Here is a 144,179-nt window from a genome sequence, read left to right on the forward strand (position 1 = left end):
CCCACATGGGTAGGGAGAGCTCAGTAACCTCAACAGGAGGACGCTGGAGACAGGAACAGCCATGTTTCACACTCAGGTGCTCCAATACAGGCAGCAGGTATCATAATAACTAAGCCAAGATTTATTTTAATATATACTTCCAAATAAACCCCAAAGTCACTTCTGCAAGTAATTAGTCCTTTTAAAAATGTTAACTACAATACTATTGGCTTACGGAGCATTTGTGTTTTTATTAAATACTCAATATTCCTTAGAGGTAATGTTCAAGATTTTATTTTTAAATACTCTTTTTGCAACATTATTTATCATGTATATTCACAGATTTACTGGACACTTGAATTTTCAGTGAAACATTTGCTATCCCTTCTTCCTTGATTAACCACTGCTCTGTGATGTGCTGCATTAATTTTAAAGGCTCTTAAAAGGAGAAATTACAACGCCTGCTGTGATAACATGATACTATCCTAACTGTAGCAATCACTTTAAAACTACTTCTTTGGGCCCGGCGGCGTGGCCTAGCGGCTAAAGTCCTCGCCTTGAAAGCCCCGGGATCCCATATGGACGCCGGTTCTAATCCCGGCAGCTCCACTTCCCATCCAGCTCCCTGCTTGTGGCCTGGGAAAGCAGTCGAGGACGGCCCAATGCATTGGGACACTGCACCCGCGTGGGAGACCCGGAAGAGGTTCCAGGTTCCCGGCTTCGGATCGGCGCGCATCGGCCCGTTGCGGCTCACTTGGGGAGTGAATCATCGGACGGAAGATCTTCCTCTCTGTCTCTCCTCTGTATATATCTGGCTGTAATAAAATGAATAAAATCTTTAAAAAAAAAAAAAAAAAAACTACTTCTTTACTTATCATTAGCAATGCGAAGAGATAAAAGTAATTACATCAAAAGTATTCTGATAAATGATTGTTTAACAAGTTTAATATTCTGAAAATTTAATCTAGAAAACTCTCAGCACACCGTGGATTAGGATACTGTCTGATGACACAGATCCTTCCATATTTCCTCTAATTAAGGAAAGTCCCTAGAACATTCTCAATCAATCAGTATCCTCAAACCACCCTGCTTTGCAACTAACTCCCTTAAAGGCAGCCTCAATGAACCAGTTGCCAGACCAAGCTGACTCAAGCAAAAAAAAAAAAAAAAAAAGTACAGCAATTTCCAGTTATCCAATCAGTTCACAGTCAAGTCCGATGTATATTTTTCCTCAGGGCAATCAGCCAGTCAGTGTTTAGCAAATGGATTAAAATGGAAAGCATACCACCTGGCCGACAAATACATGGAAAAGAAAAAAAAAGTGCTCAACACCACACCACCAGTCACCGCAGCTGGAGGAAACTGTCTAGATTGCCTGGTGCCTAGGCAAGTGTTACACGACTGGGGGGAAAAGCCAATAGCTGACTGGCATTGCGGGCCTGGTTCATAACAACTGTGAATACGTTCCTATTCGTTAATATTAAACCCCCATGGAAGGGGCAGTGGGGAGCAGACAGCTGCCACCTGCTTGCCAGGGTCCTTGGGCAAGCTTTCAATGTGGACAGAGATGCAACCCCAGGCCACCCTGGGCCAGGCTGCTACACTCACAGGAATACTCAAAAGCCAGGGCTGTCGACAGCACACATGGGAGCTGGAGCTTCAGATGTGCCAGAAAGAAGGGTCTCAACAGCTCCCCCCATAAACCATTCCAAGGGCATATGCGAGTACCAGTGCTGAGGGCAGTCGGGCCTGACAGAAATCTACAGGGCCTCCCCAGGCCAGGCACCTGGCAGCACACATGAGAGCCAAGACTCACAGTGAGTCAGGCAGGGACCCTAAGGAGTTGGTCCACAGGGGCTCCATGGGCCACACAACAGCACCCTCTGGGCAAGGAGGCCCACCAGTGGCTTTTGGCATCGACAAGCAGCATGCCAGCCTCAGACACATCAGGATCTCTGATCTCAGAACCAGTAGGTGTGTGCATGCATTGGACTCCTCGTTCCACACACTACACCCCTGTGCAAAGAAGCCTACGACATTTCAGAGTAATGATGAAGATGTGGGACACCTAGCCAGTGGCACTGATTAGAGTTCTCCAGCTAAGGAGAGGGAGCCATTAGATGACACAGAGGGTTCTGAACCCAGAATAGGCCAGCCCTCTACTCCTAAGCAGCCGGAAACAACTATGGAAGATTTGATTCACTCTTCAGCACCCTTAGATTAAGGGTTGGAAATCCTTCCGATCAATAAAACTACCCTACCCTCGGGATATACTTTCCTCACCAGGTACCTGCCACCACATCATGAAACCACTCCCCTACCCCAGAAACTGTCCACGTGGAGGGGCTATCTCTTCCTTCTCATGGACATGGAAAGAAACGGCAAAAACATTTCCCTATCTCCTGCCTTTCCCCTCTGACCGAGCCCACTCTGAACATGCCCATCATGTATCTGTGATCGCCTCACCTTTTAAAGAAGCTTTAAAGAAAAAAGTCACCAGGGAAATGCAAATCCAAACCACAATGAAATATTACCAAATTCGAGGACGTGGAAAAAGGGGAACATCTATACACTGGGTGGAAATGTAAATTATCGCAATCACACTAGAAAACAGTGTGGGGATTTCTTAAAAAGGCAAAAAGACTTGCCATATGATCCAGCAATCCCACCACTGTGGTATTCTGTGACTATACCAAGACAGGAATACGTTGTGTCAAACAGCTATTTATCTGCACCACCATCAGCAGTGCTGACAATATCCAAACCATGAAATCAACCAAATTTGTTTATCATCAGATGAATGGGTACCAAGAATGTACATACACATAATGAAATACTATTCAACTAGAAAAAAAATAAAATTCTATCATATGCAGCAAAATGAATGCAACTGGAAGACATAATGTTGAATGAAATAAACCAGACATAGGAAAATACAGTATGCCCTTATATTTGGGGGGCTAAAATTCAAAAACAGATTAAAACAATCAAAACACAAAAAAATCAAAACAAAAATACCCATATGTATCAATATTTCCAAACACAGTTTGTCAAACTTCAACACCCATATCAAACTAATTGATAAGAAAGTTATACTACTGCATTTTAGAGATCCATAATTATTTTAAAACTTTCCCTATGTAGGCAGTGTCATCCTCCTACTCGATTACTGTTTATAACACTTGTCTATATTCCTGATAAACAAGGTTCATTTTTATTTAAAAAAAGAAAAGGAAAGCCTACCCACAGTGAGCACAGTGAGCACCTCTTCCGTTTTCTGAGAAATTCCTTGTAAAAGGCAAAGCATCTTTACCATGACAGCTCATGTACAAGTATCTGTCACTCCTAAAGTGATGACAATTGATTTTAAAAATATAACTGCATTACATTTTCTTTTCTTTTGCAAGGAAATCAACTTATCAAAACGATTATAGTCTTCTGTAATGTTTGAGTTCTTCACAAGTGACAAATGACAAAGCTCAAATGATAAACCAAGATGAAACATCAGTGAAAACCAATCATGACTCTTCCGCTTACTATCTCATAGACCACCCGGGCTTAATTCAACCCACAGATACAGCTAAGAACTATAGAGAAGCATAAAATCCATCCAAAATAACTGACTATACAAGAGAAAAGTTCATGTGACATGCATACAAGGATCAGTGAAATGCTTTCTGTTGCTGCCGAAAGGGCATAAAAACAGATTTAAGGAGGCTTATGATCTTGTGACACTACAGAGAGAGCTAGTTAATGTCACTCCTTTAACTAAGCCTATTATATTTGTTGCAGGAAAAATAGACCAGTAGTAACTATTGCATTTTTTAAGTGCTTCTATCTCACTAATACCTACTCTGAAATATGTATAATCAAGTAAGATTTTAAAATAAGGATTTTAAAAAACAAATAAGATGTACGGGGGAAAACGATGTGATATTCTGGTAGATGGTGACACAGTGATTTTCTTCCATTTGAATATTAGGATATCAACGATTAGGTCGATTTATGGGGACGTAGAGCTGAGGAAGGAGAGAGTATGACTCATTTAAAGGGATAATTCGGGAAAAGCCATAGAATGACAAACCATTGAAAGAGCCTTGAAAAAATAAATTATTTTTTACTTGATATAGCCAAGACAGAAAGACACTTCAAAGACAACTGAGAGACTGTAGAGCCCGACACCCAAGTGTTTGTTCAAGCAATGGAGGAATCGAATGTTAGAGACAGCAGAACCTGCTCCCCAGGAATTTGACATCTGTACCTGATTGTTCTTTTCTGTCAAGTCATCAAGAGTTTCAGACTGTTTCTCCAATGCTCGCTCTAGTTTCTTATGCTTCAGTTTCCACTGCCTGATGGATTCCTGGGCTTTCAGCTTCAGGTCTTCTCTGCGTCTTTCAGCCTCCTCCCTCAGGGCCTCCGACTGCCGCAGCTCAGCCAGGTACTGTTTGGCCTGCTTGGTGGCATCCTCGGCGTGCTGCGTCAGCTCCGCGATCTGGAGGTCAGCTCGCTTGCGCTCAGCCTCGCTCGTCTCAAAGTGATTTTGGATCTCCCTGAGCTGATTCAGCATGTGCAACTGTTGTTTTTCCCTGCTCTCCAACTCGTGAGTTAAATTCTAGGAATAAAAGCATATGAAACATTAGGAAAAATTTTCTTGTCAATGGCAATGTGTAACATTTCATCAAACAACAATCTCAAATGTCACAGAAATGGAAATCAACCATACCAAATTTCATTAGAAAGCAACTCAGAAAACATGACTCCTTTTCTGTGTGTTTTATAACCACATTATTTGGGAATGATGTTTTACAGCAGTATTACCTCTTTTAAGCTGTTATTCAGTGAGGGAAGAAAACATTTATTTTCAACTAGTTATCACTAAAAAGGAAGGCATTGCTGAGAGAAACAAAGTACACTTGTTTTAATTAGAACTTATTGCCTTGTGCAACTGACGAAATAGCAGTGTTCTTAAACTTGTCAGATTATCAGCAACCACCAGCAGCAATCATATGCAACTTTCTACCTCCTGGCAGTACATGACATTTTATTACAATAAAGAAAGAATCAGTAACAACAAAAAAAGCATCATTACTTAAAGTTTATAAAATGGCCCCTGACAAAATACTTTTAGATGGATTATTTCCAGATACAACAACCATGTCATTCATGAATCATTTATCTCAGACTGTCATGAATCAATACTGAACAGATTTTTCAAGAAAATAAAAATCTGTGGGACTATTTGTATAATCAAGAAAAGAACCTTAAAATTTTGCTTCCCTAAAATGACAATGGTCACTAATATGCTTGAAAATTACACAGAATCATCAGTGATTCATACATATTTTAACTGAGAACCAGGAAATGTCTATTTTTAGTCCAAAAATAAGAGGATATTATTATCAACACTGAGCAACTTACGAATGTTGCAAAGAAATGAAAAATTCAGAAACTGTCGCTCTTGACTGAGCCTTCCTTTCCAAATACAAAGACGTCACACAAGCAACAGAGCAAGGTCATGCGTGTGTCAGCACCGCATGTCTGGCACAGCTTGAAGGTAGCACTTGGGACATCTACCTTCCATATCACAGTTGACCGAATCCAACTTCATCATAATGAATACCCTCCTAACAAAAGGTGACCACCTAAACACTTGGGTTCCTGGCACCCAAGTGACTGAGTTACTGGTTTCTAAGTGGCACAGCCTAAACTGTTACAGGCATGTAGAACTGATCAGTAGCTCGCTAGCTCGCTCTCTCCCCCTCCCCCATTTCTTTCTCTCTACTTCTACCTCTCTCTCTTTTTGCCTTTCAAATAATTCTTTCTTTTAAAAAAAGGTTTAAGGTGATGCTACAAATTAAAAGATCTCAAGAAGCTAACACGGGGCCAGGCATTTGAGACAGCAATTCAAACACTACTTGGGATTTCACAAACCATATCAGGGTGCCTGAGTTTAAATTCCTGTTCCCCTAGATCCAAGGCCCCTATTAATATTTATGTTGCAGGCAGCAGGTAATGGCCCCAGTACTAGAGGGTTCTTGCCATCTACATGGGAAACCAGACTGAGATGGGGGATCCTGATTCGACTCGCCCTAGCCTCAGCTGTTGCAGGCATTTGGGTAGCGAACCAGGGGATGGAAAATCTTTGTCTCTCATTTTTGTCTTTCTGTCTCCATGCTTTTCAAGTAAAAAATAAGTGAAGATGAACATGTGAACTGGATAAGCAGCATCTATCATTCACTTTGTACCACAACACTGACACATGAAAAGCGTAATAACATTTACCAAGTTCCTCTGGCCCCAACAGCAGAATAATCTGTGACTCAAATAAAACTTCATGTATCATCTCCCACAATTAAAGTCATGTTTGACATAAAGGAAAAGCAACAATTAAAATAATGCCTCAAAAACAAATTTCATTTTCTAAGTAGTAAGTTGGCACTTCTTCAATTTGTTAAATTCAACACAGCCTGGAAAAGATTAGTCACTCCTTCTTTCACCCAAACAAAATAATAAATTGAGAACTACAAACTTGTTTATGTGGAAAACTCAAAAGTGAGATCAGAAAACCCTAATGATTGTGGTTTACCTTTTGTCTTGATTCTGAAAGTTTTGCCAATATGCCAAAAGCAACCTTATCAACAAGCCCTGATTGAATGATTCTGTACCGAGAGAGAGAGAGACACTCAGCAATCAATATTTTGTTTTTACAACAACTCAGAGTGGCTACACTTGCTGTGTGTTGGCACACGGTCTATAGAACGATTAATGAGACGTGGCTTCAATACCAAACACACTAATGTCTCTTTGGAGACGGGGTTGGGAATATTCACACCAACAGCCAAATTCCAGAGTAGACAGAACTGAAACAACAGAGTCACCTGGACCAGCCTCATGCTCTTCACTGTGCTGAGTAGAAAGGGTCGCTCTAGGGGAGGTCATGTATGAGCTAAGATCTAAACAAAAAGAAGGAGCTGGCAGTAATAATAAAACAGCCATGACTACTAGGGAAAATTACGGAACACGGAGCCTGGCAGAGATTGAACAAACACTTAATAGAGCTCATTTCATTCAATCCCACCACAAAAGTAAAGCACTATTATTCTTACCAACCCCCACTTCAGTGATAAGTAATCAACATTACTGCAGTTAAGAATCTGGCCAAGATCACATACCGAATAAATGAAGAGATTCGAAGTCTAATCCCAGAGCTCATTTTTCAACCCTTGGCTAAATTTTCAGATTCCCAAAAAACCCTAATTCCATATCACTTTTGTCACCCACTTCCATTGTTTGTCTAATTTTTTTGCATCAGAATGCCATTCTTGATGCAAAAAGTTCCTCTCCTCTTCTTTCCTGTACTTCTGACTTTTAAGTATTCATCTATCTATCTTTACACTTCCTTCCTTCTGCTAGACCTATTCCTCATTGCCTCCATCTCTGCCTCCTCTACATCAACTCCCAACTCTGGTGGGATTAAAAAATTCCCTAATTTCTACAAGCATTAGTCTTAGTTTCCCTGCAAGAGTCACACAGGAGTATCAGCTGATAGAATTTACACTGACAGATTCCTATGCCTCTAGCCAGCTCATACAATGGTCATTATTAACAAAATGACTCTTCTGTCCCTCACTTACCATCATTCTTCCTGCAGGAGCAAATGGAGGCAGTGTAGGATTCCCCAAAACGTCTTACTTGCCCCATCCTGAAATTTATCAGTAGTGTCTTCTCCTTTTCTCCCCACCCTCTGAGCAAAAGGAGGGTCCTCCTACTCTGACAAATGAGCCTGACTTAACTGTCTCCATCCACAGCTACTAACAGCTTACTATCTACAGCAATGAAGTTCCCTCTTCCAAGTCTTGAATCTCTCCTTCCCAACTGAATCATTCTGCTCTACTTTTCAACTTAAAAAAAGTGACAGTATTGATTAGAAAATAAAACTGTACCAAAACAAAACTTAATTCATCTGTAAATTGTCTTTTTTTTTATTAATTACATTGCATTATGTGACACTGTCTCATAGGCTCTGGGATTCCGCCAACCCCTCCCCATGCCCTTCCCCCATGGTGGATTCCTCCACCTTGTTGCAGTATTACAGATCAAATTCAGTTGAGATTCCTTCATTGCAAGTATATACCAGCAAAGAGTCCAGCATCTTATTGTCCAGTTACATTCAACGGTTTCTTGGGGAGATCATCTCTGGTCTGAAGGTAGAGTTGGCAAAATATCATCCTGATCAATTAAAAGCCCCAACGTAACATCAACAACAATTTACAACAATGTAGAATTGTTATGGTATTGAGTAACCAATATGTTACAAGATGCAAGTTCTTAACCACATCCTGTGACTACTTCATTGACATTTCAATTTTAATTCATACACAGAACCGGCTGCTATACACCTTAAAATGGCTATAGGGTACTATTCAGCTGTCTCATGTCTATCCTCATTTTAATATTTAGCAGTCTATAGCATTGAAGCATAATTCTACGGAACTTGGCAGATTTTAGGATAGTCTAAACTGGCTTATAACTCTAGCAAGGCATATGTCAACAGTTGAGCTGTAGAACTGTTTTAGGAGGGGTGTGCAGAGAAACCTTCCATTCCCCAGTGAGGAGTATCTAATCTCTGCGTCCTACCTAGTAAGGTATATGTGAATCCACGCTGTTTCCTGTCTCGTTCTAAGCTTTCCTTGTTGTTCTTTGTCTATCTGTTCTAATTTTGTTTGTTTGTTTGTTTTGGGGGGCTCCAGAGCGACCCTGATGGTCATTGCAAGAGAGGATGGGGGATCCAAAGTTGGAACTAAGTAAGGACCAGAGAAAGCTCCTCTCGCTAGTCCTGAAGGAAGTTTACTGTTCCTCTGTGTCTACAGACCGCTCAGAGCTCCTGGATGTTGTTCTGATGACCTTGGATCCTGTGAGGAAGGATTTGGGCTTCTTCCATCCCATGTGGTAGATCCCAACAGGGGTGGGTGACCTCAGAGTTCTCAGCCTCCAAAGGCACTCCAATTCCCAGTGCAAACACCCTATACTACTTTTAAGCTCAAATCACTGAAGAGTAGCCTATATTTCATGTTTTAGAATTTTACTTCTCATTCACTTAGATTACTGTAAATGGCCTCAGACTTCTATTATATAGTGTAAAAAGTTCTCAACAAGGTCCCCAAAAATCACCTATATCCAAATACAAAAGATTTTTAAAAATTTTCCTCGCCGACTGTAGCATGTGAAATGTTCCATTCTGTCTTGTTCATTCTTGTATCTCCTTCATGATACCATTTTCCACTAATTCTCTGCTATTTCCTGTTCCTTCAGAATTTGCTCTCTGGGTTTCTTCTCCTATTTATCCTTGAATGTATAACTTTAAAAGATTTCAGTGTTAAGTATAACCCCATCTATATAATATCCTTAGTAGGTGAGTAAACAACGGGACAGAGATGTGAGTGCCAATCACCGAACTGACGCTAAGCTTCAGAGTTGAATTACATAATGACTTTGTATATTTCAATATTCCATAGGTTCCCTATAGCATATCAAAAAAGTGAATTTAATTAATGTCAAACTCCTAACAAAAGATGGTGCTACTAAAGTCAGTGAAGCCTTTCTGTAATGAAAGAAGACAGAAGTGGGAGGTGAAATTAGATATTTATACCATGAGAAGATCTGAAATTATTTTGTGGGAAAGGAACAAATAAGGACAAGATGGATTTTTAAAGCTTGGATCAACAGTTACAAGGTTCCAACAGACATGGACCCAAAAATGTATAAAGTTGTTTAAATTTCTGTAGCAAACTCTATGAACCCAGAGAAACAAGTTCATTATAAATTATTCAGTAATTACAGTGAGAAGTGGTTAACATTCACAAGCCCAAAGCTTCAGCATATATACACCTTTGCTTCCACATTTAAAAACTGCACACAGCTCCCTGTGAATGTATTTGAAAATATCATGTCATTGGTTGGCTGTATGAGTGCAAATCAACAGACAAGGGTGTGGGTCTTATTGGAAATAACTGTGGCTTCACTACTGATGGAAAAGCAGCTTTCAATCTGAACTGATGAGCACAGTTCTCTAATTGCCCTGAGAATGGAAAACACGTAGTCATTATTTTGCTACTATCAGTCAGCATTATGCCTCAAATGAAATGTGTCAAGAATTCTTTCCTATATTTCTCTGCTATGGATCTTATCCAACCATTGTTCCAGTACATTCTTCAATCCACCTTCTCAAATAACTAGGCAGAATCATCCAACTATAGTGATTCTCAGCAAAAAATTACACATTGAACCTTCATAATAATGTGTCACACACACAGGTACACAAGCAGAGAGAGAGGGCGAGAGAGAGAGAGAGAGAGAGAGAGAGAGAGAGCGAGCCAGATAGAGAATGCAACTGTACAATCTTCACTATCCAGGGATAAGGCCTCTCAGGGTATTTACAGTAAATAAGTTTTACTGTAGGAATAAGTTGTAAATGGTATCTTCCTCATGCACTAAAAAAATGCTAAGCAAAAAAGCATTTTTCTTCTTTATTCCATATTTATTAATGTTTTTAGTTCTATTATTATCAACATATATTTTCGGGAGACATCTTGTACCCTACCACAAGAGCATTTTATATTTACACTATGTGAAAGAATCCTAGCTGCTAAAAAGTAGGATCGTTAAAGTTCATACCAGTTAAGCCCATTGTTATTTCTTACTATATCAGCATGGTTCAGGAAAGTCCCTTCCCACATATTACCAAAAGGTTTATAAAAGCCCAAATCAAGCATCAAACTTTTCAAATCTAAATTCCCTTTCTTTTATCTTTCTCTTTTCGAGCAGGGAAAAATGTTGATGGGAGTTGTGTTCAGGCTCTCAGATTTGTTGACAGCTAAAAGTAGTCACCAGACTTCAAATTTTATACCTATTTTTACAGCACAGTTTATTAAAGAGAGAAGCTAGAAAGTAAAAACTGCAGTGAGAAGAAGCATTCAGAATTAGTCAAGCTGGGGATCCAGGAAGCCTGAAGAATGAGAAGCTGCACAGACCTCAGTGTCAGAAAATACTTGAAAAACAAAGAAAGGTTCCTGTTTTCAGGGGACTGGCTGGGACAGAAAATTTCAGGACAGAAACCACAGAACAGAAAAGAGATCCCAGGGGGACAGTGATCAAGAGGACCAATGCCATCCGGGTCAGCTGCACGGCACTTATAACTGCAGGCGGGAGTCACCATCTCCCCAAGACGGAGCAGGGAGAGGCTGCTGCACATCCCAGCACCACTGGCAGCTGTAACTGAGAGAGGAACCGTACGCTGGGGAGCCGCTGAGGACTGAACAGCTACTTGGCCTCCTTCCTCTCCTGCACTCCCCGACCTGCCCCCGCCACACCTGCAGAGCACTAGACTCACCCGACTAGGTTACACAGAATCATGCAGCTGATGTCTGCTCTGCTGCTATCAGAAGCCAGATTAACAAAAAAGAGAAAGATATCATATAAACAAAGAAATGAAAAAGAAGATTACAACCAATGCGCCTGAAAAATAAGGGATCTTAAGAAAGTATTATGAGAAATTATATGCTGACAAACAAGAAAAACTCAAATAAACTGATAAGTAGTAATCAATAAATAATTTAATTACAAATTGATTACAAATTAAAATTGATAAGATGCAATTTTTAAAAATAGGAAATCTAAACAGACCCTGAACCAGCAAGAAGACTGAAGAAACAGAGCCCAGTGCAGTAGCATAGCAGCTAAACTCCTGCCCTTGAACATGCCAGGATCCCACATGGGCGCCAGTTCTAATCCTAGCAGCCCTGTTTTCCATCCAGCTCCCCACTTGTGGCCTGGAAAAGCAGTCAAGGATGGCCCAGAGATTTGGGACTCTGCACCCACGTGGGAGACCTGGAAGAAGCTCCTGGCTCCTGGCTTTGGATCAGCTCAGCTCCAGCTGTTACAGCCACTTGGGAAGTAAACCAACGTACGGAAGATCTCTGCCTATCCTCTCTGTATATCTGACTGTCCAATAAAAACAAATCTTAAAAAAAAAAAGACTGGAGCAGCAATTAAAAGTCTTCCATTTAAAAACTCCAGAATATAATCACTTTATTATCAAATTCCACAGACTATTCTAAGAGGAACCATCGCCAAATCTTTTGAAAGCATTTAAAAATTATTGAAACGGATGGAACTGAGTCAAATTCCTTATGATGCCAGCATCACTCTCTCGTAACAAAACTGAATCAAACTACCAAAAAAACTTACGACCTAATCCTTGTTAGAACTTTGAATCTTTTGCTAAAGAAGCAAAAATTCTCATGGAAGAACAAGGGAAAAAAATTCAAACCTCATTAAATGGAGCAAACTTCATGATGAAGTGAAATTTAACTCAGATATAAAGCTGGCTCAACAACTCAAAATCAATAAACATCATAAATCGCATCAACAGGAGGAAGAATGGTCATCTCAACGAACAGCAAAAACGTGATAAAACTCAGTATCTATTCATGATAAAAAAAACCTCCAAAAATTAGGTATACAGAAAAAAAAACGTATCTCAAAACTATAAAATTACATATGACAACCCAACTGCTAATACCATGAACAAGAAAAAGTTTAAGCATTTTCACTCAGATCTGGATCAAGAATAGGATATTCATTTTCACTACTCTTATTCAATATAACACTAAAAGAAATAGCAAACCCAGTTGGGGGGTAGAGGAATAACAGACATCAAAATCAGAAAGAAGTAAGCTAAAATGCAGCTGTTTGAGATGGCATGATATTGGGAGGTTTTTTTTTTTATTATTATTATATGATACAGTTCCATAGGCTCTGGGGTTTCCCTTCCAGCCGCCCCAAGCCCTCACCCCCGCACCACCGATTTCTGCCATGTCATTACAATACTATAGTCCTACACAATCAGTCACAAGTCCATCATTCTGCTGTTTAAGTATATCCTGATATTGTAGGCATGGACAATGGCAGAGTCCAGCATCCTATTGTCAATACATTCAAAGTTTCCCTGGGAGTCCATCTTCGATTTGGAAACAGAGAACCACACCGCATTGTATGTGTATGTGATAGCATTGTATCCTCACATCTATATGTGATAGTCTCTATTACAGCTACTATACACCCCCTTAAATCAAAAGCCATAAAACAAACTCAGCAACAGAGAGAAAAGTAGAAAATTTACAACATGAAGTTAAATAGATGCTACTGCATGACCAGTGTCACAGAATAAATGAAAATCAAAGGCCTTCCTGAAGCAAATGATGCTACTATGTGACCTATTAGTCAGTGAGGAAATTAAAAATATATATATTATTTATGAATCAATGATGTAAAAGCAAAACTAGCAAATGGCCTGAGATGTAGCAAAAAACAGTATTTAAAGGGCTATTGATCTTGTATTGTGCATAAAGGTTGTCTTATATCAGACAGACCATATGATATTTGTCCTTTTGGGATTGACCTGTTTCACTGAACATAAAGGTTGTGACCATTTGCTTGCAAATGGTAGGATTTCATTTGTTTAATGCTGAACAGTATTCCAAGGAGTAGACGTACTACAGTTTCTTTATCTACTTTTCTTTTGAAGGGCATCTGGATTGGGGAGCCCACCCATGTATAGCCAATTAATCTTCAACACCAGAACTGAAAATAAGCCAAGGGAAAAGTTTGGTCTATTCAACAAATAGACAGTTGGATAGCAGCCTTCAGAGGTAAGAAACTACGAGTCCCCACCTGTCACCTTATACAAAAACCAGCTATCAATGGATCGAAGACCAAATCTACACTCAGAAACCATCAAACTATTATAGGAAAACATAAGAACAACTTTCCAAGATCAAGACACAGGAATTGAGAAAGACTTTGTAAAAAAAAAGTCACCAAAAGCACAGATAGTCAAAGCCAGATAAACAAATGGGACCACATCAGACTACACAGCTTCTATACAGTCAAGGAGACAATCAACAAAGTGAAGAAGCGACCAACAGAATGGCAGAAAATCTTTGCACACAACACAGCTGATAAAGGGACTCATATCCAAAATCTACAAAGAGTTTCAGAAACTCATTGACAACAAAACAAACAAACCCTGTGAAGAAATGGGTGAAGGAAATGAACAGGCATTTTTTTCAAAAGAAAATAGATGCACAACAGATGCACAAAAGGAAAATGTTCATGCTTCCCTGCCTGCAAAGTTAGCATCCCATATTGGTGCCAGTTCATGTCCTGGCAACTTTACTACTGATCCAACGCCCTGGTAATAGTCTGGGAAACCATCAAGATATTGCCCAGGTGGTTGAGTCCCAGCACTTATACAGGAAACTTGGAAGCAGCTCTCCAGCTCCTGGTTTTAGCCTGTTCCAGTCATGACTATCGTGGCCATTACAGAAGGGAAACAAGCACATGAAAAATATTATGTGGGCCTGGCAGCTCCACTTCCCATCCAGCTCCCTGCTCGTAGCCTGGGAAAGCAGTCGAGGATGGCACAAGGTATTGGAACCCACGTGGGAGACCTGGAAGAAGTTCCTGGCTCCTGGCTCCTGGCTTTGGATTGGCGCAGCACTGGCCATAGCAGTCACTTGGGGAGTGAATCATAGGACGGAAGATTTTCCTCTCTCTTCCTCTGTGTATGTCTGATTTTGCAACAAAAATAAATAAATCTTTAAAAAACAAATGTAAAGGCTGTTTTTAAAAAAATACTGTGTGCACAACTCACTCTCTCTAGCTCTGCCTTTCAAATAAAGAAAAAAGATACATTTAACTAAGTGAAAGGTCTCTACAGTGAAAATTATAAAACACTGATGAACAAAAGTATCAAGAACATGAAAAACAGATTCTTTGCTCATGCACGAGAAGAATTAATATCAATAAATGTTTACACCACCTGAAGCAACCTATAGATTCAATACAACTTCTATAGGAAAAAAGAAAGTCCTAAATTTGACGAGGAATCACAAAAGACCCAAAATAACCAGTGATTCTCTAAAAAAAATTAAGCTGCAGGCATCATTATACCTGGATTCAAAGCTTACTAAAAATTTATAGTAAATAAAGCAATCACATGCTGTTAACACAAAAGCTGACACACACCAATGGAACACAGCAGAGAGGCCACACTAGTCTTGGCAAAACTAGGTATCAATACATAGAAGAATGAAATCAACTCCCCATGTCTTACTGCACACAAAAATCAACTCAAGATGGATCAAAGACCAAAAGTTAAGACCTGAATATATACAGTGATTGGGAACAATGCATAGGAAATACTTCAGGACTTGGGTATAGGGAATGATATGTTGGGTAAGACCCCCCGCCAGCAGTGCCAACAAGAGAAAAGCTAGACCAAGGGATTATATCAAACTTGGGAGTTTCTGTACAGCAAACTCCACAATCAATTGCAAATATATATATGTATATATATATATACACACACACACACACACACATATATATATATATATTTGCAAGCTACGTATGAGTCACAGGATTAATAATCAGCAACACAAAAACTGAACCACAAAAAGCAATCAGTCGAGGGCCCGGCAGCGTGGCCTAGCGGTGAAAGTCCTCACCTTGAACACACCAGGATCCCATATGGGCGCCGGTTCTAATCCCGGCAGCTGCACTTCCCATCCAGCTCCCTGCTTGTGGCCTGGGAAAGCAGTTGAGGACAGCCCAATGCTTTAGGACATTGCACCAGCGTGGGAGACCCGGAAGAGGTTCCAGGTTCCCGGCTTCGGATCAGCGCGCATCGGCCCGTTGCGGCGCACTTGGGGAGTGAATCATCGGATGAAAGATCTTCCTCTGTCTCTCCTCCTCTGTGTATATCTGGCTGTAATAAAAATGAATAAATCATAACAAAAAAAAAAGCAATCAGTCAAGTTAAGAAAAAAGGCAAAGGACCTCAACAGACAGTTCTTAAAACAAGAAACACAAGGAACCAACAAATATATGAAAAATTCTCAACATCACCAAAACATCAGGAGACCCAAATCACAAACACATCAGAACACATACCTGCACCACCATGTTTAAATTAGCACTGTTTGCAACAGCCAAAAATATGGTCTCACCAAAGGTGTCCATCATCAGAGGAAAGGATAAACAAACATACACACGGAATATTACTCAGCTATTAAAAAACCAGAATGAAAATCTACTATATGCAGAAAAATGGATGCAACTGGAAGACATTATATTGATTCAAAGTAACCTGACACTAAAAAACAAACAAAAAACCCACTACACATGCTCCCTTATAGGTGGGACCAAAAATTTTAAAAGAAAAAAAAAAACTTTAAAAAGAAATGCTTCTGTGCATCAGAATTTCTACATACTTTTGTTAAATTGGTTCTTTATCGTTGTTGAACTAATGACTCAAAATGATATACTACCATAGTTCACATGATTTGTGATTATTTTAAATTTTATATGTCTGAGACTGAAATCTTCATTTTTATTGCTGAATGACTTTGCTTACATTCCAGCTGAAGTGTAACATTCTACTTTTTATTTCTTGAACTCTATCTACGAATGTTATCTCAAAAATTACTAAATGAAGGGGAGAAAAAAGAAATAAAATCTTAGAATTATATCTATGGACTATATTTATTCTCTACATTAATATCACATTAATATAATTTATGTAAACTATATTGTAGTAATCATACGTTTGCTATGACCTTGAAATTCAAATATATTAATAAATTTCTTAAAATCAAATTTGAAAAAATAAAAAATAAGCCTATAGCAATTTTAAAGGAAAAGCAAGTAATTACACCCATTGGAGACTGGAACAAGCACCAAAAGATTTCTCCTAGGGAATTTACGCAGTTGCCCCTGTATAAAATATTGTCTATCAGAAAAGCTCATTAGAGACTTGATGCTCAAGGTTTTAATTAGAGACTGGTCGTTTAGATACTGTCTGCCTAGTATGTACCAAAATTCCATTCTCCCAGATGGCAAACAGGTGTTCAACACAAACTGGAGCATTTGCATGGTCTAAACACAGCGGGTTATCCTTACCATCATTTACAGAAAGTTGTATACCAATGCAGAAAACTATTTATCCTTCCAGTTTGTGAATTCCAGGCAAAGCCTGCCTTGCAAACAGGCTGGACTACTCTGCCAGCTTGTTTCTGTGCAGCAAGTGGCTGAAGAACAGGGAGAAGGAAATACAAGCCAATGAGGCATAAAGAATTCAAAAAGCAAAAAACTATGTAATTCCTGTAAAACAATGCATTTTGAAGATGTTCAAAAAGAACTAACTCCCTTTAAAAATCATCGGCTCTGATCACTAGCTCCTGTTCTAATTCACATTCCCAGAAAACTACACTTGCCACTCAGATGAATAAGACACGAGAGAAAATGAAAAGAGAGGTCTTGTAAAAGGCAATAGCAAAAGCAATCGCATGAATTAAACTACCCATAAAAATTCAACTCCCATCACATACTGAAGGTCATAATCAGGCTCATTCATCACAAAAATGGCATTTATCAACTTGAAATTGCAAAATGGAAAGACTGCTCAAAGTAAGAGAACAATGAAGCAAATTGATAAAACACATCAATCAGTTCTGCCCAGCATATAAAAGTCTATAATATTTTTATTGCATTTCTCACACCCATGAGGAAGAATTGGTAAGCCTACACATAAAGCATTTTCCAGAGCAGGCATGCCACCTAATAATTGGGATATAGGTTAAGGAATCCACAGTCCTTACAAGGTCTATTTTCCAAATCATGTCTCAGTTCCTGATCACTGCTCACTGCTGCTGTGCAGCCTGGGAGACTAGCAGAGGTGGCTCACAGTCTCAGGTCCCAAGACCACCAAAGGATGAGCAGACAATGCTCTTCTGCAGCAGAAACACTGGACACAAACTGGTGATGAAGAATGTGCGTTTATTTGAGAGAAGTCACAAGCTTATATAGGAGAAGAGGGCCAGCAGAAGGGCGGTCCCAACAGTATAACATTGTGATTGGCTGACAGATCGTCTATCTCTTCTAGACCCTCCAATGAAGTTAAAGCTCAGGAAGCATAAGCAGCACAGGAAATTGTATCTCGGGACAGGCTCCTTAAAGCAGGATGAATGTAACGTTTGACTTCCTAGAGTTATTTACAAAAGAAGTCCTAGCAGAGTAGGGAAGAGACTTGGGGTGGGGCCCATGGCTCCTGTGAACAGGCCATGTTGGGCTCTGTTAGCCAAGGGCACAGTGTGCCATATGCCTATGGCCTCCCATATGGGCTAGCCAGGTAGAGATCCAAGGGTGATCTCCCATCACAGAGCTGGGTCTCCATCATGCACATGGGAGACCTGGGTTGGGTTCCCGAATCCACTTTCAGTGTGAGCTAACATCAGCTGAATATAAGAAGAAAAAAATTAAAATGACATTTCAACACCTAAACAGTTGCTACAAAAAGACAGCAACAGTCGAGGTGGTAGGGAAAAGAAATCTAGAAAACAAAATGAATGCTCAAACCCAAAATCTGAGAATTCTACTCCCAACTAAAGCAGGGAGTGCACCTAGCTCTTGTGTGATCTCTTTTTCCTTGAGTGTCCTCTTTCATAATAAAACTGGCCTTATCACTGGTGCCAGTGGGGAAAGGGCTTGAGATGAGAACAAGAAAAACATCAAATATTAGTAACTAAATGTGACTGACATGATACCACTCCCAAATATTTATATTTAAAAAGTAACTGTTCAAAGTATTCAAACCAATTTGATTCAACAACACCTGAAAAGGACCATATCGACAGTAGAGATCTTTGTAATGGAAACACAATCACTTAAAAAGCTTTGATCACTGAAAAAAAGAAACCAAAAAGTAACTGTTCAATTTGATCTGTTTTCCACTGAATTTCATTATATCTAAGAAAGCCCATTCTAAATTCTAATGCAATATAATTAACAGGTTTCTATTTTACTGTTTATAATAGCTAGCCTGCCAGTTACAGATACATCAAGTGAATGATACCATGAACACAACTTGATATTTACATTTACAAATGTGGAAGTTTATATTATAACTCATTTTATAGAACATAAAGAATAATTTTTTTATTTTTAGAGAGAGCTTTTACATTTTTGTATCAATGACAAGTTCATCTAAATATTGTAGTTACGGATTCTTGGTAAGAGCACATTTATTAATTATAGTAATTATCATATAAAATCACACAAATCAGAGTGATCTGTTTCATAATACAGTTTCTAGAAGGCCAATACAATGAAAAGCAGCAATTATCTGAAAGGCTAAAAATGACACACTGAAACATAAATGATGTTGCAAACATAGGCATGAATAAAACAGCTCTTTTCAAGGGTTCCACAGTAATAATGCTTTGTAACCAATCCACTGCACACAAGTATCTCACTGACTACATCTCTGTTCATTTCTTCTGGTAACTGTATTTCATGATACACTGTCAGAGACAATACACCCAAATTCATTACCTCTAATACTGACTCTGAGAATAGATTAGATACAAACACCTGCCCAAAAGTGACCTCCCGAAAGAAGAGACAAAATCAAAATACTGATGAGCACAAGAAAGATTATACAAAATGGGAAGAAAAACCCCAAATTCTAAAGGAAAATGGCTAGCTATAGCAAAACATATTAAAATTATCTTTACAAATCTTATTTACTGAAGCTAGATTCTCTTTCAGTACATTAAAAAATTGGAAAGATTCCAAATGATCAATAAATTGTACTTACATACTATTTCATGTTAACTAAACTAAACGGTATGGGAAGCTTTAAAAAATATTTTCTCAAACAAAAATACATCTTGAAAGCAGAAAAGAAAAATTATGTGAAACAAGCTAAGATAAACTTCAAACTATTCTGTCTGCAAATAAAAATTAGAAATCATAAATTTTAAAAGCTTTGAATATTCACATCCAAACTCATTTTTCCAACTATTCGAATTTATGGAATTATGAATTAATGACTCATTTTTTTTAACCAAAAAGAATCCTTTTAGTCATCAAAGTAAACTACTTCAATATGGTTACTAAATAGATGGGAGTTTTTTTAACAATAAAATTGTATATTTCTCAATAAAAAGAAAGTGTGCTTGAAAATAACTTCATTGATGTATAAACACGCATTTATATATGTAACATTAGGAATAAAATGAATGGTACCAACATGCCCTGAGTGACAGCCGTGGACAGGAATGTGGCACAGTGCTCACCACCACCAGCACTGCTGCATGGGATTCAATGGCAACCAGCCTGGATGACCACCCACAGCCCATGAGCCACCCTGGAGAGTGCAAAGCTCCATTCAGCACTCCCGGAGCTTGGTCTTGGGAAGTGCAAGCCCGGACAGATAGAATACGAAAGTGAATCAGCGAAGATTTTTGCCAATTTTGGCTTTTTGCTACTCTCCAGCAAGATCACAGACACATCTAAGTTATGTTGTCCTAGTATCATTCTCTACCTTTGTGTTAATGCAGAGATTCTCTGTACTAGTGAGATTTTTATCACTACAAGGAAAATTACCTAAAGGAAGCTAACTTATGAAGAAAATGGTCACTATTTGCCCCTGGCTTTGGAGGTTCACAGTCTGCTCCTTGTCCTGGTATCCGAAGACAGAGGTAGATGACCAAACATGTGTAGGAGGAGGAGCAGATGGCAAGCTAGGAAGCATTAAATCCTGCTCGATAATATAAAATCTTACCTTTGGGCCCAGGATGATGGCTCAATGGCTAAATGCTCACCTTGCAACAGCCAGGATTCCATATGGGCTCCAATTCATATCCCACTTGCTCTACTTCCCAATCCAGCTCCCTAATTACAGCCTGGGAAAGGAGTAGGGGATGGCCCAAAGCCTTGGGCCCCTGCAGCTGTGTGACAGACCCAAAACAGGCTCCTGGCTCCAATTGGCTCACCTGAGGCTGTAGCAGCCATTTAGACAGTAATGCAAGATCATTCTGTATTTCCTCTCCATAAATCTGATCTGCTTTTGCAATAAGAATAAATATATTTTTAAAAATTTACCTTCACTGAATAAACAAAGGAATTAAATGATTTAATAGAATTTCACCTGAAATTCTTAGCTTCATAATTAAGACATGAAATCTACTCAGATCCTCTGGGACATCAGCCTGGCACATACTTGCGTGTCCTGTGGAACTCCTTCCTTGCGGTATAATTTAGATGTTTTATGAACTGATGCTGAGAGGATAACCAATCACTTTTTCACAGTCAGGAGAACTAAGGCCAGTCACTGAATAAAACAACTCAGATCAATCCAAGCAAATACGGTTTCCCATACTATACCTAGGGAACTAAATTAAGCCATTACTCATTGAGGCCACAGTATTTAAAATATTTTTAAGCAGCAATTTGTTGAAAATAAAATACATATTTAAAGTGTTTGTCATTTTTTTAAACCCAAGCAAACACATCACCAACAATGTTTAAAAAAGATTCATATTTTATACATAACATCATATCATCTTAAATTAAGGCAAACATGTGGTATTTAACCTTTTGGGATTGGCTCATTTCCCTTAGCATTATGGTTTCCAGTTTGGCCCATTTGGCCACAAAGAACTGCATTTTGTTTTTTTTAATAGCTGAGTAGTATTCCATGGAGTAGATGAACCATAGCTTTCTTATCCAATCCTCTGTTGATGGGCATTTTGGTTGTTTCCATGTTTTTGCAATTACTGATTGTGGTGCTATGAACATAGGAGTGCATGTTGGTTTCTCATAGAACAAGTGTTCTGGATATATTCCTAGGAGTGCTATTGCTGGATCATATGGTATGTTGAATTTGAGTTGTTTGAATATTCTCCATACTGATTTCCATAGAGGCTGTACCAGCCTGCAGCCCCACCAGCAGTGGAGATGGTATGTTGGAGCTTTCAATTGACTGGGATGATACTCTGCTGGCTCTGTCATCAGACCAGAGAGGGTATACCTAAGAAGCCGTTGAACTTGACGGGACAATAAGATGCTGGACTCTATGTTTGGTATACGCTTGCAATGGGGAAATCTCAACTGAACTTGAGCTGTGGTTATGCAACAAGGTGGAGGAATCCACCATGGTGGGAGGGTTTGGGGAGGGGTGGGGAGAACCCAAGTATCTATGTAAATGTGTCACATAATACAATGTAATTACTGAAGTTAAATAATAAATAATTAAAAAAATAAAAAACAATCAAAACTAAAAAAAAAAAAAAATAAAAAAGATTCATATTTTAACGAGTGACCCATAGACACATGGGACAGTAGAGGTCATCGCAGGGACCCTGTCACAGGCACTGCTACCATTTCAGCACTACCTTATCAAAGCAACTTAGACTACATATACTGTTATCATTTTCTTTAAAGTACAGATTCACAAGGGACATTAATCTCAAATAATATGTTTCTCAATCTTAGTGGTTAAAAAATAATTATTTCTCCACAAATCCTATGAGAACGTACCGTTTCACATAACTACTTGTACATTGTAATGAAACATGATAATAAGCTTCAGCAAAGTATAAAAAATAATGTTCAATCAATTAATGCCTTCATCTTCTAGGGAAGAAATAAAATATTAACTTGTTACATTAGCCATAATGTTCAATACATGGATGATTTTAAAAGCACATTTTTGCAGAATGTTTCCCTTAAAATCCAAGAAGGCCTACGAGCAGCAGCTGGGCCCCCACAGCACAACGGGGCAATTCTGACCCTGAAAGGCACATCTCATTGCACTTCCGTGCTTCGTTACTGCAACTCTGATATTTAGCCAAAATAGGCTATTTGGGGAAAAAAATAAATATACAGAACTGTTCTGCTTTAAGCAGGTTGCTATTGTGGACTGACTTAGGTAAAGGCAACAGATCAAATAGGCACTAGTGCAAGACAGATCCTACATGTTTACCAACATGATGCGGCAGCAGAAACAACCCGACGGAAGAAAAGTTATCTTATTCCTAATTATATGACATGCATGCAGTAAGGAAGAAAACCTAAATTCATCATAAGACCTAATATTATTACTTTATATCATTATAAAATTAAAAAAAATTTACTTTTATTCAAGAAGGTCAATTACATTATCTATCACATAATAAGCTTGTGTGTTTGGAAGAAATCAATTTCAGAAATAAGGAAAAAACAGATATTAAGACAGGATCCCAGAGATAAGGAATTACTTCTTTTTTTATTAAAAATAAGTACCGAAGCCAGGGCTAATACTGTGGAGTAAGGAATACGAGTCATCATCTACAATGCTGGTATCCCATGTGGATGCCGGTTCGAGTCCCAGCTGTTCCACTTCCAATCCAGTTCCCTGCTAATAGACCTGGGAAGGCAATGGGAAATGTTCCAAGGACTTGAACTCCTGTACGCAAATGGGAGACTCAGCGTAACTTCCCAGCTCCTGGCTTCAAAATGGTCCAACTGAAGCTGCTGCACCTATTTCTGCAAGAACCAATGAATGGAAGATTGATTTCTCTCTCTAGCTCTCCTTCTTCCCTAACTCTGACTCTACCTTTCAAATAAATTAATCTTTAACAAAAATAAATACCAAACAACACTAAAACTAATGATCATTTTTTGACTGTAGTAAACAAATTATAAAGGGATGACTATGGGAGATATCTCTTTGGCCCATCTTTCAGTAAAATGTTCCAGCCTGTCTCAGGATATGTGTGCTCATAAAAATTGTAGTAGGAGGCCCAGTGCAATAGCCTAGTGGCTAAAAACCTTGACCTGTATGCACCAGGATCCCATATGGGTGCCGGTTCTTATCCTGGCTGTTCCATTTCTCATCCAGTTCCCTGCCTGTGGCCTGGGAAAGCAGTGGTGGACGGCCCAAGGCTTTGCGGCCCTGCATCCAAGTGGAAGACCCTGGAGGAAGTTCCTGGCTCCTGGCTTCGGATAGGTTCTGCTCTGACCATTGTAGCCACTTGGGGAGTGAACCAGAGGATAAATGATCTTTCTCTCTGTATCGCCCCTCTCTGCAAATCTGACTTTCCAATAAATATAAATAAATCTTTTTTAAAAATTAGAAATGAAACTACACACTAGGAGTGGCGAGATGGTTCAGTTGGAAGATCCTTCACCTATAAGCACTGGCATCTCATATTGAGCTTCAATTAGTGCCTCAATTGCTCTACTTCCCTTCCAGCTCCCTGTCTGTGGCCTGGGAAGGCAGTGGTGGATGCTCCAAAGCCTTGGGACCCTGCATGGGAGACCTGGAAAAGGTTCCTGAATGCTGGCTGCGGGTGGGCTTGGCTCTGGCCATTGAAGTCATTTGGGGTGTGAACCAACAGACGGAAGAGTCTTCCTGTGTCTCCCTTCACTCTGCAAGAATCTGCCTTGCCAGAAAAATAAATAAATCTCACTTAAAAAAAAAAAACTACACACCAAATGATATAACCTAAGTAGACACAGAACTTCTCATGAAATTCCTTCGGGTGATCAGAAAAAAAAATGCCTTATTTAAACCCCAACTATCTATTTAGTTCTTAATTTCAGATATTATGTAACTTAGTTGTATGATTTCAGTTGATTCTTTTGTTATAATTCTCTCTTGGATGATACAATTAAATATTCGATTATTTAATTAAAGGAGCAAGGACACCAGCTTCTGAACCAGATCAGCTCCATCCCTTGAAGCAGATGCAAACTCCCACCTGGCCCCTGCATTCTTTCTCAACTCAACCAAGCTCAATCCCGCATCTTGTATTCTTCCCCCACTCTACCCTCTGCAGTTTTTTCCAACTCACCGACCTGCAAAGAACAGAGAAGAATGCCCATGAGGTTGACAAGCCTAGAAAAAGCTTGAACACGCCAGGTCAGCTCCATTTACTGCCTGCCCTCACTTACAGACTCCTAACCCCCTGAGACTGAGCTCTCTGCCACGTGTTCATCCCGCGTGTGTCTTGGCAGTTGGCTCCCCTCTCTAAATGAATTCTTTGAATTAATTTATTTTGGCTTTGAGTTCATATCCTGTCTCCTGCTTGTCCTGCCCCCTTTTGCTTATACTAATTTCTGATTAATAAACATTGTTTCAGAGTTGATTTCTGACAGCTTCAACTGTATCAATATGTCTACTTGTACTGCGCATTTTTTTCTCGTTGTTTTTAAGAGAACTTTGGTTCCTGTGATGCTTAAGGTTCAATCGCCTGCTAAACACAGTATAAAAAATTACAGAGCTAATACGAAGCTCTGAATGATATCTATTCCTCAAAAACAGACATACTTATGCTTTGATGGACAGCTAAGATAAGGAAATCGGGACATCCAACAACAAAATAGAGAGTGAGAGAGATGTCACAATGAGACATTCACTGCGGAGTGCTAAGTACACTTTCAGTTCTCCAGTACTCGTGAGTCCTGGCTCCTCAGGCACACAAGATGAAAAAGTGTGGGATATTTAGCAGGGCTCCTCCTCTCCTAAGGGCTATCAAATCATCATAAGCATTGCTCTGTTTGCCAATCAGAAAACATTTCATGGTGGGGGGGGTGGAGTGGTAACTGTCAGAACAACCTCTCTCCATTTGCTTTCTCAGCAAAATCTTCGAACCCTCAACCCTTGCTGCCTACACACAGCTGACACTCCCAAGCATTTTGATCATGTATCCTTCAGATCTTTCTAAATCTGTCCTCGGTATCACCCTTTTCTACCTAAAACCAACCACTTCATAAAACAGAAGTTGCTCCAACTCTGAACTTTTAAATGTTCATCTTCTCCCAGGAAGAGCCAACTAGTGTCTAACATCTCATTGTAAATTCCCCCAAAACCATACCCTGTAAGATACAAACATATTTTCAACCCCAGGATGTCAAATGCATGTGCATTTGAAGAACACATTAATGTTCCTGGTGTGAGACTTTTTTTAAAAAAAGGAAAAGAATGTTTTCTCAGTTCATGTAAATAAATTAGCTTTATTTTACACAAAGATAATCTGTACTATTGAAGCATTTTGAAGACCATAATGGATCTGCTGTCATTTGTTATTAACACAGAATATAAACTCATTTCTTTTTATATACATGTAGAAATTTGCCAAAAACCAAATATCATTAAAAAATTAATTTGCGCAAAGCCAGTACCTATGAAACTGTGTCACATAATACAATGTAATTAATGAATTTAAAATAAAATTAAAAAAAATTTCAAGACAAAAAAAATTAATTTGCTATTTAAAATGAGGTGCTGTGAAATGAAAGTCACTCTAAAGACAAGGTAACCACGAGGATTACAGGAATAATGTACGAATAATTACAATTTTCTTATTATACAATACTAATGCCATTTTAATGGTATGTGATAGTGAAGAAATAAAAAAGCATCAATTACTCTGATATTGTAAGAATACCTCCTTTTGTTTCATAAGACCCATTTTTCAAAATAAAATCTTTCAGTATTTTCAAAGGTTTGTCTTCATAATTTTCTTATAAACATTATATATATAATTTGATAATTTTTATTTTATGCAAAACCTACATTGCTTCTCCTTCTCTAAGTCATCCACTCTCTCAAATACACACACATACATGGCACAGAGAATTCCAACTTATTTAACTCATAGATAAAAATATGTGCAAAAATACTATGGTTTCCCCCCACCCAAAAAAAGAAACTTAAAATTAATTTTATTCCTAAGCTGTTATTTTATTGGTCACACTCAAATTATTAATTTCTACAAATGCTAGTAATATATTAATGAAAGACATTCCATTTATTTCTACTTTCTGCTTTTATGGACATATTCATAATTTACATAAACTGGAAAAGCTACATGTCTTCTCAACTGCTAGAACTCCTATATTCTCATATGGATGAGTGACCTGAGATTTAAGCTAAATGTTCCAGGAAGTCTAAAAGTTTATTCAGTTTTAGGATGTTTACTTACACGGCAACTATGTTAATCATTGCTTTTACTAAAAAAAATCAGAATAGAGAGAACGTATGCACTCATCATCTGCTAGGATGTCAGAGGAAACTTTGCTAGTGTAAGAGCTCAATGATTTCAGGCTCTTAAAGAAAACTGTACTGACAATATTTATTTTCTTTATCATTTAATCTGGATATTTGCTTAAGAGACAAGCATTTAGCCTAGAGGTGCTAAAACTCCAACATTCCTTATCAGAGTATCTGGGCTTGATACTCCACTCCAGCACCCGGGCCCAGCTGGGTGCTAATGCTCCCACAGGCAGCAGCAAAGATGCTCCAAGTTAATTGGGTTTCTGCCACATAACTGGGACACCTGCACTGAATTTTCAGCTCCTGGATCTGGCTCAAGCTCAGCCAGATGTCCCAGTTGTTCCATTCCCACCAAGCTCCATGGCTTGTGGCCTGGAAGAGCAGTAAAGGATGATACAATGCCTTGGGACCCTGCACCTGCATGGGAGACTCCGAGTAAGCTCTGGCTCCTGATTGGCTCAGTTCAGGCCATTGCGGTCATGGGGAGTGAACCAGTGGATGGAAGATCTTTCTTCCTCTCTCACCTCCTCTCTGCAAATATGCGTTACCAATAAACAAATAAATAAATAAATCCTTTTTAAACAGGCAGCTGATGAGGCCAGCACTGTGGCAAATCAGGTAAAGCTGCCACCTGCAACCCTGGCTGCTCATTTCCAACCCAGCCCCCTGCTAATGGTCTGAGAAAAGCAAGTATTTGGGCATCTGACACCTTTATGAGATAGATATCTGTGTGATCCAGATACAACTCCTGGCCCATTGATGGAAGATCTCTTGCCATTCCAAGATATCTTCTCCAATAAATACATTTTTAAAAGTTATTCTTATCGTTATTTCTATTATCTTCTCTCTTTCAGAAGCAAATCCTAGCTCTATACTCCTAAGTTTCCACTAATAAATAATCATGTTAGCTGTCACTCAATTATCACATTTACTCTAAATTATGTTCAGAACTTTGGATGCCTTTTTTCCGCTCTTTGAAGTTTGTTGAATTTAAAAGTCAAAAAACATTTTTTACAAGAAGAGTAAATTGATGGAACACAGAGGCAGAGACTAAATCAGGGGGAATTGGTGATCAAGGAGGCTTGCAAATCTTACGAATACAAATAGCCTATCAAGGTTAATGAGGTTCAAATTGAGTTTAGAAAAAGGAGAAAATGCACTTAGGACTTCCTATGCATACACAGATTTAAGGTCTTAGATACAATTTGAAAAGTAAATTATGCAAAATAAATGTTGCTTCCTTCCATTTGGGTTTCTAGGAGCAATTTGTACTCTTTTTCCCCCAGTGTAAAACAACAGTTTAAAATATATATCCTGGATCAACAATACAAATAGTGAGACAAAGTAAAGGTCCCCTGACAACAGGTGACAGCCCATGTACTTGGAGTCCTGCCACCCATGTGGGAGGCACCGAAGGAGTTCCTGACCCTGGCTTTACCCTGACCTGGTCCTGGCTATTATGGGCATTTGGAAAGTGCACCAGCCTATGGAAAATCTCTCTCTCTCCACTGTTCTCTCTCTCAGGTAGATGGCAATAATAAACAAATTTTTAAATAATTAGCATATGGGGGGCAAGGTGAGTTTGTCCTCGGGCTTGGATGGATGGATCTCCCAGCAGCGTGGTGGTTGCTAAGGGCATCAGAGCCAGGTCAGATTCAATGCATGGGGCTCTAGCCCCATCCACCGCTGGCAAGCAGTGGACAAACCAGGACTTTCCTGGTCCCGAGTTTTCTCCCTTCACATCAAACACACTGTGAGAGGAACTCGACAGCACAGATTCCCTGGCTCCACCCATCACAGCTATCTTAGTGAGGGGGCCAGGTGAGTTTGTCCTCAGGGCTTGGATGGACAGACCACCCGGCAGCGTGGCAACTGCTGGGAACATCTGAGCCAGCAGCTCAATGGGACTCAATGCTTGAGACCGTAGCCCCAGCCACTGCTGCCAAGCGCTGGGCAAATTCATGGCTTGTGGGCAGCCACAGCGTCAAGTGGCAATGGGTTTCACAGACTGTGTCAGACCCTGTATTGTCAGGCACACACAAGAATCAGGTCTGGGATCACCTCAGATGAAGTTTCTTTGGGAATCCCCCCAACTGAATCACTGGACTCAGAACCCCAACCATGGAGAGAATTGCAGGTTGCCTGGTCTGATCAAGGAGTGCATGGTTCAGAATTGGGCCTCCTCAGTGATCTAGACAGAGCAGTGGACAGTATATCCAGATGCACATGAAGGACATGGAAGTACACTGGAGTCTGCAGAAGATACCTGGTACTACAACAGAAGACAAAGGACAGAACAAATCGATCAACTACCCCAGCCAAGTGTTGGCAGTGAATCTGGGCAAATGGAGACTCTAAGGTGGATGATACCAACAGTGAATTCTGGAGAGATTTCATCGTGCTTGGAGAGGCGAGATCAGCAGTAATTCAGAACTGTTGAACTAACAAAACCTCTTGAGCAGGAACCTCAGTGCATTAGGGACCCTGGGGTGTGGGGTGGCTAGACCCAGGGCACAGAGGCATTTGGGAGGCTGGGTATGGCTTCTCTCCTAATCTTCCCCCTTCCCCCAGATACAGGAAGGAAAAAAAGAGAATTTGGAAAAGGTGATCCCATCCACTTTCCTGTAGCCCTTGACCCTTATCACCCTAATCAACTATGTAAAAATCATCAAAAAATAAAAATTTTAAATAAAGATAATTACCATATTACATAAGTACCTACTACAGAGAAGACAGGAACATCGGGTGATAGAGAATGCCTGGTTTTTAACCCATGTTCACGTAGTATCCAAAACAGGACAGATGCCTTTAATTCATACCTTGGTGGCTCCCAGAAGGCCCCAATTAGAATGATAATCTCAATGCCAACAGCCAAGTCTGTGCACAACAACACATTGGAAGAAAAAGCAAAAGTGAGACTGCAGCTCAGAGTGTAAGCACTGGGCAAGGCTGTTGGACCAACCAGGGAGTAAATAAGCAGAGTATCACACAGAGGTGGACAGATGGGAGCCTTGCTTCAGCTCTGCACAAGCAGCTCTTTACACGAAATGATTCTATGTTTCTGCTTCCACCAAGATTTGGTTACTAATTCTAAAACCTAAGTATTTTAGAAATGGGAGACTAGCCATATGCACAAGAAAATAGTGTTTCAGTATCCATTCAGCAGGCCTGTAGCTAATTCCACAAGCGATGCTCCAATACTGCTGTCTTAGGGGTTTTACTATCATGAGCCATGTTCCAGGGTCACATTAACTCTAGGACACAGAGAGCACAAGCTTTCACATGTGAGGACATAATAGTAAAACATGACATAAGAGTCAAGTCTGTCTTGGTAACAGGGCAGCTGGTTCTCTCCAGCTGCTCTTTTGCAATTTTATTGTTAACTATTTAAATCTAAAAGACATACCAAGATTACTTTAAGACAGTATGATTAAGATGCCACAAGAATCTTAATGATGAAGACAAAAAGAAGTCATTTAAGGCTAGTATAACTCAGAGGTTTCAAGGAGCACAGTTTGGGACTCTACAGAAAGATAATACAGAAACAGAACAATTGGAATAAAGGCCAAAAAAAAATAAATAAAAAGACAGAAATCAGAAAGGTTTTTTTTGGGGGGGGGGATGGAAATGAATTATCTGTTAAGATTATACAGTAAGTTCTAAACAAGAGTCGCCAGAATCTAGTTTAAAAATAAAGATATGGAGCCAGTGTCTGTCACAGTTGTCTGCAATTCCAGTTTCCTATGTCAGTACCAGCTGGAATCCCAGCTCCCCCACTTGTAATCCACCTCTCTGCTAATGCAACTGGGAAACAAAGTGGAAGATAGCCTAAACACTTGGGCCCCTGCACCTGCGTCGGAGACATGGCTGAAGTTCCTGGCTCCTGGCTTACAATTGGCCTGGAGTCATTTGGGGAGTGAACCAGCAGATGAAAGATTTCTCTCTCCTCTGTCACTCTGCCTTTCAAATAACTAAATAAATATTTAAGGAAAAAAATAGATAAATAAAATAGATCTTTTTGAAAAAAATAAAGATGACAAAACAAATAATAAGAATTACTACAGCAACCATTCTTGGACATGACCAATAATCTCATTTTCATGCAATTTAAAAATTAATAATGTCTATAAAGCAACTCTTCGTTTTTCACAGAATGTATATGGCAATGGCCTCATACTTAATCTGATACTTTCTGAAAGGAAGCCAGAAATTTAACCATAATCAGTTCAACTTCAAGAAAATTCTGAGCAATTCCCAATCTGTTGCTTTTACAAACTCTGCACTAGGAAACACTCTGAGTAAACTTGGGGAATAAAGGTATTCAAACGGTCTCTACAACACAGGAAAAAACAAGGCATACTTGGGAGTGCCACCACATCTAAAACCGATACGTATCTAATCAAGCTGCTATTTTTTTGAAATTTTAACTTTCTTTCACTCATATACACAACAAGTTTAAAGTAACCAGTTCATAAAACTACAATAATATCTTTTTTTGTACAGATTTATTGCTATTTAGTTGAAAGCAGAATTACAGGGCAGGAGTGGGAGGACAGAAAGAGGTTCTCTAACTGCTGGTCCATTCCCTAAATGGCCATAGCAGCCAGAGCCTGGCCAGTCCGAAGCCGGAAGGCAGAAGCCTCCTCCAGGGCTCCTGCATGGGCGCAGAGGCCCTACCTCTTGGGCCATCTTCCACTACTTTCCTAGGGACAAACTGAATTTGAAGTATAACAGCAGAGATTCAGGTGTTCATATGGGATGACACTACTACAGGCAGTGGCCCTACTCGCTTTGCCCCAGTACTGGCCCCAGTACAACACTCTTACCACTGGTCAAAGGTATAAGATAAAGTTTCACAAAACTATATTTGTGGCAATGCTGATATACACACCATTATTTTTTCTTTATATTTTTAAAATTTTAATCTTTTTAAAAAAACTTTTCTTACATTTTATTGGAAAGGCAGATTTACAGAGAAGTAGAGATAGGATAAAAGTTCTTCCTTTACTGGTTCACTTCCCACATGGCTACAATGGCCAGAAGCTTCTTCCGCGTCTCCCATGTGGTTCAGGGTCCCAAGATTTTGGGCCATCTTCCACTGTTTTGCCAGAACATATGGAGGAAGCTGGATGAAAAGTAGAGCAGGCTGGACACAATCCGGTGTCCATACGGGATCCCAGCACTTGTAATGAAAGAATTAGCCAATTGAGCAATCCCATCAGGCCCTGGCTATTTTACTTATAACAATAAGAAAATAGGAAGCAGTCAAATTGATTCACGACAGGCAGTCAGTGTAGCGGCTCCCCACCCACAGTCCACCTCACAGGGCTGAGGGTTGAGCTTTGGCTCCATTTCTCCTCCAGTTTCTGGCTCCCAGCTTCAGCCTGGCTGCCGGGGGCAGCTGGAGAGTTGATCTGTGAACTAAAGCTCACGCTCTCCCACATGAACAAACGCACCTAGTTAAAGGTAATATCTACCAGAGACGAATGCTGCCTTTTTGTTTTTAATAGCATGTGGGGAAAAAAATTGTGTTTGTACAAAAGAAATTTGCCCTTAGGAGTGAGACAAAAGTTTCTGCATCAATTACACAATATCAACTGCAACAGAAAGCAAAGTGACAGGATTTTTGCTCAGCATCTAGAACAGTGCCTGGGACATAGGTGAACTCACCCTAACATTGGATGTGTAAGTAAAATCCTCTCTCTCCAACTGTGTTTCATATTCAAATCCTGTACAATGTGTCCAAATTGATTCAAGACAACACAAACTCTTCCCTAACTTCAGGGACAGTGTGACAGGGCTATTAAGTTAGAACAGGGAGATAAGCAAACTTCTTGAATGTGAGCCATACTAGGCTTCTCCCGCAAACTGTTTCACTGCCCACATATCTGAAACAATTTTCTTCTTTCCACTGTATACCAAAAGTGGTCAAGTGAGAGCAAACAATGGGAAGGAAGGAAAGATAAGAAACGAAGAGACAGAGAATCAACAGATAACATGAACAGCTGGCAAAGAGGTTTTTCTCTCTTTAATACGCATTAGTATAACTTTAAAAAAAAAGACTTAACTTCAGCAAAATAGTCATATTTAGTACTTGCATCAGCAGGATCAAGCACTAAGATAATACCCATGAAACAGAACTTAAAAGGATATAATTACTTCTGCACCGCGGCTATTCTAAGTATTTACTAAACACCTAAAGGATTTTATGAGGAGTATGCCTGTATTTCATTACCTTTATAAGATGAATCTTGAAGCAAATCTAAAAGATATTATCTATTGACATGCTGATAAGATGAAAGAGAAACTTAGGCTGCAGTAACATTCATATTTCCTCTGGGTTACGTTAACTTAGGTGCTTTACGCTAATTTTATACCTTTCATTTTGATTTTGAACCTTTCATTTTAATTTTGAAAAACTTTCAAATGTTCAAATTTATTACAGTTAAAACACAACTGCACTAATAAAAACAGATACGGGGCACATTGATACATATCTATTTTGCTAATGTGTCACCCATATTTGATCCAATTTGCATAATCATATTGGCATTAAGCCATTTCCTTTTATGAGGTCCTGTCCTTTGATTTTTAATAAATTCTGATAATGACCTCATTAGGCTGGCTAAAAGGCAAGCGGAAATACTAGCTGCCCAGTTCCGTTTATGGTCTCCATATCCACTCGGGACAACACTAACTGATGCTGAACAAGCCGGGATTTGAAAACCTCTGCAGTTCCAATAAAAGCATCCAAAGTTTCCCTTTCACTATGGTTTCTGCCCGTTCCACCCCCCAAAATAAATGATAATTCACTGTTGTCGCTCTTACAGAAGAAAAGTTTCTGTGCGAAGGAAAGGCTTACAATGGAAAATATCCTGTAGCTTAATAATAGACAAGGATTTCACTATGAGACAGGAGACAAATCTAAGCCCCTAACTTGAGGGACCCCAAAACAAGAAAATTGAATCCCCAGAAATGTTTATGTGTTGGTAAATTATTCATTAGCACACACTTACTTGCATCTGTGATCTCTGTCTGGCACTCTGCAATAATCCAAGCCCCTAGCCATGGGACCCAAATACAAGAAAACTGAATTCACAGAAATGTCTATATCTTAGCAAATTATTCCTTAACATATACTTACTTATCAAAACTTAAAGTTCAGAGAACAACATATTTATATTACAGTTCCTTACGAAGTTTGAACAGAGCTGAGCTCTTCCCAGCAGGGTCTGAGCACAGCATGCTCACCTGGATTTGGGCTGACAAGTGCGCTTTCTCCTTGTCCTTGCGTTCCAGGCACCGCTTCACCTCCTCTACCTCAGACGCCATGGTACTCAGGTTCAGCTGCACTCTGAAATCGGACATCTGCTTCTGCATATCCTGTTTTTCCCGCTCTACTCCTTAAGAGAGAGAATATGAAGGTCAATAGTTGTCCTTAAGTTAAAGGAAGCTATACTTCCAAATGACACTGAGCCCTGTTGCTTTAATAGTCTAGCCAACATGATTCAATAGATGCTGTCATTTTACAATCTTTTCAGATTTTGACAGTCTAGCGTTTCAAGTGCCACAAAGTTTTTGATTGCTACCAATTATACTTAGAGATTATAATTTATCTGACTCCTGGTAGATGTATTTCAGGAAAATCATACACATATTAAATTTTTCTCACATTTTTACATTACCTGAAAAACAAAAACACTGAAGACATGTTCACCCACACCACTCCCTCAGAGAATTCCATAACAAAATGTTCTTGTCAAATAACCAACAAGAGATACTGATGGATTTCTGAGTGTGTGTGATCACCAATTATCTGAAAGGCTATGACCTAAAATCAGATCACTGAATGAAATTAGGTGACCAGGCATTTCAATCCCCAGGGAATACTAGCTGTGTGTTCCACATGCTCTTCAAATACAAGGGCGGACAATGAAGCCACCCGCAGTGTTTGCATTCTAGAAACACAGCCAAGCCACAGCAAAGAAGTTTTTCCTCAAAAATAAAATAACAATTGGAATATAAAATTATCAATTTATAAACATATTTTCTCTAGAAGTTTCCTTTGCAGAAAACTGAAGGAGAGGAAGAAGAAAACACAACCAAACCATGTGTACATCATCCATAAAATATATCCTAAGGTCAGAGATAGTTAAAGTGATCAAGTTTATGCACTCTAACAAAGACATAAAATAGAGAAGCATTTAAACAGCTTTATAAACACTGAACGGCCTGAGCATTTATAGAAATGCTAATAATGTAACAGAATAATTAACTGAAATCTCGGTCAGAAACTAAGAGGAAGGAAACGATTATTCTTAAAGAATAAACACAAAATTTCCCCAAGCAAAGGCTATGGAGTTCAAATATTAATTTAGGGATGTGGAAAAGCATAAAGTATGTGGGTACAACATTGAATTCAACGTCAAGTAAGTATATACACACAGTAGTTCTAGATAGCCAATACACAGAGCATGCGGGTAGAAAGAGAGAGAACAGGGAGTCTGTGTTGGGAGGGAACTCTAAATGTATCCTACAGAGTGCATATTCCATACAGGGTTAGAAAACAGATATTTCAGCTCTAAGATCTATGTGGCAACTATTAATTCTGTCACTGTATTGTGAAAGAAGACCTTGCAATGTGTAAATTAAAAGAAATAGCTGTCTTTCAATAAAGCTTTTTTTCAAAAACAGGTAGAAGTCTTAATTTGGTCTATGGGTCCTACTTACCAACTCACACTAGATCTCCCAATTAAAGATATATTTAGTTGTTCACACATAAAGCTATCCAGTTTATAAATATGTATTTAGTAATTTAATAAACATTAGTATTTATAAATATATTTTTATATGCATGTTTACAATGTATGTCTCAATGGCAAATACAAATACAAATGCCTCACAATATATGCATAAACTTTTACATATATTATATACACTATATTTGTATGTAATATATATTTTATAAATATATGTGGATATTTATATACAATATACATAAGCGCCAGTATTATCATCATGCAGGTTACTGTCAATTGCGAGTGCTGGTTCTAATCCCAGTTGCTCCATTTCCAAACTAACTCCATGATAACATTCCTGGGAAAGCAGCAGAAGACGGATCAAGTGCTTGGGTGGCTTACACCTATGTGTGAAGCCTAGAGGAAGTTACTGGCTCCTGGCTTTGGGTTGGTTGAGCACTGGCCATTGTGGATACTTGGGGAGTGAAGCAGCGGATGAATATCGCTCTCTATATTTCACTTTATGTCTCTAACTCTGTTTTTCCAATAAATAAATCTCAAAAAATAGCAAAATATATATAAATATTACATGATCTATAGAAGCACAAATGTGCACGTATACATATGTTCACTTAATATATATTTGGCACAACGAAACGAAATATTTTGGTATGTTTTATAATATACACACAGATGAAATACTAGTATAAATATATTTTACATCTATATAAACATATATCATATATAATGAAACTTTTTCAATATAAAGATTAAAATGGAAATAAAATTGCAAGGCCTAGCGCGGTAGCCTAGCAGCAAAAGTCCTCTCCTTGAATACGCCGGGATCCCATATGGGTGCCAATTCTAATCCTGGCCGTCTTGTTTCCCATCCAGCTCCCTCCTTGTGGCCTGGGAAAGCAGTCGAGGATGGCCAAAGCCTTGGGACCCTGCACCCACATAGGAGACCCAGAAGAAGCTCCTGGCTTCGGATAGGTTCAGCTCCGGCCATTGCAGTCACTTGGGGAGCGAATCATAGGAAGGAAAATCTTCCCCTCTCCCTCCCTCCTCCTCTCTCTATATATCTGACTTTGCAATAAAAATATGTATCTTTCAAAATAAAATAAAATAAAATTGCAAATGCTCTCTTCCCACATCCAAAGGATTGTCTCCTACCTCAGAATGCTTGAGTCAGTACGGCAACTGAAAGCTCAAGGTTGGAGTAGGAAAGACTGGTGTCTGTCCACAGTCTGAACAGACTTCCAAAGTTCATGTTGAAACTATTCTTACACACAAAACAACAAGGCTTCAGTGTTCATGAAACTGATATTTCAGGATATGACAGCATCTATCAGCCAACATACAAGTAGTGTTTACTATGAGGTAGGCACTGGGCTTGGTGCTTCCCACATTATATTATTCTCTCCCCAAAACAACACAGCGGTGATTATTCCTATTGTCCGTATTAATTCTCATTTCTTCTTTTGTTTTTAAAGGCAGATATACAGAGGAGGAAAGACAGAGAGGATGATCTTCTGTCCGATTGTTCACTCCCCAAGTGGCCACAATGGCTGAGACTGAGCCCATCCAAAGCCAGGAGCCAGGAGCTCTTCCTGGTCTACCACGTGGGTGCAGGGTCCCAAGGATTTGGGCCATCCTCGACTGCTTTCCCAGGCCACAAGCAGGGAGCTGGATGGGAAAGCAGGGCCGCCGGGATTAGAACCAGTGCCCATATGGGATCCTGGTGCGTTCAAGGCAAGGACCATAACAACTACGCTATCACGCCAGGCCCTGTCCATATTTGTTAGAGGCAAAAATGAACACACAAACATTATGTAACTGGTTTCAGGTCACACAAATAAGAGGTATTAAAGCTAAGGTTTGATTATAGGTAATCTGTGTTAAAACTGTGCATCTAATCATTTCTAACTCTCTGTAGAGTATCACAGGAAACAAGTTTTGTAGTGAAGGATTTTAATCAGGAGTAATACAATCAGTCTGTATGTTAGAAGCGCAGGATACAAAGCAGAGGAGGAAAAACATGGCAAGACAAAGGATAACATGGGTGAAACGAGGCATGTCTACATTGGGACAGTAAGGTAAGAAACGAAAAACAAGAGATAGTTACAGGATGGCACAAGTAGACAGCACGGAAGGGCTAAGGAGATGGAGAGGAAAAATAACGACTGAGAAGTTTCACAAATTTTAGCCCAGAATATATAGACAGAGGAAGATTTTGTCAATTGATATTGGAAAAGAAAAACATTTTGAAGAGGGGATGAACTGTGCTGAGTATTTTGTGAGGCACTCAATGAGCAGTTGCAGCAAAAGGCCGAACACGGGCACAGTAAAACATCGTCACTGGCAGGTGATCATGACAGCACACAATCCAAAAACCAAACACTCAGGAGAAACGCTAAGCAAGAAATCTGTGAACAGGAACTTGGTAAAATCAACATTTTAAACTGTCAACAAAGAAAAGAGGTTCCAACAAAAGGAATGAAAACAACTACGGCAGAAAAAGCAGAAAGGGACAGACATGGAAGTCAAGGAGCAAAATGAACAGGGGACACAGAGCAAGGGAAAAGAAGCTGCTTTGAATCTGACCAGGAGACTACCACTACAGCAAAGAACTCCCTTTATAGTTATCAAATACACAATTGTCTTTAATTAATGAAAGTATCAGCTAAACCTGAAAAATCCTAGAACAGATAAAAGAGGGCAAAAAAGAGTTCATTATTATATTAATCACAGAGCTTTCCAAGAGCCTTATTAGTTTATCAATTAAGAAAGGCTAGATTTTTCTAGTCCTGAGAAACTTACGTATCCAAAGTAACTGTATTTTATGAAGTATCAATACATATAACAAATGTGCTAACACTATCCAACAAAATGATAATTCCAATGTGTAGCCCTATGGAAATTTGATGAACAATCTAAGAGCTCAAAGTTTTCTGTATAAATAACTGATATTTGCTGTCAAAGGGATATTTAAACTATAATAGTTAATTAAAATTAATCAAATGCTGTATTACACAAGTGTTGCAGCACAGCACACTAAGTCACTCTTGGAACTGCCACATCCCAGATCAGATTGTCAATTGAAGCCCTGTCCATTACACGTTTCCAGCCAAGTTTCTTGAGGTGGCAAGTATCGGATTCAGTGCTCAGGTTCATGCCACCCACGTGAGAGAACTGCATAGTGTTCATTGTAGGTGGCTTTAGTTTGACCCAAACCCAGCCACTGCTACTTTGCTACTTTGGCCAGTTGAGGAGTGAACCAACAGAAGGGAAGTAACACTTTCTCTTCTCTTCCCTTCCCCCCAGTGTAACTATTCCTTTCAAATAAACAATTTAAAAGCAAACAAACAAACAAAAAAGGAATCCTGGGACTAGCACCATGGCATAGATTAAACTTCTGCCTGTAGCAAGCGCATCCTATATGGGCACTGATTCAACTTCCGGCTGTTCCATTTCTGATTAGCTCCCTGTCAATGTGATTGGGAAACCTCCAGGTTCCTATGGCCATTTGGGGAGTGGGCCAGCAGATGAACGACCTCCCACTGTATCTCTGCTTCTTTTTCTGCAACTATTTTCCAAATAAAACATAAATAACTCTTTTTAAAAAAACAGGATCTTAATTCAATTGCTCACATATTGAAAACTAGGACAAAACAAAATGAAAAAAAGGAACTATGCTTACAATTTAAATATGAGGACAAGTTTCTACAAGTATATTCACACTGAAGGCACAGTAAACTGAAAAAATCTCCAGCACTGCTTTGCAGGCTCTGAAAGCCCCAAGAGACGAGCAAGTCTAATAACTGAAATGACTTTAAAAATCAGACAGACATGGCATTAAGCCTGGATGCTAAATTCAAATCAACATCCGGGAACACTCAGTAGTAAATCAACAAACAAGATGACATAAACATAAAATAAGGAGCACGACTCAGAGAATGGGAAAAGCACATACTTATGAATCAGAATTATACCTCTCCTAAACTTCCAGTCATCTCCTTGCTCGTCCTAATGGCTTGACTGCCTGGCAACCTGAGACGCTGGATGCTGCAAGCCTTTCCGGTCGCCTTCTGCCTTCGTTAACTGTGTGCGCAGCTCCTGGACCTAGGGACAATTAGTCAAAAAAAAAAAAAAATCAAACTTTTATCAGTTATCAAAGAAATAGAACTGGAAAAAAAATAGTTCAGTTTAAAAATTGTTACCAATACTTGCCTGGGGATGAATTTTACTTCTAGTGGGTTACTATAAATACAAGTTGAAGCTAAATTAATCTCCTTGCTATATACCAAGCACAGGAAAACAGTCTCCTGGACCAATTCTTCATTGTTTCAGTTGTCAAAAAATGTCTTGTCCCCTGTGACAAATCATTAGACTACATTTTTTGAAATTCTTTATTTTGACTCAAGTCACTCTACTTCTACTAATCTAAACCACTCCAATTAAGTACTATGTTTTTTTGTCTACTTTCTCTATTTTCTTTCATGGAAATCCGAACCACTGGTTGTTAAACTCACGTAAAATGATCATGATTTAGCTCAACTCTATACCAAAATAGTGCTCAAAACAAACAAGAAGTAATGCTTTTGCATAAACCATCAACTCCTGAAGTCAGGAACTATTTTCTTTCTCTTGATGCTTGTAAAGACTAGCAAATTGCCTCCTAACACAAAGTACTGCTTCTTTGCTAACCATCTCACAATTAGTAGTGCAGAATCATCAGCTAAAGCCACAATGACAATCTGAACAAAGAAATTTCTTCTTGCATCAAAAATTGAAATTAGAGATTACAAATCAGAGCTCCAAAAAATAACCAGAATGGAAACAAATACAAACTTTCACTAAAAGGAAGTCTGAACGTTGCCAGCATTACTGCCACATGATCGCTGGCTACAGGACAAAGTCAGGAGCATTTTTAAAAGTTTAATGAAACACACGCTGCTCTCTAGGCTCAGCACCAACTGTAAAAATGGAATACTGCTATGAAGCCTGACAGCTGTGTCTACCTGGCATATTAGGAAGGTAAATTCTGTAATACCTCAAAACACAGCAAGGTGCAATCAATGGCTTTTATCAAATACAGTTAGTGAAGCACTTAGAAATTCATCTGCTCCATCCCAAAAACACACACACACACACACACACTGACACTGACCTTTAAATACCAAAAGCACTCAACTCTCATTATAGGCTGAAGGACAAAAACCGGTATGCTTCAAATTTAAGCCTTATCTGCTTAAAAAGGGCCAGGTTTTATCACGAAATTTTGAATGAAAGATAAAAACATACTCGGAATAAGTCGTAGATGCAAAGGCCTGTTTGATGCATTGCACTTCCTCCTGTCTCCTCCAGTGCCTCTTCGAATAAAATGAAGCTGCTGGGAAAATGTTATCGTATGCAACCAGTCTTACTTTCACAGCGCTCATGCTAACAGAGATAGGTGTTAGGTCAGAGCCGCAATCAGCGAGACGCACTGGCACAGTGGGAACTTCCGCTGGTGTTTCGTGCTTTCTCAGGATCTTCCTGAAAGGATTTCAGTTATGCTTACGTATGCTAACATACAATCCTAAGAAAAGACTTGCCTAGACCTACTTTCTCTTTTCCTTTCACAGAAGCATTTACTAGCAGAGCCTCAGCCTTCGCTGGAGGCAGAAGCACATTCTCGCAGCTTGCACAGGCTTACCTGTTGCAGCAGAGTCTCCCTGCTGCCTTCTGACTGAGTCAGCTCCAAGTCCTGTTCAAGCTGGAATTGCAACAAAGGATAAAGAAGTACGTCAGGTGGGGCAGAAAAAAGACAAAATTATTATGGACACAGTCGAGGAGGAGAAAAAGAAAAGTTTTCAGAAAATGCTGACAGCGAGTATGAAAGAATAAATGGATAAACGGAGAAGGGGAGCACTTCAAGGCGTTATGGAACACAGAACTTTAATGGCAAGGATTTTTTTGGTTTTTTTGGGGGGTACATAAAGTTAACAATTTGATAGTAATGATATTACATGAATACTCAGTGACCAACATGAAGGTCATCTAGGGAGAGCCCTAATGTAGCAAAAAATGATTTTTTATGAATTTTTGAAGTTTCAAATATCAAAACTTTAATCACAAAAACGTTAATAACTGTATCAACATGTTATATATTGAGTCCATAATATAAAGTGAGCCAGATCAAGCCCTCAAGTGCTCAGATCTAGTCAATTACACTCGAATGTGATCCTGCTTGAGTATTTTTTGCCCATAGGCCTGCATTCTCTCACATCTAAATAAAGAATTTTATCTATGCCTCAAATCCCTTCCATTCTAAGTCATATTAATCTCAATTATAAAGGAATTTGTTCTTTAAAATTATAATGTATAGTGTCAAATGAACTAAATTAGAATTAAAACAGTATATTTCATCTAACTGGTAATTTGTCATATTCAAATATTCATAATTCTAAAATTTGTAATTCAAATATTCTTAATTCATAATTCTAAAATTTTTAAATGTCCAAATTCCTAGTAAGATGTTTAAGTTTTCGCAAAACAATACTTCATTGGACAAACAGTCATGGATGATGTGGACAGCTGGCTGACTACAAAGTGCGACTATGTGTAGTTTATTTCAAGTTGACAAATGTAATGAGGCCTAAGTTAAAAATTTACAGCTTACCTATGCTACTTATTTTCACTTTATAGCAATTTTTGTAAAATAAAAATGTATATATCCTATTTAAAATGCTTATATTTATAGCTATCCCGGTTACCATTTCACAGAAATAAATTGCTACATAGCAGTTTTTTAAATTGCGTGCATGTGTTAGGTGTGCCCGTCGAGGAGCATGACAAAGCTCTGTGGGAACGGAATCGTTCTGAAGCTGGTTGGGAATCTATATCCACCCCGCCCCCCAAAAATTCAAAACCAAAAAGACAAAGCAACATATGAAGGAGTGCACACAGACGCCTGGAATCAGCATAAACTCCGTGCATTGCCCCAGGATGAGCACTCTGATCATGTATAGCGATTGCGTGCATTGCTACCGCAGAGGGGAGGCAGGGCACGTGGACACCTCCCGGGATGCTTTGCGGACAACATCCAACTGATCTGTGACTACTTAAAAACACGTTTTTAAGTTAGTGTCACAATTATTTTTAAAATTACATATGAAGTTTTCCAGATAAATGGCCCATTACAGAGAATCCACACAAAATATTGTCCAATCTGTTGTCCCATTTTTGTAAAGAAATAACGGGGGACAAAAATCATATTTTGGTCAAAATGATTTTAAAATCAGTAAGGCCCCAAAGTATTCATAAATGCTGTGTAATATTTAGCAGTTGAAATTTGCAAAGAGTAAATGTGATAAGCTGAATAGCTTGTTACCATAAAGGTAGGATGGAAACACTACTTCATTTCACAGAGGATGGTAAAAGAAACCAAAGGAGGTCATGTGGGTAGGAAAAAAAAAAAAAGCACTATGTAGGTAAAAGCTGGGGCAAATTTTTATTCCAACATACATTACTTGGGATTATCCCTAAATCAATTCATTTGTAAATTGCGACGAATTGTGTGGTCTCTGAATTCTTTCCCAGCTATGATGTACTAAGCCCAGTGCAGAAAAATGACACTTCAAAAGTCTTCAACACTTGATGAGAACAGACAATGCTTTTATAACAAGATTGCCTTTCTTCTATAATGAAAATTAATATATCCAATAAACCTAGCAACAGATCTTTCTGGAGCGTGCAACAAAGTCAAGTTGTTGAAATGTTCACCGCAAAGAAAGCTGAAGTTTGTCTTTTGAAAAATCCAAGTGGCCACAGGTGACAAGGCACCAAGGAACCTGTGTTAGCACGCATGTTTCCAACAGCAAGCAGGTATCACCGCCATCCTGGCGAGTGCCTCCAAATCAAAACCCAAAGATCTGCCTTGTTGGACAAGTCTCACAGTTTTCAAGCCACTCAACAAATATCACTTGCCCCACACTGTCCTTTGGCAGAAAACTTTCAAAATCTTACTTGATTCTTCTCATTTTCAGTTTGTCTTAGCTTATTTTTGATTATGTCTTCATTCTTATCTGCTTTAACGTCTTGCTTCTTCAGTGCCTAAGATAGGTAGAAAAAAATAACACATTATCCAAAAATATATATTAATCTGAAAAGTACCACTAGAATTTATTAATAAAATTACACAAAATCAGTGAGTAAGTTACAATTTGCTGATTCACTCTAGCCCTGAGAACATGTCAGTGAGGGCAACTACGAGGAGCTTTCTGAGTCTAACAAATCGTCTTCCACATGTTTGGAATCTTGTTACACACTTGGTGAGCTCAAAGGCTAACAACCCTCTAGGGGGAAAAAAAGTCTGCTTCCAGCTAAATAATTGTGTCACGTGACCTGTTCAGACGACTTACCAAAAAACTAGCCCGTTCGCTTCACCCATTCTAAAAAATACTGTTTGCAAGACAGGAATGTACTTCCTGCACCATTATTCCATATAAGACATTTTATCACCAAGTATATCGGTTCATCAAAAAATATGGCACATACAAGCAAAGCAAAGCATTCTTTTCTACAAACTCCTCTGTTTAATAAGGGAAAATAAAATAGTTTAAGGAAACAAAAATTTCAAAACCTAACCACAAAAGTGTTTGTTTGGGTTTGTATCTATGTTAAAATTATACTCAGGGGAGGAAAATTATACTTGGAGCAATATTTCATAACATCTAAAAGGCATCGCATGTGTTTAAATTGTTTGATGATTTTAGCAATTAGATTTGCCAAAATGCAACTGAAAAGGCCAAACAAATGCAGGAAAGACAAACTGCTGCAAGTTTTTTTTTTTTCAACAAGATCAATAGGAACATAATTTTTAGACAAATAATAAAATACATTTAAAAACCTACTCTGATGCCAGGATATTCAATCATAATCAAGTCATTAGCTTACGTATTCCACAAAAATCTCTTGAATCTGTTTACTTTGTGTCAGGCATGACGTGAGAGACGACTAAGGAGATGACATGCATACAGCCAGCCTCTGGCATGGCTTCCAGGCTCACCAGGAAAAACAATTGAGTAAGAAGACCAGGAATAATCATCAAAATAGAAAAAAAAAAATCTACAATGTTTACTCTGTCCAGGCATTCTTTCATATACTAACTACATCCATCTGACCCTCATGGTAACTCTAGGAGTTACTCCTGCAGGGAATACTGGAGGGATGCGAGAGCTGGGTAACTTGTCCAGGTGAGTCAGTTAGTGACAGAGACAGCATATAAATTCACACTGCCTGCCTCTGAAGCACTAGGGAGCACAGGTTCTCCATGTTGAACCAATGTAACGATACGAGCAATGGGAAAGACTAAACAGTTTGATGCTTGTAAAGTTTAAAGGGCAATACCCGAAAAGTAACAAATGTACAGTAACAGACAGCTACTATTTGGACTACTACTGACACTGATAAAAGTAGTAAAAATCATAATGCCATTCAGATAACTGTCAATGACTTCAGTGTTTGATACATTTAACTCTTTGCAGAATCTAATTTGGCAGGTCAGTATGTCTATAAAATACTTTGAGCAAAATGATTCTAGAAACCTGAAAATCACTGCTCACATGATATCTTCCAGGCTGTCTGGATCCCCTGCCAGTCAATGACCCCAGTGTGTGCAAGTGTTTTCGAGGAAGCGGGAAGGGAGATAGGAGGAGGGGGAAAAAAGGCTTATTCACAGAACGGTGCTTATTCTACCAATAAGTAGAATATTGACGTTTTTATTCATCCCCAAATAATCTGCTCTGCTCATAGCAGACACATTTCTGAGGAACCTGGAATTGACATGACGCAGGTAGGTGGAATACGCTCAGCCGAGCTCCAGTGTGCTCGCTTCATTCTCCTGCACCACTCCACCAACCCGAAATTCTCCCTCGTTCTGTTCCCCAAAATACTGGCTGTGGGGTGGGTATATTTTGTAGCTTCTGGGGGTATTTCCACAAACCTATAAATTTCCCTTGGGTTCTGCAGAGCAGTTTTCCTCTGTGACAGTCTTCAATGTTCAATACCTCAACTCCTAACCAACCAGACTAACACTTCATCTTCCCCCACCTCTGTAAAGAACTCATCAGCTATGAGGATCCACCCCTTTAAAAGGCACTCACAGGGAGAGTGCTTAAAGATGGCCGACTGCAGAGAGCTGATGTAGGGTGGAGTAGGGAAGGAGGGGAGCCGATCCAGCAGAGAAACAGGCCAGGAGGCGCGAAATTGTAGGGAGAAGAGCGAGAAGGTCACTGGAGATCACTAAAGCAAGAAGATCTACACAGCGTGAAGGAACAGCCGCAAAAAGTAGGAAAGAAAATACAGCACGCTGCGAGAAACCTGGTGAGTCACGATCCCAGGCAGAGGGAGGCAGAGGCTCAACAGCCCCAGGGAAAACAGAAGCAGCTGGAAGGATAGGGGCCCACACCGACAGGGGCACCAGCCCCCTGGAAGGCAGGAGCCCCCAGAGAAGTGGCTACTGGACTGATCATTGGGGGCATCATCCCTGCAGAAGTGGAGGACAAGCAGGGGAGATTTCCCAGAGGCTTGCCTACCTGCTGCTCAGCAGCTCTGGGAGAGTGCAGAGGGAACAGGAGCGGCGCTGTGGGACTGGGGCTCAGAGAACCCCTTATCGGCTCCGAGCTGTGGACTGGCTGTGGGAGAGTCCGTGGATCCTGTTGCTGGACTCGCCCTGAGCCCCAGAGGCTGGGCAACGCTCGACAGGGCCTCACATCCTGGGCAGAGGAGCAGACTAGTGGGGGCACGTCTGTGTGCCCCTCAAGGGCTCAGTGCCTCTCAGAGATCCGCTTCCACCCTTGAGAGAGTGCAGCTGAGGAAGTGGCTTCTTTAGGGCAGAGTCCCCAGCTGGGCTCAGCTAGAGAGGCCAGACCAGAGTGGGCTCAGCTGAATTGGCCAGACAGGTTTTCCCAGCAGGAGCCCGCTTGGAAAGACCTGCCTGCGGTGTTGCAGCCCTCAGTGGAGCAGTGCTTCCAAGTTGGCACTGGGGCCGCGGAGATTTCCAGCCCAGCCCAGCCCGGGGTTGGGGATTTCAGGCTTCTGCTGTGCTAACCTCAAGCCCTGAAGGAGAGTCTCGGCTCAGCACTGAGGCAGAGACCCCCGCTGTATTAGCCTTGTGACCCAAAGCCCAGGCGCAGCTTGGCAGAGTGAATCTGTAGGGCACCGCCTTTGAGAGGGAGCCACAGGGGAAGGGGCCTGGCACTAGGGCTGGCCCTCAAGGCCTCCTGACCCAGCTCGGGGCTGTGATCTACAGACCCTGAAAGTAGCTTGTGACTCAGGCAGTAAGCCCTGCTGGGCTCACCCGGAGACCCCAAACCAGAGCCGGCTCAGCTGAATCAACGCTAAAATCACAAAACAACAAGAAGCAAAAACACAATGAGAAGTATCAGAAAAAGCAATGACCCAGAGGAAAGATCAAGCACTCCCTCCCAATACAACCAAAAACTAATCCCAATATCTGAGTTGCAAGATGAAGACATAGGGGAAATACCAGATAAGAACTTTAAGAAAGTAGTGATGAAATTCATCAGAGAGAGTGAAAAGCGCTGGGAAGAGTCTAAGGTATTCGAAAACCATATCACTGCAGAAATAAATCAAGTCAAAAAGGGAATCCTCGATATAGAGCACAAAATTGAAAGCCTAACCAACAGAATGAACACAGCAGAGGACAGAATATCAGAATTGGAAGACAATCAGAATGAAAGGCAGCAGCTCATCAAACAGTTGGAGACAAATCTAGAGAAAGGCAATAGGTCCATACAGGAAATGAAAGACAACCTCAAAAAATCAAATATTAGAATAATAGGCCTTCCTGAAGGAGTGGAAAAGGAGACAGGCTTGCAATGGGTGCTCAATGAGATAATACAGGAGAACTTCCAGAACACTGGAAATATAAATCCAGCACAAATCCAGGAAGGACAAAGAACCCCCAGTAGATATGACCCAAACAAATCGTCACCCAGACATGTGGTCCTCAAGATACCTTCAAGTGAATACAAGGAAACCATTTTAAGACAAGTAAGAAAAAAGGATAAGATTACTTTCAGGGGAAGGAAAATCAGGATCACAGCCGACCTATCAGAAGAAACGCTCCAAGCAAGGAGAGAATGGGGTAAAACCTATCAAATCCTGAAACAAAACAACTGTCAACCAAGAATAATGTACCCAGCAAAGCTCTCATTTGTATTTGAGAATGAAATCAAATACTTCAACAGTAAACAGAAACTCGAAGAATACATCAACACAAAACCAGCTCTGGAAAATCTCCTCAGGAAGGTGCTAAACCCAGAAAGAAAAACTACAAACCAAAATCAAAGATGGCAAATGGGAAGACCTCCCCACTGAAATCCATACAAGAAAAGTCAACCAATCAGAAACTCTAATAGTCGCAAATACACGCTTGCACACTTACACTCATGGCAGCCCAAAATCAATTTCTCTCAATATTATCTCTAAACACAAATGGCTTAAACTCACCAATCAAAAGGCATAGATTAACGGAATGGATCATCAAACAGCACCCAACTATATGTTGCCTACAAGAGACACATCTAACCAGAAAAGCCTCTAAGAAATTTAAACTGAAGGGATGGAAAAAGACATTTCATGCCAATGGACGAGAAAAAAAGGCTGGCGTAGCTGTTCTAATCTCAGATGACCTAGACTTCAAGCTGACAGACATCAAAAAGGACAGAGAAGGACATTATATATTGGTGAAGGGACTGATCCATCAAGAAGTAATTACAATCGTGAACATATATGCACCTAATTCCAATGCGCCTAGCTTCGTGAAGCAACTACTTACAGACTTAAGGGGAGACATAGATGTACACACAATAATAGTGGGCGATCTTAACACTCTGCTAACAACTATAGACAGATCAAGAAAGCAAAAACTCAACAAAGAAACAACAGAGCTCATACAAACATTAGAACAACTGGACTTGGTAGACGTTTATAGAATTTTTTATCCTAAGACGACAAATTATACATATTTTTTAAGCAGTGCATGGCACCTTCTCCAGGATCGACCACATGTTAGGACACAAAGAAAATCTAAGTAACTTGAAAAAGATAGGAATCATACCATGTACCCTCTCAGACCACCACGGAATGAAACTGGAAATCAGCAATTCAAAATGCCCAAGGAAATACAAAAACTCTTGGAGGTTGAACAATATGCTATTAAACCAACAATGGGTCAGGGAAGAAATTAAAGATGAGATCAAAAAATTTATGGAAACCAATGAAAACTCTGACACAACATTCCAAAACTTGTGGGACACGGCCAAAGCAGTGCTACGGGGTAAACTCATTGCAATTGGAGCTCATGTCAAGGCCCAAGAGAGGCGCCAAATACAGGAACTAACCACACACCTCCAGGAATTGGAAAAGCAGAAGCAGATGAGCCCCACACACAACAGGAAACAAGAAATCATCAAAACAAGGGAGGAAATCAACAAGATAGAAATAAAAAAAACCATACACAAAATCAATGAATCAAAAAGCTGGTTTTTAGAAAAGATAAACAAAAGAGACACCCCGCTGGCCCATCTGACAAAGAACAAACAAGAGAAAGCAAGAATTAACAGCATCAAAGATGAAAAAGGCAACATAACAACAGACACCGCATCCATTAAGAACATAATCAGAAACTACTACAAAGCACTGTACTCCAACAAATCAGAAGACCACCAGGAAATGGAAAAGTTCTTAGACTTATACAACCTGCCAAAACTTAGCTCAGAGGCAACAATCAACCTGAACAAACCCATAACTGAAGCAGAGATTGAATCAGTGATTAAAGACCTCCCAACAAAGAAAAGCCCAGGCCCAGACGGCTTCACTACAGAATTCTACAAAACATTCCGAACAGAACTAACCCCAATCCTCTACAAACTCTTCAAAACAATAGAAAATGAAGCAACCCTTCCAAACTCATTCTATGAAGCCAACATTACCTTAATCCCAAAACCGGGCAGAGATCCTACAGAGAAAGAAAACTACAGACCTATCTCTCTGATGAACATTGATGCTAAGATACTCAACAAAATCCTAGCCAATAGAATTCAAAACATCATCCGACAGATCATTCATCCAGATCAAGTAGGATTCATCCCTGGAATGCAGGGGTGGTTCAACATTCGGAAATCCATAAATGTGATACACCACATCCAAAAACTGAAAAACAAGAATCACATGATAGTATCAATAGACGCAGAAAAAGCTTTCGACAAAATCCAGCACAACTTCCTGCTAAAGACCCTAACCAAGGTAGGCATAGATGGAAAAATCCACAACATAATCAAAGCAATATATGAAAAACCCAATGCCAGCATCATACTGAATGGAGAAAAACTGGAACCCTTCCCACTGAGATCTGGAACAAGACAGGGATGTCCACTTTCTCCACTGCTATTCAACATAGTTCTAGAGGTACTTGCTGAGGCCATAAGACAAGAGAAAGAAATCAAAGGAATCCAAATGGGAAACGAAGAAGTCAAGCTTTCACTATATGCAGATGACATGATTCTTTATATGGAACAGCCAAGAGGCTCAATGCAGAGACTACTAGAACTTATACGAGAGTTTGGTAGAGTGGCAGGGTACAAAATTAATGAACAAAAATCAACAGCCATAGTGTATGAGAACAGCCCCAAGATGGAAAAAGATCTAACCAGCAAGATACCATTCAAAGTAACAAAGGGAAGCATGAAGTATCTGGGAATTAACCTAACCAAAAATGTAGGAGACCTATTTGAAGAAAACTACAAACTACTTAAAAAAGAAATTGAACAAGATCTAGAAAGATGGAGTAACATCCCATGCTCCTGGATAGGTAAAATCAATATCATTAAAATGTCTATATTGCCAAAAGCAATATATACATTCAACGCAATCCCAATCAAATTGCCCAAAACATTCTTCACAGATCTGGAAACAATGATTCAAAGGTTCATCTGGAAACACAAAAAACCACGAATAGCTAGAACCATTCTGAAGAACAGGCACTTAACAGGGGGAATCACAGTCCCAGACCTCTGGACATACTATAGGGCAGTGGTTATCAAAACAGCGTGGTACTGGCAAAAAAAATAGAGAAGAAGATCAATGGAGCAGAATAGAAACACCAGATGGGAACCCACACAAATACAGCCAAATAATCTTTGACAAAAAGACAAACGATAACCCAGGCAAATGGGAAGGTCTGTTCAATAAATGCTGTTGGAACAACTGGTTGATAGCCTGCAGAAACAAAAAGATAGACCCACATCTCTCACCATATACTAAGATCAAATCCAAATGGAAAAAGATTTAAACCTACATCCAGAAACCTTCAAACTTTTGGAAGAAAATGTTGGAAACACACTGCAACACCAAAATAAATAAAACACCAAAATAAACAATTGGGACCTCATCAAACTAAGGAGCTTCTGTACAGCTAGAGAAACAATCAACAAAGTAAAAAGGCAACCCACAGAATGGGAGAAGATCTTCGCACACGACATAGGTGATAGAGGGCTAATCTCCAGAATATACAAAGAGCTACAAACCAACCAAAATGTCAAAACAAACAAGCCACTCAAGAAATGGGCACAGGAAATGGGCAAACACTTCACAAAGGAACAAACCCAAATGGCAAATAAACATATGAAAAAATGCTCAAGTTCCCTGGCAATAAGGGAAATCCAAATTAAAACATCAATGAGGTACCACCTAACGCCAGTAAGACTGGCCCACATGAATAAAAGCACCAACAACACTTGTTGGCGAGGTTGCGGGGAAAAGGGAACCCTACTCCACTGCTGGTGGGGCTGCAGGCTGGTACAGCCTCTATGGAAATCAGTATGGAGAACATTCAAACAACTCAAATTCAACATACCATATGATCCAGCAATAGCACTCCTAGGAATATATCCAGAACACTTGTTCTATGAGAAACCAACATGCACTCCTATGTTCATAGCAGCACAATCAGTAATTGCAAAAACATGGAAGCAGCCAAAATGCCCATCAACAGAGGATTGGATAAAAAAGCTATGGTTCATCTACTCCATGGAATACTACTCAGCTATTAAAAAAAAACAAAATGCAGTTCTTTGTGGCCAAATGGGCCAAACTGGAAACCATAATGCTAAGGGAAATGAGCCAATCCCAAAAGGTTAAATACCACATGTTTGCCTTAATTTAAGAGGACACGATGTTATGTATAACAAGTTATGTTATGAATGTTATATGTTGTGTATAAACTAAAATGGAAATGTCAATGAGGTGGTCACAGAAGGTGGTTAAGAACTTGCATTTACTTTTACCATATTGGTTACTCATTACTATGTCAATTAATTCCATAATGATGTAAATTTTTGGTGATGGTATGTTGGAGCTTTCAATTGATCGGGATGATACTCTGCTGGCTCTGTCTTCAGACCAGACAGGGTATACCTAAGAAGCCGTTGAACTGGACTAGACAATAAGATGCTGGACTCTATGTTTAGTATATGCTTGCAATGGGGGAATCTCAACTGAACTTGAACTGTGGTTATGCAACAAGGTGGAGGAATCCACCATGGTGGGAGGGTTTGGGGAGGGCTGGGGAGAATCCAAGTATCTATGAAACTGTGTCACATAATGCAATGTAATTAATGAATTTAAAATAAAATTTAAAAAATGCACTCACAGGAAATAATTATCCTCATACTGTAAGTATTAATAATTTTGCTTGATGTTAAAGGAAAATCAGTCAGATGAACTCAGCCAAATAGTGCTGCTTAGTACATGAAATTCCAGTTGATAAAAATGTAATTCTTCTGAAAGTCAAGTTTACATTTTTAATGTAGACTTACATTTAATAGTTCAAATTTACATACAGGCTGAATGAACAACAGAACCTTTCATTCTCTCACACACTAGGAATTTACAAAAATATTCTTATATCACTCCATTTCTTCCTCACTTTCTACCTTAAATATCTGATCAGTTTTAAACACTATTGCCTTTCCAAATAATATTTTCTATTTCAGTTCTACCTGCTGCTTAAAACTTTAATACTCCTTTTTTCATGTCAGTTTTTTACTCCAAAGATATGCAGTTCTCAGAAAATGCAGTCAATGAAGAATTCAATTCTATTATATTTCAGTAAAAGAGCAAAATTGCAAGGAGTATGCCAAGCAAATTACTTCACTCCCATCATATCATCCAAAAACATCATTATGTTTGAACACCAGCTCTGCTTTCTTTGCACAAGTGAGTAAACAGGAAACTGAGATGTAATATTCTAGTTGAGAATATTGCACCAATTTTTCTACATTATCTAGTTTAGAATGAAAGACAAAGAAGGAAAAAATCTAACTCATAAGGTCTGGTAAACATATACTGACAGACTTGAAACTTCTGGAAACACAGGTAATACTCAAAGAGAAACAGTTTATACCTGAACCAAATCAGAATTACAAGCCATGCCTTTATTGTACACTTCTAGCCACTTACTAACATTTTTAAGGATATATGCTGCCCTGGGTTTCTTTCCCACATGACTGAGATCAAGCAGCTCAGAATTCTATTACAACTGACCCACTAAAAAGAAAAAGGAAAAAAAGCATGCCAACGAATTTCTATTTCTATGTTATTTTGCCCTTTAAAGCTTTTTTTTTCTTGGAGCAGCTTAACTATATAAAGCTGTTATGCACTCTGCTCCAGGATTCAGATTGTCTTTACACTTTTAAGATCACAGCAACAACACTGAGCCTTACCAGAGCGTCCCTGAGAGCACATTTAAATCCTTAATAACAGCAGTTTTTCCTATTTTACTTACATGTGCCTATTTCCATTAAAAAGACTAGTTTACTGAGTGTGTTGTTACTCTGGAGCCTTAGAGGGAGATGGTTCTACATAATACAGAAGAGGCAGCCTTCCTTTCGGATTAGGGAAGGAGGGAAAATTTAAAAATGTTTATAGATCACTCATCTAACCCGAAAAATGTCCTGCAACTGTGATGATAGGCTTGTTTACCAAGAGGTTCTAAGAAATAATACACACAGAGATGTAGAACAAATAGGGAATTAAAGGCCTTTTGTTTGCTTTAAATGAACCAGCAAACTTGGTTAATAATGAAGGCCCTGGAATCAAAGAAAAATCACATGTTAACTCCCAAATAAGCCACTGAAATTTCCAGGGAAAAAATTATGACCATAAACTATCCCGACAGATCCTAATCACCCAGCGGTGCTACAGTTGTATGCCTTTGGTCACAAGGACTTGGATATGGACGTGATTCACTGGTAAATTTACAAGACCACAGAAAAACAAGTCCATGTTCCTAACAAACACTGGGACTATGGCATCACACTTCAAGAAAGAAATGATTAAGCTAGATATTTTTGCCCCATAATAATCAAGAACTTATAACACTGACCATTTAAAAGTAGCAGTTCTGATTATATTCTCATTAGATCTTTCTATGGATAAAACTCAATGAACAACTATTTCAAGCCTCAGAAAGAGACTAGTTCAAATCAGATCACATGCATAAGGTATCACATTATAAATTGCTTATATTTTTGTACAAGGTATTAAGTGCTTTCCAGAACATTTGTTCTATTTCAAATCAAGCAAAAATCCTGCTGTTTTAGTATGAATAAACAATGTAACAGGAGTTTTATTGATGGAATTATCTCTAAACTTCTTTGGAAAACTAATCACAGCTCTAAAATCATGAAGATCAGTACATTTTGAAAAGGAATATATAACTATATATATATATGCATAATATAGTGGGCTTTTATCGGTTAGATTTAGTAATACTCATTTAAATTAACAGACTTTATGTTCATCCAGTCCTGTGAATTTGCAAATTCTTTTTCCTAAGTAATGTTAAAAATTCCTCCCCCATAAAACCCAGCTACAGTCATGGAAAATGTTAGCCTTTAAATTCATACAGTTAGGGATTATATGCGCCAACAAAAACAAAAACAAAAACAATGCATTCATATTCTAAATCCCTGAGCCAATATTCAATTCAAAAACAGATAGGCAGAGTTTACTTAAATTGTTCAAGGAAATTTATTTTTCAGCCATGACCAAGGAAAGAAAATTTTATACCAACAGCCACAACTAAAACAAAAAGAAAACCACTTTAGTAAGTCACATAGAATTCTATGATGCAAGCCAAAATGTAATCCAATGTTGATACCATTTTAATACATATGAAACTTTGGGATATCAAGGCAATGAAATTTTTAAAAATTGTTTTATTTTGTCATTTTACTTACTGGTCTCTTTTTAATTTATATATTGTTTTGAGTGTTCACAATACATTTTTTCAGATACATGGATAGTGTGTTTTTCTTTTTTATGTATTTTTTATTGCTTTTGCTGTATCCTATAAATTTTTTTTATTGTTAATTATTTTGCATTATGTGACAGTTTCATAGGCTCTGGGAATCCCCTCCTCCCTTCCTCTCCCCTCCCCCCGGTGGATTCCTCCACCTTGATGCAGTATTACAGTTCAAATTCAATCAAGATTCTTTCATTGCAAACATATACCAAGCATAGAGTCCAGCTACTTATTGTCCAGATTGGTTGAACAGTTTCTTGGGGAGACCTTTTCTGGTCTGAAGTTTGAGCTGGCAGAATATCATCACAGTCAATTAAGAGTCCCAATATAACATCAACAGCAATTTGCAATGTTATGGAATTGACATGGTTTTGAGTAACCAGTGTATTAAAAAGAAAAAAAATAAATAAAAAAAAAATTAAAAAAAGGAAAACAAGTCCTAGCCACAACCTATGATTAGCTCATTGACATTTCAATTTAGTTCATATACAGGACCGGCTCCTCTATACCTTAAAATGGCCATAAGGCACCATTCAGCTGTTTCGTGTCCATTTCATCTTAGTATTTAGCCAGTTGTTGTGTTGAAGTAAAATTTTGCTGATCTTGGCAGATTTTAGGATAATCCAGACTGGCTTGTAACTCTAACAAGATATATGTCAACATTTTAGGTGCAGAACATTTTTTTTTGGGGGGGGGGTGTGCAGGAAAATCCTCAACACCATGGTGAGGAGTAAAACTAATCTTTGTGACCCACCCAGCGAGGCATGAGCCAATCCATGCCAGCTCTTTCCTGTCAGATTTCAAGTTCTACTTTCTGTTGTTTATTTATTTTAGGTTTTTTTTTTTTTTTTAGTTTGTATGATTGTTTGTTTGCTGTGAGGGGTTTTTGAAGCGATCCCGATGGTCATTGCGAGGGAGGGGGGGTCCAGAGGTGGAGCCAGGCTCGGACCAGAGAAAGCTCTCCTCCCTGGTCCCGAAGGACGTTTATTGTTCTTCTGTTTCTGCAGACCACTCAGGGCTTCTGGTTGTCTTTCCGATGACGTTGGTTTCTGCACGGTAGTGTTTGGACTTCTTCCATCCCCTGTGGGAGCTCCAGTTGGGGGTGGGTGACCTCAGAGTACTCGGCCTCCGAGGGCATCCAATTCCCTGTGGCCTCCTTGGCAGTTGGGATATAGTCCTTGTTGCTCGTATTAATAGTTTGTGGTGAAGGTCTGGGAGTCTTCATGGTTGGGATCCAAGCTTCCTCCTTACCACCTGCTCCACTCTGGAGTGCTCCCCTGCTCCACGCACATGACCTCCTGTTAAGAGGTTGTCAGGATCGCACCCGATTCCCCCCTCATGCATTGGTATAGTAGTTTTATTGTTGTTTAGTGCCGCTTTGAGTCTGTTATCTATGAATTACCAGATTTGATCTTGATAGGCTATATTGTACTTTTTTCCCACTCTTTTTATGGTCCTGAAAGATTTCCCTGCACTCCCCCCCATTACAGGTTAACATAGCGTATTGAGGGTATAGTAGGTTTTACAGATTTTCGATGTAGATCTTAAGTATTCTGACATTAATTGTTGGTTTATAGATTATATCGCCTTATCTTATTGCATTGGATACAGGTTGTTAGAGATTGCACTAATATTACAATATACAGGTACTATTTTCCAAGTTGTTCTCTTTTCATCTCAGATTAAGGCAAACATGTGGTATTTAACCTTTTGGGATTGGTTCATTTCTCTTAGCATGATGGATTCCAGTCGGGCCCATTTGTCCACAAAGAACTGCATTTCGTTTTTTTTAATAGCTGAGTAGTATTCCATGGAGTAGATGAACCATAGCTTTCTTAGCCAGTCTTCCACTGATGGGCATTTTGGCTGCTTCCAGGTTTTTGCGATCGTAGATTGTGCTGCTATGAACATAGGTGTGCATGTTGGTTTCTTGAGTAGAAGATGTTTTGCATATATCCCAAGGAGTGCTATTGCTGGATCATATGGTATGTTGATTTTCAGTTGTTTGAGTATTCGCCAAACTGATTCCCATAGAGGCTGTACAAGTCTGCACTCCCACCAGCAGTGGAGAAGGGTTCCCTTTTCCCCACAGCCTCGCCAGCAAGTGTTGGTGGTATTATGTGTGTGTGCCATCCTTACTGGAGTTAGGTGGTACCTCATTGTTGTCTTCATTTGGATTTCCCTTATTGCCAGGGAACTTGAGCATTTTTTCATATGCTTGTTTGCCATTTGGGTTTGTTCTTTTGTGAAGTGTTTGCCCATTTCCCGTCCCATTTCTTGAGCAGTTTGTTTGTTCTGGTGTTTTGGTTTCTCTGGAGATCTTTGTATATTCTGGAGATTAGCCCTCTATCACCTATGTCGTGTGCGAAGATCTTCTCCCGTTCTGTAGGTTGCCTTTTTACTTTGTTGATTGTTTCTCTAGCTGTACAGAAGCTTTTTAGTTTGATGAGGTCCCAATTGTTTATTTTGGTCTCGATTTCTACTGCATTTGGAGTCTTTTTTAGGAAGTGAGGGCCTACCCCTAAGTGTTCCAGGGTGTTTCCAACATTTTCTTCCAAAAGTTTAAAGGTTTCTGGATGTAGGTTTAGGTCTTTTATCCATTTAGATTCGATCTTGGTGTATGGTGAGAGATGTGGGTCTATCTTTTTGTTTCTGCAGGCTATCAACCAGTTGTCCCAACAGCATTTATTGAACAGACCTTTCCATTTGCTTGGGTTGTTGTCTGTCTTTTTGTCGAAGATTAATTGACTGTATCTGTGTGGGTTTCCATCTGTTGTTTCTATTCTGCTCCACTGATCTTCCTCTCTATCTTTGTGCCAGTACCAGGCTGTTTTGATGACCACTGCCCTATAGTATGTCCATAGATCCGGTACTGTGATTCCCCCTGTTAAGTGCCTGTTCTTCAGAGTGGTTCTGGCTATTCGTGGTTTTTTGTGTTTCCAGATGAATCTGTGTATCATTTTTTCCAGTTCGATGAAGAATGCTGTGGGTAATTTGATTGGGATTGCATTGAATGTATATATTGCTTTTGGTAGTAAAGACATTTTGATGATATTAATTTTGCCTATCCAGGAGCATGGGATGTTGTTCCATCTTTCGAGGTCTTGTTCTATTTGATTTTTGAGTGTTTTGTAGTTTTCTTCATAAAGGTCATCTACGCTTTTGGTTAAATTTATTCCCAGATGCTTCATGCTTTTCTCTGTTATTTTGAATGGTAGCTTGTTGGTTAGATCTTCTTCCATCTTGCGGCCATTTGCATACACCATGGCTATTGATTTTTGTTCATTTATCTTGTATCCTGCCACTCTGCCAAATTCTCGTATGAGTTCTAGGAGTCTTTGTATTGAGTTTTTTGGTTCTTCTATGTAGAGAATCATGTCGTCTGCGAATAGTGAGAGCTTGACTTCTTCATTTCCAATTTGGATTCCTTTGATTTCTTTGTCTTGTCTTATGGCTTCTGCAAGTACCTCTAGGACTATATTGAATAGCAGTGGTGATAGTGGGCAGCCTTGTCTTGTTCCAGATCTCAGTGGGAAGGGATCCAGTTTTTCTCCATTTAGTATGATGCTGGCATTGGGTTTTTCATATATTGCTTTGATTATGTTGTGGATTGTTCCTTCTATCCCCACCCTGGTTAGGGTTTTTAACATGAAGGGGTGTTGAATTTTGTCGAAGGCTTTTTCTGCATCTATTGATACTATTATATGGTTTTTGTTTTTCAGTTTTTGGATGTGATGTATCACATTTATGGATTTTCTTATGTTGAACCATCCCTGCATTCCCTGGATGAAACCTACTTGGTCTGGGTGGATGATCTGTCTGATGTTTTTTTGTATTCTATTGGCTAGGATTTTGTTGAGAATCTTAGCGTCAACGTTCATCAGGGAGATCGGTCTGTAGTTTTCCTTCTCTGTTAATTCTCTATTCGGTTTGGGGATTAAGGTGACATTGGCTTCATAGAATGAGTTTGGAAGAATTGCTTCCTTTTCTATTGTTTTGAAGAGCTTGTAAAGGATTGGGGTTAGCTCTGGTTGGAATGTTTTGTAGAATTCTGTGGTAAAACCATCTGGGCCTGGGCTTTTCTTTTTTGGGAGCTCTTTAATCACTGATTCTATTTCTGATTCGGTAATGGGTTTATTCAGGTCTTCTGTTGCTTCTGGGGTGAGTTTTGGTAAGTGGTGGGAGTCTAGGAATCTTTCCATTTCCAAGTGGTTATCGAATTTGTTGGCATATAGTTCTTTGTAATAATTTCTAATTATTTCCTTAATGGTAGTAGCGTCTGTTGTTATGTTGCCTTTTTCATCTTTGATACTGCTAATTATTGCTTTGTCTTGTTTTTTCTTTGTCAATCGGGCCAGGTGGGTATCTATTTTGTTTATCCTCTCAAAGAACCTGCTTTTTGATTCATTTATTTTCTGAATGGTTTTTTTAATTTCTTTCTGATTTAGTTCTTGTCTTGTTTTGATAATTTCTTGTTTCCTCTTGTTTGTGGGGTCTTTCTGCTGTTGCTTTTCCAGTTCCTGGAGGTGTGTGCTTAATTCTTGCATTTGTTGCCTTTCTTGGGCTTTGACGTGCGTGCTTATTGCAATAAACTTACCACGCAACACTGCTTTGGCGGTGTCCCATAAGTTTTGGACTTTTGTATCTGGGTTTTCGTTGATTTCCATAAATTTTTTGATCTCGTCTTTAATTTCTTCTCTAACCCATTGTTCGTTTAGTAGCATATTGTTCAGCCTCCAGGAGTTTACATGTTTCCTGGGACATTTTGAGTTGTTGATTTCCAGTTTCACTCCGTGATGGTCTGAGAAGGTACATGGTATGATTCTGATATATTTGTAATTAGTTAAACTTGCTTTGTGTCCTATTATGTGGTCTATCCTGGAGAAGGTGCCATGCACTGCTGAGAAGAAGGTGTAGTCTGTGGCCTTAGGATGAAATATTCTATAGACGTCTACTAGGTCCAGTTGTTCTATTGTGTGTGTGAGATCTGTGGCTTCTCTGTTGAGCTTTTGCTGCGTTGATCTATCTATTGATGTTAGTGGGTTGTTCAGGTCTCCCAGAATTATCGTATGTTCATCTATGTCTCCCTTTAAGTCCAAAAGTAGTTGTTTCACGTAGCTGGGTGCATCCGGGCTAGGAGCATAAATGTTAAGAATTGCGATTGGTTCTTGTTGGATCCTCCCTTTCAAGAAGATGTATCGCCCTTCCCTATCCTTTTTGACATTTGTTACTTTGAAGTCCGTATCATCTGAGAATAGGACTGCCACACCAGCCTTTTTTTCTCGTCCATTGGCATGGAATATTTGTTTCCACCCTTTCACTTTAAGTTTCCTGAAGTTCCTTCTGGTTAGATGTGTTTCTTGCAAGCAGCATATAGTTGGGTCCTGATTTTTAACCCAGTCTGCTAATCGGTGCCTTTTCAGTGATGAATTTAAGCCATTTGTGTTGAGGGTTAATATTGAGAAATTATAATAATGCCGTGACATACACCTGTGTTTTTGAGGTTGTTGGTAATTGATTGTCATTTCTGTGGATGGACTTTATTGAGATCTCCCTGATTGCTATCCTTGCTTATGGCTTGCTTCCTTTTTCTCTGGGAGTAGCGCATTTCTAAGGAGATTTTGTAGAGTTGGTTTTGTGTTGGCATATTCTTCTAATTTCTCTTTGCTGTGGAAGTGTCTAGTTTCGTTCTCGTATACAAATGAAATCTTTGCTGGGTAGAGTATTCTTGGTTGACAGTTGTTCTCTTTCAGTACTTGAAAGATTTTATTCCACTCTCTTCTTGCCTGGAGCGTCTGTTCTGAGAAGTCGGCAGTGATTCTGTTGGTCCTGCCCCTAAATGTAAGCTTCTCTTTGGATCGTGCTAACCTTAGGATTTTTTCTTTGTATTCATTGGAGGGTAGCTTGATTACCACGTGTCTTGGGGAGGATCGTTTTGGGTCCACCCTGTGGGGAGTCCTCTGGCCTTCCTGAATTTGGATTGGGTTCATGTTCCAGGTATTTTGGAAGTTCTCCTGCATAATTTCCTCAAGTACTGGTTGTATGCCTGTCTCTCCACTCCTTCTGGGAGCCTCATTATTCTGATATTTGACTTCTTGATGTTGTCGTTCATCTCTTGGATCGTCTTGGTTGCCTTGTGTAGTTGTGACTCTAGTTGGTTAATAATCTGCCTGTTTTCATTCTGGGAATCTTCCAAGTCGGATATCCTGTCTTCTGCTGCTGTAATTCTGTTGGCTAAGCTCTCAACTTTGTTCTTCAAGTCTAGGATCTCGTTTTTGAGTGATTTTGTTTCTGTGCTTATGTGGTTTTTAAAATCTTTGAGCTCGTCCCATCGTTTTTCATTGTCTCTGAAGAGTTTTATAATTATTTTTCTGAACTCCTTATCAGAGACGTCTTCAATTTCTTCATCTGTAATCTCTGCGATTGACCAGGCTTTATGGTGGCTTTTTGGGGCGGAGCAAGCTGTGTCTACGTTACTAACTCTCTTATTTCTTCCCATATTTGTGGCCCAAGATGTTGCTGGATTCTCACCCTAGTCTAGTGTTTGTTTTTGAGAGACCCAGGCACCAGCTTGCTGAGGGGTCTCCAAGCGCTATCCTGTAGAGATCTGAGCGTGCAGGTGTGGAGTAGCAGGGTGCGGGAATTTTCAAGGCACTTTTGGTGCGTCTCCAGTACACTGGACCACAGGGCGCCACTTCCAAGGCCCAGCAGATTCAAAGCGCACTCTCAGCTTGTCCCCTACACGTATGAGACCACAGGACGTGGGGGAATGAAGGCACTCTGTGTGCGCCCCCTTTGCGCAGGAACACAGGGCACAGAGGATTCTAGGTGCTTTCTCAGTGTGTCCCCAGTGTCAGGGACTGCAGGGTGTGGAGGTTCCAGGCGCTCTCTGGGAACACCTCCTGCACGCGGGTCCGCAGTGCCCTCCTGGTGTGTTTTCCAAGCACAGGACTGTAGGGCGTGGGTTGTTCCAGATGCTCTCTAGAAGCGCCTCCTGTGCAGGTCCGCCCACCCCAGCAGCACGGGACTGCCCACCCAAGTGCAGGGGACCGCCCGCCCCAGCGCTTGCACAGGACCGCCCAGCCCAGAGGCACACCCGGGTCCGCACAGTCCAGAGGTGTGGGTTCCTGTGGGTCAGTACTGCCTAGCTGTGTGCCAGTCTGCAAGGCATGGGGGAGTATTCAGTGTGCCTTCTGCCTTTCTCCTCAGTGCACAGGACCGCTGTGCGTCAACTCCAAGACAGTTTTGGCAGTTTTAAGCACTTGCCTTGTGTCCCCAGAGGCTGGAGTCGCCCGGGGGGGTGGGGTGGGGAGATGAGTACCAAGGATGTTCAGGGTCTGTGCCTGCCGCTGGAGAGTTAACTCCCGGAGCCTCCGACCCACTGCTGCCCCTACCCAGCTCCCTCAAACCTCAAGTTCTTGCAGTCTGCCTCTGCCTCTGGTGAGGACTTTCGCCGTGGGTGCTGCTCCTGGCGGCTGCGGCGGGTCAGGGTCTGTGGCGGGTATGGCGGCTGCTGGAGGTTTCTGTGGCTGCTGTGTCTCGTGCGGCTGCAGGGGCAGCTCCCAGCGCGGCTCCCGGCGCGGCTCCAGGCGCGGCTCCCAGCGGCTGTGACTCAACAGGTCTGGAGCGGAACACCGTCTTCCCTGCCTTGTCTCGTTTGTTTTCCTGGTTGCTCTTCCGAATTTTGTGGATTTTTTGGGCTCCACACTGTCCTGGTAACTTCACGCTCCTCTCCCTGCAGGTCTATGCTGCTCCACTTACGCTTTTGTCGCGTTCTATCCCTCTCTGTCTGTGAGCTCCCTCACATCCATCTTCCTATGTCGGCCATCTTGCGAGTCCTCGATAGTGTGTTTTTCAGATAGAAGTGGAAAGCACCTACGTAAAAAAAAAAAAAAAAAAAAAAAAAAACCCAAAATAAATCTATTCCTACTTTTCAAAATCCAGTCTCAGACTTGTGTAGTTCAGTAGGGTATAGCAGTAGCAGTATCATTACATCAATTCTAATCCTCAATAAAATGTTCTTTAAAGATAGCCTAGATGTCTTTTTTTTCTTTTGCCTCACCTTATGATAACATGTTTATCACTTCAGGAATCCAAAGCGGCTCCTAGAGGAATTATTGAGGCTATGATGGAAGAAAATTGTTACTGAGCCATTTTCCTCTATGAATGAGCAGATCTTTGGTTCCACTATGCCTGTGTTTATGGAGTGTGTGAATATTTGGGGCACCTGGTGCCAATGGAGCCAACAAGGTATTGAGTTCAACCATGCTGAGATCCAGCTCCCTCTACTCTGTTCCAGGGCCAGAATGTTCACACTACATGTCAACCAGAAGCCACAGGGGAGCCCTTCCAGAGCAGACACCCTAGATGTCTCAGCAGAAACTGCCACCATGACTACAAAGAGTTGAAAAGTAAATCTCAACAGGCTAGTGTCAGGATTTCATTTTTCTAATGTTAACAAGTCTGCCCAATACACAGAACAAAATCTTAATTACTGCATCCAAACATTGGTATGCCAAAAACACAAGTTTTTTTTTTTTAACTTCTTTAATTCAAAAGCAACAATATTATTTCCCCAAAAGTCCCTGTTGCTACTGGATCACATTACGCTTCTTTGCAATTTTTTTTTTTTACTTAATAAAAAATCTTGCAACCAAAGTTAAATGAGTCGGATAAATGTACTTTCCAGGATTTCCTCAATATCACAAAGCAAATGCTCTTACTGGAAGGTCTGTTTTTATCTAAGCAGTTCCCTCTCAAAAATGAGTTGCAAAGCTTTATTAGAAATCCAGAGGAATATGATACTTTGACTTCCTAAATGCAGGACCACTGAGTTAGAACTGTTAACAAACGGAACATCAGACAATTATGAAACTTTAGTTTATAAGTTCTCTAGTTTTATAGGTCTTTGAACAAAAAGCCCTGTATATACACATCTTCCATTGTTGAGAGTTAGACGATGTTACTTCATGCCGTTGAGTTGGGTAGTTTGCTTTTTTCCCTATTTTCTAATACAAATAAAACAGTACTAAGTCGATGAATAAATCTATCTGTAGCTGAGTGGTCTTTGTTTACACAACATTACTATGCACTCAGTAGTAGCCCAATAAATATTAATTGATAATGATGGGAAAGGACTTTTATAAACAGACAGCCTAGCATAAATTCACTGAAAATGTAGACAGAAGCATTCTGCTCTTCAAGAAAAGCATAACACAGAAATTAAACAGCTCTAGGACACAGAAAACCTCAGGCTATTGTGAGGCAGCTGTTCAGTCAACAAGAACAGTGGGCATCTTCCATCATCATCATGGCATTAACAACATTAAATGCCCATTTGCATATGTTGCAAATGGACTCACAGATTGACGCTAGCCCTACTTGTTGTAATTTACAATGACAATACTGACAAGAGTAAGCACACATAGCAAAATGAATACAAGCAAGCAATTATTTCAGGTTAAATAACACATCAAATGACCATAAAATAAGAAGCTAACTTAAACACAATTTACTGTATCATTAAGAGTATTTTTTTTATGTGGCAGGCCAGATGCTGGTTAGGACATGTGCATCAAACCTCGGAGCTCCTGACTCCAGCTCCCTGTTAACACCCTAATAAATTATTCAGTTCTGGCTCCCCAAGTGGAGACCAGTGTCGTGTCCCACTAGCAGCTGGCCTGGCCCAGCCCTGGCTGTTGCATGCACTTGAGGAATGGATAGGGGACGACGGTGATATTGCTAACTTCTCTCCCTTTCCTCTTTCTCTCGCTAATAAATAACTCACCTTTTTAGAAAAGAGAATTCGTTTGCAATGCAAACCTCCTCTATTTCCAAACATAATTTTATTGATAATACTTCTACATATGCTTTAAAAATGGACAAGATAAAGAAGTGAGAGAATGTAACGGGGAAAGTAAAGACACTTCAAGAACCTAGAAAGCAAATGCAGTAGGAGTAACAAAGTGGGTGGGAGGAATAGGGATTAACTCTAATTATGATCAGAAAATGAAAAGTAAACTGGTTAACCTAGGAAAACACACTGCAAAAGACATAAATATTGTCAAAGATACTTCAACGATAACTCTAATTATGATCAAAAAACGAAAAGCAAACTGGTTAACGCAGGAAAACACACTGCAAAAGACATATATATTGCCAAAGATACTTCAATGATAAGAATTCTGAAGCAAAATAAATGGCCACAAAGTGTATTACCAGTATTTTATTAATAGCTGTAATATATTCCTAATAAAATAAAAAGCCTCAGAAGACATGACATAAGTGTTAATTATATAGAAATAAGATAGTAAGAATTTCAGGACAATTTATTTCTATGCATCATCTCGTAAGACTGCACCCTTCTGGGGAGTGCAAACACTGACAAGCTGGGGAGCTGCTTCCCACATGACGCAGAATACATTTTTAAACATTCAATTATGTTTCATCATTATTAAATACCAGCTCCCTGAAATATACAGAAACATCTCAAAAGGTTAAAAATAAATGTATGTTCGGGAGCTCGAGAAAATGGCTGACCACGGAGGGTTGATGTAAAGGGGAAGGCAGAGAGAGAGGGCCAAAAAGTGCCAGAAGAAGGAGCAAGTCTAGTTAAAAATAGTATACACAGGTGTGCGAATCCCACAGGACACTGCGGAATCAACAAGATCCACGCAATTTGGAGAATCAACCAAAAATAACAACAAATAAACCAAGGAAGCGCTCAGCGGCCGGCTCAGTCACACCGCAGCTCGAAAACGGGTGAGTTGGGAACCCAGCGGGGGGGAAAGGCCGGCAGGAGTTTTGAACAGCCAACTTTGGGAGATCCTTGCACAAGGCCCCGCCAGTGGCAGCTGGAAACTGCAGGAGTGCTGAAACCTCTAGCACTGGTGGCGATATTAGTGACCTTGGTGGGACCCAGGCAAAGACAGGGACGGCTAAGTAACACACATTCCCACATAACGAACGCTACGGTACCGGAAGGGCGCTAGGATCCTGAAGTGCAGTAGTCGGCAGCTACCCTGGGACCACAGCTAAACTAAATTCTGGGCCAACCCAGGCCGAAGGAAAGCGGCCGTGCCTCAGACAAAAAACCAAAGTAAAACAACAACAACAAAAAAAATCCTAGGCGCTGAAACCTAAGGCTGAAACCTAAGGCGCTGAAACCTGAAACCCAGAAGGGAAACAAAAACAACTCCCTGGGCCGAAGGAAAACAAAAACCTAGGCTAGCAAGACCTCAGGCCACCCACTAGGTGGCAACAGAGGTCAAGGGTGAGAATTCAGCAACACCTGGGGCCACAAGCATGAGGCACAATAGGAGAGCCAGTGAGGTAGATGCAGCTAATGCCATCCCAAAAAGCCACCATAAAGCCTGGTCGATCGCAGAGATTACAGATGAAGAAATTGAAGACGTCTCTGATAAGGAGTTCAGAAAAATAGTTATAAAACTCTTCAGAGACAATGAAAAACGATGGGACGAGCTCAAAGATTTTAAAAACCACATAATCACAGAAACAAAATCACTCAAAAACAAGATCCTGGACATGAAGAATAAAGTTGAGAGCTTAGCCAACAGAATTACAGCAGCAGAAGACAGGATATCCGACTTAGAAGATTCCCAGAATGAAAGCAGGCAGATTATTAACCAACTAGAGTCACAACTACACAAGGCGACCAAGACGATCCAGGAGATGAATGACAACATCAAGAAGTCAAATATCAGAATCATGGGGCTCCCAGAAGGAGTGGAAAGAGAAACAGGCATACAACCAGTACTTGAGGAAATTATGCAGGAGAACTTCCAAAATACCTGGAACATGAGTCCAATCCAAATTCAGGAAGGCCAGAGGACTCCCCACAGGGTGGACCCAAAACGATCCTCCCCAAGACACGTGATAATCAAGCTACCCTCCAATGAATACAAAGAAAGAATCCTAAGGTTAGCACGATCCAAAGAGAAGCTTACATTTAGGGGCAGGACCATCAGAATCACTGCCGACTTCTCAGAACAGATGCTCCAGGCAAGAAGGGAGTGGAACAAAATCTTTCAAGTACTGAAAGAGAACAACTGTCAACCAAGAATACTCTACCCAGCAAAGATTTCATTTGTATACGAGAACGAAACTAGATACTTCCACAGCAAAGAGAAATTAGAAGAATATGCCAACACAAAACCAACTCTACAAAATCTCCTTAGAAATGCGCTACTCCCAGAGAAAAAGGAAGCAAGCCATAAGCAAGGATGGCAATCAGGGAGATCCCAATAAAGTCCATCCACAGAAACGACAATCAATTACCAACAACCTCAAAAACACAGGTATATGTCACGGCATTATTATAATTTCTCAATATTAATCCTCAACACAAATGGCTTAAATTCATCACTGAAAAGGCACCGATTAGCAGACTGGGTTAAAAATCAGGACCCAACTATATGCTGCTTGCAAGAAACGCATCTAACCAGAAGAAACTTCAGGAAACTCAAAGTGAAAGGATGGAAACAAATATTCCATGCCAATGGACGAGAAAAAAAGGCTGGCGTGGCAGTCCTATTCTCAGATGATACGGACTTCAAAGTAACAAACGTCAAAAAGGATAGGGAAGGGCGCTACATCCTCTTGAAAGGGAGGATCCAACAAGAACCAATCGCAATTCTTAAGATATATGCTCCTAGCCCGGATGCACCCAGCTATGTGAAACAACTACTTTTGGACTTAAAGGGAGACATAGATGAACATACGATAATTCTGGGAGATCTGAACACCCCACTAACACCAATAGATAGATCAACGCAGCAAAAGCTCAACAGAGAAGCCACAGAACTCACACAAACAATAGAACAACTGGACCTAGTAGACATCTATAGAATATTTCATCCTAAGGCCACAGACTACACCTTCTTCTCAGCAGTGCATGGTACCTTCTCCAGGATAGACCACATAATAGGACACAAAGCAAGTTTAACTAAATACAAAAATATCAGAATCATACCATGTACCTTCTCAGACCATCACGGAGTGAAACTGGAAATCAACAACTCAAAATGTCCCAGGAAACATGTAAACTCCTGGAGGCTGAACAATATGCTACTAAACGAACAATGGGTTAGAGAAGAAATTAAAGACGAGATCAAAAAATTTATGGAAACCAACGAAAACCCAGATACAAATGTCCAAAACTTATGGGACACTGCCAAAGCAGTGTTACATGGTAAGTTTATTGCAATTAGCGCGCACGTCAAAGCTCAAGAAAGGCAACAAATGCAGGAATTAAGGACACACCTCCAGGAACTGGAAAAGCAACAGCAGAAGGACCCCACAAACAAGAGGAAACAAGAAATTATCAAAACAAGGCAAGAACTAAATCAGAAAGAAATTAAAAAAACCATTCAGAAAATAAATGAATCAAAAAGCTGGTTCTTTGAGAGGATAAACAAAATAGATACCCCACTGGTCTGACTGACAAAGAAAAAACAAGACAAAGCAAGAATTAGCAGCATCAAAGATGAAAAAGGCAACATAACAACAGACACTACTACCATTAAGGAAATAATTAGAAATTATTACAAAGAACTATACACCAACAAATCCGATAACCACTTGGAAATGGAAAGATTCTTAGAATCCCACCACTTACCAAAACTCACCCCAGAAGCAACAGAAGACCTGAATAAACCCATTACCGAATCAGAAATAGAATCAGTGATTAAAGAGCTCCCAACAAAGAAAAGCCCAGGCCCAGATGGTTTTACCACAGAATTCTCCAAAACATTCCAACCAGAGCTAACCCCAATCCTTTACAAGCTCTTCAAAACAATAGAAAAGGAAGCAGTTCTTCCAAACTCATTCTATGAAGCCAATGTCACCTTAATCCCCAAACCGAACAGAGAATTAACAGAGAAGGAAAACTACAGACCAATCTCCCTGATGAACGTTGACGCTAAGATTCTCAACAAAATCCTAGCCAATAGAATACAAAAAAACATCAGACAGATCATCCATCCAGACCAAGTAGGTTTCATCCAGGGAATGCAGGGATGGTTCAACATAAGAAAATCCATAAATGTGATACATCACATCCAAAAACTGAAAAACAAAAACCATATAATAGTATCAATAGATGCAGAAAAAGCCTTCGACAAAATTCAACACCCCTTCATGTTAAAAACCCTAACCAGGGTGGGGATAGAAGGAACAATCCACAACATAATCAAAGCAATATATGAAAAACCCAATGCCAGCATCATACTAAATGGAGAAAAACTGGATCCCTTCCCACTGAGATCTGGAACAAGACAAGGCTGCCCACTATCACCACTGCTATTCAATATAGTCCTAGAGGTACTTGCAGAAGCCATAAGACAAGACAAAGAAATCAAAGGAATCCAAATTGGAAATGAAGAAGTCAAGCTCTCACTATTCGCAGACGACATGATTCTCTACATAGAAGAACCAAAAAACTCAATACAAAGACTCCTAGAACTCATACGAGAATTTGGCAGAGTGGCAGGATACAAAATTAATGAACAAAAATCAATAGCCATGGTGTATGCAAATGGCCGCAAGATGGAAGAAGATCTAACCAACAAGCTACCATTCAAAATAACAGAGAAAAGCATGAAGCATCTGGGAATAAATTTAACCAAAAGCGTAGATGACCTTTATGAAGAAAACTACAAAACACTCAAAAATCAAATAGAACAAGACCTCGAAAGATGGAACAACATCCCATGCTCCTGGATAGGCAAAATTAATATCATCAAAATGTCTTTATACCAAAAGCAATATATACATTCAATGCAATCCCAATCAAATTACCCACAGCATTCTTCATCGAACTGGAAAAAATGATACACAGATTCATCTGGAAACACAAAAAACCACGAATAGCCAGAACCACTCTGAAGAACAGGCACTTAACAGGGGGAATCACAGTACCGGATCTATGGACATACTATAGGGCAGTGGTCATCAAAACAGCCTGGTACTGGCACAAAGATAGAGAGGAAGATCAGTGGAGCAGAATAGAAACAACAGATGGAAACCCACACAGATACAGTCAATTAATCTTCGACAAAAAGACAGACAACAACCCAAGCAAATGGAAAGGTCTGTTCAATAAATGCTGTTGGGACAACTGGTTGATAGCCTGCAGAAACAAAAAGATAGACCCACATCTCTCACCATACACCAAGATCGAATCTAAATGGATAAAAGACCTAAACCTACATCCAGAAACCTTCAAACTTTTGGAAGAAAATGTTGGAAACACACTGGAACACTTAGGGGTAGGCCCTCACTTCCTAAAAAAGACTCCAAATGCAGTAGAAATCGAGACCAAAATAAACAATTGGGACCTCATCAAACTAAGAAGCTTCTGTACAGCTAGAGAAACAATCAACAAAGTAAAAAGGCAACCTACAGAATGGGAGAAGATCTTTGCACACTACATAGGAGATAGAGGGCTGATCTCCAGAATATACAAAGATCTCCAGAGAAACCAAAACACCAGAACAAACAAACTGCTCAAGAAATGGGACGGGAAATGGGCAAACACTTCACAAAAGAACAAACCCAAATGGCAAACAAGCATATGAAAAAATGCTCAAGCTCCTTGGCAATAAGGGAAATCCAAATGAAGACAACAATGAGGTACCACCTAACTCCAGTAAGGATGGCACACATACATAATACCACCAACACTTGCTGGCGAGGCTGTGGGGAAAAGGGAACCCTTCTCCACTGCTGGTGGGACTGCAGACTTGTACAGCCTCTATGGGAATCAGTTTGGCGAATACTCAAACAACTGAAAATCAGCATACCATATGATCCAGCAATAGCACTCCTAGGAATATATCCAAAAGATCTCCTACACAAGAAACCAACATGCACGCCTATGTTCATAGCAGCACTATCTACATTCGCAAAAACCTGGAAGCAGCCAAAATGCCCATCAATAGAAGACTGGATAAGAAAGCTATGGTTCATCTACTCTATGGAATACTACTCAGCTATTAAAAAAAACGAAATGCAGTTCTTTGTGGACAAATGGGCCCGACTGGAATCCATCATGCTAAGAGAAATGAACCAATCCCAAAAGGTTAAATACCACATGTTCGCCTTAATCTGAGATGAAAAGATGACAACTTGAAAGATAGTACCTGTATATTGTAATATTAGTGCAATCTCTAACAACCTGTATCCAATGCAATAAGATAATGCGATATAATCTATAAACCAACAATTAATGTCAGAATACTTAAGATCTACATCAAAAAAGTGTAAAACCTACTATACCCTCAATACGCTATGTTAACCGGTAATGGGGAGGGAGTGCAGGGAAATCTTTCAAGACCATAAAAAGAGTGAGAGAAAAAAAAGTACAATATAGCTTATCAAGGTCAAATCTGGTATTTCATAGACAGCAGACTCAATGCGGCACTAAACAACAATAAAACTACTATACCAATGCATGAGGGGGGAATCGGGTGCGATCCTGACAACCTCTTAACAGGAGGTCATGTGCGTGGAGCAGGGGAGCACTCCAGAGTGGAGCAGGTGGTAAGGAGGAAGCTTGGATCCCAACCATGAAGACTCCCAGATCTTCAACACAAACTACTAATACGAGCAACAAGGACTATACCCCAACTGCCAAGGAGGCCACAGGGAATTGGATGCCCTCGGAGGCCGAGTACTCTGAGGTCACCCACCCCCAACTGGAGCTCCCGCAGGGGATGGAAGAAGTCCAAACACTACCGTGCAGAAACCAACGTCATCAGAAAGACAGCCAGAAGCCCTGAGTGGTCAGCAGAAACAGAAGAACAATTAATGTCCTTCAGGACCAGGGAGGAGAGCTTTCTCTGCTCCGAGCCTGGCTCCACCTCTGGACCCCCGCCCTCCCTCGCAGTGACCATCGGGATCGCTTCAAAAACCCCTCACAGCAAACAAACAATCATACAAACTAAAAAAAAAAACAAAAACAAAAACAAAAAAAACCTCTAAAATAAATAGACAAACAACAGATAGTAGAGCTTGAAATCTGACAGGAAAGAGCTGGCATGGATTGGCTCATGCCTTGCTGGGTGGGACACAAAGATTGGTCACTCCTCACCATGGTGTTGAGGATTTCCCTGCACACCCCCCCCCAAAAAAAATGTTCTGCACCTTAAATGTTGACAAATATCTTGTTAGAGTTACAAGCCAGTCTGGATTATCCCAAAATCTGCCAAGATCAACAAAATTATACTTCAACACAACAAATGGCTAAATACTAAAATGAAATAGACATGAGACAGCTGAATGGTACCCTGTGGCCTTTTCGGGGTATATAGCAGCCGGTCCGGTCCTGTATATAAACTAAAATTGAGATGTCAATGAGCTAATCATAGGTTGTGGTTAGGACTTGTTTTTTTTTGTTATTTTGTTCTTTGTTTTTTTTTTTTTTTTTTTTTTTTCTTTAACATACTGGTTACTCAAAACTATGTCAATTCCATAATATTGCAAATTGCTGTTGATGTTATATTGGGACTCTTAATTGACTGTGATGATATTATACCAGCTCTGACTCGGACCAGAAATGGTCTCCCCAAGAAACTGTTCAACCCATCTGGACAACAAGTAGCTGGACTCCATGCTTAATATATGTTTGTAAGGAAAGAATCTTGATTGAATTTGAACTGTAATGCTGCATCAAGGTGGAGGAATCCACCAGGGGGGAGGGGAGAGGGAGGGGAGGGGGATTCCCAAAGCCTATGAAACTGTCATATAATGCTAAATATTAATTAAAAAAAAATAAAAAAAAATAAAAAAATAAATGTATGTTATGAAAAAACAATGAATGATTTCAACTTTTTGTACAAAAATAAATGTAACTCCATCTTTCTGAGATCTTTTTGAAATACCTTCATAGTACTAAAATAAAATATTCTGTAATCTAATGAGACACTTCTTAATATCAGAAAGATAATATGGCTTGTAAAGACTATTTCTGTAGCATCAGCGAACTAGCCAGAAATTAGCGATGTGAATGGAAATTCATATCAAGCTGAGAGAGAGATGCTCCAAAATGCCTGTCAACTTCTCTTCTGCAGGATTTTTGTTTTTTGCTAGAAGCCATTTTAGCATCAACCAAAATAAAATGCAAGAAACCAGAGTACAGGCTAAAGAAGAGAAGTAGGAGCTAAATAATCTGCTTAAGAATAAATGTGAGCTGGCCCGGCGGCGTGGCCTAGCGGCTAAAGTCCTTGCCTTGAAAACCTCGGGATCCCATATGGGCGCCAGTTCTAATCCCGGCAGCTCCACTTCCCATCCAGCTCCCTGCTTGTGGCCTGGGAAAACAGTTGAGGATGGCCCAAAGCTTTGGGACCCTGCACCCGCGTGGGAGACCCGGAAGAGGTTCCAGGTTCCCGGCATCGGATCGGCGCGCACCGGCCTGGTGCGGCTCACTTGGGGAGTGAATCATCGGATGGAAGATCTTCCTCTCTGTCTCTCCTCTTCTCTGTATATCTGGCTTTCCAATAATAATAAAAATAAAAAAAAGAATAAATGTGAGCTACTTGTTTGGAAGAACCACACAAAAGGGTAAGATTAAGCACCTTTCAAACAAGTTGACAGGTACAAAAGGGGAAAGAAGAGGAAACTGGAGCTCCAAAATCCCCAAGTTAGTTCAGGCTTTGTGGCTTGAATCTCAAGGTTCAGGGTACTAGATAGAAATATAAATTAACCAGAATTGCAATGAATCCTAAAATAACTACAAAAATTATTTGCTACCAAATAAATTGAAAAATAAATACAAGATCAGTAAAAGAAAAATAAACAGCAATTGCACACAAAGAGAAACTGACTGTAATCGGGGTGAGGGGACAATGGTGTGCAAAAGATAGTGGTTATGCAACAGCAAAGACATGGAAATTCAGATCCTATAAAGACAGGCATGAATAAAGTAATCTTGGTACATTTACTTCATAGAATACTACACAGCCACTAACAAGAGTGAAAGTCTACCATTTGCAACAAACGGGTCACAACTGGAGACTATTATGCTCAGTGACATAAGTCAGATTCCAAAGGACAAAAACTCTGATACACAGCAACATTCAGGCAAAATACATAAAAATAGTATATATATTCATCTACAGAACAATATAATGGAGATTAGTATACCAGGAAATAAAGACACATTGCAGTATGTATCTCTGCTCCTGAAAAACAGGAGGACTCCCAATGAAACTGCTAATATCCCTTGATAATAGGGTACTAGATTTCCTACCTCTATCTATACCCACACTTACATAGCAGAGTGTTGGATTTGTCACTGTTGCTAAAGGATATGAGAGGAAATACTGGCAGGGCAGGGGCAAGATTGGGTTGAGAGGAGGAAGGAGGGAAATCCTTATACCCACAAAACTATGACATGGAAAATCACAAAAATACATAATAAAATTAATAAAATAAAAATTGTAATAAAAAGGGTAGTGGTTATTATAAAGAAAGTGATAATTAGGAGAAGGTTACTGAGACCAAAATTTAGAGAAAAAGCAGCTTCGGCACACTTACATACAAACATGAATAGTAGGAAAAGGTATGAGAACAAATGATTCCAGTAAAATAAAATGAACTCTAATATTAAATTATAGTTTCCATTTTATAGTGTGTGTGTGTGTGTGTATGTGTGTGTGACATTTCTTCCATTGAAAGTGTGAGGGAGGGAATACAAAGGAAGATTGAGAGAAAGGAAGGAAAGAAAAACAGAAGGGACTATTAAAAATAAAGCTACCAAATAAACACAGAAATGAGTGTTTTGATTTCAAATACAGCAAATGTTTTAATATATAATACTCAGTGTGTCATATTTTTCAGTAGTATGAAGCAATATAATTTAAAGCCTAAATTTACAAACAGCTAGAATAATTAGATATTTTTCAGCTGCAACACCTGTACCAAGTATGTTTTTAGGAAGCTCTCAGAGCTGAGAGTATATATTTTGTAAAGAATCATTTCTCAAAGTTTTGACAACTTTAATAAAGAAGGCCTACCAGTTTGCCATTGATAGTTCAATACTGATGACTAGTGGTCAAAATATATAACACAATTAAGTATCAAGTACTTCAACCAAATTTGAAATATTTAATGCAAACTTAGTAGAAAATTTAAAAAAAAGAAAAGATGTTATCCTCAAACATCTAGAAAAACACAAAGGAAATAACTATACCTTCAAAATCCTTTTAAATGTCTTTTCAGCTCATTAAAATATATAGGAAAACAAAAATCAGCATTGACTGTTGACCTGTAAGGAACCAACTCCATCAAGTGTCATTCACATAGCTCAGTATTTCAAAGGAAACTTATTTGTAGATTAAGGTTTCAGGGCAACTCCTATTCTAGACCTTTGTTGCGCACCAAAAATCTGAAATCCAACAGTTTTTACTCTTTAGTGTAATTTGAAAAACAGTGGCCTACTATTAAAAGTATTTTAATAGAATACATCTCTGTTTAACTTTTTTTCTGTTTAATTTTTAATGAATTCTTTTGTATTTTGGCTACATCGTCAAGACAACTACATGTTAAATGTCAGGGAAGTTAAGATTGGTTAACCTTCACTGAGAGCAGTAGGATAAAAACATGTAAAAATCTTAGGTAGAAAGCTAAAATTCTATATGTGGCATACTATTCATTTATTTGTAACAATACGCATGCTGTCAGCAAGGGTTCACTGAGCAGTAGGCGCCGACAGCGTCCAGGGCGCTGATGTACTTATTCCAGAAACACAGACAAACAGGAGAATCCTTCCAGTGGAGTTCACATTCTTGTGGAAGACAATGAAATCAGAAAAAAAATCATACTGCGTTATGTGTTATTTTTTAATAATTACTATGATATGAAAGTGAACAAGAAATAAGGTGGCAGGAAAGTTCTCTTTAAAGAAAGCAGCAACTAAAACTGAAATATTGGGATAAATTATGCTGAATAGGAAAAAACGAGTTCCAGTTAGACCCTGAGAAGAGCCCTCTGTGACTAGAACACAGATTTCTTGGGACAATTTGTAAATATGTAAGCATGAATGTGCCTAAAAACTCATTGAAATAGAACCAAAAACTAAATTTATTTAGGTGTAAAAATAAGCAAATTCTTTACATGAGAGGGGTCTTTAAACATTTCATAAAAAAAACATGCATTCTAAAAAAATGCATAAATTCCAAAACATTGTATCAGAACTCACTTATATGTTTGAAGCATAATACTATGTTTAAAAGTTTAGAATAACCAATTAAATACTGCAAACGTAATCTAAAACTTGAAAGCAGAGTTAAAAAAAAAAGAGTAAATCTCTCATTTCAACCCAACAGAAAGAAGAAACAGGAAAACAATGCAGAGGCGGGGTTAGAAAAAGAGAAACCAGATGATGAAAACACCCTCAAATTCATCAGTTATCAGACGAGATCGGGCGCGTTCAGGGTGGTATGGCCGTAGACCATCAGTTATCATAGTGAATAGAAACTGATTCACCCAGGCACTCAAACATATTAACAGGTGAGGTCTTCTTACGGTTAGCCATGTTCACAAGAAATACAGAAAAAACTAAAAGGGAGAATTCAAATGAAGATTAAAATTTAGATACCATGCAATCAATAACTCCCAAAATAACTGACAACGAAGCAATTAGATTATATATCCAAGAAACCACTAATACAAAGTAGATAAGGCAAAATTAAAATTGTAGAGAGAAACTTAGATTAAAACTTAATTACATTAACACTTGAATTAAAATCTCTTAAAGGGAGATTTTAGACTGATATTTAACATATCCAGCATAGCCTTCCCTCAATTAATGGCCAGTGATTTACTCCATAAATGGGAGTAAGAAGCTGAGAGCATCAGTAGGTCACTACAGAGCAGCTGACTTGAACCCACACACTTCGTCTCCCAGGTAAGTGACATCCTGCCATTTTTAATGGATTTCCTAATCTCTCAACAGCTTTAAGAGTCATGATTTTCACTTTGCAGAGTCAAAAGAGCCTAGTGATTAAAACTCAAAATCCACTTTCTCACCTACTGATTCAGTATCTCACTACAGCAAGAGAAAAAAATCACTATTATCATACAGCACAGGAATTTTCAAGCTACTTTTCAAATTAAAAAAAAAAATCAAGCTGTTTCTCTCAAAAATCATGACCATTCCAGAGGAGTCTACGCTGTTTCACCTGGCCGCAGGAAAGGGTACCAGCCTAAATTAAGTCTTCTAAAAATATTTAGGTCAATGTTGAAAGTGACAAAATTTGAAATTAACCATTGCTTATCACTGGTTATCTTCTTTGTAGTCAGAGAGGGGATTTCAAATCGCAGCATGAGCTTTTAGCCAAACTGACAACCACAATGCAAATATTCAGGCTCTGGTTGCTCAAACCACAATGCAAATATTCAGGCTCTGGTTGCTCAAGAATCAGGGTGGGAAGCAAACTTCCTTTTTCTTCTCTTTTTTGTGCATTCCACAGGCAGTAAAGAAAATAAGTACGGAAAATTTCTCTAATTTTTTTTTGCAAAAAGAACAATCATCTCTTCAGTACTATTCTTATGCTTACCAGATGCAATTTGCTTTGAGAACAAATATATAAAAATCAAGGTTAAGAGAAAAAAGAAACCCCCATGCTGTGTCTAATTATTCAACAATGTATCCTCTTTAAAGTAATTACCTGCTGAGTATGCCTCCTTTTATGAAAGAGAAAAGTGAAATTTTTAACAAAAAGGAGTTTTCTATCAGCTCACATTATATTTTCACGGTTATAATTTTTGTTAGAAATTTCAATTGGTAGTGTGTCCTTATGCTAAAACAAAAAGTCTGCAGATCAATAAAGGTTAATGATCTGTGTGTGCATAAACACATTTTTAGAAAAAGCATGTGGCAGAAAAAAACAGTTTCAATTTCTTAATTTTTTTCTGGTTTTTAATTACTGCAATTTATGCACAGATCAAAAAACATTTGAAGGAAATTTCAACAAATTTTCTAAAATGACAGTTACCATTTATAGATGCACTTAAATGAAATCTACAAATCCACACCAAGAGAAACAAAGTTCTATATAATAGGATCCTATAAATGAAGAAGGAATGACGGAGGTTATTTAAAAAAAAATCACAATTTGGCATCAACAACAGTATTAATTGTTTCAGACAGGAGACAGTGATAAATATTGAATTCAGAGTATGAAAGAATGACCAAAAAAAAAAGGGAATTTTCAAGTCTCAAAAAGTCTCCCCATCAAATAAATAAATAAAATGGAATAGCAATAACTTCACATTGGAGAAACCTGGTAAGCAACAAAACAAAAAATGTTCAGTGTTCTGCAGTAAGGTAACCAATGCAACTTCTGATACGATACTGTATTTGTCAATTTTTTTTTACACTAATACTGAAATATCTGAAAAGTGCCACTGAGGAAGGTAAAAGATTTACTTCCACTGAACTAGGGGCAAGATACCCAGTGACCTCAAAACCTCCCACTGGGTCTTCCTTCTAAATTTGTTTTCACCCATTAATGTTACTCCACTAAGACAAGACTTTGGTGACCACGTTCCCAATACACTGGCCTTTGGAGAACATTGAAACCATGACATACTACGGGAGGGACATAATAATTACCTGAGCTTCCTGCCATAAGTTCACAACTTAAATCGAGGCATAAATCAACATCATCAAACCAAAGTGAAAGATAATCTACAAAATAACTGAAAAGTTTTCCAAATCAAAGGAGACTAAGGAGACATGATGAAAGTTTCACTTGAGCCTGTATTTTATCCTGGATTGGAAAATTTGCCTAAAACTTACAGATTAAATCAGAGTACTGAATTGGAGACAATTTCTTGATTTTGATTACTGCACTGTGACTATAGAAACATATATACTTCATCTACTCCATGGAATACTACTCATCTATTAAAAAAAAACAAAATGCAGTTCTTTGTGGCCAAATGGGCCAAACTGAAAAACCATAATGCTAAGGGAAATGAACCAATCCCAAAAGGTTAGATACCACATGTTCGCCTTAATTTAAGATGATATGATGCTAAGCATAACATGTTATGTTATGGATGTTATGTCATATGTCGTGTATAAACTAAAATTGAACTGTGAATGGGGGATCACAGAAAGTGGTTAAGAAATCGCATTTATTTTTAACATGTTGACTGCTCAATACCATGTCAATTAATTCCATAATGATGTTAATTGTTGCAGATGGTATGTTAGTGCTTTTATTTGACCGGGATGATACTCTGCTTTCTCTGCCCTCAGACCAGAGAGGGTCTACCCAATAAGTAGTTGGACTTGACTGGACTATAAGATGTTGGGCTCTATGCTTGGCATATACTTGCAAAGAGGGAATTTCAACTGAACTTGAACTATGGTTGTGCAACAAGGTGGAGGAACCCACCATGGGGGGAGGGTGGGGGGAGAATCCCAGATTCTATGTAATTACAACACAATGTAATTAATGAATAAATTTAATAAAAAAAGAAACATATATACTAAATTTGTTAAAAGTATTTATTTAGGCATGCGAGTCTGGGTTGGTGTCAGGTTAAAACCAACAGCTACAACATCAGCATCCTATGTAGGCACCGGTTCAAGTCCTGTTGGCTCCACTTCACTTATACTTCCCTACTAATGGCCTAGGAAAACAGGGGAAAATGGCCCAAATTATTGGATCCCTGCATCCCTGTGGGAAATTCAGAAGCTTCTGGCTCCTGGCTCCAGGCTCTTGGATCCAGTATTCAGACCAACCTATCATTGGCCACTGGGATCATTTGGAAAGCAAACAGTGGACACGAGATGTCTGTCTTTATCCATCTCTGTATTCCTCAGTAACTATCCCTTTGAAACAAATAAAAAAATCTATGTCTGCAACTTACTCAAAAGTGTTTCAGAACAAAATAAATAAACATATATATTATAAATATACACTAAAAACAGGGCAAGTTTTGTGAAAATATGAACATTGAGGGAATCAAAGTAAAGGTATACAGGAATTCTTTCTTTTATTTTTAACTGGACCTTAAGTCTGAAACATCAAAATGAAAAGTGGATATAAGGGAAATCATTCTCCATTTTCGAAAGGTTTGACAGTAGCCAATTTCAAGGGCAGGCAAGCATTTCCTATAAAGGGCCAGGCTGTCAATTGTTTAGGCCTTCTGGGCCCAGACATTTCCTTTGACAACTGCTCAGCTATGCCTTCCAGTCACCGAAAGCTCCTCCAGGCAATATACAAATTAAGAGGGGTGGTTGTGTTCCAATAGATAGTCACAAAAAGCAGACAGTGAGCTATAGTTCAATGACCCCGATCTAATCCATGCTCAGAAAAATTAATCGGAGCAATTATACCTACAGTTAACATTCTCTGAGTACATGCCAAGCACTATGGCAAGAGCTTTAGCGGCAACGACGTACACCAATCTGAAGAGGTAGATACTAGCATCCTCTCCATGTTCTGGAGTACCAAGAGAAATGAGAGAATTGGCCAAAGGTTAGACGGACAACACAAGTATGAAACCAGGAAGGTCTGATTCTATAGACTGAACTGTAACAAATATAACTTCTATACTTCTCGCCTGGGTTGAATTATTATCACATGCAACAACAGAGGAAATATTTCCATTTTGGCAGAGACTAAATAACTATCCAAATGAAATAGCTACGTCCCAAAAGAAGCGTTTTTTTACAAACCTCCTGTAGCTGCAAGGACATAAGACCCAGCTGATCTTGACGTCTTTCCACCAGCTCTCTTTCTGTACGCATCTCTCTTTCAATTTCCTGAAGCCTTCGCTCCACCCGATCGGAAACCTTAAATATGAATGAAGAAAAAACAAGGACATTGTCCAATGAGAAAAAAGACCAAGTAAACTGAGGAGATTATTTTAAGCCAAATATGCCACTGCCTGAACCATTTAAGACTAAATTGTTTGTATAATTCTTTCTTAAGAAACTTAAGGGAACTGGCACAAAATTAATTAAAAATTTAAAAAGAAAGTAATCAATCGTCTCCAAATGATCCATTCCCAGTCCCAAAGACACCCTCCAGTGTTTCAAACGACAATATGACAATTGCAGAGTTCCAAGTTAAACAAAATACACCAGAAAAGAATTCTTTCTGGTGATACAGCCAGAAAATGACCATTGTGTCAACAAGTTGACTTACTACCTAAAAAAAAGTAAACAGAGGGGCCAGCATTGCAGCACAAAACACCACTACTTGTGAGGTCAGCATCCCATTTAAAAGTACCAGAGTGAGTCCCAGCTACTCTGCTTCCAGTTAAAAATCTCTGCTAACGTGCCTAAGCAGCCAAGCCTATGACGGCCCAAGCGCTTGCCCGATTTTCTGACCTTCCTGATTGCCATTTGCAATCCAGGATGAAGTTCCTGGATTCTGGCTTCCACCTGGCCTAGACAGGGCTGATGACACCATTTGGGAAGAAATAAGTGGACACAAGATCCCCCCTCTCTCTGCTACACTACCTTTCAAATAGATAAATCAGTCTTTAAAACCTGTACTATCTACTGAGTTTCTTCTTCATTTTTATTGGCCATGAACATGACCTGCCTAGGAAGGTGCTGATGTGTATGTTTACGTTGAGCAAATAATTAGAAGTGTGTTCATTAATTTTTCAATCTTTCCTCCTTGATCTGCTAAAAATAAGTTGTAAAACAAAACAAAAAAAAAAAAACTAAGGTCAAACTTAATTTGGATCTGATGGGCTCTCTGGCAAGATTTTCCTTACTATAAATTAGGCAAATTGAAGCACATATTGTCTATATTATAATGACCCCCTACATAAAATTTACACTTACGCCACAATGTATGTATTTGCAGCAGAAACACACAGAGAAAAGAAAATATTTGATACTTTGCTTTAGAAAGCCACAAATCACAGCTCTATTGCATAAAAAATCCTGCTACCACCTCTGTGCTCAACATTAAGGAAAAGCCTGGGCCAGGAGAGACCTTCTCGGGAAATACTTTAAACTGGATTATGTTGTTAGCTGCACAAATTTACTACCAAGTTTACTCATAAGTTTGCCAAAAAATAATGAATTATACACTTAAACAAAATTAACTTTGCCATAATTTTTCTAGGAATGTATAGCTTAGATTATTTGAGAAATGTGGAAGCATGTTCAATTAGACCACAAAGGTAAAGCAAAAGTACCTATCAAAAATTAGCTTAATTGACTAAGACTGGTAAGTCATAGATAGATATCCATAGTTACGACAACATATTAATGTTAAAAGGCATGGTATGTGGAATAAACTATATGAGTGAAGGGTAAGCCCTGTGGCATAGAGGGTAAATCCACTGCTTGGGACCATACGGGTGCCAGTTCAAGACCCAGCTACTCCACTTCCAATCTGGCTCCCTAATAATGTGCCTGAGAAAGCAGCAGCAGACGGCCCAAATGATGGGGTCCCACGCCCACACGGGGAGTCCTGGAAGAAGCTCCTGGCGCCGGTCTGACCCAGGCCTGGCCACTGTGGCCATTTGGACAGTGCGCAAGCAATGGAAAAACCTCTCTCCCTTATTCTTTTTCTGACTTTCCTTCTCAATGTGTACTGTCTCAAATGTATCCTCAAAAAAACAAGATAGAGAGAATGCATGACTGAAGAAGAATCGGGAAACACTTAACTGAGCAGTGAGTTTCACTGGAGATCTAAAGACAAGATGAATCAGCCTGCAAAAACCTCAGAAAACCATGTGATGGTCCTAACACGGAAGCCAATTCAGCACATTTAAGAGAAAGAGGAAATGCCAGGGAGCAAATGGCCATTGGCCGTGGCAAGGAATTTGCAGAAACTCAGGTAGGATGTTTTCAAAGCAAGAAAATAATTCAATATGATGATAATATTTAACAGCAACATGGCTACCAGGAAGAACACAGTTGGGGCAAGTAGGAAAGTGCAGAGCCTGTCACATCGGCCAATGCAGGGAACTCACTGAGAAATCCCACTGCCTTGAATGTTAAGTAGAGTACTAGGGGGCGACATGAAAAGATTAGGCTCCATACTAAATTAGAAAACAATCAAACTATACATCAATAAAAATTAAACGGCTTTCAGAATTATAACAGTTAATGAAACAAATAAGCAAAAACATTCTGTACAGGATATCATGAATGACTTAATTTCCTAAATATCTCAAGATATTTGACAATATGAGTGTTTGAGGTTTAAAACGTATTTAAATGTATCTTGATATAACTGATTACTTTAATCTGTACTTCTAAACGTGATATGGAGAAAACTCAGAATCTTAGTAATAATAAATACATTTAAAAACAGCACAATTCATTTAAAATCTTTTTAAAAAAATAATGAAATTGCATATTTTCTCCACAAAGAATCTAACTTAGTAAGAAGTAACATGAACTGAAATTTTCCATGTGGTATGAAACCTATACAATATTGACTGTTACAAGTGTTACAAATGTTTCATGACACCATGCCATAATAATTTTGTCTTCCAAAGAGCAAGTTAAAACAAACAAAAAATCATGATTCACAGTGAATTAATAAATCAAATTTTGGCAAGAGTGACAGCAACCAATACTTTTTCTCAAAGAAAAATGTATTCCATCAACTTTCAAGATGGATGTGCTGACAAACAGCCGCAGCCTGGGGACAATGCCCGCTCATTGGCTCAGGGCAGTGGTCACCGACTCAAGGTAAACCGGTGGGAGACAGTAGCAGGCATTTATTTTCACTTCATGCATTTGTTCAATATTTTAAGTTTTCCATGGCTTCTGTGAATTTATTTTAAGTTGAATTTTGATGACTTTATTTTAACTTAAATCTGAAGGGGGAGAAAACAGCTGCAGCCTCAGAAAAACTTAACACTCGAGTAACAAAGCTACATCTCCTCTGACAACCTGCTAGCATGAATTCCGAAATGCAACACAACCTGTCAAACAGTTATAAAATGCAAATGTTGAAGTCAGTTGTAACAAGTGCGTCACAAATCTGTATTAAGCCTTACAAAAACACAAAACAGACATTAAATAGCCTTCCCAAGACCTTGGAAAAGTCAACAACACTATTTTTCAGTTTTGTGTTAGACTACTGCTTCTATCAGAACTACACAGGAATTCACTCCTGGGAGGTTAACTGAACAAATGATCAAAGGCGCAAGACAAGCTGCCTCAGAACAACCTGCTGAGTGCGGCAGCAAAACAGTTCAATTAAGTGCACAACTTGGTGTGGACAACCTTCCAAGTTTAAACAATACAGAAGGCATTGCCTTAACAGACTGGGCACACTGCACAGCAGGGTTAGGAGACAAACCATATTCAGCAATTGTACCAATCAACTGAAAGGCAATGAACTGACATCTAGTCAGGCAATCAAGCTTTAGTTGGATCAGAGTAACCCTTAATGTGATGATGTATAGCAATAATCCTATGGAAAAGTCTGGCTTCCTTTGAATTCCACTAAACACTTTTTGCCCAGTAGTTACACTTTAAACATATGGTAAACTATAGAAAATATTTCAGACTACTTCGTTTTATTTGCTATGTAAAAATGTCAAATGAAACAATAACTTCATTATTGATTTTCCTGTCACATGTTCAAAGGTGAAACTTGGCAAAATGTAATATGTACTGTGTATATTAGCATTATCATGTCACAAATTCCAATTATCATCCAGACTACCTAAAAATTTCCAAAAACAGTGTGACAGTATAGCTGCATATGACCATAGCTCATTAGGGTCTAGAAGGATCTACTAAATACAAGCAAGTCTGGATCAAAGCCATTTTACATGCATGTTCACAAGCTGTACATCAATGTAATAAGCAAATCAAGCTTTTACAGTGAAAAGTATAGTTACCTGGCCAGCACAGTGGCACAGTGGACTAAGCAGCTGCTTTTAAAACTGATATATCACAGTGTTGGTTTGAGTCCCAGCTATTCTACTTCCAATCCAGCTTACTGCTAATGTGCCTGAAAAGATGCAAGTACTTGGGTCCTTGCCACCAAATGTGGGAGACTAACAAGGCATTCCTGGCTCTGGGCTGCAGCCGGGCCAGCCTTGGCTGCTGTGGCCATTTAAGGAACAAACCTGAGTATGGAAGATCCATCTCTCTCTCTCTCCTCCTTCCTCCCTCTACTTCTCCCTCTCCGCCTTTCAAATAAATAAAATATAAATCTAAAAAAAAAATCTAGCATATACAAAAAAATTTCAGGAAGTTTCACTTCCAAAAATTGCACACTAGATAATTCAGATGAACTTATTCACTGATAGTTCGGCAAATATTTTAAATAAAAATATATTTTAAAACACTAGAAAGCTAAAAAAAAAGCATAATTAAAAATTAAAATAAATAAAAGCAGTATGGTCCTAAGAGACTAATGTATAGAAGAACAAAAAAACTCTGAGAGATCAGCCTGTCTCTCAGGGTCAATTATTAGTCCACTTCAAAAACGGTAGCTGAAATGCGAGAAAAACTGATAGAGATTATGAGCTAAAAGCAAAAAACCTGAAGTTTGAAGCCTTTCAAGAAACAGGACCTTCCTCCCCACCAGCTACTTTGGACTAGAAACCTAAAGGGCTACTACTTAAGGGGAAACTGGAAATACTTCCAAAAGTTTCTCTCTTAAATTAACACACCAACAAATAATACAATAATCCAAGATTGCTATTGGCCCTGGTGTGTGGCAAAAAGTAAATACACAGCAGTACATTGAAGTGTTTCTGAAAAATACAATCTAAAAAATAGGTTTAACTTTGGGATAAAGGAAAAATTTGAAATATAAGTATACTATTCTTTTTATAATACATATTTTCTAATTTCTTCCCATGGATCACTGGTATGAGTGGATTTTTTTTAAACTAAAACAAATAACTTCCAATTTCATTTTCCACAAACTTCTTGACATACTTTCCTATGGATTGTCAAACACAGTAACACCCTAGGCTTCTACCAGAGCAGCCATAACCCCTTCCAGGAGCACAGCTGATACAGCGCTCAATGCAGAGGAGCCCAGGGCCTCCACTGAGCCCTTGTGAGCACGGCACTCACAGCACCTCAAATCCCACGGAATCAGAGACTTGGTTCAACTATACCACGCTGCCTACCCAAACAGCCACGGGCCCACATGTGACTGCAACTAGACAATACTCCCTGTGTTCATCTGATCTCCATAGCTTTCACACAATATCTAAATCTGGGTAATACATGAAGAAAAGAGGTTTATTTAGCTCACGATTTGGGAGGTTCAAGAGCATGGTGCCAACGTCTCTGCTGTAATGAGGGTCCCACGGTGATGGCATCACAATGGCAGGAGCCCAGGCAGGAGAAGATCACACAGCAAGGTCTGAGTGAGGCCAGAGGGTGGGGCAGGGCCAGCCTTGCTCTTATAACAACCTCTCATGGCATTCATCCGGGTCCCATGAGAACTACCCTAAACACTCCCCAGCACATTGTTCCCAATGACCTACCAACCCTCCATTAGGCTCCAACTCTGAAAGGGCTTCTCATCTCTCAGCACAGTCAGACTGCGAAAGAAGCTTTGAACATACTGAACTCTTGGGGATAAAACGCATTCAAACTTTAGAATTTCTTCAGTCTGAGTTGAGGCACCCCAACTCTCCATGGAATTAAAATCATCTTTGTACAGTTACCCACCCCAACAAGGGCCCAAGTTAGAGCAGCATCTTGCCACCCCTGGGTCCTTGGGTCCCTGATGCTGTAGCGTCTGATCTTATAGGATCTGGGCCACATTCACATACCACCAACCCAGGGTCCAGCATGGCATCTCACCCCCTGTGGTCCAAGTTATCAATGAACCTGTCAAGCTTTTTGTCATAAAAATGCGGCTGCATGGGGCTATAGTTGTGGTGCAGTGGGTAAAACTGTCACTTGCAAGATCAGCATTCCTTATGGACACTGGTTCAAGTCTTAGCTGATTCACTTCTGATCTAGTTCCCTGTCAATGTCCTGGGAAAGCAGTTGAAAATAGCACAAGGCCTTGGGTCCCTGCCACCCACACGAAGATCTGGTTGATCTAGGCTCCTGATTTCATTCTGGACTAACCTCAGCTGTTTTGGCCATTGAGGGAATGAACCCATGGATGGAGAATGTGTGTGTGTATGCACACACACATGTGTGTGTGTACATAACTCTGCCTTTCAAATACATCGTTATTTAAAATAATGCAGCTGTGCCTGGCCTTCCCCCCTCACAGCCTCTGAAGCACCCTTTCCTCTCCAAGGCTGGGTGAATCCAAGTTCCTTCCCCACACTCAGAACCACAGCTACATCCCAGCCCCTGGGTCGGAGCTGCTACCGTGTGCTTCAGAGAAGATCTCAGTGTACTAGGGTAAGTTTAGCCAACGCTGGTTTGGGGACAGAACTTGTGCCTCAAATCCCTGGTGCTACATGAGCTTAGCAAGCTCCTGAGCCGAGGAATGTGACTCAACAACCACTCCAAGATCTGTGCCACAAGCCAGGCTTCCGTGGCTGGCTGTGATGCACATCAGACCCCCGACCAAGACAGATGTCCCCCAGTAACACACTCCTCACTGTGACGAAGATGACAACAAGGGGATCACGAGCGAGGCTTCTCCCTAAAGACCCAGCCAGCCACCATCAGTGTAGAAATTCCTGCAGCCGGAACTGCCGAGGCGGACGCAGTCGGGGCTAACGCTGGCCACAAGAAAAGCCTCACAAAGACCATATCCCTGCACCCAGCCTCCCCAGCACGCTCAGGTTCATCTGCAGGTCAAAGTGTCCTTGGAAAAGCACAGACCTGAACACAGGAACATGAAACACAAAAATGCAAAGAGACAAGCCACTGTCAAGGGAACACAGCAACTCTCCAGCAGTCGGCCCCAGTGAGAGAGAAATCGGGGGATTTCGTAGAAGGCATTGAAGAATAACAATTAAAAATTCAGCAAGATGCAGAAAAATGCATATGCACAATTCATTGAAATTGAGAAAACAATTTCTGCACTGAATAAGTAATGAAACATACATAACAAAGAACCAGAGGTAAATACAGGACTAGAAAAACTCAACGAATGAAGTTAAAAATACAACTGAGAACTTCAATAGTGCACTGCGTCAAGCAGAAGAAGGGATCTATGGAGCTGAAAGATGAACAGAAATGATTCAGGAAGGAGACAGGGCAGTGAGGGAGAACAGGTAAGGCCAAGGGGAGCCAGCAGTTCCACCTGGGACTTCCCCGGGGCTGGCACAAGTGCAAGCACCCTGCTCATCTTCTACCGCCTTCCCAGGAGCAGCAGCAGGGAGTCAGACTGAAAGAGGAGCAGCCAGGTTTCCAACTGACACTACAAAACAGACATCAGTCGGCCAGGCGGTGGCTTCAACATCTACACATCAAGGCTGGCCCCAGCAAATGCTTACCGTTATGTGAGTTCCAGAAATAAAAGCACAGAAAATAGAAGCAAAAACCTTATTCATTGAAACAGTTGCTAAAATCCTAAGTCTCTGGAGAAACAGATATCTGGATTACTGGAAGTCAAAAACCCAAATGGTCCTCCCTCTCCACGGCACACTATAATCAAATCATCAAGAGCCAATGACCAGAGAAAGAAAAGATTATATTCCATACAAAAATACTACACTCAGAATAGTCTCGCACACACACACACACACAGAGTGAGGGAATTCATTCCCACTAGTGTGCCTTACAAGGAATGCTTTAAGAAAGTTCATCCAACACAAACAAAAGGACAATAATTACTATCAGAAATATATGAGAGCACAAAGCTCCCCGGGAAAAGTAACTTTACAGTCAAGCGAACAATACTCTAATACTGTACAAACCATGTGTAAGTCATACATATCTCTAATATGAAGCCAAAAGTCAAAATAGTCAGCAATAACTAAGCTATAGTAAGTTATTTAAGGGCTGCACAATATAAAAAGATTTCAACTGTAACACCAAAAACAAATTTGCCGTGTAAATTTATGCGCAACAGAGTTTCTATTAGCCTAAAACAGTGTAAATGTTTTAGGTAAGCATCAAGGTAACTATATACAAACTTTACGGCAGATATAACAAAAAAATCTGAACTCCATGCACACAAGGGTCTGCAAAATGCACATTATGAAAAAGTAGGAATTTCAGAATTGTTCCAACCCCTCCTCCAAAATATGATCTTTTAAATACACTTTGCAGGCCCAGCACAGGAGCCTAGTGGCTAACGTCCTTGCCTTGCATGTGCCAGGATCCCATATGTGCACCGGTTCTAATCCTGGCAGTCCCATTTCCCATCCAGCTCTCTGCTTGTGGCCTGGGAAAGCAAGAGAGGATGGCCCAAAAAGCGTTGGGACCCTGTACCTGTGTAGGAGAACCAGAAGAGGCTCCAGGCTCCTGGCCTCAGATCGGTGCAGCTCCAGCCATTGTGGCCACTTGGGGAGTGAATCAACAGATGGAAAATCTTCTTCTCTGTCTCTTCTCCTCTATGTATATCTGACTTTCCCATAAAAAAAGTCTAAAAAAATTCATTTTTCTGTAACTTCTTGAAATATATTCATGCCACCATTATAGTATTTCAGACTCTAATATCCAAAAATCCATGAAGGTGCAAAACATATTTTAAATGGGCATACATCATCCAGAGACTAAACTCCACAAGTCTTTGTCCATAATTATAACCAGCCCAGTCACACTAACAGCATCTCCAAAAACATTAAATAATGCTGTTTTAGAAACACAATTCTTACCACTTCTTGTTTCTGGGCTTCATTAAGTTTTTCAGCCAATTCTTCCAAAACTCTTTTTGTTTCAGCATCTGATCTAAGCAAACAAAGAAAATGGTTTTAACTTGGATATTTGAGGAAACACACAGAACTGTTGAAATTTGCAGCATGACACTCCCATCGAATAATCCACTGCTGTGGCTCTCAACATTAGCAAATATATAAACACCTAGACCGCTTGTTTAAAAAAAGAATGCTGGAAACCACTGCCCAAATTTCCGAAAGACCAAACCTGCAAAAAGCCCAAAAATCTCTCTCTCTACAAATCCCCACACAAGAGTCTCTACTGTACTGGAACTCACCCTCACCCTCACCCGCAAACTTGCCACACTATTTCCCATTGGGAAGACGGGAAAAAAATGAGAGTAGGGAGGAACGACAAAACTCTTAATTCCACTCTCAATCTCACAGTCATGACCAACTTATATCGAAGTGTGACATATAAACTCAGTCCTCATTAACTTATCATCCAAATTTTTCTTATAAAATTAGTGGGAAATTAACACATGATAAACAGCACAGAAAGACTTGTAGAGGAAAGAAACAGCCTTTCTCACTGAGACTTCCTTATCTCTGATAAGCACCTACAGGCAACCTCGGCCGAACATTAAGTCTCTTCATTTGCTGCTTCTCTTCATTGTTTTCAATCATATCATTGAAATGTTTGAAATATTTCACTTATTCACATTCCTTCACAGTTCTGGATAATGTACTACTATTTTTAGCATTTTCATTGTTTGTCTCTGTAATTTTACATAGTTAGAAGTGGATGATTTTTCCCTCATATTTTATCATGCTTACATTTTCATCAGCTCACAAGTAGATCACAGTTTTGCTTTTCTTTTTTTCTAGAGTTTCTCTTTATTTTTCTCTTTAATTTAAAATATTAAGCCTTGCCAGTCTAAAAGATAAATAACATAGCTAAATAATGTGGTTCACGATTTAGGAATTTAAATGTTTTTATTCCTATCAGCTATGTGTGAACATGATCTTGATCAGACTCTGGGGTTTCACGGTCCAAGAGTGAATTCTGTATCTATTACATCTCTCTCATTTAATTTCTAATAAGTCAAGTTACTTTGCTTCTGTGTAACCACTCCTGATTCCTAAGACAAAAGGAAATCCAAATGAATACCCAATAGGGTTATGCTAGAAATCAATAAAACCACCTGGCACGAAATAGGTACTCAATAATATGAGTTAATAGAATTAGAAATAATATTAGTAGAAACTTTTACTTTTATTACAGAATTTCCTGCCTTCCAACTCAACAGAAGGTAAATTATGCACATTATGTTTCAGACTCACAGACTTAACTTGTATAGTTTGACATTTTTTTGTTTCAGCCTAGAGAATACTGGTGTAACAGTCCGATTTCCTTAGTGGGATTTGGCACGTGAACTTTCCTAATCTTTGCTGCATGAAGAGGTAACTTTGGTTGCTCCCTAATCTTTGCTACATAAAGACAATACCTTTTAAGAAGGTACAAAAATATTTGCTTCTTAAAAAGCTGAGTCCTTAAAAGAAAGCCACCTGCCTCTGATGAAAATGAAATGAATGGCTAAGTTTTAGATTAAGTGATAGTTGTTGGGGACTATTCAAGTTCAACAAAATTTTAAAGAGAGGACAAATGTTCAACACCCAGTTTCCAATAATTATAACTAAGAGTTACGGTATATCTGATTCCAAAGTGGCTCATGTCCACTGACATCACATTATGCATATATATATATTTTCCACCTACAATGGCAAGAGTCAATTTCTAACTCCCTCTGCCTCTCTCCAAGATATTTGCCAAAAAAGAAGAGCCTCTTTGTTACAAAATTATCTCCGTATCAGCATATTAACATCAGCATTCTATTATATCAACGAAAGTATTTAAAGAATAAAATTTGTCTTTTAAATTATGACACAGTTAAAACCGAAAGTGTTTTAAACTGCCCTAGTAATACATTTTAACACACTTGCATGAAAACACAGCACTGTTTCTCAAATCTATATGGATATCTCAATTACAGCAGCTAATTCTTGTAATAATTCATGTCTCCCACGACAACCACATTCTGCTTTTACCGGCTTCTTCTGGAGAGTTCCCTGTTGAAATCTTCTCCAAGGCGAGCCTGTTCACTGCTGAGATCTCGGAGGGACTGATGGAAAGCGTGAAGCTGCCGGGAGACAAAACAGCTGCTCAGGCGAGATTCTATTAGGCTCTTCCAGAAGGCACACAAGTTCAGAATAAGATTTTGTCCTTTGCAACATAAGCAAGTTCTATAACGTTAGTAAAAATAATAATAATAAAATATCTGTTCAGAAAGAAATCTGCTTTTTTCAAAGAAAAGTCTTTCTTTGACCCCAGCACATACCCTCAAGAAAGGGTGAGCAAACACTTTTTGTAAAAGTCACAGTAACAGATACCCTCTTTGTCACAGCTACTCCAGTGTGGCATCCACAGTGCAAAGGTGGCCATACACAAATGAACACAGCTACATTCTAACACAACTATATTTTTATCAGCCCACATACCCTCATTTGCCAACTGCTTCTGAGAAGTTCCTCCCCACCGCTACCAGGAACCACATACTAGAAAGCATGAAGCTGCATTATCCATGGTGAGAACACTAAAAACAAGCCAGAAGCCCACGCAGAATGCAACAGAGATAAATGAGTTGTGATAGATTTCTCCCTGGAAATAAAGCAATTAAATCTACCTTTACAGTAACCAAGACAGGGGTTGAAAACGTAGCATTTGCAGCTGAAGTGGTGGCAGCAGATTGCTAATCCTCCACACACAGTGCCAGCATTCCACACAGGAGCCGGTTCAAGCTGGCCGCTCCACTTCCCTGAAGCTCCCTGCTCATGGCTTGGGAAAGCAGCAGAGGACAGCTCAAGTCCTTGAGCCTCTGCAGCCATGTGGGCGACCCTGAGGAAGCTCCTGCTTCCTGGCTTCAGATAAAAGTCAACTCTGGCTATTGTGGCCATGTCAGGAGTGAACTAGTGAATGGAATGTCTCTCAGTCTGTCTCTCCCTGTACTCTTTCAAATTCAATAAATGGATCTAATGATCATAATAATTACATCAGTACCACTTCAGCTACATAAAGCTTAAACCGGACAAAAATAAACAAAATGGGGACCCAGCGGCGTGGCCTAGAGGCTAAAGTCCTCTCCTTGCATGCACCGGGATCCCATATGGGCACCTGAGCTCACCTCCTCACACACCTGCAGCTCCCCCTGAGCTCTCACTCCACTTTCAGACCTCAGCTGAGTCCTCACTCAAAGGCTGTTCGCAAGTGGGGCAGGTGCCTCAACTACACACTCCATGTGCCCGTGCTTCCTTCCGTCAGAGCACGTACCTCAGTTCACCGCTGAATATTCATGTGCTTATTTGATTACCACCTAGCTCCCATTAAGATTATAAACTTACTGAAAAGGCAAAGATAAGCATAAGCACTGATCCAACAATACAGGCACCAAGTGAAAAAGGAAAGAAGTAAATGAGGGTAAACTTCTCTGCTCTCGATTTAATAATACAGCCCATGCTGGCAAGTTCCATTTACCAAAACAAAACACAGGCAATCAAAAATGTACAAGGCATTTTCTAATGCACTGGGTTTTAGATAAACTTTGGGATCCAATCTTAAAATTATCAAAACAAAAATGTGGAGTCAGAAACTTTCCCTGGCCCTCTTCTAACTAACCTAGCTATCTAAGATAACAAAGTGAAACCTTTAGCTCTGTGGCAAATTTCAAAGAAGCCAAAGGTGCATGTTCACTCAACACATTAGCACGAAACGGTTCCATCCAATGATTTCAATAGTCATAAAACTATCAATGATGGAAAACCAACAGGTCAACTACACAGGGACTGCTTGCTTCATACCAAACCAAACTTCGGCAACTAGAAAGCAGCTGACGTCACGGGGCTTAGAGAGAGGGAATCACTTCAACAGGGAAGGAAACCAATCATGTCCAATCAAACTCACTGTTAATTGTTCTGCAACATGTAATCCCCCCCACACAAAATTTGAAAAATCAAAGTATGATGGAAATGCGTACACTTAAATAATAGTATTGCTTTTTTAATAAAAGAGAGAAAGGGAGAGAGAGACCAGAATCCAGTTACAAATGATCAAACTCTAACTATAGCCATTAAGGTCCAGTGTCGGTGATTTACACAGAAACATGAGGAAATGCTGCGCACAAATCACAGAATGGCACGAGGTACCTGGGCCATGTTTCCAGGCTCCTGAACACACCGGACGCCGGTTTGAGATCTAATTCGTCTAATGCCCTGGGAGTCCCCATAGTCCTTGAGAGGTGAGGTAGGTGGAACGTGATGGCTCTCTTCACAATTGAAAGAAAAGGAAGAGGATTAAAACATTACATGAACATCAAGAATCTAATGCATTAGAAAAATTCCTTTTAAAAAATCGCATGAGAACAAAACAATCTAAAATGTTCTAAAACAAACACATAGCACTCATCACTTCATCACTCAGCACTATAACACATGCCCTTAACCCAGACTATTTCCTAAGGATCTCGCTGCATCCATAAAGTTCCACAAAATGGGCAAAAATTTTCTTTAAGCAGATTTTAAAATAGGGAATAGTCTGGAAATAGAGCATTCAAAAGTTCAAATCTGCTATGCTTTTTAAAAAAACACTATAATATTTTCTCATATATAAAAATAATAAATTATTAAAGTTTCATGACTATCTAATTTAAAAATACTAATAAAAAACAAAGTTTCAAATAAAAATTAACCTAAAAATCTTGTCAGTGTGCCAAAATAAAAGCAAGTTACATAGAAAGAAGAGATGGCAGTGTCCAATTTCCAGTCATGATCATCATGACCTACAGCAATAAAAAAAAGATAATTAATTATTTGTAGGTAGTCTACAAAGTATGAGAAAAGCAGAACTAAAGACTCAAAAGATCCTTTCATATATCTCAACTATGCACTGTAAAATCCTTAAAGGAAGTATATTGTAACTCCCAATCCAAAGGACATGATGGAGGGCTGTATGTCTCCAGGGAGTAAATGTATTCAACATGTACCACATTTGAAGGGTGTACCTGTCAGAGCGTTGTCATCGGACTCACTGGCACTCAGACTCGGAACAGAGAAACTTCTCCCTCCTGAGTTTCTCAATAAACGTTGACTTCGTAGTTGACCTATTGAATGTTCCAAGCTTTCTTTTAGCTAGATTTGAGAATATAATGAAGGGAGAGTTACTCTTTTTAAACAACTCCCAAATACAAATAGAATACAGATGATAAGCTATTTCTGAAATATCTGGCATTCTAAAGAAAATTCATAAAAGAGATTATTTTCAACTACGCTAGGGAATCTCAAAATAGTAAACATAAATATGTTAAGAAGCGACGCTAACAGCAGGTCTTAACAGCATCTGTCACTACCTACTCCATATTTCTATTGCCAGAATTTGGTAAAGATCACCACTTTTTATGGCCTTACAAAATCAGTCCAAAACATCTCATACAAGCAGCGCCCATGCAGAGGTACCAAGCCAATACATCAGAAAGGAAGACAAAGCCTTTCTCCTTCAGAAATCCCAGCGATAGCAACAGGAAACAGAACAGCTGTCCTTGCCACTACTAAAAACCCAGAGTCCACTGCCTCTGTTATCAGAATATCCCGTTGATGATTTAAAGACTTCAAATCCCAGAAAACCCGGTTGTCAAGCACCAACAGCCAGATGATCTAACTGATACAGCACAACCTGAGATAGCATGAATATAGTTGTCCAAACCATGCCCTCAGACTTTAGGAAGTCAGACAGCAGGAAATACAAGAAAATACCTTTTAGACCTAAAGAGATGCCTTCAATAAAAACACATTAAGTACAGAGAATGATAGAGTTGTAAAGTTAGAGATCAGAGATCAGGATTCAACTAAAATCTGAGAAAATATGAGGAAAATCCATACAGTCTGAATAGCTAGGAGCTTCAGGTCTGAATTTTATGCAGGAATAATCAAAAAGAAATTACTAAGAAAGTAAAGCAGTGAAGCACATGGCAAGTTGTCTGGAGCTCTTAAAATACAATGTCAACACCAAACAACTTATGCAGAAGGCTTGACCAAATTCTTCCAAGGGTTAAAAGGAAGAACACCACTTATAAACACGACACCCGGTGTTGGAGGGGAAAAGTGCAGAAATAAAGCAGCCTGTTAACAAGCAGGGACAGCTGAAACAATGCAAGTCCCAAACGCAGCACGTCTTTTCACTGTGGCTGCTTGGATGCAGCTCTTCTACAGAACCAAACCAAACCAATCTGGTTTAAGAGCTGGAACTAGAATTTCAGCAATCTACCTGTTTTCCATATTTGTTAAAAAATAAATTCAGTCTAATATTTCTATATCCTTCTGTCCTTTGCTTCCCCATGTCAAGATACATGCAAAACCATGCAAATTATTTGCTAGCTTTAGAACCTAGTCTGTGAATCTGTGAAACAGAGCTGAGAATCAGGCAGGGAAATCCTTGAGGGCAATTTACATATGAATGAAATAACATACACATACCAGAGGTTGTATCTAGTAAACACAAAATAGCACAGCACATATTTATAACAAAATGGCAAGAATAAAATAAAATTAAATAACATGAAAACTAATGGGCTTCAATCAGGTTGTACACATGCGGAAAGGACTACCAGTGTGAGGAATGCAGACTACAGGAATTACTGGCAGAACAAGAGTATAACTTTCTTGTTTGACATCTTTCAAACCAAGTCTAATTTCAGTAACCAAAGTCAGTTTTCATTTCTTTCAATTGCTTTTCTTCTAACGTTATCACCTGTTTAGATTTGCTGTTTTTATTATTATTTTTAATGATCTGCTTTTATTTGAAAAGATTTACAGAGAGAAGATCTTCCATCACTGGTTCACTCCCCAAATGCCCACAATAGCAGGAGCTAAGCCAAGCTGAAGCCGGAGTTCCGTTGTAGAGATCCTGGACTCTTGACTTCAAGCATAAGCTCTGACTCTATCCTCTCTGCTTCTCGGCCATCCCTTGGGATCTCAACATCTCAAAGGAAAAAGTACCCAAAGCAGGGCTACCCCTCTGGATTTCCTTTTCTTTACAGCTCCTGTCTACAAAATGCCTCACTGTCTTAGTAGTCCCCTGATGTGTTCATAACATTACTTTTTATTTCTCCACCTTTCTAGTTCCTCTCTGCAGGACAGTTGATACAGATTAATCTCATCCACCAACGCCAAAGGAAGAACTTGCAAACACCCTTTTTTGTGTGGACTTATTAACTACTAAGTCCTAAACTGTAATTAAAAGCTGGTAAATAAAATGGATTTTTGCATATACATACAGACACACATATACACACTACCACATACATTTTTTTAATTTAATCTGAAAGAGTTACAGAGAGAAGGAGAAACAGAGAGAAGCCCTATCCTCTGGTTCACTCACTCCCCAAATGGCCAAAATGTTCAAGCTGCAGGGCAGGGTTCAAGCTAGCAGTCAGGAGCTCTATCCGAGTCTCCCATGTGAGTGACCACGGAGTCGCCATCTGCTGCTTTTCCCAGGCCATCAGCAGGAAGCTAGATCAGAAGTGGAGTAGCTGGGTCTAGAACTGGCACTAACATGGGATGCTGGCATAGCAGGAGGCAGTTTTACCCACTATACCACAGCATCAACCCCTTAACCTTAATGTTTTGTGATGAACAATACTGTTACGCTGAAATTAAGGCATTGTTTTGTAAATATTACATGTATTTATTACTGAGAGAAGAAGTTAGAAACTACCCATTTCACTGTGACCAAACAGGTAGAGATGGGGTTTACACAGTCATGCAAGGCCTAAAGAGCTAGCAGCAAAGTTTGTGGTCCACGCAGTTACTTATAGTAATTTACACTGTGAAAGCTGAAGTTTGAACTGCATTGCTTAAGGACAGGTGTTATTCAACTAAATGAAGGTAATGAAATTCAGGCATAGCAAAGCCTTACAAAAGCAGAGTATTTACCAAGTCCTCAGTAGCTACACTGTGCTTCCCCTAGAGGTGTCATAACTCCTTAAAGTGAAACAGTGTGCTAAGTAGCTCTTACCTAAGAATAGTACTCTTTTTTCCTCCAACTTCATTGAAATATAATTGACAGATACCAAGTTTTATAAGTTTTTTAAATGACTTCCCAGTGTCCATAATGGCCAGCTCTGAACCGGTTCCTTAGAAACCAGCTCCCAGGAAGGTAAGGTTTCCAAGCAATAGTAAATAGGTATGAAACTAGGGTATAATTTAACAAAAAGTATCAAGAACAACTAAAAAACTAAATCATCTAATAAAATTAGGTTACAATGAAGGCAAAATGAGAAATGGACAATAACTATATATGCAGACTTCCTTCGCCAACACACAGCATCAACACCTGTTGCATGGAAATACAATGCCACAAGGAGACATGTCTTGTGTTGTAAAACACTTCTCTGCAGGAGTTACTGTGGAAGTTCACTCCCCAGATGTCTGACTTAAAGGAAGTTTGCTGCCATAAAGTAGGAGCTAATATCAAACTTGGTGAAAAGTAGGCTTGTTCTCTGCGGTCACTTACAAATGCTTTCAGCAGTTCACTAATACACTCAAAAGCAAAAAAAAAAAAAAAAAAAAAAAAAAAAAAAAAAAACCTCTCATTATTAATAAAGAGCCTGAACCACTCCATGAGTTATCCAAAATACAGCCTGCAGCGCCAGCTATCAAATACATCACAAATGATAAAAATCCTGTAAATACAAAAAGTTATTTTCTAAACAGAAAATGTTTCCCTGTGTTCAAGCAACTAGCTCCCAATTACAAACGATAATCAAAGCCATACTTCCATTTCATAAATATCAAGTGTTTGATTTCGACTTGAGAGTTACATGACAATTCAGTACAGGAAAAAATATATATATTCTCCATAATGCAAATGCAATATTAACCTTATTACAGAATACACTCATCATTGGAATCATGAAGGAACTAGTTTGTTTATTTTTATTTGAAGGACAGAAAGGAGCAGGCCTTCGTGCAGCAGGTCTTAGATGCCACACCCCCTCCCAGACGGCTTGGCTAAAGGCCTGACTCCAGTTCAACCTGATTTCCTGCTAGCACACATCCTGGGAACAAGCTGGTGATGCCTGAAGCACTTGGGTCTCGGCCACCCACTTGGGTGTTTGAGGAGTAAACCAGCCAACAGAAGACCTTTTCATCTTTGTCTTCTTCCGTCTCTCCCTCCCACCATCCTTCACTCTTAAGCCTTCTCTTCTCCCTTTTCCCCTCCTCCACGACCCTGTCTCCCTCTATTTCTCTTTCAAGCGAAGTAAATTTTTAAAAACAAAGAGACAAGATAAGTAGAGTTTACACTGACTGCTTAACTTCTCAAATAGCAGCAACCGCTGTTGGCAACGCCCGCGTCGCCACGTAATCCGAGCTGAGCGGAGGGACTAGGGTTGCAACGCAGACAACGCAGAGAGACAAGGCAAGGCAACACGCAGTACACCGAATGCCGGTCGATGACAGAATGATCTTTATTGCAACTCCAGACTTTCTTTTATACTCTGCTTAGCTCCTCCCAGTAGTGGCCACCCTAAATCCCTTCAGTTCCTCCCAGTGTTTATCCAATCCTCTAGTGGCCACCCTAAATCCCTTGAGTTTTATCCAATCCCCTGGCAGATAACTTGACAAATAGGAAGCAGGAACTTGCGGTTAAGCCAGTGGCTATATGTATCAGGCCAAAATTACCAATCCTGTTATGCTCTGAGAAACAAGCTAAGCTGTGGAGTTAATCCTTGGGAGACCGGTGCCTGCATGTCCCCCTTTTTTTGTTTTTTTTAATGGACGCCTGTCTTAGGTTGTCCAGCAGTCAGTTGACGCCTTACCCGTCATGGGGAGCCCCACCTGGGGAATCCCTGTCTTAGGTTGGTCATCAGCGCTGCCAGATCTTACCCGTCTCTGGCTGCCCATCACACCATGTTCAGCCAAACTTGAGCGCTAGGATTTTCCACAGCTAAAACCATCATGGTTTGTCAAATAATGACCTGCTCCCAGGCTTGTTGCCTGCATAGGCGGCAAAGAAGACTAAACAGTACTGCAATCATGGCTATGACCATCAGCCTCATGGCCAAGATTCCGCTTTGTTCCTAAAGCATCCATGCTGCCAGTTAAATGCCATTTAACAGGGGTAACACATATATGATGGTAAATCGGGGAGCAGCTGGAGATCTGCGTTTCCCATGGGCAGGATATCAGGAAGTTGCACCACTGCTGTCAGGGTCTCCTATCCTGCAAGAACATCATTAGGAGTGGGATCATGTTGAGTTGGAGCCAAGGAGATTTGCCGTGTAAGTCTCTCGGGAACCCATCTAGGTGTTTCTTCATCCTGGGGAAAAACACAAACAGAGCCTCGCCCCCACGTTAGTACTGGATCTGGTCCTCGCCATTTATTTGTGGCCAGATCTTTCCATTTTACTTGGCCTTTATTCTCATTAGCAGGGCGAAGCCAATGGCGCTCTGCAGGAGCTACATCATTAGTGACAGTTAAAAAATTTAACACATAGATGGCAGATGCCAGTAAGGAATGGGGTGAGCTGCAATGCTCAGCCACATCCCCCTTCTTTATTTTTTCTAGATAAACTTTAAGGGTGCGGTTAGCACGTTCAACAATGGCTTGACCCTGAGGATTATAAGGAATGCCTGTTTTGTGAGTTATATTAAAATCTTGGCAGAACTTCTCAAAACCTTGGCTAACATAGGCCGGTCCATTATCGGTCTTAATTTGTTTGGGGACGCCCATATAGACAAAGGCCTGTAAACAGTGGGCTTTAACATCTTTTAATTTCTCTCCTGAATGAGCGGAGGCATATATTACATGGGAATAGGTATCAACTGAAACATGCACATATTGAAGTTTTCCAAAGGAAGGGACGTGGGTAACATCCATTTGCCACACATGATTGGGCAATAACCCTCTGGGATTAACCCCTAGGGATGGGACAGAACAATATTGAGCGCAGACTTCACAATTGGTGACAATCTGGGTGGCTTGTTCTCTAGTCACCTTAGCATGTAATCTCAGGGAAGCTGCATTGAGATGGAACCTTTTATGAAGGCGCACCCTTTTCATAAGGGTCCATGGTCAGGGATATGTGCAACACCTGAGTCAACGAATCTGCCCATACATTACCCTCGCTTAGGGGGCCAGGCAAGGAGGTATGCGCTCTTATATGCCCAACAAATAAGGGACAAGTGCGCTGCCAAATCTGCTGCTGTAATTGTAAAAGAAGCAAATAAACTGAGGAGGTAGGGGCTATATAGGCTGTGGTTTCTAAAGGTAAAACAACATGAGCCACATAGCAGCTATCTGTGTATAAATTCAGGGGCTCATCATAAATTTGAAGGGCAAAAAGAACAGCGGCTATTTCGGCGGCTGAGAGATGGAAACAGCCTGTTCTTCATGTCCAGAAACTATAGCAGCCTTGCCTTTAGCCGACCCATCAGTAAAAACCACACGAGCTCCTAATATGGGTTGTTGTCTAATTATTTTTGGAAAAACAACTGGATGTCTTTTAAAAAACTGTACTAAGCGATGGGAAGGATAATGATTAATTAACTGAGAAGAAACCGTGGCACAAAAGACAGACCAATCATCAATATTATTCTGCAACCATACCACCTGTTGGGAATCATAGGGGATGGAGATGAAATCAGGATATTTTCCAAAAATTTGCAGGCTGATCTTACATGCCTTATACAACAGAGATACAACAGCAGTGGGATATGATTGCACAATTTGTCCAGTGGATGCTGGGGAGTGGACCCAATATATAGGTCCAGTCTGCCAAAACACTGCTGTAGGCGCATGATTGGAAGGAAAGACCAACAACCGCATTGGTGCCTTATAATCCACATAATTAACATGAGCATTATGAATGGCCTGCTCGACTAACTGCAGACATTCCCTGCCTTCTTTGGACAATTGTCTGGGTGAGGAAGGATCTGGATCACCTTTAAGAATATCAAAAAGTGGCTTGAGTTGCCCAGTGGAAATATGCAAAATTGGTCGGATCCAGTTAATATCACCCAACAAACTCTGCAGATCATTCAAAGTCTTCACATCACTTAATCTGATGGTCAAATTCTGAGGGGTGACACCAGTTGGTAAAAGTTGATGGCCTAAATACTGATAAGGAAAATCTGTCTGAATTTTGTCCAGCCTCAAGCTGTTCCTTTACCAATTCAATTGCAGCCTCTAATTTTTCACTTGAAAGGGGCCATTGTTCAACCCAAACTGGTTCATCTGTTTTCCATGTTAATTTAATGGGTTCCACTAACTGACGAGGCTGCTCTACAATGGCCCCTGCGAAAAATGTCCTAACCCTGTCACAGACTGGTTGGGGGTCACCTTGAAGATGTCTGCCCAAACCTTTTCCAGGAAAGTATCCCTGTCTATTAAGCATATTTGGCACAGGCTGAGAGGTCAATACAACATTCATGGCACTCAACAAATCTCGTCCCCACAGGTTGATAGGAATATGTGGTAAGACATACGGCTGGAAAACTCCTGAATGCCCTTCTTGATCCTTCCACCTTAACAACCTGGCACTTTTCTGTGGCTGAGAAGTTCCTATCCCTTGGAGAACGGTTGGGGTGGCCTCTAATGGCCAGGAACTTGGCCACTGTGCCTGGGATATAACTGTACTATCAGCTCCGGTATCAAGTAAACCTGTGAATTTTCTCCCTTCTATCTCTAACTGTAAGGTGGGTCGGGTTTGCATGTCGGAGACCCAACATGCCAAGGGGCCAGAATGTCCAAATCCTCCTTGTCTATCTCTCTTAAGAATGGGGTTGTCAGTTGGAACCTTGGGGATCAAGATCAGCTGGGCAAATCTAGCTCCAGGTGGAATGATTATAGTGCCTTTGGCTGATTCTGCCATGACCTCTATTTCTGCTGGAGTATCCTCATCTATCACTCCTGGGAGTACTCTGATTCCATGCATAGTAGCACTACTTCTTCCTAGGATCAGGCCCAAGGTATTCTTAGGTAAGGGGCCCCTGACTCCTGTTTTTATCCGTTGGGGTCCCAGGAGCGGGGTCAATACCTCTCCAGAGGTGGCACAGAGGTCCAGTCCTGCGCTACCTGGTGTTGCTCTGAGGAGGGTTGAAATATCTGTGCTCCTCGCCGTGGGAGAGGGACTCTGGAAGGAGTCTGCGCTGTTCCGGAAGTTACAGGTGTCTGCTGGGCTCCGTACACCTGAGGTTGGGGGGCCCGGAGCGGGCCCCTGACCCCGTTTCCCGATAGGGGATTGCCTTGGGCATCATATCTGGACCTACAATCACTGCTCCAATGATAGCCTTTATGGCATCTTGGACAAAGATCTGGGGCCTGCAAGGATTGTGGGGGTAATCTTCCTTGTCGCGGAATTTTGGGGCACTGTTTTTTAAAATGTCCAGGCTGTCCACATTTGAAACAGGTTTTGGGAGGCGCCCTAGGGTGGGGCTGAGGGTGTTGAACAGCGGCTGCTATCACTTGCCCAAGGGCATGGGTGGAGTCAATATGTCTGCAGATTTTGAGATAATCATGCAGGGACTTATCTCTGTGGAACCTGAGAGCATCCTGGCAATATTTATTAGCATTCTCAAAGGCTATATGCTTAATTACTGGCATTGCCGGTTCCACGTTACCAAAGATCTTACTAGCAACCTGTATAATACGGTCCACAAATTCTTGAAAAGGTTCTGTGGGGCCTTGCAAGACCTTGGAAAGCTGGTCTCCTGTATTAGCATTAGGTAAGGCCTTCCAGGCTCCAAGGGCTGCATTTGCTATCTGTGCATAAACTCCTACGTCATAATTAACTTGTTGTTGGATGCCCTCAAAAGGTCCAGTGCCAGTAAGCATTTCAAGGCTTCGATCTGCGTGTCCCCCAGCCGCGTTCTGCTCAGCAAAAAATCTGCACCTATCTTGAAAATCCCCTTTCCATAGGAGAAAGTCACCACCATCGAGAGCAGAGCGGCACAATTGCATCCAATCACTAGGAGTAAGATTCAAACTCGAAAAGGATTCTATGAGTGCAAGAGTAAAGGGTGCCTGGGCACCATAATCTTTAACAGCCTGCTTTACATTTTTGAGGTCTTTAAATTGAAGGGGCTGATGCTCCCGGCGAGGGGGACCTCCTCGAACTGGGACCTCTATTACAGGGAAGCATCGAACCCCACCCACCGGCTGATCAGTGAGGCCGTCACTCCATGGCCGCGTGGGGTAATTATTGGGTGAATGGCCCACGGCTTCCTCCTCAGGAGGAGCGGTAGGGGTCACAAAATTAGGGGCATATGGTGGTGGTCTTGAACTGGACAATTTGCCAGAGGAACGTGCACCTATTCCTGCTTTCTTTAACTTTCTTTTAATGTCCCTAATTTCCCGCTTTAAGAAAATCTTCTCTTTATCCTTAATTTTCCGCTTTAAGAAAACCTTCTCCTTATCCTTAATTTTCCGCTTTAAGAAAGCCTCCTCATCTCGTTTGTCCTCACTCTCTTCCGAGGAAGAGGCCTCGTTCTCATCTGAAGAAGAGGCTTCACTCTCCTCTAAAGAAGAGACCTCACTCTCCTCTAAAGAAGAGGTCTCACTCGGGGTGGTTTCACTCGAGGCCGCCTCGTTCCAGGCTTCCAAGGACCGTAGAACTTCCCACCCCTGGATTGCTTCAAAAGTAGTCTGTACTTCTCTTAACTGTCTCTCAACTTTCACTTTATCAGTAAATAATGAATCACGGACTAAGCGCCACAAAGAAAAGTTAACAATGGGGAAATTATCTGGGTCTTTTTGTAAACAGGATTGTAAATTGGCCTTAACCTGTTCCCAATCGGGAATACTCAAGTTGCCTGAAACAATAAACCAAGGACTGCTAGATTGAATGGCTTTAACAAAATTTCTAATCATTTTAAATTTAACTGGCATCCCCAGTTGACGTAGAAGTTCTTCAAGCTCGGTGGCCAATTTATTCCGCGAGAAGGCAGAACCCATTTTATCGTCCTTTTCAACGGATAAATTAAACACCAAGACCTCACTATACTTCAAAATAAATCTAAAACCTGACTATATTTCAAAATAAACCTCCCTCTCCTACCAGTTTAGGAGAGACTTACAATACGTCCCACTTACCTGAATCAGCTGGCCAGACTCTTGGGACGACCCTTCGTCGTATCCTCTCTTTCTCAATCTCGGTGGGAACCTCCAGATGTTGGCAACGCCCGCGTCGCCACGTAATCCGAGCTGAGCGGAGGGACTAGGGTTGCAACGCAGACAACGCAGAGAGACAAGGCAAGGCAACACGCAGTACACCGAATGCCGGTCGATGACAGAATGATCTTTATTGCAACTCCAGACTTTCTTTTATACTCTGCTTAGCTCCTCCCAGTAGTGGCCACCCTAAATCCCTTCAGTTCCTCCCAGTGTTTATCCAATCCTCTAGTGGCCACCCTAAATCCCTTGAGTTTTATCCAATCCCCTGGCAGATAACTTGACAAATAGGAAGCAGGAACTTGCGGTTAAGCCAGTGGCTATATGTATCAGGCCAAAATTACCAATCCTGTTATGCTCTGAGAAACAAGCTAAGCTGTGGAGTTAATCCTTGGGAGACCGGTGCCTGCAAACCGCCAAATTGGCGCAAGCTGAAAACAGAAGCTAAGATTCGGATCTGGGGCTGGCATAGCATGCTAGTTTCTACCTGTGGCACCAGCGTCCCCTATGGGCACCAGTTCATGTCCCGGCTGCTCCACTTCCGATCCAGCTCCCTGCTTTGGGCCTGGGAAAGCAGTGGAGGGTCAGAGGATTGTCTAGGTCTTCGGACTCACACAGGAGCCTCAGAGGAGGTTCCGGGCTCCTGGCTTCCGATGTGCTCAGATCTGACCTGGCCATTGCAGCTATTTGGGGAGAGTCAATCAGTGGGAAGGTCTCTTTCTCACACTCTCTCTCTCTGGATGGAAGATATCTCTCTCTTCTCTTTCTCGCTTTCTCTCCTCTCTCTTTCTCTCTGTGCTTCTCTTTGCAAATCTGCCTTTCAAATAAAAATCTTAAAAAGGAAGGAATGCAATCCAGCTCTGCCACAGGAGTGACAGGGATGACAGGGATCCAATCACCTAAGCCACCACCTGGTGCCTCCCAGCTGCACAGTGGTATTGAAAGCAGGGCTGGGACTTGAACCAGGAACTGCAATATGAAACACAGTGACCTAAGCCACTATGCCAATTGCCTTCCTCATGAAAGAACACACTTAACTGGTTTTCCAAGAGTTTACTGAAGATGAGTAAATTCCAAAGGAAGGAAAAATAGAATTATCTACACAGTAATACAAAAATTAATCACTGTCTTCCAAATTCTGTAGTTTCAGACATCCCTAAGAAAAGTAAACAAAACTGCCAAATCCTTGAAAGGTTAGCTTTGAAAAACCTAACGGGGGGAGGGGTGGGGTGATTCCCAGTTCCAACGAAACTGTATCACATAATACAATGTAATCAATGAATAAAAAAAAAAAAAAAGAAAAAAAAAACATAACAAACTGTATGTATCTTTTAAACCAGCAATTCTACTTCCAATAATCTTTCAGGATTATATATATGCACAAAAATTCACAATGCTACATTGTTTGTACTAAGAAAAAAATAGATATATCCATCCTATGAAATATTATATAAAGATGCAAAAGAATATGCATACTGTTCAAAAGAATGCAGTAGAGCCACACAGAGTCCTATGGAAAATGACAGAATTAAAGGAAAAAAGTAGCCAAACTTATACTATATAATAACCTATCTTTAAAGCAGCCAAACTAATATGTTTGTATATGCACAGAACATGTCTACAAGAGGGAAGAAATTGCCAAAATCGCTATCTCCAGACTGGAAGTGAGAAAAACTTTATTTTTAAAAACCATGAGCACACATCACTTCAAAGTAAATCATCCTTGAAATCCTTATCTCCCCAGGAGGGTATCCATTGCCAAATTTAATTAGTCTCTAATTCATGACCTGAATTCTTTGGTCCCAGGCTTTAAATTCAACAGAATCTAATCTACACAAACTAGTGAGCAATCTATCTGATAAACTACTCTAATTTTAAATTACAATGCAGTAAAACAGTTTAAAAGCAATGATTATCTCATTATTTCACATGCACACTCCCAAAAATCTATAATCCAAAAAAGATAGGCAAGAAAAATGTATAGAAATGGCCTCATTTGTTCTATAGCACTCGCCTGTCCGTTACTATATTCTCGGTATCGTCCAAGCATCTGGTCTACTTGTCGCAGGTTCCAACTGGTATCCTTGAGGAAGATAATTCACTAATTATTACTTATGTCAAACACCGCTTCCCCCAATCAATACTGGCACTATGGCAAACAGCCAAGTCAAACATTCACAACAGATCCAAATTCTATCATAATTATCCTAAATGTCAACATACTTCCAAAATATTAGGTCAACCTTAACACAAGTGAAAGAGCAATTTATCTGCAATTTATGTGTGTAAATCCAACTCACATACTTTGCATCTTTATCCAAGGATCCATAATAAGTTGGCAGCTGAACCATAAATTGGAAAGAATCATCATGATCTAATTTGTGTGACTCTACTATCATACCCATTTGATACAAAATGGATCCTGGAAGAGCAAGTCCAGGGAACTGTGTGCGAAGGACCAAGCCCTCTGGAGCAAAGCCATGTCAAGCACAACTTCAGCTCAGAACTTCATGGAGAAACAAGGAAGTGTCCTTTAATTTTTAACTATAAACAACAAATTGAGCTCTGATCTCACTGAAAATGTTCTCACCCAAATTTGATGGATTTTCCTACAGAAATTAATGGAAACATTTCTTTCAAACCTATCTACTTACTAATATGCCTAATCAATTTAAAATTGTAAAGATTCATCATCCAAACATCCAATGCTATATTAATTTGAATAGTTCAAAAAGAATATGTCTTCAGTAAGGCAGAGATATATCTACCATTCGCTGATTTTTTTTTCCCCTAAATTTCTGCCACAGTTAGGGGAAGACTTAGGTCAAAGCCAGGAGCCAGGAATTCAATTTGGATCTCCCATGGGAGTGGTGGAGACCCCATCCCATGGGATGCATTAGTGGAAGGTGGTATCAGAGGCGGTGTTCAAGCGCACACCAGGGACCTCATAAGGGATGCATCTCACGCCAAATGCCCACCCCATCCCAATTTTTAAAAACAAAATATGCCTTTTCTGCCAGAAATCCTCCTCTTCTTATCTAGCACATAGTCTCAAAGTAACCAAGCAAATGAAAACCCACGCTTCTCCCGGCTGAGGCAACAGTGAGAGGCGAGCATCCTGTTTGTGGATTTTGTTTTTCCGGTCTGACTCTGCTACTCCTTTCCCGACGAAGCCACCAACTGTCTCCACACAAACAGCCAGCTACTGTCAATGGTTAGGCACAAATAAAAATGGCAGCCCTTTATGTGTTACTCATCCATAAATAATCTACTCCATTAACACACCAACAATTCCCCCAAAGGCCCATGTCCACCAGCAGCTCAACTGTGGTCATTTCTTGGCTTTATTCCCACAATACTTTATTTGCAAATACTACTTTGTTCCTAACTATTCTCACACAAACTATCAGATATTTCAAATATCTTTGTTCTTTGACTTCAGAAGCAAAATAATGATCCTTAAATATTTCTAAGCCCCAACTCCCAGAACCTGTAGAAATACTTTACAGAGCAAAGGTGGGTTCACAGATGTGATTAAACCTACAGCTGGAATGCTTTGGGCTGGATTAACTGAAAGATCCAAAGAAGCCCAAGTACAGTGAAGAGGAAAGGGCACGCAGGGTTGGTGGAGTGATGCGCTGTGAGGATTCACCCTAGCCCTGCTGGCTTTGAAGAAAGAAGGGGACACAGATTAGATGGACGGCCTAGAAACAACACAGGATTCGGGCCAGATTTCCTCCTCAAGCTTCTGGACAGTAAGGCAGCCCTCCCAATCCTGTGATTTCAGTTCAAGCAGACCCTCAACAGACTTTGGACTCATAGACCTATAAGGTAACCATCATCATTATTTAATACCCCAGTTTTGCGTGGCAACTCACTATACCAACAGGAAAACTAGCACACCAACTGAAACTCTGAGCAAGCACAAGCTACTGACAGCCTATGGAAGGCCATCACTGGGTCACTAACCTGTAACGTGCTTGTTATGCTGTAGACCTTCTCAGTGACGTCTACCGCAGGATGACCTCGAACTTCCTTGTGAGTTGACCTGGCAGCCCATCTACTCAGTCGGTCACAACAGAAGAAGCGGTTTGAATCACTGGATGATTCTGCCATCGGTGTACACCAACCCTCAACAATAAATTCAGATCAAACTCAGCCATTCATTACAAAGCATGAAAACAAGACATTCTTAACTGTCCAATCTCTTTAAGTATTTATTATGCTCATTCTTCAGCTTACTGTAATTTCTACATAAATACATTAGAAATACAGAAAGTTACTTTCCTGTGTACTTCTCCCTCTTTTGTTTTTTTTGTTTGTTTCTAGAGAACAAATCTTCAGATATAATTTTAGTCATATGTAGAGCCTCAAATAATCATTCCTTAGACTTGTCCAATGTCTCATTTTAAATGTACTTTCAAATAGAGCATTTCACTGAAGCCTACAAAACTGGAAAGTGGATAAGGAAAATACAGTTACACACTAAAGCTAGCATTCCCAGGTCTCTTGCTTTTAGGCTGAGGTCCTCTCGAATAAGCTCCAAGAACGTGAATCTTTAAAAATACAGCGCAGTACCTACAATGAGAGCCCTCTCTTCAATGAAAAATCTCATGCACTCTTATTTCAAATAAGCAGAGAATTAAATGAATGTTCTAAGACAGGCACAGATCCTATCATAACTGTCATGGGAGAAGGCAGCAGCTTTAAGATTGTTACCAAAATAGACAGGCAAATCACCTGGGTGTAATTTCAGCAGTAGAAAATTCTCTAAGCCCTTTTATCTCATCTTTACCTTGGTGGTTTGTGGGGAGCAGCTGACCCCAGCGTGTGAGGGGCGGCAAGATGGCGGCTGGCCCAGGACCAGGAGGTGGGATTTGTCCCACCAGTAGGCAGGCAGCAAGTCACAAGGATGGGCTAATGCTCCCCCGCTGCGATTGCTGGCCTATCAGATAGCGCCCGTGGACCCACGGGGAGAAGTGATTGGTGGAAAAGAGTATAGAAGCGGCCCATTTTTGGCAATAAACCTTCTTGTTCGTCTGCCCTTTTCGTTCGTTTGTGTGTGTGTTCGTTTGGTGTGTGTGTGCCGGCTGCGGTGGTGGTTCCTGTTTTTTCCAGGCCCTCGAGATTCCTCATCATTTTAGTGTCGCTGCAGGGCGGCGACATTCTAGTGGCCCATACAGGGAAACTTTCAGCCTGCGCCAGCATGAAAAACGAATGGAAAAAAAAGCAGGCTCCTTATATACTGTTCTCCACCAATCACTTCTCCCCGTGGGTCCACTGGGCATTATCTGGTAGGCCAGCAAGCGTAGCGGGGGAGCATTAGCCTATCCTTGTGACCTACTGCCTGCCTACTGGCAGGACAAATCCTGCCTCCTCGGCCAGCCGCCATCTTGCAACCCCTCATACGCTGGGGTCAGGCCGCTCCCCACAGTTGTTCATTAATGCCTAGGAAAACTGCTTAATGCAAGAAAATCTCAAAAGCATCAGAAAAATTTTATAAAAATAGAAACATCTAAGAACAAAGATACATCAGAGAGAACATTGCTAATCACCAGTAAACATTTACTGAGTATTCCAGCAACTTGTCTGCTTTTTGTAGCAGTAACTTTCACACTGTTACCAGCTTCCTAAAATCTCTATGAGCATTCTGTTTTCTAGCTCCTTAATTTCAGTGTGATGAAGTTTTTCTTTAATGACACACTATTCTAGACTCCGTACACCTTTATTCTGGTTACATCTGAGAAGGTTCACACTACGCAACTAAAGAGAAACAGGGGGATTTGTTATTTGTGTAATCCCTGGAGCATTTAGAGAATGTAATCATATTTTTTAAAAAAATTTTAAATTAACAATTACAGAAGCAATGATCATTATTGTGAGTTCAAGTTTTTCAAAGCAAAATACAACCCATCCTTGCCATTTCAGAAAAGCAATCAATAGGGTATTCAACTTCTTCCCACTACTTGAGACAGAGAATATCCACCTCTCTGGCCATGGCTCTGGATTTTCCTCTACACCTGTTATCCATCTCTGGTTCTTCTGGATCCTGACCCTGTGCTGGAGTAAAGACGTGCACAAGACTTCTCCTAGCTCCCAACTGCTTAAACCCTAAAGTTAAGAAGAAATCTCGAATGCACTGTTCATCCTCTAAAGGAAATTATTCACATGCTAAAATATTTTTCAGCACTTTCCAATTACTAGAAGAAGGTGGGGAAAAAAAGCAACATTTTCTGAGAACCTGGTACGTGAGGCAGTTTATGTTTCTAGAGACAACATATATAATTCTCAAAACAGCATATTGAAGTGACACCACCAACCCCTAATTTACGAGAATACAACCAACTCTGAGTGGCCAACCTGGGCTCCCCTCAGCCTCCTCCACCTTCACTCTTCACTGTGTCCTACCACCTGCTCCGTACTGGTAACATAGTCTTCATGGTGAATACAAATTGCTAAAACCAGTAGCAGGCCATGGTCTACATATGTCTAGTCTCCTTCTCATTCATGTCAGCATTAAAATATATAGAAAAATAAAAGATAAAGTAATAATATGAACTTTTAATCAGGCACCGGTGGGGGTGGAAAAAAAAAACAAATGACATAAATGCTATAGGTAAAAAAGTCCTCTGAAATGAAACAAACCAGATAAAAGGAATAGACATAAAAATCTCTTATCTTTTATGTAAAAGAGAATAATAATTTCATATTTTAACTCATAATTTAGCAGTTAGCAATTGTGGAAAGTAAATTGAAGCCAAGAAAGATAAGAGGTTTTGTTTCTTTGGTCTTTTTATCTCTTGTATAAGAGAAAATAATAGTTCCACATTTCAAATCATAATTTAACAATCAGTATCTCTGGGAAGCACACTGAAACTAAGAAATCACCAAGCAGAAGAAAGGGTGATACTGAAAATGACAATGTTTACAATGGCTGTCGGGAGAACACGGAACACACTCTCTGGCATAACTTAATTTTTCTAAGAATAAAAATGTAATAATTTGTTATCCAGGATAATTTTATTGGATACGAATGACACATCAGACTTTTCCAACCAATAATTTGAGTTCCACAAAACTTTGTAACTGAATGTATTCTTTAAGATTGTTTATTGTTATTTAATTGAAAAACAAAGTTACAGACAGACACAGAGATAGACAAATCTTTTATCAGCTGGCTCCTCCCTAAATGATGTCCAGGAGTCTAGAACTACATCTGGGTCTCCCACGTGCATGCAGGGACCCATACACTTAGACCATCCTCAGCTGCTTTTCCAGGCACATTAGCAGGGAGCTAGATGGAGCCGGCAGGCATACACTACGAGCAGCAGCTTAATCCACAGTGCACACCACCAGTCCTCATTCTTTCCAGTAAGTTAGAAAAAATATTTAAAACACAATAAAAAGATGAATTTAATAAGCACACATGTGTATCTACCAATGAGATTACCATTCCAACATTAGTATGTCTAATATTTTATAATAAAATACTTAGAACTTTGTAAATACAGTTCTAATACCTTTCTACTCTACCTCTTCCCAAAACTATTGCTGCCCCATCTTCCCATGATTTCATGTCTAACTCTCTGGTTCATGTATTTGTGCTTTTGCAACAGGTACACACCTCAAAACCCTTTTCATGGAGCACAGAGGATAATCAAGCGACAAGTGCTATTAACTAAAGATACTTGGTACCTGAGTTTAAATCAGAAAATCTTAGAAGTATTACATAAATTATGTGCAACATTAAAATGATCTCCAAACACCACATCTCTCAGCGTGAAAAATGACCTCTAACACACCTCCACTAGCATTACACACTTTTAATAAAATCATCCTTTCGTGTGTGAGGCTCACAGTCTTCAGTCATTCATTTTTCTTATTTCTCGCAATAAAGGATGTTCAAACTCCTGCAACCAATGCAGTTCTGCAGACACCCCAGACTCACAGTGACTTGACAGGTTCGTATTTATGCACATAAGAACAATACAATACACACGTGGCAGGAAGGTCAGCAAATGCAGAGCCTGCTCAGAGAAGGTAAGAGAGTGAATGCACGTGAACAGGCTGACAAGCTGAAGAACGGTTTAAATGAAGGCTCTGTACTCAGTTTCCTTCTTCTTGGCATGTGTTTTCTGGCCACTACCTGCCCTCCTCACTATCCCCTCGACATCCGTTCAGATAGAAACCATGTGGCCAATGAGCTGAAGATGCGGGTTCATAAAGTCAGTAGCTTGCACTCATGATCAAGAATACCAGCTGGCAAAACTGCAGGACTCCTTGTCAGCTGAAGCTAAAGGAGAATTTTTTGTTGTGATTTATGCTCTGGCATTTTGCTGAAGGCCATATTAGAACACTAGAAATGTGGGAATGTACTGAAACATTAAAATACTAGGTAAGGACCATCCGGCAGCGTGTGGCACAGCCATTAAGCCTACGCTTGCAACATCAGCACTCCATTTCGAAGCACAATTTCGCATCCCGGCTGCTCTGCTCCCGCTCCAGCTCCCAGCTGCTCTGCTCCCGCTCCAGCTCCTGGCTGCTCTGCTCCCAGCCTCAGCTCCCAGCTGCTCTGCTCCCACTCCAGCTCCGGGCTGCTCCAGCCCTGCTCCAGCTCCCAGCTGCTCTGCTCCAGCTCCTGGCTGCTCTGCTCCCGCCCCAGCTCCTGGCTGCTCTGCACCAGCTCCAGCTCCCAGCTGCTCTGCTCCCGCTCCAGCTCCCGGCTAACGTGCCTGAGAATGCAGCACAGGATGCTGCAGGTGGCCAGACCCCTGAAACCCATGAAAGAGACCAGGATGGAGTTCCTGCCTTACAAATTTGCCTGGACCAGTTCCAATTGTTGACCTTTAGCAGCCACGTGAGGAGTGACCCCACACAGGAAAGATCAAGCTCTCACTCATTCTCCCTCCCCCGCCAGCCCTCCCTCTCCCCCTCCTTCCCGCTGTTCCTCTCTCCAACCTTATCACTTTGTTTTTCAAAGAAATAAATCTTTAAAAAATATTATGTAAAAATGTATTTATGTATGCTTACATGGCATATGCAACCAAACTGTAGTATGAAAATAAATTCAAAACGGTTCATGAGGGATGACATCATCTATATCACAATTCAAAGTCCAGGGGCCCAGCGCAGTAGCCTAGTGGATAAAATCCTTGATATGCACGTGCCAGAATCCCATATGGTCACCAGTTCGGGTCCCGGCCACCCTGCTTCCCATTCAGCTCCCTGCTTGTGGCCTGGTAAAGTAGTCAAGGACAACCCAAAAGCCTTGGGACCCTGAACCCACATGGGAGAGCTGGAAGAGCTCCTGGCTCCTGGCTTCGAATCAGCTCAGTTACAGCCAGCTGGGGAGTAAACCAGAGGATGGAATCTTCCTCTCTGTCTCTCCTCCTCTCTACATATCTGCCTTTCCAATAAAAATAAAGAAATCAAAGCCAAAGAAGAATGAAGTCCAATAGAATAACAACTATGTACGTTATTGGAAATGTTCCATCATTATTTTTATCAATTAAAAAGAAAAAAATTGAACTAAATGAGAAATCCATTCTCTTCTTTGTAAAAAAAAAATACCTTGACACTTGATTAAAGAAATGAAAGAATATCTAAATATGAATAATGACTACACTGCTGAAAAATAACTTAAAGAAACTTTAATTCAAGTTGAAGGTCAGAAAGTTCTTTCTCTCAACTAGAGAAAAAGCAGTCACCCCTCCCGTACAGCTCACCGCTCCTCCCACTGCCCAGGCTGCTTCCTGGTAAGAGGGCACTTGTGGTGCAGTGGCTCTTTCCCACACCCTAGGAAGGACAGGGATGCGGGGATGACCTCGACTGAAAGCCCTCCGAATCTCAGAACAGCTCTGCGTCTGAAGAGCAGGAGGCACGATTCTTCGACTTGTTTATTTAGCTGCTCCCAACACACCAGTAGTTAAAGATATAAATATTGTTGCTTCTGCCTTAATGAACCCTATAAAGAAGACACACAGTCAATAGAGAAAGTAATGAACTCTGATCAATTCACTCCCACTGAGGACCTCCCCGCAGAAACAAATGCTCTTATGCAAACCTGAACAGTGGGACCAGAGAGAGCAAAGCTGCATTCAGAGCCTGTCGTAAGAGGATTGGCAATAAGCCTTACAAACTCAAGTCCATCTCTTTTGTTATTTGACCTAAAGAACCACCAGATTTTCTTCATTATAATCATGCACATTTGTATGGATGAGAGCCGTAATTTATTAATTCTCAAATCCCTTTTCCTCAGAGTCAGTTTAAAACAATTAGGATTTGCAAGCTGTTCCATAACAGATAAGCACCCAGCATCGGGATGATACTTCACAAAGCCTGACTAGTCACGTTTAGTATGCAGTTGCTTCTACGGCCTCCAAGCACCTCTGCAGTCCCTGTCCATGCCGGCTGTCCTCAAACACGTTCAAGGTGATGAGGCTGGTGCTTACAGCACACACAGTGGGTGTATTTTAAGCTTAATCAATAACCAAGGTCAAATTTTAGAATGCATTTCTAATTGTTCCAATAGCTGTAAAACATGAGAGCTTTGCCTTTACATTCAAGTGAAAAAGTTAACAGGCCAGCAAACGTTATCATGTAGAAACAATTCATTTTGTCTGTCCTCTTTTTATCAATGCTCTTCTGTAACTTCATTTACACTCTTCTGGTAAAACTGTGGAACATTAAAATCATTCAGTCCATCAATCAGTTCTGTTAGGCTGGTGAATAAAATGATCCACGTAATGAGAAAGAGATACTCAAACCCAAATCATTTATTACCTACTGAACTGTCACCAGGAAGAGATGAAATAAGTCGCCATCCTTGATGAGACACAATGACCTGGAAGAGCATTATATATAGGAAACCAAGCATCAGACAAAATCCAGATGAAGCCAGGTCAAGATCTTTCAGATCAAGATGATTCTCTTGACAGATAGGAGAAGTTTGACAGATGGAAGAAACTAGGCTATTGGATTTTAAAAAAGAAACAAAGTCTCAAAGAAAATAAAAACTTAACAGAAGTTGGGATCTTAGTGTTGGGAAGTGGAGTAGAGGGGGACATAGAATCAGTGTCCACCCAGTGTTATACTTGGCCAAATTCCTGCAAAGCCAAGGCTAAGCAAGGGCTGGGACACACCAAAGCCTTCTGAATATTCATCAACTAAATAACCACAAGCATACTCTCAACAGCCAAACACTCCAAGACTCAACCATACACAGATCTATGCTAAGAGCTCTACAAATTTCAGAGAGATGTATGTATCTGATAAAGGCTTAATGCACCTTTTAGAATCACTACTAGTTTTTTTCACAAGGATAAAACAAGGTTGAAAACATCAAGGAAAAAAGTCTGCAGTACATGGGAATCCAAGGATTCATCAGTAACGAACAATTCAGTCACAAAAGGCACAAAGCATAGATTAACAGGCAATTAACAGACACAATTGGCCCCAGCAAACACATACTTCACCAGAGAACTGCCAATTCAAATCATAAAATAATATTCCTGTTTATCTGTTTTACACAGATGGAAAAAAGCTTCTACAACAGGGCTGCCAAACGCCTGCTTAGTCATAAGGGCATGGACACAAAAACTGAAGCAGCTTTTCCAGGGTACACCCTGACAATACAAGCAAAACTAATTAATATGCACACCTTTGATCTTAGGAATTCCACTTTGATGAATATTATCCTAGAAAAACAAAAGATATATAAGTATACCTTCTGTTTTCAATTAGGTATAAGAATTTCATTGTAGGGCCCAGTGCAGTAGCCTAGTGGCTAAAGACCTTGCCTTGCACGTGCCAGGATCCCATACGGGTGTTGGTTCTAATCCTGGCGGCCCCACTTCCCATCCAGCTCCCTGCTGTGACCTGGGAAAGCAGTTGAGGACAACCCAAAGCCTTGAGACCCCCGCACCCACATGGGAGACCTGGAGGAAGTTCCTGCTTCCTGACTCGGATCAGCTCAGCTCTGGCCATTGTGGCCACTTGAGTGAATCAGTAGATGGAAGCTCTTCCTCTCTGTATAATATGCCTTTCCAATAAAAAAAAAATTTAAAAAATAATTTCATTGTACATTTTTTTTTCATTTTACAATTATTTATACAAGTAAAAATTTACACCACTATTTTGGCACAGCAAGTTAAGCCACTACCTGGGGCACCAGCATCCCTTGCAGGAACTGGTTTGAATCTTGACTGCTCTGCTTTTAAACCAGTTTTCTACCAATGTGTTTGGGAAAGCACTAGAAGACAACCCAGATGCCTGTGCCTCTATACTGTCCTGGGAGACCCGGATGGAGTTCTAGGCTCCAGGCTTCAGAATGTCCCAGCCTAGCTGTTGAGGCCATTTTGGAGTAAAAAAGACCAAGACAACCTCAGGGCTGGTGTTGAGTGCCCACGTGCCTGGGCAAGCAGCCAAGGATGGCCCAGCACCAGGGCCCTGCAGCCACACGGGAGAAGCTCCCAGCTTCCCACCAGCCCACCTGCAGCCACTCTGCACATCTGGAGAATGAACCAGTAGATGGTGGATCTTTCTCTCTCTCTCTAACTCTATCTTTCACATAAATCGATTTTTTAAGATTTAAGATCAACTAAGAGAAAGGTATACCAATAAAGAGCACTTTCAACATACGTAATCACTGAAGTACTTACTCTACAGAGGGTAAAAGAAACAAAGCGTGCTGACAGGTTACAAGGAAGAGGAAACATTTCAGGATAAGAACAATGCACCAAGAACCTGAGAAAGCTCATCAGAAATGTAGCATTATGAAAACGTTTGCATTTATTTCAATAATTTCTTCTACCAAGATAAACTCATCTTTTAATTTCATTTTCCAACAACTTTCGAAGGCCCATCATATACTAAAGACATTTCCTAGCAGAAGGAACCCGGTGAGCCTACTATAGATTTTTTATATCAGTTACATATATGTTCATATAATATAAATTCTTAATTTATGTCACATATTGTACATATTTCTACATATTTTGTAAATGATTTCAAAACATGTTTAGGTCTTATTATTCCATTAGACCATCCAAGATCTAACACTTTCTGAGAATTTTGTATACCATAGATCCTGTGCACAGGGTATTTCAATATTCCAACCATCTTTCCTGTATGTGTAAGTACTTTATCAATATGCAACACGAAATTATTAAAAAAATAGAGTTTTAAACGTGTTACAACTTGATTCTAACAGTTCATTTTCAACATGTTCATTTTTATAAAAGTCACAAACTGTAACTTGATCTTACTCAATAATGACTCAACCATATTTTGGATTAAATTAAAAAAAAAAAAAAGCTAATTAGAAACAGCAATGAGGCCCTCCGGCAGTGGGTGAAACACACCTTTCTTCAGGGGACAGGCTTGTGGTGTCAGCGTCTCACGGCACCTGTCACAGGGCCTGTGTGTGGCGAGGCTCCTCTGCTTCCAGTCCAGCTAGGAATTGTGATTCCTCCTGCTAACTTCCTGTTCTTCAGGATGGTTCTAGCTATTCGTGGTTTTTTGTGTTTCCAGATGAACCTTTGAATCATTGTTTCCAGGTTCATGAAGAATGTTTCCAAAATAAAGGCATTTTCCTCCCCACTCCCTACCCTGTGCTACCCCATCATAGAACTTGTGCGATGAAAAATAATATGCTAAGAGCAGTCACTGTGGTGAGCATGATTTTTATCTTCTTCTGATTCTCTGGTTCTGAATAACTGTGGTTATTGGGTTGATTGTTGCTTCTTCCACCCTTTCAGAAATCATCCATCATAATGGATTTATATATATATATATTTTTTTATTAATTATTTTGTATTATGTGACAGTTTCATAGGCTCTGGGAATTCCCCCCCACGCCCCTCCCCCCCTGATGGATTCCTCCACCTTGATGCAGTATTACAGTTCAAATTCAATCAAGATTCTTTCCTTGCAAATGTATACCAAGCATAGAGCCCAGCTACTTGCTGTCCAGATGGGTTGAACAGTTTCTTGGGGAGACCATTTGTGGTCCGAAGTTAGAGCTGGTAGAATATTATCCCAGTCAATTAAGAGTCCCAATATAACATCAACAGCAATTTGCAACATTATGGAATTGACATGGTTTTGAGTAACCAGTATGTTAAAAAAAAAAAAAGCAAGTTCTTAAGCACAACCTATGATTAGCTCATTGACATTTCAATTTTAGTTTATATACAGGACCAGACCGGCTGCTATATACCTTAAAATGGCTATAGGGTACCATTCAGCTGTCTTGTGTCTATTTCATTTTAGTGGCAATATAGACATTTTAATGATATTGATTTTACCTATCCAGGAGCATGGGATGTTGCTCCATCTTTCTAGGTCTTGTTCAATTTCTTTTTTAAGTAGTTTGTAGTTTTCCTCAAATAGGTCTCCTAGATTTTTGGTTAGATTTATTCCCAGATACTTCATACTTTTCTCTGTTATTTTGAATGGTATCTTGCTGGTTAGATCTTTTTCCATCTTGGGGCTGTTCTCATACACTATGGCTGTTGATTTTTGTTCATTAATTTTGTACCCTGCCACTCTACCAAACTCTCGTATAAGTTCTAGTAGTCTCTGTATTGAGCCTCTTGGCTCTTCTATATAAAAAATCATGTCATCTGCATATAGTGAAAGCTTGACTTCTTCGTTTCCCATTTGGATTCCTTTGATTTCTTTCTCTTGTCTTATGGCCTCAGCAAGTGCCTCTAGGACTATGTTGAATAACTGTGGAGAAAGTGGACATCCCTGTCTTGTTCCAGATCTCAGTGGGAAGGGTTCCAGTTTTTCTCCATTCAGTATGATGCTGGCATTGGGTTTTTTCATATATTGCTTTGATTATGTTGTGGATTTTTCCATCTATGCCTACCTTGGTTAGGGTTTTTAGCAGAAAGTTGTGTTGGATTTTGTCGAAGGCTTTTTCTGCGTCTATTGATACTATCATGTGATTCTTATTTTTCAGTTTTTGGATGTGGTGTATCACATTTATGGATTTGCGAATGTTGAACCATCCCTGCATTCCAGGGATGAATCCTACTTGATCCGGATGAATGAAATGTCTGAGGTTTTCTTGAATTCTATTGGCTAGGATTTTGTTGAGAATCTTACCATCAATGTTCATCAGAGAGATAGGTCTGTAGTTTTCTTTCTCTGTTGGTTCTCTGTCCGGTTTTGGGATTAAGGTAATGTTGGCTTCATAGAATGAGTTTGGAAGGGTTGCTTCCTTTTCTATTGTTTTGAAGAGTTTGTAGAGGATTGGGGTTAGTTCTGTTCGGAATGTTTTGTAGAATTCTGTAGTGAAGCCGTCTGGGCCTGGGCTTTTCTTTGTTGGGAGGTCTTTAATCACTGATTCAATCTCTGCTTCAGTTATGGGTTTGTTCAGGTCATTTGTTGCCTCTGGGCTAAGTTTTGGCAAGTTGTGTGAGTCTAAGAACTTTTCCATTTCTTGGTGGTCTTCTGATTTGTTGGAGTACAGTGCTTTGTAGTAATTTCTAATTATGTTCTTAATGGATGCGGTGTCTGTTGTTATGTTGCCTTTTTCATCTTTGATGCTGTTAATTCTTGCTTTCTCTTGTTTGTTCTTTGTCAGTCAGGCCAGTGGGGTGTCTACTTTGTTTATCTTTTCAAAAAACCAGCTTTTTGATTCATTGATTTTGTGTATGGTTTTTTAATTTCTATCTGGTTGATTTCCTCCCTTGTTTTGATGATTTCTTGTTTCCTGTTGTGTGTGGGGCTCATCTGCTGCTGCTTTTCCAATTCTGGAGGTGTGTGGTTAGTTCCTGTATTTGGCGCCTCTCTTGGGCCTTGACATGAGCTCCAATTGCGATGAGTTTACCCCGTAGCACTGCTTTGGCAGTGTCCCACAAGTTTTGGAATGTTGTATCAGAGTTTTCATTGGTTTCCATAAATTTTTTGATCTCATCTTTAATTTCTTCCCTGACCCATTGTTCGTTCAATAGCATATTGTTCAACCTCCAAGAGTTTCTGTATTTCCTTGGGCATTTTGAATTGCTGATTTCCAGTTTCATTCAGTGGTGGTCTGAGAGGGTACATGGTATGATTCCTATCTTTTGGAAGTTACTTAGATTTGCTTTGTGTCCTAACATGTGGTCGATCCTGGAGAAGGTGCCATGCACTGCTGAAAAAAATGTATAATTTGTGGCCTTAGGATAAAAAGTTGTATAAATGTCAACCAAGTCCAGTTGTTTTATTGTTTGTATGAGCTCTGTTGTTTCTTTGTTGAGTTTTTGTTTTGTTGATCTGTCTATTGTTGTTAGCGGAGTGTTAAGATCACCCACTATTATTGTGTATATCTATGTCTCTCCTTAAGTCTGTAAGTAATTGCTTCACGTATCTAGGCACGTTGGGATTTGGTGCATATATGTTCACGATTGTAATTACTTCCTGATGGATCAATCCTTTCACTAATATATAATGTCCTTCTCTGTACTTTTTGATGTCTGTCAGCTTGAAGTCTATATCATCTGAGATTAGGACAGCTACCCCAGCCTTTTTTTCTCGTCCATTGGCATGAAATGTCTTTTTCCATCCCCTCACTTTAAATTTCTTAGAGGCTTTTCTGGTTAGATGTGTCTCTTGTAAGCAACGGATAGTTGGGTCTTGTTTGATGATCCATTCCGTTAATCTGTGCCTTTTGATTGGTGAGTTTAGACCATTTGTGTTAAGAGTCAATATTGAGGGCTCGGCAGCGTGGCCTAGTGGCTAAGGTCCTCGCCTTGATCCCATATGGCTGCTGGTTCTAATCCCGGCAGCTCCACTTCCTCTCTGTTTCTCCTCCTCTCAGTATATCTGACTTTGTAATAAAAATAAAATAAATCTTTAAAAAAAAAAAAAGTCAATATTGAGAGGCTGCGATTTTGCCCTGCCATACATATGTGTCTTTGTGGGTGTTGGTGTCTGTGTAATTATCCCTCCTTGTGTGGACTTTAGTGGGAAGATCTTCCTGTTTGCCATGTTTGCTTGTGGTTTTCCCCTGGTTTTTCTGGATTTAGCACGTTTCTAAGGAGATTTTGAAGAGTTGGTTTTGTGCTGGCATATTCTTTGAGTTTCTGTTTGGTATGGAAGTATCTGATTTCATTCTCGAATATAAATGAGATCTTTGCTGTGTACATTAATCTTGGTTGACAGTTGTTCTGTTTCAGGATTTGGAAGATCCTTGTCCATTCTCTCCTTGCTTGTAGGTTCTCTTCAGAGAAGTCATCAGTGATCCTGATTGGTTTTCCCCAGTATATGATCTTTTCTCTGCTTCGTACTTGTCTCAGGACTCTTTCCTTGTCCTCATTGGAGTGGAACTTGAGCACCATGTGTCTGGGTGAGGATCTGTTTGGATCATATCTATTGGGAGTTCTCTGTCCATCCTGGATTTGGGCTGGGTTCATGTTCCAAGTGTGTTGGAAGTTTTCCTGTATAATTTCGTTGAGCACCATTTGCATTCCTGATTCTCTTTCTGCTCCTTTCGGGAAGGCCAATAATTCTGATATTAGATTTTCTTAGGTGGTCTTTCATCTCCTGTATGGTCTTATTGGCTTTGTTCAGGCTTGTTTCTAGCTGTTTAATGAGCTGGGTACTTTCATTTTGTGTGTCTTCAGGTTCAGAGATCCTCTCTTCTGCTGTACTTATTCTGTTAGTTAGGCTCTCAACTTTGTGCTCTAAGTCAAGGATTTTGTTTTTGACTTGCTGTATTTCTATAATTTTGTGGTTCTTGAATTCCTTAAAGTCTTCCCAGCTGTTCTCATTGTCTCTGACAGCTTTTAACATTATTTTTTTAAATTCCTTGTCTGGTAGAGCTTCCATGTCTTCATCTCGCATCTCCGACATAGATATTGGCTTTTGGTCTTTTTTTGGTGGGGTACTGGTTCTCTCGTCCGGATCATTTCTTTTTCTGAAGTTTCTTCTCATTGCGTTATTGTTACTTGTTGATTTCGGGGATGTATTCTCTGATTTGTTTATCTACAGCTTCTGGTCTCTGTGCAGTAGTTTGGAGTAGGTGTGAGTTTGCTGCTTTCTTTTGGTTTACCTTCGAAGGAGAATTTCTTTGAGTTCTATTGGAGACGTTTGGTGAGGGGGGATAGCTTTATCAACCTCTGAATGTCTATAACCCTCTGTAGCTTGGTTTCTCTAAGGTCTGTTGGTTAGACCTTTCGTCCTGTGTGCGTCTTCAGGGGTAGAGCTTAGTAGCAGCACTTTGTAGCTTCAGGGCTCCTTGTCTCTAGTTTTGGGGCAGATTTGGAAGACCTCTAGCTCCCCTCAGGCCTGTGGGGGAGTATGTGTCAGGCCGTCGGGGGCTCTAGCTATGTGTATCTGAGCCACTGTTTCAGGGCCTGCAGTTGTGGAGCTGCCCAACCCTGTCCTGATGTGAAACTCAGATGCTGGTGTGCTGAGGGGTTTGCCCAGAGGGATTCCTCAGAGGAAATGAAGCTGCACTTCCCGCCACTGGTGACCGCCTCTGTGGGGTCACAGGCATTCAGCAGTGAGAAGCTGTGCTGCCGTGCACCCCAGTCATTGTTGTATTGAGGTGTTTTGCTGAGGGAGATCCTTCAGAGGAACTGAAGCAGCACTCCCCACCGCTGGTGCCCGCTGCTGGTGCCCACCGCTGGTGCCCGCCTCTGTGGGGCCACGGGCGTTCAGTAGTGAGAAGCTGTGCTGCCGCGCACCCCAGGCGTTGTTGTGCTGAGGGGGTTTGCCTAGGGAGATCCCTCAGAGGAACTGGAGCAGCACTCCCCGCCGCTGGCACACGCCTCTGTGAGGCCATGGGCGTTCAGCAGTGAGAAGTTGTGCTGGCGCACCCCAGAAGTTGTTGTGCTGTGTGGTCTGCCCAGCGATGTCTGGTAGAGAAAGTTAAGCTGCGCAAGTCTCCTGCGCTGCACCACTGAGGGCCCCGTAGGAGCTCTACGCCCCAGCTCCCACAAAAGTTGGAGTGTTCAGTTCTCGCACAGCCTCAGACTCGGAGAATTCTGGGGGAGAGGGAGCACTGAGCAGAGTCAGTCTCAGTATGGTTCTCTCAGGGAGCGAAAACCCAGAAAATCGAGGGGTTTTTTCACCCCTGATGCACTCCACATCTCTAGGTTCCTATGCGTCCCGGCGCCACCGGTGCCAGCGCCACAAAGCCGCCAAGCCAGGTGCCTCCAGGGGCCCATGTAGCTCAGAGCGCCAAGCAGTCTCACAGCTTTGGTTGCTGGAAGTTCTGCCAGGAGGGGAGGTGTCGCTGCTGCTGGTAGGGGCCTTCACAAAAGGCAACCCATCCCGATGTCTCTGGCTGCCCTGGGTCCTCTGGGCTTCCCGCTGATGTGCCCCTTTCCCGGGATGACTTACCACATTTTAACTGGGTCTTTGTATTTCCTGCGTTCCTTCTCTGGATTTCTTCCGAGTTATGTGTTTCTTCTTGGATGCTCGATGTCCAGGGAGCTTCTGGCACTCCTTCCTGTGGTTCTTTGGTCCGCAGATCTCTCTCCAGCAGCTCCCTGTCTCTCTTTCAGTGCTTCCCTTTCTATGCTCGTCCTCCCAGGTTCGCCATCTTTTTCGTCTCCCACCATGGCATCTTGTACCCACATAAGAGTCCGCAGCTGCTCCTGGCTTCAAATTGGTTTAGCTCTGACCACTGCAACCACTTGGGGAGTGAACCACTGAGTGGAAGATCTTTTTGTTTGTCTCTCCCTCTCTCAGTAAATGTAACTTTCCAATAAAAATGAATATCTTTTAAAAGAAGGTAATTACCAGAAAATAATATGATAACTGTGAAGCCATTTCAAATTGCCTTATGTTCCTTTATAAAAGGATGCCCATGGACACAGGGAACACAACGTGAAGGTACAGGAAAACGGAGGCTGTGAGTTGGCCAGGGAGAGAGACGTCAAGGGAGACCACGCCCAATATCAATCATTAGAACAATAAGAAATGAATTATTGTGATCTAAGACATATTCTATAGAATTGTTATGGCAGGGGCCCAGCGGCACGGCCTAGTAGCTAAAGCCCTCACTTTGAACGCCCCAGGAACCCATATGGGCACCAGTTCTAATTCTGTCAGTTCCACCTCCCATCCAGCACCCTGCTTGTGGTCTGGGAAAAGCAGTTGAGGACAGCCCAAGACTTTGGGACCATGCGCCCACGTGGGAGACCTGAAAGAGGTTCCTGGTTCCTGGTTCCTGGCTTCGGATTGGCACAGGACTAGCCATTGCAGTCACTTGGGGAGTGAGTCATCAGACGGAAGATCTTCCTCTCTGTCTCTCTTCCTCTCTGTATATCTGACTTTGTAATAAAAATAAAATCTTAAAAAAATACCTGTTATGGCAACCAAGAAAACACTCTTATTTGTAACTAAACTTCCTACAGCCAATGATAAAGAATCCATCATCATCACAGAAATATGGAAGTCAAAGGTTATGACTCAGATGGCCAATGCTTAACAACAACCACAACATATCAAATAAGCAACCTAAGTACTGAAAGTACTGACTTCCAAGTCTCAGAAAAATACAAAATCTAGGAGTAATAAGAGGAAATTAAAAATAAAGATAGGTGAAGGAATGAATAAAATCTATATTAAGAAATACTGAAAATAAAGCAAATTTTTTTTTAAAAAATATATTTATTTTTATTGGACAATCAGATATACATAGAGGAGGAGAGACAGAAAGGAAGATCTTCTGCCCAATGATTTACTCCCCAAGTAACTGCAACGCCCGGAGCTGAGTTGATCCGAAGCCAGAAGCCTCTTCCGGGTCCCCCACATGAGTGCAGGGTCCCCGAACTTTGGGTTGTCTTCAACTACTTTCTCAGGCAACAAGCAGGGAGCTAGATGGGAAAGCGCAGCAGCCAAAACTAGAACTGCTGCCCATATGGGATCCCATTATGTGGGAGGTGAGGACTTTAGCTGCTAGGCCACCATGCAGGACCCAGAAACATGGATTTTTTAAAAGACACAATTAATCAACCTTTAGCTAAATTAACAAAAGAGTAGGCTCAAGTACATAAAGTAAGAAAAAGCACATGCTAACATTGCTATCACAGAAGAACAGTGGACCAGAGCTGCCTGTGATAGAATGGGTTCTGCCACTACTTGTGATGTGACCATCCCATGTGGATGTCACTTCAAGCCCTGGCTGCTTCACTTCTGATCCAGCTCCCTGCTAAAGCATGTGGGAATGTAGAGGATGTCCCAAATGCTTGAGTCTCTGTACTAATGTGGGAGAACTGGAAGACTCCACTGAATCCTGGATTCCAACTGGTCTTGCTTTACCCACCTTGGTCACTTGGAGAGTGATAAAGCAGATGCAAGATCTCTCTTTCTAACTCTCCCTCTTTCTCTGTAACTCTGCCTTGCATAGATAAAATATTTAATGAAAAACAAAAGAAATGCAATGGATTACTAGGGACTAGTAACAAGAATTATAAACAAACAAGTTCTTAGAAATGATTAATTTCCATATATTTGCTAGCCTACCAAACTGAATCAGAAAGACATGAAAAATGTGACAAGTGCCTGACATAGAAGCCCAGTGGCTAAATCCTTGTTTTGCATGGATCAAGATCCCATATGTGCACGAGTTCAGGAAGCTGCACCTGTGTTGGAGACCTGGTAGAAGCTCCAGGCTCCTAGCTATGGATCATCTCAGCGCTAGCAGCTGCTGCCACTTTGAGAAATGAATCAGTGAATGGAAGATCTTTCTGTCTCTCCTCTCTCTGAGTCTGACTTTCCAACTAAAGCAAACAAACCTTTAAACAAAAAAGAACTGACAAAACCAATAATAAGTAACAACACTGAATCAAGAATAAAAACTGCAAAGAAAAGGTCAATGACAAACGACTTCATTGCTAAATTCTACCACATTAACCCCAGAGTTTCTAATTATCAGGCAAATTTGAAAGGGAGATTTGTGGGCTAAGGAGTTATCAGTGCTTGTTAGCTTGGAACTAACAGGAACTGGGCTTGTGGCTAAAAACACCTAGACTAATTGGACTCATCTGTATCCAATATCCTGCTAAATGAGGATGTGGGGGAAGAGTATATAAGGAGAGGTGAAGGAGCAATAAACAGAGACTTCCAGAGACTTCTACCATCACTGGGCTCCTGTTGGTGCTTCATCCCCAGACACTCTCCGTGTCCACGTTACTGGCTCTGCTGACCGGAACAGGGAGAAAACAGTTTCAAACTTATCCTGAGACCAATAACACTTTCATGCCACATCTAGACTGAATCAACAGTTGGGAGATCTTATCCTACATAATGTTTTAAATTGAAAAGCACGACAGATTCAGGCAATAACAATGCATTCTCCATTGCTTCACAATTGGTTTTCTGTATATTTATTTCTTAATGCTTTTTCTGAAATATCTCAAAATCTAGTTTCATATCTCAAAATCTAGTTTAAAAAAATCATAGACCAGGGCCTGGTGCGGTGGCCTAGCGGCTGAAGTCCTCTTTTTGAACATGCTGGGATCCCGTAGTAGCACCAGTTCTAATCCCAAATGCCCCACTTCCTGTCCAGCCCCCAGCTTGCAGCCTGGGAAAGTAATCCAGGATGACCCAGTGCCTTGGGACCCTGCACCCACATGGGACACCTGGAAGAGCTCCTGGCTCCTAGCTTTGATCAGCTTAGCTCCGGCCACTGAGGTCACTTGGGGAAGTGAATCATCGGGCAGATCTTCCTCTCTGTCTCCCCTCCTCTCTGTATATCTGACTCTCCAATGGAGATATACATTTCTTACAAAAAAAATCATAGACCAGTATACCTGATAAAATAAGTAAAATTCTTATAATACATGTAAAATGAACTCCATATAATAATCTAGGTGTATCTAATCTGAGAATGTAGAAAATCAGACTGTTAATGCAAATCAGCAAACCAAATATTTCACATAAACAGGATAAAGAATAAATACTATGAAGTCATCTGATAGGGAATTTTCAATACAATTCAATGTTTATTTTGTCGTAACTTATATATTTAAGTTGGACAAACCTACAAATATTTATAGATATAACCTTAATATGCCTCAATATCTCAATAAAATAATATCTACAGATGACACACCTATTGCCATGACACAACTGAATGCCAAAAAATCAAAAGCATTTCCTGTAAGGTGAAATAAAAGTGCCAACTTTTCACCATGGTGCAAATTAATATTTTCCCAAAGGAAGAAGGCAAGGGAAGGATATAAAACGCACAGAAATAGGAATGAAGACACTCAATCCTACTTGTTTTTAAATTTTTCTCATTAATTTATTAAATGAAACCTAATGAATGCTAAGACAATAAAAACAAATAAATCTTTAAAAAGAGTGTTATTTGCTGCAAAATACATGAAATTGGATATAATACAATGAAATAAAGCTAATGCAGCAATCAATCTAACATGTTATCATATACCTAAAAGTCAAAAACAATGGCTACAAACAGAATGGTGATTATTACTAGTTGAGAGGAGTGTTTCCTGGGATAGGAAGGAGGTAGCACAGGTAGCAAAAGAAAGTAAGACAGAAGGAACAAGAGCCAGCATTCCATCACAGCCTGTGGCGGCTATAGTTCACAGTGTGATAAACTTATGGAATAAACTGGAATGGAGGGCCTAGTGTGCTGCAAAAACAGAGATACACAGAAAGCCTGGGTATCTGGCTACTCAGTTTGCGCTGCATATATTGAAATAATGCACTGCTACCATAGACTACCATTAAAGTGCATACTGATCAAAATTCACTAGAATTTTAAAAAATCAGAGTCATCCCTTCACACTAACAATGAACATTTAAAAGAAATTAAACAGCCTCCACCTACAGTGTTTTTATATTCTTCATTGTATTTTTCTTTTAAAAATATTATTTTCATTGGAAAGTCAGACTTACAGAGAGAAGAGAAAGAGAGAGGGAGAGAGAGAGAAAAAGATCTTCCATCCCTGGGCCTGGCATAGCAGCTTAACCACCTAACTCCAGTAAGGATGGCACACATACATAATACCACCAACAATTGCTGGCGAGGATGTGGGGAAAAGGGAACCCTTCTCCACTGCTGGTGGGACTGCACACTTGTACAGCCTCTATGGGAATCAGTTTGGCGAATACTCAAACAACTGAAAATCAACATACCATATGATCCAGCAATAGCACTCCTAGGGATATATCCAAAACATCTCCTACACAAGAAACCAACATGCACGCCTATGTTCATAGCAGCACTATCTACAATCGCAAAAACCTGGAAGCAGCCAAAATGCCCATCAATAGAAGACTGGATAAGAAAGCTATGGTTCATCTACTCTATGGAATACTACTCAGCTATTAAAAAAAATGAAATGCAGTTCTTTGTGGACAAATGGGCCCGACTGGAATCCATCATGCTAAGAGAAATGAACCAATCCCAAAAGGTTAAATACCACATGTTTGCCTTAATCTGAGATGAAAAGATGACAACTTGAAAGATAGTACCTGTATATTGTAATATTAGTGCAATCTCTAACAACCTGTATCCAATGCAATAAGATACTGCGATATAATCTATAAACCAACAATTAATGTCAGAATACTTAAGATCTACATCAAAAAACTGTAAAACCTACTATACCCTCAATACGCTATGTTAACCTGTAATGAGGGGAGTGCAGGGAAATCTTTCAGGACCATAAAGAGAGTGAGAAAAAAGTACAATATAGCCTATCAAGATCAAATCTGGTAATTCATAGACAACAGACTCAAAGTGGCACTAAACAACAGTAAAACTACTATACCAATACATGAGGGGGGAATCGGGTGCGATCCTGACAACCTCTTAACAGGAGGTCATGTGCGTGGAGCAGGGGAGCACTCCAGAGTAGAGCAGGTGGTAAGGAGGAAGCTTGGATCCCAACCATGAAGTCCCCCAGACCTTCACCACAAACTATTAATACGAGCAACAAGGACTATATCCCAACTGCCAAGAAGGCCACAGGGAATTGGATGCCCTCAGAGGCCGAGCACTCTGAGGTCACCCACCCCCAACCGGAGCTTCCGCTGGGGATAGAAGAAGTCCAAACACTACCGTGCAGAAACCAACGTCATCGGAAAGACAACCAGAAGCCCTGAGCGGTCCGCAGAAACAGAAGAACAATAAATGTCCTTCGGGACCAGGGAGGAGATCTTTCTCTGGTCCGAGCCTGGCTCCACCTCTGGACCCCCACCCTCCCTCGCAATGACCATCGGGATTGCTTCGAAAACCCTCACAGCAAACAATCAATCATACAAACTAAAAAAACCTAAAATAAATAGACAAACAACAGAAAGTAGAGCCTGGAATCTGACAGGAAAGAGCTGGCGTGGATTGGCTCATGTCTCGCTGGGTGGGACACAAAGATTAGTCACTCCTCACCATGGTGTTGGGGATTCCCTGCACAACCCCCCCCCCCAAAAAAAATGTTCTGCACCTTAAATGTCAACAAATATCTTGTTAGAGTTACAAGCCAGTCTAGATTATCCTAAAATCTGCCAAGATCAGCAAAATTTTACTTCAACACAGCAACTGGCTAAATACTAAGATGAAATGGACACGAAACAGCTGAATGGTGCCTTATGGCCATTTTAAGGTATATAGCAGCCGGTCTGGTCCTGTATATAAACTAAAATTGAAATGTCAATGAGCTAATCATAGGTTGTGGTTAGGACTTGCTTCTTTTTTTTTTTTTTTTTTTAACATACTGGTTACTCAAAACCATGTCAATTCCATAATATTGCAAATTGCTGTTGATGTTATATTAGGACTCTTAATTGACTGGGATGATATTCTGCCAGCTCTAACTTCGGACCACAAATGGTCTCCCCAAGAAACTGTTCAACCCATCTGGACCACAAGTAGCTGGACTCTATGCTTGGTATACATTTGCAATGAAAGAATCTTGATTGAATTTGAACTGTAATACTGCATCAAGGTGGAGGAATCCATCAGGGGGGGAGGGGAGTTGGGAGGGGATGGGGGAATCCCAGAGCCTATGAAACTGTCACATAATGCAAAATAATTAATAAAAAAATAAAATTAGTTTATTGATATGCAAGACAGAACTCTAGAGAATGGGGGAGAGTCAGAAAGAGAGGTCTTCCTTCTGCTTTATCACTCTCCAATAACCGCAATGGTTAAAGCAGGTCCAGGTTGAAGCTTCTTCCTAGTTCTACCATATCAATACAGGGAATCAATCACTTGAGACATCCTATGTATTCCCACATGCACAAGAAGGAAGATGGAGCAGAAATAAAGCAGCTGGGCCTGTCACGATAACCTAATGGGTAAGTCCTTGCTTTGCAAATGCTGCGATTCCATATGGGTGCCAGTTCTAATACTGGCATTCCCACTTCCCATTTAGCTCCCTGCTTGTGACATGCGAAAACAGTGGTGGATGGCCCAAAGCCTTTGGACCCTGCACCGGTGTGGGAGATCCAGAACTATGTACCTATGAGGTACATAGGCTCTAGGCCTCTGGCTTTAAATCTGCTCAACTCCAGCCATTGTGGAAGATTGAAGATCATCTTCTCTGTCTCTCCTCTTTTTAATTTTTCTTTATATCTGACCTTAAAAAAGTAAATTTTATTAAAAAAGAGAGAGAAAAAAATAAAGCAGCCATGACGTAAGGTGGCGTATGCATGGGATGTTCATATCACAAGCAATGGCTGCACCCACTTTGTCCAGACATCCCTGATCCGCTGTACTTCTGTGATATCAAATTTTATATGTTCCTCTTTTTTTGGTGTTAGGTACTTGAGCCTACTTTTTGATTAATCTACTGAAAGGTTTATTGATTCTTTATCTCCAGTATTGCAGAATACTATTTTTATTCATTTCTACACTAATCTGTACTTTGAATTTCCTTTTTCTACTCCTAGACTTCGCTTCTTATTTTTCAGAGACTTAGAAATCAGTACTTAGGATGGTTTTTTGACATTGTGTTGTTGTTTATTGTTGGCCATCTAAAGGCATAACCTTTGATTTCCTTGATCATGGTCAGTTATTTTTCATTGGCAAAAGGCAGCATAGTTGAAAATAAGAGTGTGCTTTGGTTGTCATAAAAATATAATGCAAAATATGTTTCTTGAATCACAGTAATTCATTTCTTATGGTTCTTTTTGTACATTTTATATTCGTGATGTTTACACGGTTGAGGAGGACCATGCATGCACATGTGGATACTGATTAAGCTAGGAAAGATGGAGAATTAGGGGGAAGTGGATGAGACCATTGCTTCCAAATGTTCTTCTTGTGTCTGTGGGATGGTGGAGTGTAGGAGAGAAGCCACTCCCAGAATACCAATCACAATAGAACCATGGGATATGGAATGGTCATCTGATTTTCCAGGGTCCCTGCTATAGAGGATGCTCTGAGGGTTCTGTTCAAGTGGTTTCCATAAGAAATTGTTCTAAGGTCCATTTGTTGATATTCCAACTAGAGTTTCTATTCAGGCAGATCTTCACGGTTAATACTTGCTTGGGGTAGTTTTCAATCTTTTCTGTCCTCTTTCACCTGCAGGCTCCAATAGACTGCCATATCCCCTCTGTGCATCTGAGCGTCTCCGCCATAGATCCTTTGCATGTTTTGCACAGCAGACTGCTCTGTGCTGCATCCTAGACCAGTATGTCTTGTTCCCATTCCCAGTATTCATGAGTGTCAGAGGGTTCTATGGTCATGTGCAGCTCAGCTCTTTACAACTCTCAGCTGTTGGGACAACCTGCAGAAATTGCAGTTCCACAGGCTGAGCCCTCATATTCCCCACAGGATCTGCCCCCAGACCTGGTTCTTAAGCATGCCTGTTGGTATCATGTCCCAGCCTCACATTATCTGCCCCTTCTAAGAAACTCATTGGCAGTAGTGTAATCTTTCCCTGCTAGACAGGCCCCCAGCCCTACCTTAAGTGTGCATTGGTGGGTGCTGGTAGTCCATGTTAACCATCCCGCTCAGTTCTCCCATGTGGGTAGATGCACTCGTTGGACCCAGAAATTTCCTCAGTGCTAGTTTCCAAACCATTAAGTGTTACCCTCCTCATTTACCTGCAAGTAAAGTGGCTTTTGTCATTAGAAGTGTTCCAGAAGTCATTCCTCACCTGCAAAATAATCATTCAGTGATCCCGACTCCCACATATTCCCTTACCCCTTTTCCTGAGCAATCCACATTTCCTGTTCCTGGGAGTCAAGCAGCCCAGCCTAGCTGCTTGAATGCAGCTTCAGACATCTTGGCCTGGGCTGAGAGTATAAGTGTGACGTTAGACCCAGTGTCAGCTCTTGGCTGGTGGCAGGAGGAGCACAGACCAGCCCTGGTTGCTTAAAGGCAGCTTGAGCCATTTTTGCCTGGGCTAGGTGCCATACTGGATCCTGAACTACACTGGCCAACTTTGGCTGGGGGGGGGGGGACAACACAGTCTGGTTGCTTAAAGGCAGCTTGAGACATCCTAGCCTTGGAATGTTCACAAAAGAATGGAACTCTCATCCCACTGGCCGCATTTGGCTGGTTGGAGGGACAGAACAGGGCCTGGCTACTTGAAGGCAGTTTGAGCCATCCTTGCCTGGATTGTTTTAACGAAGGACATTGAAATGGATAGAAAGTGGTATATCATTGTGGTTGCCATTTTCATTCACTTAATATTCAATCATGCTGAAAATTGTTATGCTAATTAATTAACCTTTTGATTATCTTCTTTGTAGAAATATATTTATTTCTTTATCCATATTGGTATTTGTTTTTATTGCTTTTGAGTCTTGGGATTTTCCTGAGAACATGCCCGAGACCACCAAAAGGATGAGGTGTCAGTGTTCTTGGGCTGCAAAAGCCATCGGGGATAGTCTGAGGGAGCATGTCCACTTATTCTAAAGTGGGCACAGCTAATACGCACTAGAAGAGAGAGCAGAAGGGCAGTTCCTGATGGCCCTCTCACACAACAATGACACTGTAATTGACTAGAAGGCATGTCTCTCCCTTTAGACCTTCCAGTCATATCATGGGTCAAGTACTGCACACACAGCTCTAAATCATTTGTCAGGTCATAGGCAGTAGTCATGCCCACCAAGTTGCATTTGAGTTGACAATCATATTGTAATATGTGATTATTTAATTTGCAACTGATACACAAATTGAATGAACATTGTCTTGTAATTCTACCTTGTGTTGACCTTAATAACTTTTTTAATGTACCAACTATGTTTAATGTTGGTGTAACAATTCTTAAACCCAGCTGACACTGAATGTGCTATAATGTGTGAAGAGGAGTGAAATCTTGATGTCCGCAAATGATCCTATAATACCATTGTTAAGGCACAGTTTGTTAAATGTGTTTTCTAATTTATTTTGATTGGAAAGTCAGATTTACAGAGAGAAGGAGAGACAGATCTTCCATCCACTGGTATAATCCCAAAATGGCTGCCATGGCTGGAGCTGCCAGAGCTGAACCGATCGGAAGTCAGGAACTTCTTCCAGGATTCCCACTCAGGGGCAGGGTCCCAAGGCTTTGGGCCTCCTTCTACTGCTTTCTGAGGCCACAAGCAGGGAGCTAGATGGGAAATGAACAACCAGGATATGAACCATTTGCATAGGAAGGAGAAATAGAAAACTTGGAAACAATGATCACATTAACTTTTCTCTAACCCTTGGACATTCCCACGATGATCATCTATGTATACATCATCCACAATAACATTGGTATATATATATATATATACCAATGCAGATATACAGAAAGAAGGGGATACAAAGATTCTTCATCTGCTCTCACTCCCAAAGAGTTGTAATGGAAAGAGCAGGGCTGATCAGAAGCCTGGAGTTTCTTCTGAACTCAACACCGAGGTTTTGGGTCCCAAGTCTTTTGACTGTCCTTCACTACATTCCCACAGCACAAGAAGGGTGCTGGATGAGAGGGACACGCACTGGCACCTATATGGCATCCCGTTGCATGCAAGGTGAGGGCTTTCACCTCTAGGCTCTTGTTTCAGGCCCCTTTTCCAATTTCTGTATCTCCGGTTAGAACAGGAAAACAAAAAAATTCCAAATCTAAATGGAAGTCATGCTTCATTCGTAAATATTAAGCTTTTTGTTTGTTTTTTTGTTCTAGAGAGATTATACTTGTAGTGTAAGCTTTTTGCATTGTTAGAATTTCTATGTCACTTTTTGTTAAAAGGTTTTGTTTAGTTTTTATTGCAAAGTCAGATATACAGAGAGGAGGAGAGACAGTGAGGAAAATCTTCGTCTGATGATTCACTCCCCAAGTCACAACAGCTGGTGCTGCCTGATCCAAAGCCAGGAGCCAGGAACTTCCTCCAGGTCTCCAAAGCGGGTGCAGGTTCCCAAAGCTTTGGGTCATCCCTCCTGCTTTCCCAGGCTGCAAGCAAGGAGCCGGACAGAAAGTGGAACTGCCAGGATTAAAACTGGCCCCATATGGGATTCCCGTATGTTCAAGACATGGTGGCTAGGCCACCATGCTGGGCCTTTATATCACTCCTAATAATTTGCCAAATATCATGACATAGGAAGTCCCATGTGTTGTTCAAATTGGCAACTTTTATTTTTCAAGTTCCATGTGACCTTAACAACATAACCATCCTCTGTTTGGTAAAGAAATAATCAAAGAACCTCAGTACGTAGTTCTCAAAACAGCCATTTGGGAAATGTAAATCAAAATCACAAAAAAAATCTCAACCCTGTCAGAATGGCTATTATTATCTGGAAGAAAGGGTAACAAATACTGGTGAGGAAGTAAAAAATGGCAACTTTTTTACAATGTTGATTGAGTTATAAATTAAGTCATCACGTGAAAAATAGTATGAAAATTTTAAAGGATTAGAAATAAGATTGCTGGGTCCAGTGTGGTGGCCTCACAGCCTAAGTCTTCACCTTGAGTGCACACCTGGATCCCATATGGGTGCCGGTTCTAATCCCAGAAGTGCTGCTTGCCGTCCAGCTCCCTGCTTGTGGCCTGGGAAGCAGTTAAAGATGGCCCAAAGCCTTAGGATCCTGCATCTGTAATGGAGACCTGGAAGAGCTCCTGGCTGCTGGCTTAAAATTGGCATGGCAGCAGCCATTGAGGTTACTTGGGCAGTCAATTTTCGGATGGATGACTTTCCTTTTTGTTGCTGTTTGTCTCTGTATGACTTTGCAATAATAAATCTTTATCAAAAGATTAAATAAAATATAAAAGATTACATTTAAATAAGATTGCTGTAAGTTTTAGCAGTCTCACTTATAGTTGTATTTCCTGAAAGTTATGAAAGAGATAGCATCTGGTTTTACAGCAGCACTATTCATAATAAACAAGATGTGGAATGAATTGAGGTGTGCATCATTAGATAATTGAGTAAGGAAAACATAGTATATGTGTACAACGGGCTGTTATACACCTGTGAAAATAAAATTCTGTGTATTATATCAAAATGAGTGTATCTAGAGGGCAAGATGTTAAGTGAAATATCCTAAATACAGATGTACAAATAGGTTATTCTGTTATGTAGAATACCTTAAGGAATCACAAGCAACAACAAAAGGGGGAAGAAACAATGGTATATGTCAGTATTGGTGCAATCTTTGTCAAATAGTGAATGATGATATCCTAGTACAGTTAATGATCTATGTTTGCAAATTATATGATTTAAACATATCTTTTCATTTAATTATATTTATACTGCTTACCTATTTAATTGGTCATTTTACTTTCCTTTTAATCATTTCCTGAAAAATTAAGATCTTGAATACAACATGAATTTATTGTTATTTCCCATGTTTAAGAGAGCAACAGGGGAAAAAGGAAGATTTGAAAGAAGTATCATACTGTTAAAATTATGTATATCAGCTACATTAGCTCTATTTTTATGTTAAAATTACTAAATAAATAACTGGAACAAAAGAAAAACCCAGATAACTGGGTTATCTGGGCTAAAGGGCTTCTAAATTTTTTTTTTTAAAAAGAACTAGGTTTGTTACAGCATGACATTTATCTTACATGTATATTTTCTCTTCAACTGGCAGGCTTTGACTGGCTGATACCAACTAATTATCAGAAGAAGATAGTTCTGTATGAGACTATCATTTGTGTGTCTCCTAAGTAGTAACATTTGTATGTTACTATGTAGAAATTAGAATTTCAGTTTAATGATGTTATTCCATAAAAAGTAAAGCAAAAACAAAGTTGAAAGAATTTTAATATGGGCATACTGAAAAGTGAAAAAAACAGGAATATATGTATACACATACAAATTGTTATATATATATACACTGGAATTACCATAATGTTTAAACTTTTGAGTATGTGCACATATAATATGTATTATTGATATGATCATATGTTATACATATTTAATAACAGTGTAAGCTGTAGAAAATATTTCCTCATGCAAGTAGAGTTTTAAAATATTTAAGCGTTCCATTATTTCACTTTGAAATAAGAAAATTTAATTTTATTATTGCTTTAAAATATTTTTAAGTATCACAGCACTTTTTGAGAATATAATTAGTAAGCTACCAAAAATTTTTCTCATTATCTTGTGCAATATTAAGCATTTGTCTTATCTAATCTAGCATGTTATTTAGCTTATGTGTATCTAAATATTGCACAATGAGGGCCTGGCATGATACCCTTGCGGTTAATGTGCTTCCCTTTCATGCACCAAGATCCCATATGGGTGTCAGTTTCAGTTCCTGCAGCCCTGCTTTCCATCCCACTCCCTGCTTGTGGGCTGAGAAAGCAGTCGAGGATGGCCCAAAGCCTTTGGACCCTGCACCCACATTGGAGACCAAGAAGAACCTCCTGGTTCCTGGCTTATGATTGGCTCAGTTCCAGTCATTGTGGTGACTTGGGGAGTGAATCATCAGATGGAAGATCTTCCTTTCTGTATCTCCTCCTCTCCGTATATCTGGTTTTCCAATAAAAAAAGGAAAAAAAAAAAGATTGCACAATGAACTCATCTGATACAGAATAATAAGAGTATTGTAGCTTCAGAATTCAAAAACATATTACAGGACAAGATGTTTTGTTTTTACCCTATGTTGCCATATAGATTGTAAATTAAGCTACATTCATAGAAGATTGAAATTAAACATACACAGAAGAATTAAACTCGGCTTAGTATTACAGGTCCTGAGTTAATATTTTGACTCAGTGCCAATATGATTATTTATGTTAATTTATTTGAAAAGCAGAGTGGCAATAATGGACAGAGTGATATCTTCCACTTAAAGAGATAGTCTAGAAATGCCTTCAACAGTACATCAGAATGAGAATCGTTAGAGAAAACAACCTTTAAAAGAATAAGGAATATTCTGTTGTAGTATTGGAATTGCAAAAGTAGTACAGCACAAGGTATTTTCATTTAACAGTTACTCTATGATGGTATATAAATTGTAGGTTAAACTGCATTCATAGAAGTTGCAAGTTAAATACACAGAGAATGCACTGTCAGTGTTTCAATTTAATGATCCAGAACTGAGGAGACATGTGCTGTTACAGGTGCCTGTGTCCTTTGAAGATGTGGCTGTGGACTTTACCCAGGAAGAACGGCAGACAATGGAAAAGACTCAGAGGAACCTGTACAGGGAGGTGATGCTTGAGACCTATAACAATCTGCTGTCCTTGGGTGAGTGAAGTTGTGTCATGCCTAAGGAAAACACTTCTGTATAGTTTGCTACTGAAAGAAGAGATTATAAAGTGTAGTAGTTGGTGAGACTAGTGGTAATTTCAGAAAATCTGCATCATTCTCCATTAACAGGGTACTCCATGACAAAGCCTGATGTGATCCTCAAGTTGGAGCAAGAATCAGCCTGTCACCATAAATCTAGAACTATATATGTGTCTTTTCTTGATCCCAAATACTTGAATCACATCTGCCACCTCCAAAGATACATTATTAGGAAGTTGTGTTTGTAGTAGTGTAGCCAGGAAAAGACAAACTAGTGCTGAGATGCGATGTAAGATACCCAAGACTTATTTTGAATTTTATGCTATATTTTCTGTCATATCCTGTTTAACTTAAATACACAATCTCCAGTAATTGAAATTTTTATTTAAAAAAAGGGTATTATGTTAAGGCAATAATAGATGCTCATAAATGTCCACATTTTGCTAATATGAAAATGTGCTGTATCTAGAATGGCAACAAATCTCATTGGCTTCACTTGAGAACTTAAAAAGAAATATTTAGATGTTATTCATACATATGGTTACTCTTTTCCTCATTTCAGATCCCCATGGAAAGAATGAGCTGCTTGGAGCTAATCAGAAAGGTGAAGAAATAATCTTCAGGCCAGTTGTAATTACAAAATTATATAATAACCGACAAGAGTGCTGCATTGCTACAAAGGTGCTTAGCATTAACTCTGGCCATAATTGAAGCACAATATGAAAGGGAAATTGTACAAAAATGAGACTTGAGAAATAGGATTTCATTATTTCTCCTTTTTTTCCATTTGCTGAGAGAAGTTTTATTTGCAAAGTGACCAGGTAAATGTAGAAAGCAGAGGGAATCAAATATCATTTCTTGGGGGAGAGCCAGGAGAAGGTGTGCCTCTTGAATGGAGACAGCAAAATTTTTCAGAAGTGTCTCAGATTTTTAAGTGTGCCCTGAGCTTCCTTGTCTGGACAAGAACCTGTGGGTAAGATACTTCCCATTGGTTTTCTCTCAATCAGCAAGGAAATAGCTGCTACTACACAGCTTCAAACACCTGCCATTCTATGGCTGTTCAGCTGTCAGAGGTAGGAGGCCACATGAGTGACAAAATTGAAGAAAACTACTTTTTCTCAACTGATCTATGAAGTGTAGAGGAGGTCATCCAAAGGCCCACAAAAGTCATTTCTAAATATCAAACCCGAGGGCATGGCATGTTAGGATAGTGGCTGGCCCTCACCTTGCATGCTTTGGGATCATATATGGACACTGGTCTGTGCCCTGGCAGCCCCATGTAACATCCAGCTTTCTGCCTGTGGCCTGGGAAAGCTTTTGAGGAAAAGCCACACCCTTGTAATGCTACACCAGTGTGGGAGACCCAGAAGAAGCTCCGGGCTCCTGGCTTTGAATCAGTTCAGCTGTGATAGTTTTGGATTTTTGGGAAGTGAATCAGCACATGGTACATCTTTTTATCTGTTTCTCATCCTCTACCTATATCTGAATTCCCGATAAATATAAAGCCATCTTAAAATTAAAATTAAATCCAAAGTGAATATTTGGTGGTGCCAGAAATCTCATTATTCCTGCAATGAGGATAAATCAACCTGAAGCATGAAAAAGGAGCCAAGAACTTTAGTCCCATGTCAAGTGGTTGGGATTCAGAATACACTTCAGGAATTTCAAGTCATGCAGAAAATTGGCCTCTTCCAGGGACTGTCAATCCTCCAACAGGAGTTTTCCAACTACAAGCACCCATAGCATTACTTCCAAAATGGAAATCGATGTGATAGGAAAAGTGAAAATAGGTAGTTGGTCACTATAGCCTCTTAATTCCTAACCTGTTGTACTTGCTATTTCCACCTCCCCCCACCTCCTAAAAGCAAAATCAGTCTGGAGGTTTACCTGGAGATAGGTGGTAGTTGGTGGTTGAGTGGGTGGGTGAGCATTTTCATGTTTCTTTGGAGGCATATCCTGCCAAGGATCATTTCCACAGGTTCAGTATGAACATTGTGTAGTCTTCTCTTTTTTTAAGTCCAGCCACACAGCTCTGGTATAAGAGCCAAGTCTTTTTCAAGCCCCATATTGTGCACCAAATGAAACATTACCAGGAAAGGTCAGTGGTTGTTTACTGAGCTTAGTATAGAAACAAAAAATGGAAACCAGTTGTAGATGAAATTTTTACTTGTTAAGTGACCAGTGGAACTGGGAAGAGGGAAGGGGGGAAGCAACTCCCAGGAGGGGATCAGAGATTTGATTCCTTTTGAAAGGAGAGATGAAATGACACCATAGTTTATTTTAACTCCCTTTTTCCACACAGGAAGCCTGATGAAATGCCATTTGAAAAAAGCATGCTTCTAATATCCCTGAGAACAACCTCAAGAGTGGGAAAAATCTCAATCAGCTTGACAAGATCCACATTTGTCAGCAGTCCTTTGAACACAATGAGAAAGAGAAAACTTTCAGTGGCAAGAAGATAGTCCTTTATGTGTGAGCAAGTTTATACCAAAGATCCATGTATAAGGAACCTGTCAGTGTGGGAGAAGCCATTCATGTTGGCTAATATACATCTTACCTTACCACCAACCTGAGAACTGACACAGGAGAACATTTGTGTGTGTCCAGTGAATGTAAAGAAAACATGAACCAGAAATCAGAACTCATTAGAGATCAGATCCTTCAAAGTGCAGAGAATCCATATGAATACAATGAGCATGGAAAGGCCTTTCACCAGCAGTTATCTCACATTAGGCATCAGAGTAACCATGAGGAAAAATACCTTATGAATGTAAGGATTGTGGAAAAGCCTTTACTCATACATATAGCCTAATCGTACATCAGAGAATCCACACTGGGGAAAAACCTTATGAATGCAGTGAGTGTGGAAAAGCTTTTTCTCGCAATGCAAACTGTAGAGCCCACCAGAGAATCCACACAGGGAAAAAAATCTCATGAATGTAGTGAGTGTGGAAAAGCTTTTATTCTGAAGTCAACCTTAATGATACATCACAGAATCCACACAAGGGAGAAACCTTATGAATATAGTGTGTGTCCTAAAGCCTTTACTCAACAGTCAACTCTCATTCGATATCAGAGAATCCACACGGGGAAAAACCTTATGAATGTAGTAAGTGTGGAAAAGCTTTTACAAACCAGTCAGGTTTCCTTCAGCATCAGAGATTCCACTCGGGGGAAAAACCTTATGAATGTAGAGAGTGTGGAAATGCTTTTCCTCAGAAGTCACACCTTATTACACATCAGAGAATCCACACTGGGGAAAAACCTTATGAATGCAGTGAGTGCAGAAAGCATTTACCAATCAGTCAGGTTTCCTTCAGCATCATAAAATCCATACCAGGGAAAAGCCTTATCAATGTAGTGAGTGTGGAAAAGCTTTTCCTCATTATGGAAGCCTAATGATACACCAGAGAGTGCATACAGGGGAGAAACTGTACAGATGTAGTTTGTGCAAAAAAGCCTTTACTTATGAGTCACTTTTCAGTCAACATCAGAGAATTGAAAGACACTATTAAGAGGCCAAATATAAGAGTTACCAGAGTCCCAGCAGGTTCAGAAAGAGAAACTGGGATTAAGGGTGTATTAAATTAAATAATAAGGAATAATTTCCCTACTCTAGAGAAAGAATTGAGAAACAAGATCCAGGAGGGGCACAGAACACCCAATAGGCTTGACCAGAAGCGATCTTCACCACGACATAAGATAATCCAGCTCTCTTCAATTGAACATAAGGAAAAGATTCTTAAATGTGCACGTGAAAAAAAAAATCAATTGACATATAAACTAATGCCAATTACACTCACAGGAGATCTCTCACAGGAAACTCTACAGTCAAGAAGAGAATGGAGTGACATATTCCAGATTCTAAAAGACAAAATTTGTTGGCCCAGGATAACATACCCAGCAAAGCTTTCTTTTGTCTTTGAAAATGAAATAAAATTCTTCCACAGTAAAGAAAAGCTAAAAGAATTTGTCTCTTCCAAACCTGCCCTACAATTGATACTTCAAGATGTTCTCTTGACAGAGAACAGGAATAGCACCTACCAAAACCAAGAGCAAAAGGGAAGAACATCCCAGTAAAATGATAACAGAAGACTAAACCAATGAACAACCCATTCCTAAAATGACAGGACCAAAGTAACATCCATGTATATTGAACTCTGAATGTAAATGGCGTAAGCTCAATCAAACGTCATAGATTAGTAGGTTGGATTAAAAAACAAAACCCATCTGTTTATTGTCTGGAGGAAACACACTTCAACAAAGATCAACGGAAGCTATATAGCATGGATTTTGTTGTTTTCTATTGGCTTCATCTCTTCAAAACATTTTCTTCTGATTAAATCATTCAATGACTCCTAGATCATGCAGTGTCATCATTTTCTTCAAGAAAGTTCTTGATTTTCATTTCCTCAGCTATACATTAGTCATTTAATAGCATGTTATTTAACTTCTTGGTGTTGTTAATTTCTTTTTCTCCTTGATGTTGATTTTGTTTTGTGGCTCTTCATTTAAGAAGATGTATAGTAGCTGTGTAATGGAGTCTGTCATATCTAATAATATATCATTTAACTTCATGGCATTGTAAATGTCTATTTTTCTTTCTATTGTTGATTTTGTATCATGACTTTTTATTTAAGGGTATGTACACTAGTGTGTAATGGAGACTGTAATATCTAGTAACATGTCATTTAACTTTAAGACATTGTAAATTTCTATTTTTCGTTCTATTGTTGATTTTGTATCATGACTTTTTATTTAAGAGGAAGTGCAGTAGCTGTGAAGTGGAGACTAACATCCAGATGTGAGGATGCAGTGTGGTATGCATTTTTGCTTCCAAACAAAGTTGGACTTACAATGAAATTGTGTACTATGTCTTGACAATAGGATTCTGGACTCTCTGCCATTATCAATGCCTGCAATGATGGGCATATAACTGAGTATGAAGAGCTATATGTAGTAATGATATAGATGAACTACGTGGGGGGGAGGAAATTGGGAAGGGGATAAGGGAATATGGAGCCGTATCATAAAATGATAGCAATAATGTTAAAAAAGGGCAATGGATGTGAAAACATACTTTGAAAATCTCAGCAAGTGTAAAATAATAGACATGAGGAGTGTCATTTCAGATGAGAGGTTATTTTTTTCTAAAATAATTAAGATGAGGTTGTTCATGATCTCCCTTTGTTGTGAGGTGGGAAATATGAATGATTTATGCTTTCAGATTTTAAATGTTCATAGTAAATATTCAGTGTGTAACACTTGTTTGAAATAGCATCTTTGTCATTTACACACTTATTTAATAGACCTTTTTGGAATCTCTAAATTTCACATCCTAGTACAGATTTATATGGAATCACAGATATCAAGTGATGCATGTAGCAACTGTAATGATAACGACCCACATTTGAAGGTTGAATCTTGTCCAGATGGAGATTCTCTTGTGATATCAGGCCAAATGTTGATCATGTTTGACCGCTGTCTCTCCTTGAATAATCAAAGTAT

General features: G+C 40.1%; 1 protein-coding gene across 1 annotated transcript; it reads right to left on the minus strand.

Annotated features, from left to right (window-relative positions):
- Nucleotides 1-4,096: 4,096 nt before the first annotated feature.
- On the minus strand, nt 4,097-109,160 carry LOC131479461 (centrosomal protein of 128 kDa-like). The gene is given in 12 exon segments (XM_058659962.1): nt 4,097-4,591; nt 34,175-34,326; nt 39,654-39,783; nt 41,360-41,419; nt 43,672-43,758; nt 80,751-80,867; nt 89,768-89,840; nt 91,877-91,968; nt 94,028-94,146; nt 94,882-95,008; nt 107,059-107,127; nt 109,014-109,160. Coding segments are annotated over 12 exon segments (1,668 nt in total).
- Nucleotides 109,161-144,179: the final 35,019 nt, after the last annotated feature.

Source organism: Ochotona princeps, unplaced genomic scaffold, assembly GCF_030435755.1.
Source record: "Ochotona princeps isolate mOchPri1 unplaced genomic scaffold, mOchPri1.hap1 HAP1_SCAFFOLD_161, whole genome shotgun sequence".
NCBI lineage: Eukaryota > Metazoa > Chordata > Mammalia > Lagomorpha > Ochotonidae > Ochotona > Ochotona princeps.